The sequence below is a fragment of the Poecilia reticulata genome, chromosome 19, assembly GCF_904066995.2.
Source record: "Poecilia reticulata chromosome 19, P_reticulata-male-v2, whole genome shotgun sequence".
Lineage (NCBI taxonomy): Eukaryota > Metazoa > Chordata > Actinopteri > Cyprinodontiformes > Poeciliidae > Poecilia > Poecilia reticulata.
In genome coordinates this window covers 60,811-199,911 of record NC_088848.1, presented here as the reverse complement: position 1 = coordinate 199,911, position 139,101 = coordinate 60,811, and the positions used below count along the sequence as shown (strand labels likewise).

At 51.0% G+C, this 139,101-nt stretch overlaps 6 protein-coding genes and 1 long non-coding RNA gene across 17 annotated transcripts in view; 4 read left to right on the top strand and 3 right to left on the bottom strand.

The window, feature by feature from the left end:
* LOC103481132 (transcription factor COE3-like) overlaps positions 1-4,792 on the bottom strand; it is a 35,999-nt gene extending 31,207 nt beyond the window's left edge. For both annotated transcript variants that reach the window (XM_081600224.1, XM_081600225.1), the window contains exons 1-4: positions 4,671-4,792; positions 2,639-2,795; positions 2,341-2,404; positions 2,210-2,265 (exon numbers count right to left, since the gene is read on the bottom strand). In XM_081600224.1, coding sequence (XP_081456350.1) covers positions 2,210-2,265; positions 2,341-2,404; positions 2,639-2,795; positions 4,671-4,792 — 399 coding nt within the window. The remainder of the gene's footprint in view (positions 1-2,209; positions 2,266-2,340; positions 2,405-2,638; positions 2,796-4,670) is intronic.
* LOC145549048 (uncharacterized) lies at positions 131-7,359 on the top strand. Its single transcript, XR_014084972.1, has 4 exons — positions 131-1,167; positions 1,311-1,374; positions 2,658-2,770; positions 4,976-7,359. It is a non-coding gene; the product is annotated as an uncharacterized LOC145549048 (long non-coding RNA).
* A 4,369-nt stretch (positions 7,360-11,728) lies between these two features.
* baiap2l1a (BAR/IMD domain containing adaptor protein 2 like 1a) lies at positions 11,729-25,707 on the bottom strand. Of its 2 annotated transcripts, none has more exons than XM_081600226.1 (14): positions 25,445-25,707; positions 23,937-24,012; positions 23,769-23,855; positions 20,507-20,568; positions 20,190-20,261; positions 19,981-20,115; positions 18,214-18,366; positions 17,999-18,139; positions 17,543-17,660; positions 17,255-17,462; positions 16,352-16,411; positions 16,140-16,281; positions 13,386-13,426; positions 11,729-13,295 (listed from the first exon to the last, which is right to left on the bottom strand). In XM_081600226.1, the coding sequence occupies exons 1-14, from the start codon at positions 25,493-25,495 to the stop codon at positions 13,223-13,225; spliced, it is 1,419 nt and encodes a 472-aa protein (XP_081456352.1). In that variant the 5' UTR covers positions 25,496-25,707; the 3' UTR covers positions 11,729-13,222. The 2 variants fall into 2 exon arrangements, with proteins under 2 accessions (XP_081456352.1, XP_081456353.1); XM_081600227.1 differs by having other exon boundaries at positions 16,140-16,278.
* A 1,093-nt stretch (positions 25,708-26,800) lies between these two features.
* On the top strand, positions 26,801-30,694 carry tmem130 (transmembrane protein 130). Of its 4 annotated transcripts, none has more exons than XM_081600228.1 (8): positions 26,848-27,933; positions 28,000-28,082; positions 28,156-28,327; positions 28,390-28,529; positions 28,862-28,946; positions 29,023-29,225; positions 29,638-29,753; positions 30,377-30,694. In XM_081600228.1, the coding sequence occupies exons 1-8, from the start codon at positions 27,821-27,823 to the stop codon at positions 30,503-30,505; spliced, it is 1,041 nt and encodes a 346-aa protein (XP_081456354.1). In that variant the 5' UTR covers positions 26,848-27,820; the 3' UTR covers positions 30,506-30,694. The 4 variants fall into 4 exon arrangements, with proteins under 4 accessions (XP_081456356.1, XP_081456357.1, XP_081456354.1 ...); XM_081600229.1 differs by having other exon boundaries at positions 26,855-27,933; positions 29,647-29,753; XM_081600230.1 differs by lacking the exon at positions 28,390-28,529 and having other exon boundaries at positions 26,801-27,933.
* Positions 30,695-32,024: 1,330 nt separating this feature from the next.
* Positions 32,025-40,487, bottom strand: nptx2b (neuronal pentraxin IIb). 3 transcript variants are annotated; one of them, XM_081600853.1, is made up of 5 exons: positions 39,814-40,487; positions 36,567-36,786; positions 35,042-35,286; positions 33,612-33,791; positions 32,025-32,896 (listed from the first exon to the last, which is right to left on the bottom strand). In XM_081600853.1, the coding sequence occupies exons 1-5, from the start codon at positions 40,249-40,251 to the stop codon at positions 32,666-32,668; spliced, it is 1,314 nt and encodes a 437-aa protein (XP_081456979.1). In that variant the 5' UTR covers positions 40,252-40,487; the 3' UTR covers positions 32,025-32,665. The 3 variants fall into 3 exon arrangements, with proteins under 3 accessions (XP_081456979.1, XP_081456980.1, XP_081456981.1); XM_081600854.1 differs by having other exon boundaries at positions 36,567-36,783; XM_081600855.1 differs by lacking the exon at positions 32,025-32,896 and adding an exon at positions 32,903-33,539 and having other exon boundaries at positions 33,571-33,791.
* Positions 40,488-47,465: 6,978 nt separating this feature from the next.
* On the top strand, positions 47,466-106,034 carry trrap (transformation/transcription domain-associated protein). Of its 4 annotated transcripts, XM_081600325.1 has the most exons (73): positions 47,466-47,603; positions 48,658-48,800; positions 49,183-49,232; positions 49,309-49,419; positions 49,530-49,634; positions 49,767-49,850; positions 50,025-50,081; positions 50,154-50,279; positions 50,665-50,742; positions 50,831-50,919; positions 51,479-51,575; positions 51,941-52,079; positions 53,078-53,156; positions 53,480-53,714; positions 53,786-54,122; positions 54,220-54,317; positions 54,404-54,598; positions 54,687-54,878; positions 54,966-55,131; positions 55,224-55,480; positions 56,468-56,668; positions 57,327-57,478; positions 58,054-58,253; positions 58,322-58,539; positions 58,613-58,810; positions 59,285-59,545; positions 59,636-59,797; positions 59,911-60,007; positions 60,637-60,758; positions 61,953-62,123; positions 62,489-62,557; positions 68,055-68,075; positions 68,720-68,839; positions 68,911-69,030; positions 69,425-69,589; positions 69,890-70,071; positions 70,163-70,361; positions 72,258-72,386; positions 72,529-72,795; positions 72,862-73,068; positions 74,605-74,763; positions 75,013-75,147; positions 75,947-76,057; positions 76,263-76,409; positions 76,553-76,766; positions 77,338-77,466; positions 77,541-77,690; positions 77,894-78,093; positions 78,176-78,297; positions 78,500-78,713; positions 80,756-80,935; positions 81,006-81,152; positions 81,342-81,461; positions 84,502-84,789; positions 84,858-84,995; positions 86,542-86,654; positions 86,744-86,879; positions 90,412-90,603; positions 91,926-92,121; positions 92,875-92,993; positions 93,519-93,665; positions 94,982-95,082; positions 95,905-96,106; positions 96,218-96,379; positions 97,879-97,969; positions 98,652-98,857; positions 99,571-99,832; positions 101,677-101,902; positions 101,975-102,192; positions 102,313-102,497; positions 102,583-102,786; positions 103,465-103,659; positions 105,396-106,034. In XM_081600325.1, the coding sequence occupies exons 2-73, from the start codon at positions 48,701-48,703 to the stop codon at positions 105,678-105,680; spliced, it is 11,550 nt and encodes a 3,849-aa protein (XP_081456451.1). In that variant the 5' UTR covers positions 47,466-47,603; positions 48,658-48,700; the 3' UTR covers positions 105,681-106,034. The 4 variants fall into 4 exon arrangements, with proteins under 4 accessions (XP_081456451.1, XP_081456450.1, XP_081456452.1 ...); XM_081600324.1 differs by lacking the exons at positions 47,466-47,603; positions 68,055-68,075; XM_081600326.1 differs by lacking the exons at positions 47,466-47,603; positions 68,055-68,075; positions 68,720-68,839; positions 68,911-69,030.
* Positions 106,035-131,002: 24,968 nt separating this feature from the next.
* The window catches only part of fam20cb (FAM20C golgi associated secretory pathway kinase b), a 24,633-nt gene continuing 16,534 nt past the window's right edge, over positions 131,003-139,101 (top strand). The window contains exons 1-3 of the mRNA XM_081600585.1: positions 131,003-132,065; positions 133,438-133,613; positions 135,882-135,960. Coding sequence (XP_081456711.1) covers positions 131,575-132,065; positions 133,438-133,613; positions 135,882-135,960 — 746 coding nt within the window. The 5' untranslated portion in view covers positions 131,003-131,574. The remainder of the gene's footprint in view (positions 132,066-133,437; positions 133,614-135,881; positions 135,961-139,101) is intronic.

Genomic DNA, 139,101 nt, shown 5'->3' with positions numbered 1-139,101 from the left:
TCCATCAGAACCAGAACCTTGAGGTTCTCCGTTGCTGAGTGTCGCTGCAAATCAGCGGAGAATCTCCCCACTGGACCAGAACCGAACCGAGTCACATATCAATCTGTTACAGAGTCTGCCCTGTCGGAGCTCACTAACTGTTGATGTTCGCGGCTGAACTTTAATAATCAGACCAAATTTAATTTGGTCGTTTAAAACACGTTTAAAAAGTGTGTTTTAAACGCGCTCCCAAAAACAAAGAGAGTTTCTGTGATAAGCGGTAGTTTTCATCGCCTACCGACAGATAAATGTCTTTACCACCTGTGTAAACTTTGCTGGTGAATGTTGTAACACATAAGTTTTATAATATGTGTTACATTGTTTCATTTCTAATATAGGCTCTTGTGTCAGATAATTTAAGTCAATGTTAGAGAATAATTAATTATTTTAGGTTTACAGAATCTCAGTTATCCTTCATAGCGGCTGAACCCGTATTACACCGAGCACTGTAGCTAATATTAGCTGGTATCTCGCCGGTGGACATAAATACAGTAAAGTAATATTATAATCACAATATATACACAATAATATGTCCATCTTACTTGTGAAATGTTGTCTGTGGAGCCTCACATCAATAATCCATCGATCAGAACAACAATATCCCTCAGTGCTGAGGCATCTTCTGCTGTTTTGATTGAGCAAAGTAGGAGGGACGACCTCTCCAAGATGGCCGCCGTATTTCCTGCGCCGGAGCAGCCAATGCGGGGTCTACTCTATATTATGTCTATGATAAGGTGGATCGGGGGGAAAGTTTGGAAATTTCAAGGGCCCCTGACTGCCAGCGTCGCCCAAAAAGAAGATTTTTTTTAATGTATTTAAATGTGTTGGGGAGCCTCTCAATAATAACACTGATGATGATGGCTGTGTTCTTGTTTTTCCCTGTAAAAGTTAAATGTTCCCACCTCCAGACCAAAAGGAAGCTTCCGTATTCAGTGAACACCCCCAGTTTCTGATTGAAGTCGTTTGTTCTGCTTTAGCGTTTGACGTGTTTAGTAGCAGACAGAATGAGAACCACACAGATAATAACGATGCTGCTTTGAAATATAAAACAGGTTTTTAAAAAGGAGAGAGAAAAATAAAAAGAAGAAATAAAGTATGTTAATCTGTTACAGTTTTTCACCTACAGAGGTGAGTGGCTATCAACCTGTTAGCTTAGCGACCGACGAGTGTTAGCTTCCATTTGTCTAACGTCTCTTTAGTCAAAGGAAATGCTTAGCAAGATATACATTCATATATTAAGTTGTCGTTGTACCTTTTACCACATTTACCAGCAGACGAGTCCGAGTCAGCAGCGGCCCTGACCCCCAGACCAGCCTACCTCCTCCCGGGGTGAAGGTGAGCAACCACGTCATGCTAGGCTAGTTAGCATCAGAATGGCAGCGGTCCAGTCTGACTGATGGGCCACATGCAACCAAGAACGATTTTTACAGCCGACTGACGGATATTAATGGAAAAGAGACTCATGGACGTTATAAATGAATGTGAGGTCATAAACAATTTGCACTTTTATTTAAAAAAACATAGAGGGAGAGATGAGCCAAAGAAAACATTTTAATCGTTCAAGTGATCAAATTTGACCTCATTAAATATTCATTATTTTGTCTCGCTATTGCATTATTCTACAGAATGGAACCTATTAAAACATAATTTCAAACCAAGTAACGGTTTCAGTTAAGGTGAAAATCTAAATATATGAGCTTCTGAGTTGGAGTTTTATGTCCGACTTCAGAGGAATCAGTTCTCCGGTTCCGGTTCCGGGTGAGTCGGGCTGATCCGGACCCAGACTGCGGTCTGATCTGCTGTTTTCACTACTTTCAGATGTTTTACTTTAGTTAGACGTTTTAATTTTATAAATGTTATGGTTATTAATTTAGTGTTTCTGTTTTTTATATTTCAAGAATATTTAGAAAATATTTTAGATTTTTTTTTAAACATATAAAGTTATGACGTTTTATATCTGCTTTTAATTTTGCTTCAAGTAGTGAATTACAATACAGAACCTTTAATAAAATCAGTTCTTTGCTAGAAACATGAGAAGTAAATGAAACCACAGAAAATGTCCAGTTGTTGTTCAGTGGGACGTTTTCCTCCTGTTGTCAGTTTAAATCTCCCTGAAGAACAGGAGCTGAATAACGTGGAGAGGAGGAGATGAACTTCCTGAATGGCTCACCTGTTTGGTCATGGAGTCGATGAGTCGGACGTAGAGGTCTTGCTCCGTTCGGACACCTGAACGCAGAAATGGTCCATGTTCATGTTGGTCTGCAGGCTTCAGCTGCTCTCCAGTGAAAGAAGTGCACCTACCGTTGCTGTACAGTAGCTGCAGCTTGTAATGAATCCCGTTGTTGGTTTTCTCTCCGCTCGGCTCCTAAAACAATAGAAGAAGAACGCTCATTCAGCCTGCCGTTTGTTTTAAGACGCGCTGACCTCCAAGCTCACAGTTCATGTTTTTAACCATCTACGAGATTTCAGGGTGCGTTTGTTTTATAAGTTGCCAGATGTTTGGGGGTCTCTGTCACCTGGCAGGTGCATCTGCTTTTCTGACACCCAGTGAGCGTGTTTGGTTTGTGTCACAGCTCCTCCCTGCCTTTGTCTGACTCACCTTTTCTTTCTCCACAAAGTCGACATATGTGGTGCGTTCGATCTCGACGGGCTGCCCCTGACGGTCGTACAGCGCCAGAACGAAGTGGAAGAAATTGGATTTCCTCAGGTTGGACGGCGGCTGCTTCTCAAAGTGAGCTCGCGCTAACCCCACCCCGCTGGAACACACACGAGCAGAAAAATCACCTAAAACTCTGATTTATAGATTTAACATGTAACAACACATTTTTATTTTATACAGTCAATTCATCTTTCATACAAAAAGCAGCTCAGAGCTGAGACCTGCATTTATAAGAGTAAAGTTCAGTTTAAATTGTGTTTTCAAAATAAATCCTCACATTTGTTTTTATCTGTAAAATCTGTAGAGTATTTGCAGCGATGTTTTCAGAACCAGAATGCATTTTTCTGAAGCTTCATCTAAAACCTCATTGTGCCACTGGTGACCAGTAAAAATCCACCAGTTCGGAAAGCGGCTGCCGCAGCGCCGCATGAATGGAGCGCTCCTCTGAGGACAGCCTGCAGGTCGCCACACCTGGCCGCACGCATCAGAAACGTGTTTGGGACGCGCGTTGGCGCCTTTGATTAGTTTGTGTGCGGCGATGAAAGCGCGGCTTCAGGTCTAGTCAAAGGAAATAAAGTTAAGAATCACAGCGGAGTCACGACTGATTAATATTCATGGAGATGAAGTCAAACTGCAGCTTCGACCCCGACAGTAAATCTGCTCCTCGTTATAATATGACTGAGAACACCAGGAGCGCTTGTTTCACACACACACACACACACACTTCAATATTTAATTATGTTCATGAAATATAAAAATCAGCAGTGGACACAAACACACTGAAACATTTGGTCAGTAAATAATTTTAAATCCTCAGAATAAATCAGCCAAATGATTTTATTAAAACAAATATTTTAAATGTTGTTAAATATTTACTTTAAACCTTAAAGTCCTAATTGTTTCTATAATTGTTCTGGGATTAGATTTTCCATAAAGTGAATAATAAGCTGCAGTATTAAAGGGTTGTGTGATTATAATAATTACTGTGCAGAATCACATTAAGCTTCAATTTGGACTTTACTGAATAATCCCAGAAACAATCAGCCGCTCAGTCAGGTGTTAAAGAATCTTTTGTTTCTCAATGTGGAAAATACATTTATTTTCACATTAAATTAATTTAGATTCATTCAGTTTTATTTAGCTCAGTGTCATTTTATTTAATGTAAATAAACACATTTGATATTCATTTTAATATTTTTTCTTGAAAATAAAAAAAGACTGACTTAAAATAAATGTTCCTGAATGTAAATCTTTTAGTTTTCTTTTGCTCTGCAGACCTGAATCTTTGTGTTAATATTCCATTTGATGATTTTATTTATTTTAATTGAAGTTCTGTGTGGTGAATAATTCAAGCTGAGGAGATGAAACGATGTTCCAGCCTGCTTCACTTACAACACAGAAATATGTGCAGATTTTTAAATAATTAGAAGAAAACTCATTTTAATAACTTGCTATAAATGTTTTTTCCTTCACAGGAATAAAAATCATCTCAGATTTGAGGAGAACTTTCATTTTTTATTTCTGTAATCTTTGTTTCCCCAGGAAAGTAACATTAAGATTCAAAATCTCTTTTCTGGTGAGAGCGCCATAAATAAATAAATGTAAAGATTCCTCAGGAAAAACATTCACAGCCTCTCAAAATCAAATGTATTTTTCTCTCAAATACAAAACAATTCATAAACATATTTATACACATTTATTTTGTCTGCATTTCAATCGTAGCACACGTTCTGACCTGATCATTTTTAAAATCAGGAAAACTTCATTTTTAATTCAAACAGTTTTTCATTTTGTTTTTAACCAGATTTTTTCCTCCAGCTGCAGAATAATAAATATTAACAGTAAGTTTCAGCAGACGGTCGGTGGACTGATTTTGTCTGAGGAGAATGATTTTTTTTCCCCCGTCTGTAAACGTCGGAGCGGAGCGCTGGGACTCCAGCTCCCAGAATCCCCTGGGGCGGCAGCAGCTTACCTCTGAGCGGCCGTGTTGGCGTCCACCACGCCGGCCGAGTGCATCCAGGAGCGGACGGCCAGCGGCTCCTCCTTCAGGCCGGCCGCGGCGCCGCGAGGCAGGCTGTCCTGGATCCCAAACATCTCCCAACAAAAAACACCAGAAGAAGAAGAGCTGGACTGGAGGAACGCAGCGCTACAGGACGGAGCGCAGCTTCAGGACGGAAGACATTTTAATAATGGAGGACGAAGAGCAAAAAGTGGGAGATCTGAAAAGTTCTTTATTGGCGTCAGAACTTTCTGTTTTTCTCTTTTATTCAACTTTAGGCGATGGAAGGGCAGAAAAAAGATTCAACAGTCGGCCGACATGATGAACCCGCAGAGGAGAGAAGAGGAGGAGGAGGAAGAGAGGAAGAATCCTCAGAGGAAACGCTTCGGACGGCGAATCGAAGCCCAGCGCTCGGCTTTTCCCCAAAGAGCAGCGAGGCGGCCGCCCGGGACGGACCACAAACTCTCAGCCCTGCGGCCCCACAGGACTGGACGGCAGAACCCAAAAACCCCACGGGTCTTCCTCCCAGCCGCTGACATCACGGCGGGGGCGGGGCCTGGGCGGGCCGGGGGCGGGGCCTGGACCCACAGGGAGAGAGAGAGAGAGAGAGAGGGAGGGGGGGGCGACACGCTGACGGAGCAGTGTGTGTGCTGCACCAGTCCCACCAGTTACTGAACTGGTTCCCATGGAAACGCAGCGCCAGAACCCATCAGGACCTCCAAGGTCCAACGGGTCAGAGGCTCGATTCTTCAAACGGCAAGCTGGACCCGAACCAGAACCATCTGCACCGCAACCAAACTGAACTAGAACCAAGTTGCATATGGAACCCAAACGGTTCCAGAAGAACTCTGAACCTGAGCAACAGAAGATCTCTGTGAAAACCCAACAGAACCCTGACTGGTACCGCTGACCCAGAAGAACCTGAATCTGCTGATGAACCGGGTCACTGCTGGATCGACCCAGAACCGTCGCCTGGATCACGTGTTCTGGTCGTCTCTCTGGTTCTGGACGGGCCAGAGGAAGATGCCTGGACCGAATATCTGAGGTCAGAGGTCACCGCTGAAGAACCGGGTCAGAATCCAGGAGGTCCAAATCCGAGTTCTGCACAAAACCCAACGTTGACCCGGACAAGAAGATCCAGAACCCGGTTCTGTCCAACAACGCCGAGGTCCACAGAACCTCCCTGAGCGGGTCGGGAGGGGAAGTCCGATCGGGTCAGAACCTCTGCTGACGGCTTCTTCCATCCTTATGTTCAGACTGGAGAAACAGAACCGCTGCAGCATCAGCCGCTGCATCAGCCGCTGCAGCATCAGCCGCTGCTGCAGCAGCCGCTGCATCAGCCGCTGCAGCAGCCGCTGCATCAGCCGCTGCATCAGCCGCTGCGCCTCGTTACGTTCAGCTGATTAACTCCGAACCGTCAGACAGGAAGCGAGAAAAGGCTTTTCACAGCCGGGACGCTCCGGCCCACCGCCGCTCCACTGGGGCCTCCGAGGCTCCGAGGGGCGGGCCGAGGAGGAGGAGGAGGAGGAGGAGGAGGAGGAGGAGGAGGAAGAGGAGGAGGAGGAGGAGGAGGAGGAGGAGGAGGAGGAGGAGGAGGAGGAGGAAGAGGAGGAGGAGGAGGAGGAAGAGGAGGAGGAGGAGGACTTTGATGTTTCTCTGCAGAAATAAAAAGCTGAAGGAGAAGAAGCTCCTCAGAGGGAGACGGGAATTTAACAGAGCCTCAGGTCTACTCCAGCCTGAGGAAGAGGAGGAAGCTGAGGAAGAGGAGTTAGCTCCCAGAGTTTAGTTTGTGAAGCTTCCCAGCCTCCGATCAATCAGTCCTGATCAATACTCCGTAACAACAACATGCTGGGTAATGAGGATCAGAGCCTGCGGCTCGCTCTGCGTCGTAATAAAAAGCTGATAATTCAATTTAAACGGAGCAATAAATGAGCTGTCTGCAGGTCTGAGGAGGAAGAGGAGGAGATGAAGAGGAGGAGGAGATGAAGAGGAGGAGGAGATGAAGAGGAGGAGAGGAAGAGGAGGAGGAAGAGGAGGAGATGAAGAGGAGGAGGAAGAGGAGGAGGAAGAGGAGGAGATGAAGAGGAGGAGGAAGAGGAGGAGATGAAGAGGAGGAGTGCGCTGGGCCTCAAACAAAAGCAACAAATTACTCACCAGTTTCACTTTATCTGGGTTCTAATTTAAATAAAATGGTTTTTAATCTTTTCCCCCATGTCTCTGGAGCTGCACTGAACGAATTCCTCAGATTAAATCCTGGAATTCAGAGCAAATTATTTGGAGACAGGAATTTCATTCTGGGAATGTTCATCAGGAAAACAGAGATATTCTGGATCCGATCTCATCTCCATAAAGAGAAACCGTGTTAGTGTCGGCGCTCCATCCATCAGCTGCAGCCGGCGGACAAATTATTCCTGATTTCATTTCCCCGTCTGCCGCCGGGTCCTGCAGCCGCCGCGCCGCGCCGAGCCGACAGGCTGCAGCTCCCAAATACGGAAAACCAGGAAATTCTCTGACTTAAAACTACGTTTTATAGAAATCATTTTATTTCAGATCATTTTTGTACATTTTATATTTTAATTACTTTTTATTATTAGTTGAAAAATGTCAATGTGACATTTAAATAAAGCTGTAAAGAATTTTAAATAAAATATTGTTTTTCTGCCGTGTGTGCGTGTGTGTGTGTGTGTGTGTGTGTGTGTGTGTGTGTGTGTGTGTGTGTGTGTGTGTGTGTGTGTGTGTGTGTGTGTGTGTGTGTGTGTGTGTGTGTGAGAGAGAGAGAGAGATGCAGCACACACACATTTGCATTTAAATAGCGACATCAACCAGCGTTCATGGCAGCACACCGGAGGGTTTCCCAGATGTCACGGCAAAGTCAGACGAGCCAGCTGTCTCTCTCTCACACACACACACACACTCGGCTGAGTCGGTGAGAACCACCGACTCGTGTTCAGGTTAAAAAGCATCATTTAAACTGTAATCTGGGATTAGAACAATTGAACTCTGTTGCGTTGCTGCCAGGCTGCTCCCCTCCATCGGCGTATCGGCTGAAAGGCGCTGCGGCGTTCCCTGCGACGCGGATCTCAGTGATCTGATGAAGTGATCTGGATCAGCAGCTGTTCAGCTCTGGATTCGTCTCTCAGGGCCGATTTCTGTAGATGGAGTCCAGGCCTCGGTCCAAACCTGCACCCTGCCAGGAGGAACTGTTCCCTAAAGCCGAACTGGCAGACAGACGTCATTCCTGAAAACTTTCCATCGGTTGACCTGAAATTCACTGTTCAAAAAGTGGGATTAAATCCAGACAGGCCAGGATCAGGACCTGGATGATCCTTCAGATGCTGCACTGCGTTCCTGAGCGAAGCTCTGCGTTTCAGGCGGACGCAGCAGCGCGGCTCCTGCTCTGATTAGTTCATTAGGTGAAGAGAGAGATCAGCAGAGTGAGCTTTGACCGTCTACACTGATATTTTACCTCTTTTATCCTGTTAGCATCAAGCCTGACACATTTTCTACTCGTCTCAAAAAGCCACAGGAAGAGGGAAAAACTGAAAGCTGAAGTTTTCTTGAACAGAAATTAGGGAAGCACAATATATTGGCACCAACATCTGTATCGGTCCGATGAATAAAACCAGGCCGACACCGACCGATATTTCTTCCCGTCCTGCTGCCATTTGTCACTGTTAGACTGTGTGAATGACGACGACTCAGACGTTCGATCTGGAAGCGCAGCCAGGATACAGGACAGCAGCTCTTCCTTGGTGTTGATCTGCTGGAGGAAACTTTCCAGCTGCATGGCAGAGTTTCTATGGAGGCTTCCTCAGACGCCGGCCATCACCAGATCCACCTCCAAGTCCAGTTATACCCTAAAGCTGCCGACTCTCTTCTCCTCCATTATGTTTGTTCTGCTGGGGTTTAAAACCTGAGGACCTTCTAGGGCTGGAGGTTGATCTCAAAGAACCCAGTGAAGAATCAGCACCTCCCTTTTCATTCAGGACAGGAGACCAGAAATGAATAATTAGAACCCAAGATACAAATATATTAACCTGGACAGAACCAGCTAGATGGGAGGCACTTTTTTCTTTGTGGTTGTTCGTGCTAGTTAAACGAGTCAGACTTCTGTGTGAACGGCTTCCAACACCAAAACAATCCGCAGATCAACAGCAGTCCCCCGCAGCGCTCCGTTTACGGCAGTAAAGATGGCCGCCCTCTCTGGATAGATTGTACAGTTGCAGAGCAGTAGCATGATCATCAGGTGACAGAAGCTAATAGAAAGCTAACAGCAACGGCCTTTAGAACTCACTGCAGGTCCAGGCCCGGTTCTGACCCGGTCCAGGCCCGGTTCTGTTTGGAGTGGGACCAGCAGTGGTGGGGTTGGGATGTGATGTGCAACAGCTATGGGCTATGCAGCTAACTGCAGCTACAAACGCAGCATCAGAAGATGGTTCTTCAGGGAGCCTGAGGTGTGAATGAAGACAAAGCAATGGTTTTAGTTTGGGTGTAAATATTTTAGTGATTTGGGGAGAAAAAAACAATTACAAATACACAATGAGAGACAAATGAATTCAATCCAAAGGTCAGAGTTGTTGTCCTTCTTAGCTCGCCATCCTTTGTTTCAGAAGAGGATCTGATCCATCATGAATAATAAAAACCCAACTTTGGGCAGAGCGGGGCGTACAAGACCACAATCAGCTGTGGCGATTCCGGTGACCGCAGGTAACAAACGCCAGGATGAATAATCAGCAAGACGCCAAACAGCCACAATCACAGTGGACAGTTTGCTGTGTCCAAGCTGCGCTGGAGGCGGGGCTTTAAGTTCCAGAGTTTGGGCCAAACAGGAAGTGGACCCGCAAAAATAAAAGCCTTGACTAATTAGGGTTACAGATGCGTTCAGGCTGCTTCCATCACTTTGATGTCTCGATTCACCGTCTGGATTCTGCTGCTGCTGGATGACGCAGGTTTCACGTTGACGACGAAAAGTCGGAAAATGCGACATGAGCGTTCAGACTGCAGACGTTTGGAATCGGTCCGATTTAGTTCCGCATCCGGGTCGGATCTCATTTCTTTGAGGTAAAAAGATTGAAATCGGGCCGATAAGATTGCCGGGAAATGTGAGATATGCTGTGTGAACGTGACCGGTTCTCCCTCCGACCCGGTTGGTCCAGATCGCCTTCATCACTCAGTCATGTGATCTAATATTGACGCCAGAATAACTGACCTTCAGGGTAATGAACGTGTCTCTAAAACTACTTCAATTCTGTCACCATGAAGAAAACCAGAACATGTCCAGCATATATTTATGTTTAATGTGTTGGTTCTGGTTCTGGTTCTGGTCCAGAACTACTTGAAAAATGGACAAAACACAAGAAGCAACAAAATGAGAAGAAAATGGGAGGAAACAAAGAAGTCGACCTTCAGCTGCAAACACAAAAACACTTTCAGCTCTGTGTGTGTGTGTGTGTGTGTGTGTGTGTGTGTGTGTGTGTGTGTGTGTGTGTGTGTGTGTGTTGCGCAGGGATTCCAGTCGTCCCAGTTCAGGGAATTCCCTCCGTCCCAGCAGAGCTTCTGGCAGACATGCAGACAGTGACACCAAGTGGACACAGAAGGAAGTTCAGCAGGATTTCTGGCTCCTGTCTGATCGTTGATGAATTAAAACTTAAACGTGTCCGGATCAGAACCTTAACGTGTCCGGGTCAGAACCTTAACGTGTCCGGATCAGAACCTTAACGTGTCCGGATCAGAACCTTAACGTGTCCGGATCAGAACCTTAACGTGTTTGTCAGTCTGACACCAGCTGGGCTCTGGATCGGACCGGTCATGTCCAGATTAAATTAAAATGCTTTGATTGAAACAATCTGAGACAAACTGCAGGAAACAGATGATGCAACCAGAAATTAATTTAGAACATTAAAAATAAATGAACAATAATATGGGATAAAAATCTTAAACCGATCTGCAGTATCCCGTTCAGATGTCAGCCTCTGACCGGTGCCTGGTTCTGGTCCAGTGAACACGATTAGGTCTAATGGTGACCGGAACACAGGCAAACAAGGCAGCAGAGGATCTGACAATGGAACCTCGGTATTTCTGGTGGGGAGGGTCATTACGGACCTTCAATACGGACCTTCAATACGGACCTTCATTACGGACCTTCAATACGGACCTTCATTACGGACCTTCATTACGGACCTTCATTACGGACGGGGACATAATGAAGGACAAGAAGCTACAAAGTGCCGGGAAGTTCTGCTCATAGTCGATGCGACACCATTTGGATCAGCTCTAATCATCTGATCGGCACCAAACCCAACATGATGGATATTAAATGACATTCAAACAGATGGCCCAAACATTCCTGCAGCGGAGTTTCCTCTATTCAAACCTCCACCTGCCCAGAAAGGAGCGATTTCATTGGCTGTTTGCAGAGCTCACCTCCAGCAGAGGGCGCTCTGCTCAGGTTTCACCTGGAGATTCACACACGATGAGTCTTCCTTTGCTTCGGCTGCCAGACTAATTCCTCATGAAGAGTTTCTAACAGGGAACCTGGAGGATTTCCAGCTGAGCTGGTCGGAGTGCATTTCGGTCCGATCACCAACTGCCGAGATGTTGGAAGCAGAAAGAAAATCCTGACTAGTTTCTCTGAACTATGGTAACCCATTGAAGGGAACACGGACCTGGTTCTGACCCAGTGATGGACACTCGTGATGCCAGTGATGCATTAAATACACAAACTGGGAAAAATAAATAAAACATTCACGTGTTCTTGCGCCATCAAGGCTCCCACAGCGTCACAGATCCTCCTCTGTACCTAGCAGTGGGTCCTTCCACACATCCATCCTCAGTTCTTAAAAGGAATCCAAACCCACAACAGAAAATCTGCAGTACTACCAGGTGGGGGCGGGGATGAAGAAGTACAAGTCCCTCATTAAGATCCGTTTTCCATTTCTCTAGAATTCATGACAGACGTGCTTCCAATAATCATTGCCATGTATTCCCACAAGAGGGCGCCAGTGCCCGTGGTTTACAGACACAGGAGGCGATTCAAGCTTCAGATTTTTATTGAAAAAAAGGCAGAAGAAAATAAACATGTCAGTATCTCAGCATGGTGTCCCATATCCCATCTATGAGAACATTTGACTTGATTGATCAAAAGTCATTTTCATACAGTAAACATATTATTTTAATTGTCTACCAGAAAAGCCCAGTTAGTTTGATATAATGTGTGAATTGAACAGACATTTTGTTACACGACAGTAAAATTAATGGTGAAAAAGTAAAAAAAAAAAAAAAGTCATTTAAATTGGTCCTGAGGAGTGAAATCTAAACCAAGAGGAGCTTCATCTGGATTCGCCTTTATTACATATTCCATTGAAACAACTTTATATAAAATACATTCTTCTTCTTCACAACTGCCCTCAGACTGCAGACCCACGTCTTCCTTCACCCTCAGCTCCTCCGTGATTCCCGGACAGATTTCCGACCCAGTGATGTTTGGCTGGTCTGGACTGTCCATCAACACACAGACATCTCTTCTGTTTTCTCTTTAAAGTTCACATTAAAATGAAAGCCTCATAATTATATTTACATGGTATCCGTTGGTCCTCACAGGACCAGTGGTACTGACCCAAACGGCCCAGAAGATCAATAATGTGCTCAGTTACAGCCAGAAGTCCAAAGGGGTTCAGATTTAAAGCAGAAGGCCCGTCATTCCCGTTGATGTAATTACCCTGGTGGTTCTGGGTGTGTCCAATGAACTGGTGCCGTCGACTTTAAACTTTTATCTCCAGATTTGGGATGTCTGCTCATGGCATCGCTGGATCCGCAGAACGCTGGTTACATCATAGTGGAGGTGTCTGGATGTCTGGACATTTAGTTGAAGCATTTCTCAGATTGTGGTTGAACCTGTTGGGCCCCTTCACACCGGGCTGAGACCAGGAGGAACACACCGCGCGCTCCCCGAGGCTGTCCAGGAACCCGGCGAGCCCTCTGCTGCTCGCCATAGAACATCAGAGTTCCCACAATGCAACAGCTGCGTGCTATAAGCTCTAGCTTCAGCCAAAATTATCAATTAAAACCAGCTAGAGTGACAACATCAATGACAGAGAAACAAGCATCTCCAGGTGCCCAGGGCTGGAGCCCCATGAATATGGAGATTTGCATGTGCTGCAGTCAGACTCATAGCTGCTGACAAGAGCACACACATCTCCAAATTGTGCACATTGTCTAAAACCTGGGAGAAGTTTTCTGCAGCATGGCTTAAACTGATGGTGGATCTGCAGGAACTTCTGCAGATTGATGGGAAGCACCTGGAGATGCAGCGATAAGGCAGTGAGCGAACAGCAGGGGGAAATGCTGAATACCGCAGACCAACCGCAGTTCAGAGTGAAGGAGGCCTGAGGGTCACCAGGGCCGATATCAGACACATGGCTGTAGTTTTCCACAGATTAGAGAGGGGAGCAGGTTGGGGAGACGTTGTTGGGGAGTTTCTGGGTGGTTCCACTCCTCTGAAGGCGTAGCAGCAGACAAACTAACTTCTAGATGACCGGAGCGGAGCGGTCGTTTGTGATGGTCGGCCGCAACTTCACTGTTGCAAACGGGTTTCCTCCTCTGCAGCCAGAACACAGACAGATGCATCAATAAACTGTCGGACAGAAGCAGGAAGAGAGGAGAGTTTGTTACTGGAGCTGCATCACTCACCCCAAGAAAGGAGGTCTGGTCGTCCCATTAACTGAGGGCACCTGTCAACGAGACAAAGGACAGAGGAGTTATTCTGGCTCTGCTGAGGCATCTGGAGAATGCAGCTGCTGAGACACGTCTCTGGCAAACAGCCTACAACAACAATCTGGCACCAAGTTCAGGGGTATAACCAAATTGAATAGCGCCCCCTTTGGCCTGGGGTGGTACTACAGCCACTCAGGAACATTACAGAGGTTTAGGTGCTGCTGATTCGTTTCTCTGTGTAGAAACATTTTGTCTGCGATCAGATCCTCTACGTACATGAACATGACCTCAGTCCTCTGATCATGGCTGCCTACAGCAACAGGTGACCCAACTAGTGGGATTTATTCACTTGTCTTCAATAACATTCATGTTAGAAAGCCTATAAACCAGGGCTGGACAGTCCTGGAGGCCCTGGAGGTCCTGGAGGCCCTGGAGGTCCTGGAGGTCCTGGAGGTCCGGTGTCCAGCAGCTCTTAGTGTCTCCCTGTTCAACACACCTGGATCCAACAGCTGAATCTCCTCCTCAGTGCCGTCAGGTTCTGCTAACGACGTCAGTATTTGACTCAGGTGTGTTGAAGTGGAGACATATCTAAAAGCTGCAGGAGGCCCTGCAGGCCTGCAGCCCTCCAGGTCTGGAGTCCTCCAGGCCTGGAGTCCTCCAGGCCGGACAGGTTTATGTCCTCCAGGCCTGCAGCTGCCCACCCCTGGTCTAAACTCAGCAGGTTTAAATGATGCTTAACAAGCAGTAATTGTCCACTAGAGGGCAGACAACAGCCAGATATCACTAAACTGGACTGCATTTACAGCTCTGAGGAATAACATGTAGTAAACAAGCATTCAGGTCAATAATCTACCAGCTGTAACCTCACAGGTTTTATTGGCTGAACATTAAATCAGTTCATTCTCCTCTACCAGGATCAGGAAAACAATGTTCAGAAATCAGGATTCATTAAGCTGGAACCGAAAGCAGAACTATGGAAATAAGACTCAACATGCTGGGCTGGTGGCCCGCAGCATTACTACCCACAGGCTGAAGAGACGGCGGCACGCTTCAATAGAGACTGTTCTGCGGGTTCAGGTAGAGACGTGTTGGACCATGAAGCACTGTGATGCCATCAGATTACAGATTATAATCTGTTGAAATCTGAACTCAGGCGGGCAGCATTGCAGCTGACCGGATTGAAACCTTGCAGAGGGAAGCAGCCATGAGGTCATAGTTCACCAGCTATCTGATAAACAACCAACCAATCACAGCTCAGGAATCCAGTCACAGCACAGCATCTGACCAAATAGAAGCTACGGCTAACATCTTCAAAGGCCAGAATAACTCTCAGCATCATTTACAGCTACAACTCACTACTACCATTATTTAGTATAAGGAAGTACAAGTTTAATGCTGTTGTCACCAATTCGGGGGAAGCCCCGCCCCCAGAGCTCACAGCGACCAAAACAACAACAAGCCAGAAGGAAAGTTGGATTCCTACGTGCTAAAAAACTGAAATCCAGGAAACTGGAGGAAGGATTTGGGACTGGAGGCCCTGATGCAGCTGATGAACAATGAAGGACAACAAAGCGTGTCCGACTTCACCTGCTTTCTGTTTTGATAAGTCAGCAGTTGAAGATCCTGCCAGCACCTTTAACCGTCTCCATGGCAACCTGCCCCGCCTGACCAATCAGACCAGGAGTTTCCTTCAGGTTGGAGGCGACCCAGCAAGCTGCTCGGGGCGTGGAGCTGCTGATAAGACCGGGACTGAAGTCCAACCTGAGGGAGTGGAGTATCGGCTGCTCTGACACGGCAGGAAACAACCCAGTTCAGACTGGGCAGCTCCCAGCAGCGAGGGCCCAGTTCAGACTGGACAGCTCCCAGCAGCGAGGGCCCAGTTCAGACTGGGCAGCCCCCAGCAGCGAGGGCCCAGTTCAGACTGGGCAGCCCCCAGCAGCGAGGGCCCAGTTCAGACTGGGCAGCCCCCAGCAGCGAGGGCCCAGTTCAGACTGGGCAGCTCCCAGCAGCGAGGGCCCAGTTCAGACTGGGCAGCCCCCAGCAGCGAGGGCCCAGTTCAGACTGGGCAGCTCCCAGCAGCGAGGGCCCAGTTCAGACTGGGCAGCCCCCAGCAGCGAGGGCCCAGTCCCTGCCCCCAGGAGGAAGAGGAGGGAAGGTCTTCATCTGGAAACAGGAGATGAGTTCTCCAGGTGTCATTTCAAAGCTTTTATATTCTGGTGTTAACTTTTAGCCAGTGGAGCCTCGTGTCAGTAGGATGAAAGTCCAGGGGTCAGAGGTCAGCTCTGGTTGAAGAAAACACCTTCAAAGTATTCACACCCCATCATGCATCTAAATATAACCCAGTCACTAAACTTCAGCATCTAGAGACCAACCAGCACCATGGAGCCTGGACGGCTCTGACCAGAGCAGGAGTACCACAGGGGAGACGGTGAGGAAGTTTGCTTGCTCTGCTCCAAACCACCAACATGGGGAAGATGATTTTCTGGTCAGATGAAACTAAAACTTGCTGGTCTGTGTGGAAGATGCTACACATCCACCGCACACCCCACAGTGAAGCATGGTGGTGGCAGCGTCATGCTGAAAGATGGCCAGAGCTGATGGAAGATTGGAACACAACCAGGTTCTACTGTGTCCTGTTTTATTGTGAAAGGTCCAGGCTTTCACAATATGCTTTTATTTTGACAGTAGACAGACTGGAGATCGTGGCAGTGGGTCGGGTTCGGTACTGACCGTGTTCTGAGGCAGAGGCGTTTCTGGGAGTGCTGGTTTGGACGGGTTGACGTCGCTGTAGTCGGGTGGCGGCAGCAGGACAGCCTCGTAGTCTTCATCGCCCTCCTCTTCCTCCTGCAGGCTGGCGGCGCTCAGGCTGCTGCTGCAGAGGAACAACACGTCAGCAGAGAAACTCTGACTCCGCCCCCTGACCTGCAGCCATGTCTCCATACCTGCTGGACGTGCCCTGGTCGGCGTAGGGCCGGCAGTATGACGAGGGGAACCAGCCGCGTCTGGACACACACACACACACACACACACACACACCAGATGAGCGCTGCCATCATGTCTGATCTGCAGTCAGAACATTTGGAGAAACCGTCGGCTCATCAGACGGTTCAGAGTCTGAAGGACTTTCAGCATCTTAACGAGACGACGGCACAGAAACTGACAGGAAACCAGTTGAAGCACGTGGAGGAACCAGAACCAGTTGCTCCTCCTGGACCTGCAGCTGATGAAGCTCCACCAAAGGCCTCAGAGAGGAAGAGAGGGAAACATACCAGGCATACTTTCTACCCTGCTGCTTCACAACAGAAAGACTTGAACCCGTCCGTCCAGCTGAGCGATGTGAAGCTCGCCTGAGTCACCGCCTCCGCTGCCGGGAACTGAAGCTTTCCTCCTGTCCTGGGGGGAACCGGTTCTGACCAGCTTGCTGTGGTTCTGTCTGAGGCCACTGGGTCCACCACTTTGACACCTGAAGCTGGTTCTGATCCATCCAGCAGAACCTGTCCAGGAGTCGCACTAAGCAAGGAACTGAAAGTTCCAAGTTCTGCCCTGTGGGAACCGAATCTGGCCCAGTTCCTACAGATCTGGCCCATAGGAACCGGATCTGGATGTGATGACAGGGACTGGATAGCATCGGACTGAACTGGACAGAATTTTGACTGAATTCTAGATACCAGGATCCGGACCGGACCAGATCTGACTGGCTCTTAACTGAACTGGGATGAAGTTCTGCTCTCCACTTATGTGCTTACAGAACCTTAATCTGGGCTAGTCCAGAACTAGGCATCAACGGGTACCTAGCATAGACCAACCAGAACCTCCTGCGGTCCTGTTGGACCCTGACCACTCACCGCTGCGTCCGGTCCAGCTCTCCGTACAGCCAGCCGTCCTTCTCCCGGTGGATGAGCAGCGTGATGACATCACCGTGGTCGAAGCTGAGCAGCGTGTCGTTGTTGCCCGCCGTGTGGGGGAAGATGGTCCTGACCCGGGACTTGGTCCCCCCGCTGAGACCGGAGGACATGGACGTGGACCTGGACAGGTCTCCCAGGCTGCCCTGCTCTGGAGGACAAAGGGACATTCAGGAGGACTTCCTGGCCGGGACGGCGCAGCGTTCTGGACAGGCGTGTCTCTGGTGGTACCTGAGCCGAGGTCCGAAGACGGGCTCAGAGGGATTCTGGGCTCAGGGTTGAACATGTTGGCCAGTGGGCTGATCTTCAGCGGCGGCGCCGGAGGTGGAGTCAGTGGGCTCACGTGGTTCTGAGGAACAACAAGGAAACTCAGATGATGTCTCGGGTCCAGAACCTCATAAATCAGAACCATAACTCAGCCAGAACTTCCTCTTTAGCTGGACTTTACCCAGAGCTAGAGAGCAAACACGTCTCATGTGGACTGAGCAGGAAGTTCCCACGCAGCTGGGTTCTGCTCTTTGACCCAAACGACAGACGAAAGGTTCTGACCCAGTTCCTACTGATCTAAAGTAACATGAGCATCTGTTCTAGTCAGAAACAGAACCTTAGGATCCTATGAGGCTCCTCAGATCTTCTGTCAGAACATTTCACTGAGCACGACCAGAACCGGAACCAGCAGGTTCTCACCTTGCTGTGGTGTTGGGTCTGAGCCGACTCTGGGTCGGCGGACAGACCCTGGATCATGGAGGTCACCGTGTCGGGAACCTTGTCCACGTTGCTGCATTTGTCCTGCCAGGTGGGCAGTCTGCTGCTCAGCAGCTCTTTGGCCTGGCGGACAGAAGGACAGAGGGTTAAAGGTCGTGACCCCACCGAGGAAGACGCAGGTCCTCGTCCGTCCTCACCTTGTCATGGAAGCTGCTGAGCTGGGAGGAAAACATGCAGTGCTTCTCGGCCAGGAACCAGAAGCGCCTGTTCTCCTCCACCAGCGCCTCTCTGCAGCCGTCAGCAATGAACTTCTGCATGTCCGTCTGGCGGGACGAGATGGTCTCCAGGTACTGCAGAGACACAGCAGGGGACACGGGCCGGACATGAGGACCTGGATTCACTGTCCAGGGTTTCCTGTGTTGTCTGAATCAGTGAACGTCGTCACGTATTTGCTGCTCATCAGCCCCATAAACCAGCTGTTTGGTGCTGACAGACGGCAGATCAAGGCTCTGCTGAGTTCAGGAGCTTTGGGCGTCAAACACACATTCATAATTTCCCTTTCATGTTGGTTTGACTGCACCAAACCGTTTCTCTGCTGCGTCTCCTCCATTTTCTCCAGATCGTCATGGTGATCGAGTCTCGTCTCTTGGTTTTCCTTCTATTAGCAGAGAAAGAGGAGCAGCAGCTCTGACTCAGTGCTGCCTGTCCTCAAGTCGTCCACACGGGTTTGAAGCTGCTGGAGAGCTTCAGCTCGAAGCTTCTGGGTTGGTTCTGGAGGGACCAAACATCGGGTTCAACACGGCCTGTCACTTGGGTTACAGAGGACTCTGGGACGGCCTAGTCCAAACATCCATGGGGGCCGTTTGTAAAGCTACACCGTCCAAATCAACAGCAACAAACTGAAGTATAAAACCTGTTATAACAGGAAAAATGGGGCTCATGTTTTCATCGTGTTATTCATTTAAAATATCAGCTTTATGCTAACATTTGGCTCTAAAACAGCTAGATATTTATAAATATCAAAACTGTGACATTTATAAATTAATTAATAACGTGGTAAAAATGTGAAAAGTCAACATGCAGGAAAACCTCAGAGCTGTGACTCAGCTGTTTGCTATGAGATTCCTGAGATGATCTTTAAGAGAACATTTCTGTTCGTCCCTCATCTGCTTGTAAAGAAATGTTTACCTGAAGCCAAGAGGGCGGGGCTTAAGAGGGCGGGGCTTAAAACCCCCTGGATGAATAAACAGACACGAGTTCAGCAGATTTTATGAAGAAGTGAGGGAAATAACAGCCGAGGCTCCAGCAGGTCAAAGATGAGCTGTTGGAGCCGGTTGATCAGGAATAGAAAGTATTCAAACCGAAAGTGTTCAAGGCTCTTCTGCTGAGCTTCGTCCGTCTCTGAAGTCCGGCCCCTAATCCGCCTCAGCTGGATCCAGTTCAGGAAACGAGCAGACGGTCAAACATTAACCACCCCAGCAGAGAGAAAAACATTTTCTGTTGTTCTTTCAGGTTCACTGGAGGAGGATGAGGAGAGCTGTGTGAGGAAGAGTTTTTCTGCCGGAGGGGGTCAGGGAGAAACTTCCCACATGGAAAACAGACTTCAGGGTCTTCTCTTCCATCTTCAGCCTTCAACTAGATTTCACATTCTGAGTAAAACGGGACGGGATGCCATTTTTACCCCCTGGTTCTGTTTTTATCACCTAACCTGAAACATCTCACGTCAGTCTCCTCCTTCTCCAGATTTTCAGATCATATATTTAGAAAATCAACAGGATTTGCAGCTGTGGCGACTGGGTTCAACCCCGAAACGACACCGGTTCATAGAGTCACATCTGGAGAAGGGCGTTGCTATGACGACGCCTTGAGCTGCCCAGAGGGCGGATCCGTCTGGCCCGGCCATCATCATTCAGCAGAACCTGGAGAGTCAGAGGTCAGAGGTCGGGGCAGTGTGGCGGTCTCACCTCGTTCTCCTTGAGGTCGTACTTGAACGCGTGCTTGGATTGACCTTTCCTCCTGAGCTTCTTCAGGTCAGTCTGGGAGCGGTCCAGAGACTCCTGCTTCTGTTTGTAATCCGTCTGGTAGCGCTTGAAGGTAGCCTGGGGACAGACGGAAGACGGAGACATGAGACATGGACGTCCTTCAGACGGAGGCGCTGAAGTCAAACACTCACAGTCATGTACTTTACGTCCATATCCGTCTTCTTCTCCAGCTCTACGATGATCTCTCTGTGGAACCGCTTGAACTGCAGAGAGAAACGTTCAGATCGTCGCAGAGCGCCCCCTACAGGGAGACGTGCCAACATCTCCACCCGGTAACCCAGTGCCAGCCCAACACGGTGGAAACGTCCTTCTGTTGCACTTGATATCTGGACTCAAATCTAAGATCTACTGATCAAACCAGAGGTTCTGGAAACCGGCGCACGGCTAAACCCAAACATTTACTCATTTATCACTTTGTATTTCTGAAATATGATTTAAAGCTACTTACATTCTCCTCCAGTTCAGTGTGCAGCTTCCAGTGGCTTTCTGCCATTTCCATCAGAACAACACCTGCAAGACAACGTTCAGGTCATCACGGCGGCTGCTTCCTTTCACAACACGACACTGAAGCGCGTTCTAGCTAGCAGCTTTATTATGGTCTGGAGTTGCTGGGAAGGAAGATACTAATAAACTTCTACCACTCTGTGCAACAAACCAGTCAGTGTTTAAACAATGAGGAGCTGCTCAGTCCAACAGAACAGAGAGACGTTCAGCTGCAGGAAGCATGTCGGTCACAGCATGTAGAATCACGCCGAGGTAGGAACAGAGATCAGCAGAGACAAAATGAGCTGCTGAGGAAACCCCTAAACCCCTAAACCCCTCAACCACTAAACCCCTCAACCCCTAAACCATTAAACCCCTCAACCACTAAACCCCTAAACCACTAAACCAATCAACCACTAAACCCCTAAACCACTAAACCCCTCAACCCCTCAACCACTAAACCCCTCAACCACTAAACCACTAAACCCCTCAACCACTAAACCCCTCAACCACTAAACCCCTCAACCCCTAAACCACTAAACCCCTCAACCACTAAACCACTAAACCCCTCAACCACTAAACCCCTCAACCCCTAAACCACTAAACCCCTCAACCACTAAACCCCTCAACCCCTAAACCACTAAACCCCTCAACCACTAAACCCCTCAACCCCTAAACCACTAAACCCCTCAACCACTAAACCCCTCAACCCCTAAACCCCTAAACCACTAAACCCCTCAACCACTAAACCCCTAAACCCCTCAACCACTAAACCACTAAACCCCTCAACCACTAAACCCCTCAACCACTAAACCCCTCAACCCCTAAACCACTAAACCCCTCAACCACTAAACCCCTCAACCCCTAAACCACTAAACCCCTAAACCACTAAACCCCTCAACCCCTAAACCACTAAACCCCTCAACCCCTAAACCCCTAAACCCCTAAACCCCTCAACCATGAGAATGAGCAAATAAAATAGAAACAACAAACTGTTGAGAACAAATGGTCAAACTGGGCAGTGTGGGGATACTTAATGGGTTTATTGGTTTCAGAGTCCAACAGGAAGACCAAAAACGTTCAATACGGACCCAGTACAGCATCCAGCCCAACCCGGTTCCATTCACAGCTCAGTTTCTATACAACTTGTTTCAATGTTTGATGATTCATCTGAGGGAAAAGTTCTGGTACCGTTCAGAAACGGGCTTTAGAGCAGAGAGAGCAGCACTGGATGGAACCAGTACGGAACCAGACCAGAACCCATCCGTCTGGTTCTGTCAGCAGCTAACTCGAGCCTCTTTAATAATCTGACTGGCCTTCCTGCTTTATGAGTCGGGAGCGCCTCGGACCGGACCGGTTCTGATAAGGGAGCCGGATGGGCTGGGTCAGAACCTGAACTTTGGTCAGAGCCGCCATCACCTGCTGACAGCCATTAAAGATGGCCGCCGCCTCTCTGAGTCAGGACAGCAGCGGCGCTTTGACCGCCGTCATGATGAGGTCACTGATGCCTCAGCTGGAGCACAGCAGGGCGGTAACTAGTAACTTTCAGTAACTAGTAACTTTCAGTAACTAGTAACTTGGAGTAATAATACTCTGAAGCACCGTTACTCTTACTGGAGTAAAACTGTAACAGAAACAGTTTTAGAGAGAATCCTGTTTGAACTGCAGCTGCACCCAAAACCGTGGCCACACACACACACACACACAGACACACACACACACAGACACACACAGACACACACAAAAAAAAAAAAAAAACAAAAAAAAAAAAAAAACACAAACACACACACAACACACACACAACAAAACACACACACACACACACACAGACACACAGACACACACACACACACACAAAACACAAACACACACAACACACACACACAACACACACAAACACACAACACACAAACACACACAACACACACACACACACACAGACACACACACACACACACACACACACAGACACACACACACACACACACACACACACACACACACACAGACACACACACACACACACAGACACACACACACACACAGACACACACACACACACACACAGACACACACACACACACACAGACACACACACACAGACACACACACAGACACACACACACACACACACACAGACACACACACACACACACACACAGACACACACACACACACAGACACACACACACACACACACACACACACACACACACACACAGACACACACACACACACACAGACACACACACACACACAGACACACACACACACACACAGACACACACACACAGACACACACACACACACACAGACACACACACACAGACACACACACAGACACACACACACACACACACACACACACACACACACACACACAGACACACACACACACACACACACACACACCTAAATGTTCTACTAATTTAAGTTTTAATATTGAAAGTTTTTCTTCTGCTTTAATTTATGATCATTGTTCAAGCTCTATTTTAGTCCTTAAAATAAAAAGCTTTGCTCATAACTGATGACATCATTCAGCTGCGGGGGAGATGACCTTTGACCCCAGGCCATCAGAGCTTCTCCACAAGGCGTCAGACCCGCCATGTTTCCTCCATGAAGGTTAGTTTCTCCTCCCGTCTCGTTGTCCGTGACGGTTTGCGTCTCCAGCTGATCGGCTCAGGAATTTCACACAAACATGGGCGTGGCCTGCAGCAGGTCACATGACCAGTATGGGTCTGAACCCGGTTCTGATTGGGTCCAAAGAGGCAGAAGCTGCAGCGCGTCTCAGCAGAGAAACATTTGCTGCAGCTGAAGGCGGCCATTGTTCACCGCAGGGTGCGGCTGAGAAACCTGATCCTGATTCATAACAGGAACCTCACTGCCAAACACATGGCAGAGCCGCAGCCCGGTACCGGGCCGGTACCGAGCAGAGCCGCAGCTCGGCCCGGTACCGGCCCAGTACCTCCAGTATTCAGCCACTGAAGCAGAGCTTCCAGAACCGCAGTGCCAGTAGAACCCTGAGCTGCTTCTCCAGAACCAGAACCTCAGACTGAAGCTCTGGTTTTATTTGGGGTCGTCAGGGTCAGGGGGCTGAATACGTAGCCAGCGCTGCATTCTGATTGGTTCACTGGATCAGCATCATGTTGGGCTGAAAGTCTGAGCTCATTGATGGCGACCCTAGTGACGCCATGGCAACCAGGCCTGAACCAATCAGCTGCACTCACCCAGCTCCCTGGACATGGGCGACACCATGGCCTTCTCTCCGATCTTTGACACGGCGTTGAAGTAAGATTTTCCGGCCGCGGTCATGGCTGCAGGAGAAAACCGCCATGAACATCATCATCATCATCATCAGCTGCCCCAGTGACCTCTGGTGACCCCAGTGACCTGACCTGTGACGGACTTCTCGTAGCTCTTTCCCAGGTTGACGAGGTTCCTCAGGGCCGGGTTGAACTGCTCCATCACATTCTGTGAACCAGAACCAGAAACCAGTTAGTCCCAGTTAGTCCCAGTTGGTCCCAGTTGGTCCCAGTTGGTCCCAGTTGGTCCCAGTTAGTCCCAGTTAGTCCCAGTTGGTCCCAGTTGGTCCCAGTTGGTCCCAGTTAGTCCCAGTTGGTCCCAGTTGGTCCCAGTTGGTCCCAGTTGGTCCCAGTTGGTCCCAGTTAGTCCCAGTTGGTCCCAGTTGGTCCCAGTTGGTCCCAGTTGGTCCCAGTTGGTCCCAGTTGGTCCCAGTTGGTCCCAGTTGGTCCCAGTGCTGCTGCTGTCCTGCTAAACATCTCTGATCGTTGGAGGAAGAGGAGAGCGAGTCCCTGCCGCTCTGGGTGGAGATCCTGGTCAGAGTCTTCCTGCGGTTGGTCTATAAATATCGTCATGACGACAATAACCTTCAATCTTTAACTGGGAAAACACAAAGTCGTGTCTGTATCTTTGTGGGGTCTTTCCATCGATTCGATTCAAAATGAATCCCCCCCCTCCAGCCAGGACAGATTAATGGACAGATTGATGGACAGATTGATGGACAGATTGATGGACAGATTGATGGACAGATTGATGGACAGATTAATGGACAGATTGATGGACAGATTGATGGACAGATTGATTCTTCATGTAATAATCCAGCTGCACCTCCTGGTTCCTGATAACGTGTGAAGCTCTGGTTTGGCTGGTTGAGCCTAAACGACGCAGAGTGAAGCATCGCTTCATGTAATCTGGATTACGGTTGAACATCATCAGATATTCCAGCTCATTGGACCTGATAACAGAACATGGATTACTCAAGATTAGCCAATCAAGATGAGGATTAATCTGTTCACAGCTGAAAGATTTCTCTGATCTCGTTTCACTCCAACGACTGAAACGATAAAATAATCTGAGTTACTGACAGTATGAATCCATTCTGGCTGTTTGGGCTCATCCAGGTTCTGAACCGAGTCGCTGTTTGGGTCCAGAGCAGCAGACGCTGGGTTTGCTTCTGCCTCAGGCCGGCTGGGCTCATACCTGACAGGTGGAGCTGCTGAACATCCAGCATGAATTTACAGAGAGACTGAAGATGAATCAGTTCAGCTGAGAACGACCCGTTTCCCCAGACAGCAGAACCGGACCGGAACCAGGACCGGACCGGACCGGCGGCTACACATCCAAACTTTAATTAAATACCAACTTCAAATTAATCAGTGAAACAAACAGAAACAATTTTTAGATGTTTTGTCTCGTTTCAAACCACCAGAAAAAAAAAACATCCAGAAAGAGAAGCAGGTGAGACAGAGTGTCCCTGTCCCCGGTGTCCCTGTCCCCGGTGTCTCTGTCCCCGGTGTCCCTGTCCCCGGTGTCCCTGTCCCCGGTGTCTCTGTCCCCGGTGTCTCTGTCCCCGGTGTCCCTGTCCCCGGTGTCCCCGTCTCACCTTGAACGTGCTCTCCGTCAGCTTGCTCACTCCGTCAGGTGTCCTCGCCATGTCGGCAGCTCGTCTCTCTTCCAGGTGGCAGAACTCAGGAAAACCCAAACCCGGTTCCGTAGTCCCGGTTTGTCCTCGGTGCCAGTAGAATCCCAGCGGCTCCAGTCTGGACCTCGGTTCCGAGCTTGAGGGCAGAGACGTTTCGGGACTCAGAGGCGGACCGACTGCTGGGCGGACTGGTCCGGACCGGGACCGGGACACGGAGGAGGAGGAGGAGGAGGAGGAGGGCGGGCCCTGTGACGTAACGAGGCGTCACTCCCTGAAGTCAACAGGTGGGACGAGAAGCGCTTATTGAATGATGACGCATCGATCAGTGAAATGCTCTGCGGGCCCAGCAGAGGGCGCCGTTTCAGCCTGACAAGGCATTCAGCTGATTTTAAACCTTGTTTTTGCTTTTTAAGGCCTAAAAGTTTTAACTCGGCCACCCTGGCGAAGCGGAAGTTGGTTTCTGATTCCAGCTTCCGATTCCGGAAACGGCTAAAGGCCGATTCCACCTAATTTTCCACTGCCTTCCGCATCTTTAATAGACTCTAGTTTAAAAACTTCAACACTCTGCAGATCTGGACTTGGTTATTCTGCTCAAAGCAGAATATTTAGAACCATGCTTGGGTTTGTGAAACCTGTTTCTGATGTGTGAAACTTCGATAAAAGTTGATTTCAGGCCTTTTTTGGGTCACTGCAGAGCCGCTGCAGGGACTGAAGGGAAGTGAAGTTCCACCAATCAGATCAAAGTTTCACTAATCAGATCAAAGTTTCCCAAACATGGTTTCACATATTCTGCTATTTGACCAGAATAATCCAGTCCAGGTTTGAAGAGTCTAGTCTAGCGGTTCTCAACGTGGGCGGTACCGCCCCCTAGGGGGCGTTCAGAGGACAGCAGGGGGCGCTGGGATGCCTTTGGGGGGCGTTTGGTGGAAGGTAAACTTTACACCTTAAATCCACAACAATACCAGTTCAGACTTTGAGCAACTTGTTAAAACTGTATTGTGTCACATTGAATCAGTGGTTCTTAACCTTTTTTGAGGTACCGAACCCCCAGTTTCATGTGCGCATCGTTCACCGAACCCTTCTGGTTCCAACCCCCCCCTAGCTAACGTTGGCCACTTTATGCTAAAAACAGCAAACAGCTTCCTGTCTCTGTGGGCCGGCGCCACAACCGGGTCGGGGGCAGATGGATGTCGATGACAGCGAGCAGGTAAACGGCTCTGACCCCATGATCCACCATCCATGACCGGACCTGGACGCCTCAGGTTGTGCCAAACTGGTTTCAGGTCTAAAGGTGTCATATGAGTCACAGCAGCAGCTGTTTCCTTATGGAGAACATTTCACACATCACCATCCAACATCTTCACACTGCAGGCCAGGCATGTTCTGGCAGGGGGCATTTGGAGAACCTGATGACCTTCCTCCTCTGGCGTCGCTGGACTATTTGACCTCATGTCAATGTTTTGTTATTTGACATTATTCATAAAGAGCCATTTTACTCCAATCTAACTCTTTATTCAACAACCTGTCAGCTGTGGTTCCTGCAGTCTGGGCACCAGGATCCTCCAGACCCCGACGGGATGAGGATGAATTTCTCTAAATGAACATTTACAACATCTCATCTAAGTGAAACGATGAGATCAATTAAAATACTAAAAGTTGACATCAGCAGTAAAATGTTCAGATTAGTTTCTTACAGGCTGACATGTTGTTGCTTCAGTGGCCTGCAGGGGGCGACCTGTGGTTTTATTGATCATTTATCTTGTTATTGATCATTTCCAACATCATTCATCTTGTTCTAAATCAGCCACACGATGTTCCAGGAGGGCTAGTTGCTCATCTTTAACCCTTTAAGCTCATTATAAGTTTTTGTTGCTGTGAGATTTCTTCACCTCCTCAAACTGTCATCGATCGGCTTTGCTTCGTGTTTCTTTCCGACATTTGAACAAGTTGATGGTCAGGCGCTGCAGGTCCAGCTGAGGTCAGGGGTTCGCAGCAGCTGGGCTTTTATTTCATGAAGTGTGACCCGAACCGAGCATCCTGATTGGTCCGCAGCGCTGCGCTCAGTTTACAGGTTGGAAGAGAAAAACTTGCTTTCAGTGGATGATTTCTGGATTTGACCATTTCTGACCTTAGAGAGGTTCTGGGTCGGCTGTTTGGCACCAGAACCGAAACACGGGTTCATCATGGTGGTGAATCATTCTCAGAAAACCAACTTTGAGCTTTATAACCGTCAGAAAAGCCAAACATCAGCTGATCGTTCGGCTCGGATTCGAGCGAGTCGGAACCAGAACCTCCTTCAAAGGCTGCTTGTGTTTCTGCTGCCTCCTGACTGACCGCATGCTGCCGATTTCAGGCCGATTTCAGGCCGATTTCAGGCTTTCAGCTCCACCCTGCGCCTCCTGCTCAGAGCGCTGGGCAGTTTGGAGCAGAGCAGCAGCAGATATGAACAGGTAACAACTTCTGTGTCCTGGAAGCCGTTTTCCTCCCAGAACCTTTCTGAGCCTTTTGTTCTGCAGAGCCCGTCCTGCGTGGTTCCTGCTGCGCCTCCTGCTGGCGGCTGCAGCCCTGACGGAGGCTGGCGGCCCGCTGACGGACCCGGGTACGTCGTGCTGCGGCTCCTCGCCAGCAGCTGGTTGTTTCCTGACTCTGACTCGTTGGTGTGTTTTCGGCAGAGCGCGTCGCTGGGAGGCTGGTGTTCTACCAGACGGAGGGCAGCGCCACCTACCTGAGGGACTCGGGAGCGCTGGCCTCAGGGGTTGCCACGGAGACCGTGTTGGAGCTCTTGGGTCCTGAGAGGAACTTCAGCTCGGCCGGGTTCAGCTACACCTGGGACCTGGGGAACGGGTACGGCGCGCCCTGTGGCTCCGAACGGCTCCGTCTCGTGTTTATTGTTGTCTTTGGTGCAGAGAGGTGATCCGGGGAACCGAGCCGGTGGTCCGGTACCGATACTCAGAGTCAGGAAACTACACGCTGCGGCTGAGCGTCGCAGGCAACCCGCCGCTGCTGGCTCCTGCTGGACTCTACGCCCAGGAAGTCCAAGTGCTCGGTTGGTTCAACTTCATGGTGAATTCACTGAAATGAACCGATTTGTCCTGAAAGTTCAGATCCAAACGATGAAATTCAGACCATCAGGAAACTTCAGCTGAAACTTTCATCATTCCTGAATGAAGATCCCCTCAGGAAAATTGTGGCTTCGCATTTTATTGGAATAGTTTTAACAGTTAGCTCGGGATGTTAGCGTTTCCACATTAGCTGTATTTATTAGCGTCAGAGTAAAGGGGGGAGAGGCCCTCTCTGTTTGTGAATCCTTCAGCAGACAGCTGATGACCCGGTTCCAGCTGGGTCCAAACTCACAACCCGTCTGGGATTTCCCTCCAGATGCGGTCAGGAGCATCCAGTTGGTGGCGCCATCGGACTACAGCGTGAACCGGAACTCCAGCCTGGACCTGCAGCTGGACGGGAGGTGAGCAGCACCAGAACCTGTCCGCTGGTCGGAACCCGGTTCTGTTTTCTGACCCGGTTCCTTGCTGTGTGTCCAGTCCTCCCATGTGGGTTTGCTGGCGGTTCCTGAGGAGCTGCGCCCCGGACCCGGCGGCCGGCTGCACGCTGACCCTGCTGCGAGCCGCCAGCCTGCGGTTGAACCACACCTTCGGCTCGGCCGGCCTGCACTGCCTGGACGTCAGCGCCCGCAACGCCGTGAGCACGCTGCGGATGACCTTCAGCCTCAAGGTCACGGGGAACGGTGAGCACCGGCCGTAGAAGAAGAAATGGAATATCTGAGTCTTTAACCAAGAGGGACGCTGGCAGGAAAACATCTGTAGCTTTCATTGGACCGGTCTCAACCGGACCCGCCCCACATGGCGGCCGTGGCTGAAGGATCGGTTCCGGTGGGATCCGTTTATCCCAGAGATCCAGAGATTCCGACCTTTTCACCAAAACGAACTCCAGCCTGGAGATCATGGACATTTGGTCCCATGGTTCCTGGTTTGGGGTCATTTCTTGTTTCGGCTCCAGATTCCTGACAATCTCGTCAGAGGGATGGATTTAATTCACCATCCGTAGTAACATCGTGCCGTCGCTGTGTGAGGTGATGAGACAATGAAACGAGGTGAAATGGTGAGGAGATGAGACGTTTCAGGCTGACATGGCTTTAGTTTGTGCAGATCGGCGCCACCTGCTGTTCATCCTGAGCTGCGCCACTGTTCTCGCTGCCACCTTCTCCTTCATCCTGGCCTTCGCCTGTCGCCCTCGGCAACTAAACCGCTCTCAGGTACAACCAGCACAACATGGCGGCAATAACACTCCATTAGCATAGTACTGTACTATGCTAATGCTAATTAGCATAGTACTGTACTATGCTAATGGTATATTATACCATTAGCATAGTACAGTACTATGCTAATGCTAATTAGCATAGTACTGTACTATGCTAATGGTCTAATATAGCGTTAGCATAGTATATATGCTAATATAAACTATTAGCATATATACTATGCTAACGCTATATTATGCTATGGTATAATATAGTATGACATAGTTTAGGTAGTAATAGTACTTGGTATAGAGTGTTGTGACATAGAATGGTGTACTATTATACAGTACAGGGTTTCATAGTGTAGTGATAGTAAAGTATGACATAGTAGTAGCATCTATAAGTGTGATGTGTTGCAGTGTATTATAGTGTAATTCAGCATATTCTAGGATAATGTAGTATAGTGCAGTGGTAGTGTAGTACCACAGTGTTGCACAGTAAAGTACATATTATAATGTACATATTACAGCATCTTATAGTTTCCTACAGTGTGCAGAAGTTTCTAGAGAAAGTTGTTTTATTCTCAGCTTTGCTTCGTGTCGCTGCCTGCTGACGCTGAGTGGCTTTATGTCCACCTGCAGGTCGCTGCTTCCAGCAGCGCCACGTTTCTGAAGGACCAAGACTCGAAAATCATTCTCATCTTCTCCTCTGTGGAGAAAGGAGAGAGAGTTCCCCTCGTCCTGCAGCCTGGGAGCCAGTACAGCTGCTGATCGCCGCCCAGCAGCTGCATGGAGCTGCATGCTCACCTGTACTCACCTGTGTTTGGGCCTGGAACCTCCTCAGTCAGAACTGCTGCTCACATCTCCTCCTGATTGTTTTCTAGATTTCCACCAGTGACCCTGAGTCACCAGACTCATCCCATTATGACTGTTATCCTAAATAAAGTGACCGACTAGTAATGTCTGTTTCTGTTTGTCTGAGAGGAAACGCTAAGCAGTGATTAAATATTGATGACTGATCGGCTCAGAGGTTGACATTTAAATGGATTTAATAAATGATGTGCAGCTCATGTTTAAACAATGAGAACCGAAGGAGCTGATCAAAAGGCTGGGTTCTGTGGAGTGCGTTTGAGAAGTCAGTATCTTACCTGTAGTAGACGGCAGACGGTCATTTTAGTTTAGAGAATCAGGACCAGACCTCCTGTGACCATTAGAACATCCAATATGGCTGCTCTTAGGATACCTGAGCTCGTCTGGAGGCTGATTGGCCAGCTGAACAGGTGTACCTAATAAAGCGCCCGACCGGTTTAGAAATGATCAAATATTCATTAAGTTAGGAAGTCTTAGATAAAATTAAAACATTTCCTTTTCCTGAACAGCTTTGGAGGAAACCATGGGGGTGGGGCTTCTGGCCTTTCCTCAGTTAAGTGTTGCTAATGCCACATGGCGCACCTGTTGCTGCCGTTTGTGCCAACTGAGCCTGAAAATCTCACGCAACCCGTGTCATTAGCGACTCACGTCACACCTGCTTCAGCAGCTTAACAGATTTGAGAGACAGCAGGTAAACAACCCAGCAAGGTTCATCCTGCTGCTCTGCACAGAGCTAAAACCAAAAACACATGGAAGCTACGCTAAATCCAAAAACACATGGAAGCTACGCTAAACCCAAAAACGCATGGAAGCTAACGCTAAACCCAAAAACACATGGAAGCTACGCTAAACCCAAAAACGCATGGGAGCTAACGCTAAAACCAAAAACGCATGGAAGCTAACGCTAAACCCAAAAACGCATGGAAGCTAACGCTAAACCCAAAAACGCATGGAAGCTAACGCTAAACCCAAAAACGCATGGAAGCTAACGCTAAACCCAAAAACGCATGGAAGCTAACGCTAAACCCAAAAACGCATGGAAGCTAACGCTAAACCCAAAAACGCATGGAAGCTAACGCTAAACCCAAAAACGCATGGAAGCTAACGCTAAACCCAAAAACGCATGGAAGCTAACGCTAAACCCAAAAACGCATGGAAGCTAACGCTAAACCCAAAAACGCATGGAGGCTACGCTAAACCCAAAAACGCATGGAGGCTAACGCTAAACCCCAAAACGCATGGAAGCTAACGCTAAACCCAAAAACGCATGGAGGCTACGCTAAACCCAAAAACGCATAGAAGCTAACGCTAAACCCAAAAACGCATGGAAGCTACGCTAAACCCAAAAACGCATGGAGGCTACGCTAAACCCAAAAACGCATGGAGGCTAACGTTGCTGCTAATAAGACATGGAAAGCAGTTGCGACATGTATCATCTTTATTCTGATGTCAAAACAGGTAAAAAAAACAACATTTAATGGCACTTAGATCTGTGAAGGCCATGAGACGAGGCGCTAACACTGTAAAACCTAATGATAGGAATTCACAAAATTAAATAATTTAGATTCATAAAAATACACATTAAAGCTTTTTATGGGCTCATGTTCTACAGTGTAACAGCAACAACATGAAGATAAATATGATTTACAGCAGTTAGTGACGATTTACAGCAGTTAGTGACAAGAATCCCCAACGTTCCTCTGGTCAGAGAGAGAAGCACCGAGATGGACGCACTACTGGGAGGAGGGAGGGATGGATGGATGGAGGGATGGATGGAGTGATGGAGGGATGGACGGATGAACAGAAGGATGCATGGATGGATGAACAGATGGATGGATGAACAGATGGATGGATGGATGAACAGATGGATGGATGAACAGATGGATGGATGGATGAACAGATGGATGGATGAACAGATGGATGGATGGATGAACAGATGGATGGATGAACAGATGGATGGATGAAGAGCTTTCGTTCACATTAAAAGCTGGAACCAAACATCGGAGATGTAAACTCTGACAGGAAGTCCAGGACGGCGTTGCCATGGAGACAGCGGCCGCTCTAGACGTCGGGGCGCCGCTCCTGGCAGACCTCCAGGGGGCGCTTGGAGGCGCCCCTGCCGAACACCTCCACGCTGCCGGGCAGCCAGGCCACCACGTTCCCGGCCAGGTAGGCGCTGCAGTCGGCCATGGAGCGGATCTCGGCCGGCTTCAGGACGCGGTCCCAGATGTTCACCTGGCTCAGCTCCCCCACGAAGGCCTGGCCGGCATCGAACCGCCCGCCTACCACGTCCTGGAGGGACAAACACAGCGAGGCCTGATGTCATCGATGCTGGGATGGTCACATTCAGCTGGTGGGAATGGGGAAGCTGCCGCCTTCCTCCCAACTGAACTGGTTCCTCCGTCACAGTGAACTGGAACCATAGTGGATCCCAGTACTGATCCCAGCAGGATCAGTACTGGGATCCATACTGGATGGTTCCCAGACTGACCTGCCTCAGACTGAGGCAGGAACCATACTGGTTCCCGGTGCTGATCCCAGCAGGATCCCAGCAGGATCCCAGCAGGATCCCAGCAGGATCAGTACTGGGATCCATACTGGATGGTTCCCAGACTGACCTGCCTCAGACTGAGGCAGGAACCATACTGGTTCCCAGTGCTGATCCCAGCAGGATCCCAGCAGGATCAGTGCCCTAAGGTATCAGCTGAGGCTCCAGATGTTCACCAAGGTGAATCATTGGTTCTGGTTCCGAGTCGGGTTAGCACTAGCTTTAGCCTGCTTCCTGTTGTCAGCCAGGTTCTGTTAGAGTTCATGACCTTTAGCTCCGGGTTGGACCCCGGCTGGTTTCCGTTCTGTCTAAATTGAGAAGCTTTAAAGACGCTCAGCAGCCTGATGAGTCACATCCTCCGGGTTCCTCACACCCTGACCCTGTGACCTCTGACCCTCAGACACCCTGACCCTGTGACCTCTGACCCTCAGACCCCCTGACCCTGTGACCTCCTGCTACCTGCTCCTGCCCCAGGATGATGACTCCTCCAGGCTTGATGGGGTGCCAGGCTGCCAGGTTGTCTCCGGCGCCCAGCTTCTCTCCGTCCTGGTAGGCGTCCCACTGGCCGTCTCGGGTCGTCCAGCAGATGCAGATGTGGTGCCACTTCCCGTCCCGGACCTCCAGCGGCAGCTGGGCCACCTGCAGCACAACCACATGTCCCGTTAGCGTTAGCGGCCTTTACAGTGGGCATTAGCGTTAGCTGCCTTTTAGCCACCCGTTAGCGTTAGTGGCCTTTACATTGGGCATTAGCGTTAGCCACCCGTTAGCGGCCTTTACAGTGGGCATTAGCGTTAGCTGCCTTTTAGCCACCCGTTAGCGTTAGCGGCCTTTACAGTGGGCATTAGCGTTAGCAACCCGTTAGCGCTAGCGGCCTTTACATTGGGCATTAGCGTTAGCAACCCGTTAGCGCTAGTGGCCTTTACAATGGGCATTAGCGTTAGCAACCCGTTAGCGATAGCGGCCTTTACAGTGTGCATTAGCGTTAGCAACCCGTTAGCGCTAGCGGCCTTTACATTGGGCATTAGCGTTAGCAACCCGGTAGCGTTAGCGGCCTTTACAGTGGGCATTAGCGTTAGCTGCCTTTTAGCCACCCGTTAGCGTTAGCGGCCTTTACAGTGGGCATTAGCGTTAGCCACCCGTTAGCGCTAGCGGCCTTTACAGTGGGCATTAGCGTTAGCAACCCGGTAGCGTTAGCGGCCTTTACAGTGGGCATTAGCGTTAGCAACCCGTTAGCGCTAGCGGCCTTTACATTGGGCATTAGCGTTAGCAACCCGTTAGCGCTAGTGGCCTTTACAATGGGCATTAGCATTAGCAACCCGTTAGCGCTAGCGGCCTTTACAGTGGGCATTAGCGTTAGCAGCCCGTTAGCGCTAGCGACCTTTACATTGGGCATTAGCGTTAGCAACCCGGTAGCGTTAGCGGCCTTTACAGTGGGCATTAGCGTTAGCTGCCTTTTAGCCACCCGTTAGCGTTAGCGGCCTTTACAGTGGGCATTAGCGTTAGCCACCCGTTAGCGCTAGCGGCCTTTACAGTGGGCATTAGCGTTAGCTGCCTTTTAGCCACCCGTTAGCGTTAGCGGCCTTTACAGTGGGCATTAGCGTTAGCAACCCGGTAGCGTTAGCGGCCTTTACAGTGGGCATTAGCGTTAGCTGCCTTTTAGCCACCCGTTAGCGTTAGCGGCCTTTACAGTGGGCATTAGCGTTAGCCACCCGTTAGCGCTAGCGGCCTTTACAGTGGGCATTAGCGTTAGCAACCCGGTAGCGTTAGCGGCCTTTACAGTGGGCATTAGCATTAGCCACCCGTTAGCGCTAGCGGCCTTTACAGTGGGCATTAGCATTAGCAACCCGTTAGCGCTAGCGGCCTCTATGGCGCTGCTGCCAGACACTTGCCTTGTCGTTGATGAGCAGCTCGATGGGGTTGTTGCCCCACTCGATCAGGACGATCTCGTTGGCTTGGCCCGGAACGCCGTAGGAGAAGGGCGTTCCCACGCCAGGGCTGGCGCTGGACTTGATCCACATGCAGAGCGTGAAGGCGTACATCTCCGGCAGCGACTTGGTGATGCGGCCGTACAGGTAGTTGGTCCTCTGGGGGAGGGACAGCTTGAACTGCTCAGGGGACTTAAAGTCTCCGCCCCCTGTTAGGACAGACGGCAGCAGGGTTACAGTCTCCGCCGGGACGTTCGGCTCTCGCGTTCCCTCTGAGGGACCGACTTGGATTCGCAAAAAGTCTAATTAAATTTGGTATTTTCTGCCCATTTATTCCCAACAAACCTCCGTGCTTTTTATCAGAACCAGTGTTCTGCTGCTGAGCAGGAAATGAAGGTATTCAAGCGGAACAATCTAGAGTCAGAAATCTAGAGTCAGGAATCTAGAGTCAGAAATCTAGAGTCAGAAATCTAGAGTCAGAAATCTGGAGTCAGAAATCTAGAGTCAGGAATCTAGAGTCAGGAATCTGGAGTCAGGAATCTGGAGTCAGAAATCTGGAGTCAGAAATCTAGAGTCAGAAATCTAGAGTCAGAAATCTAGAGTCAGAAATCTAGAGTCAGTAATCTAGAGTCAGGAATCTGGAGTCAGAAATCTGGAGTCAGAAATCTAGAGTCAGAAATCTAGAGTCAGAAATCTAGAGTCAGAAATCTAGAGTCAGTAATCTAGAGTCAGGAATCTAGAGTCAGAAATCTAGAGTCAGAAATCTAGAGTCAGTAATCTAGAGTCAGGAATCTAGAGTCAGGAATCTAGAGTCAGAAATCTAGAGTCAGAAATCTAGAGTCAGAAATCTAGAGTCAGAAATCTAGAGTCAGAAATCTAGAGTCAGAAATCTAGAGTCAGAAATCTAGAGTCAGGAATCTGGAGTCAGAAATCTAGAGTCAGAAATCTAGAGTCAGAAATCTAGAGTCAGGAATCTGGAGTCAGGAATCTGGAGTCAGGAATCTGGAGTCAGAAATCTAGAGTCAGAAATCTAGAGTCAGGAATCTGGAGTCAGTAATCTGGAGTCAGGAATCTAGAGTCAGGAATCTGGAGTCAGTAATCTGGAGTCAGGAATCTAGAGTCAGGAATCTAGAGTCAGGAATCTAGAGTCAGGAATCTAGAGTCAGAAATCTAGAGTCAGGAATCTAGAGTCAGGAATCTAGAGTCAGGAATCTAGAGTCAGGAATCTGGAGTCAGGAATCTGGAGTCAGAAATCTAGAGTCAGGAATCTGGAGTCAGTAATCTGGAGTCAGTAATCTGGAGTCAGGAATCTGGAGTCAGGAATCTGGAGTCAGGAATCTGGAGTCAGGAATCTAGAGTCAGGAATCTAGAGTCAGAAATCTAGAGTCAGGAATCTGGAGTCAGTAATCTAGAGTCAACACACAGCTTCAGGTATTCCAGCAGGAATCAGACCTGTGAGCTCTGACCGCCGGGGCTGCAGGCCGCCTACCTTTCTCCAGCTCGCTGATCCGCTCCACCAGCGCGTTCAGCGTGCTCTCGGTCTTCAGCCGGTAGGCGGCCGTGGCGTTGGACAGCTGGCTCTTCTCCTCCTCCAGGCTGCTGACCTTCTTCAGCAGCTGCTTCTCCAGCTCCCCCAGGCGGCGCTGCAGCAGCTCCCGCAGCTCGCTGGGGAACGAGGCGCCCGACACGTTGGCCCTCATCTGCTGCTGCTGCAGATCAAACAGGAAGTGCAGCATGACAGATCAGGAGACTTCCTGCGGGAGCCTTACATCACCACCAGGGAGCCGGGGAAAGTAGTTCAGTTCAGGGAAAGTAGTTCAGTTCAGGTAAAGTAGTTCATTTCAGGGAAAGTAGTTCAGTTCAGGGAAAGTAGTTCAGTTCAGGGAAAGTAGTTCAGTTCACGTAAAGTAGTTCAGTTCAGGTAAAGTAGTTCAGTTCAGGTTTAATGAACTCATTCAGTTCAGTTCAGAGAAAGCAGTTCATTTCAGGGTAATTAGTTCATTTCAGGTTTAATGAACTAATTCAGTTCAAGGAAAGTAGTTCAGTTCAGGGAAAGTAGTTCAGTTCAGGGAAAGTAGTTCAGTTCAGGGAAAGTAGTTCATTTCAGGTTTAATGAACTCATTCAGTTCAGTTCAGGGAAAGTAGTTCATTTCAGGGAAAGTAGTTCATTTCAGGTTTAATGAACTCATTCAGTTCAGGGAAAGTAGTTCATTTCAGGTTTAATGAACTCATTCAGTTCAGGGAAAGTAGTTCATTTCAGGGAAAGTAGTTCAGTTCAGGGAAAGTAGTTCAGTTCAGGTAAAGTAGTTCAGTTCAGGGAAAGTAGTTCATTTCAGGTTTAATGAACTCATTCAGTTCAGTTCAGGGAAAGTAGTTCATTTCAGGTTTAATGAACTAATTCAGTTCAGTTCAGGGAAAGTAGTTCAATTCAGGGAAAGTAGTTCAGTTCAGGTAAAGTAGTTCAGATCACGTAAAGTAGTTCATTTCAGGGAAAGTAGTTCAGTTCAGGGAAAGTAGTTCAGTTCAGGGAAAGTAGTTCAGATCAAGTAAAGTAGTTCAGATCAAGTAAAGTAGTTCAGTTCAGATCTGGTAAAGTAGTTCAGTTCAGGTTTAATAAACTAGTTCAGTTCAGACCAAGTAAAGTAGTTCAGTTCTGGTAAAGTAGTTCAGTTCAGATCAAGTAAAGTAGTTCAGTTCAGGTAAAGTAGTTCAGTTCAGATCAAGTAAAGTAGTTCAGTTCAGATCAAGTAAAGTAGTTCAGTTCAGATCAAGTAAAGTAGTTCAGTTCAGGGGAAATTGTTCAGTTCAGTGCTGGGAAAGTAGTTCAGTACAGGTAAAGTAGTTCAGATCAGATCTGGTAAAGTAGTTCAGTTCAGGTTTAATAAACTAGTTCAGTTCAGATCAAGTAAAGTAGTTCAGTTCAGGGAAAATAGTTCAGTTTAGGTAAAGTAGTTCAGTTTAGGTAAAGTAGTTCAGTTCAGGTAAAGTAGTTCAGTTCAGATCAAGTAAAGTAGTTCAGTTCAGGTAAAGTAGTTCAGTGCTGGGAAAGTAGTTCAGTTCAGGTAAAGTAGTTCAGATCAGATCTGGTAAAGTAGTTCAGTTCAGATCTGGTAAAGTAGTTCAGTTCAGGTTTAATAAACTAGTTCAGTTCAGATCAAGTAAAGTAGTTCAGTTCAGATCAAGTAAAGTAGTTCAGTTCAGGGAAAATAGTTCAGTTTAGGTAAAGTAGTTCAGTTCAGTGCTGGGAAAGTAGTTCAGTTCAGGTAAAGTAGTTCAGATCAAGTAAAGTAGTTCAGTTCAGGTTTAATAAACTAGTTCAGTTCAGGTAAAGTAGTTCAGTTCAGATCAAGTAAAGTAGTTCAGTTCAGAACTGGTAAAGTAGTTCAGTTCAGGGAAAATATTTTAGTTTAGGTAAAGTAGTTCAGTTTAGTTCAGGTAAAGTAGTTCATTTCAGGTAAAATAGTTCAGTTCTGGTAAAGTAGTTCAGTTCTGGTAAAGTAGTTCAGTTCTGGTAAAGTAGTTCAGTTCAGGTAAAGTAGTTCAGTTTAGTTCAGGTAAAGTAGTTTAGTTCAGGTAAAGTAGTTCAGTTCTGGTAAAGTAGTTCAGTTCAGGTAAAGTAGTTCAGTTTAGTTCAGGTAAAGTAGTTCATTTCAGGTAAAATAGTTCAGTTCTGGTAAAGTAGTTCAGTTCTGGTAAAGTAGTTCAGTTCTAGTAAAGTAGTTCAGTTCTGGTAAAGTAGTTCAGTTCAGGGAAAATAGTTCAGTTTAGTTCAGGTAAAGTAGTTCAGTTCTAGTAAAGTAGTTCAGTTCTGGTAAAGTAGTTCAGAATTGGTAAAGTAGTTCAGTTCAGAGAAAATAGTTCAGTTTAGTTCAGGTAAAGTAGTTCAGTTCTGGTAAAGTAGTTCAGTTCTGGTAAAGTAGTTCAGTTCTAGTAAAGTAGTTCAGTTCTAGTAAAGTAGTTCAGAACTGGTAAAGTAGTTCAGTTCAGGGAAAATAGTTCAGTTTAGTTCAGGTAAAGTAGTTCAGTTCTAGTAAAGTAGTTCAGTTCTGGTAAAGTAGTTCAGAACTGGTAAAGTAGTTCAGTTCAGGGAAAATAGTTCAGTTTAGTTCAGGTAAAGTAGTTCATTTCAGGTAAAGTAGTTCAGTTCTGGTAAAGTAGTTCAGTTCTAGTAAAGTAGTTCAGTTCTAGTAAAGTAGTTCAGTTCTAGTAAAGTAGTTCAGAACTGGTAAAGTAGTTCAGTTCAGGGAAAATAGTTCAGTTTAGTTCAGGTAAAGTAGTTCAGTTCCAGTAAAGTAGTTCAGTTCTAGTAAAGTAGTTCAGTTCTGGTAAAGTAGTTCAGTTCAGGGAAAATAGTTCAGTTTAGTTCAGGTAAAGTAGTTCAGTTCAGGTAAAGTAGTTCAGTTCTAGTAAAGTAGTTCAGTTCAGGTAAAGTAGTTCAGTTCAGGTTTAATAAACTAGTTCAGTTCAGATCAAGTAAAGTAGTTCAGTTCAGGTAAAGTAGTTCAGTTCTAGTAAAGTAGTTCAGTTCTAGTAAAGTAGTTCAGTTCAGGTAAAGTAGTTCAGTCCTGGTCCATGACGGCCTTCAGAACCATCTGGGTTTTGGCTCAGTCTTGCTTCTGATACTAAAAATATCTATTCTGTAATTCATTATTGCTGATTAGTCAAATTAGACACACGGATTTAATTCCTGAGTCCCAGAAAGCAAAGCTCGGTTTTACGCATGCGCTCCAGCTCACCTCCAGGTTCTCCAGCCGCTCCTTGAGCCCCTGCATGGTTTTCCCGAGGCTGTCGATGGAGTCGTTGGGGTCCGTGGGAACGTCCCCCATCGTGTTCTGCTTGTCCTTCCCCCACGCGCCCCCCTTGCCGGACTTCCGGTCGCTGGTGGCCGAGGCGCAGAGGGACAGCTTGGTGGTCAGCTCGTTGATGGTGCCCAGCTGCTTGGAGATGGTGTCCTTCTGCTGGACGATGGTCTCCCGGAGCTGCATGACGGTGTTCCGCAGCTCCTCCTCCTGGCCGCCGGCACTCAGGTCCGGCAGTAAAGTCACCGGGCAGCCGGCGTCGCCGCTGACAGCCACTGCGCGGCAGATGTACCGCTTCCCATCATCCGGCTGAGCGCAGATTAGCGCGCAAAAGCTGAGAAATCCGCACCAGAGCGACAACATCCTGGTTCTCATGAACAGAACTGTCCTGCAGGGACAGAACTCCGAACCCTGACCCAACAAACTCCGGAGCTTGTCTGCGTAAAAGCCGGTCCGCGGGGGTTCTTCCGGCGGCTCCTCAGCGCAGAGCCGTGGAGCAGCGGCCGGGAATCCGATCAAGTGTCAGGCTGCCGCTGAGAACCCGCTGGTGCTATTTCTGGCGCAGAGAGCGCGCACAGCGTGGCGCTGGACACACAGCTCTGAGCGCCAAAGCGGATTACCCACAAGGTGTCTGTGAAAACGCGCTGATTGGGCGGAGGCGGCTGACGTCACGGGCCAGATAAAACTACAGTTTAGTGTTCATTAGTAAAGAGGCGACAGGTGATCCACTTCCTGTCCAGAGAGTCAGGTTACCATGACAACGCGCAGGAAAATCATAAAACTCGGAGCCTGAAAATATTCACAGCAGGGGCGGCCCCCGAGTCCAAACGGCCCCCGAGTCCAAACGGCCCCCGAGTCCCGAGTCCAAACGGCCCCCGAGTCCAAACGGCCCCCCGAGTCCAAACGGCCCCGAGTCCAAACGGCCCTGAACTGAACAACTTTCTTACCCCAAAAGGTGGCGCTGTAGGTGCCTGCAGTATTACAAAGCTTTAACACAAAGGGATTCATTTCACAGTCTGCTGCTTTCTAGACAATATTAGTTATGATCAATCAATCAACTAATTTTATTTGTGGAGCACATTTCAGCAGCAAAGCATTTCAAAGAGCTTTAGATAAATAAAACAAAAACAAGTGACATTGAATAAACAGTGAGAAAAAAAGATTAAAAAAGATAAAATGTTTCTTTTAAAAATATGTGGTTTTGTTGTTTTGCAGTGAATCAGGTATTTGCATAAATCATCTTTCAACTGGAAAACAAATAAAAATATGGCAACCTCACCTAAAACTGTTCAGACATAATTCAGCTGCAGATGCTGCTCTGATGCGTTTCCTACAGATGATTCCTGCTAGATGAACACATGAACACACAGGTGTGCTGTGGTGGCGCAGGGGTTCAGCACAGCCCATGGAGGCCTTAGTCCTCGACATGGCTGTCACAGGTTCGATTCCCGGCCTGGTGACCTTTGCCCCCTGTCTTCCTCTTCCCTCATTACCAACTTTCTTGTCAGTTAACTATCAAATAAAGGGAACTAGAGCCGATAAAACCTTTAAAAACATCAGTTTTTATGAAAACATTACGTCAGACCAAAAACATTTAAAACAGAATTAATGTTTGAATGAGGAACGTGTTTCATTCCAGCTGTCAGGTCCAGCAGCTTCTCTAAATCTGACAGATGAGTGTGCCGCCCTGGGCAGAGAGCCTGCTGCTGTTACAGAATGCTACTAGCAGTACAGACACAAACCTGCTTAGAGTCAGAACCAGAACCAGAACCGGTCTCCTATCAGGAGCCACATGTTGAACGGAGGCAGCAGTGAAGAACTAGCTGGTGGTTCTGATCCTTTGGACCCGGTTCGCTGTGAGCAGAGGGAGAAGCAGCAGCTCCACCTGAGGCTTCCAGGTAACACAAGACTGATGACATCACAACGTTCAGAATCCTGTTAGGCTGCAACGATAAATACCTGCTACAAGAATCTGGACCTGATCAGGACAAACCGTCAGGTTGATCACCGCCGAAGGTTCAGGCTCCTGCTCAGGTGAGCCGGATGGACGTCGTTAACAGGAAGTGATTCCAGGTGAGCAGGATGGAGGTCGTTAACAGGAAGTGATTCCAGGTGAGCAGGATGGAGGTCGTTAACAGGAAGTGATTCCAGGTGAGCAGGATGGACGTCGTTACAGTACCAGGTACAGGATGGAGGTCGTTAACAGGAATGATTCCAGGTGAGCCGGATGGAGGTCGTTAACAGGAAGTGATCCAGGTAGCCGGATGGAGGTCGTTAACAGGAAGTGATTCCAGGTGAGCCGATGGAGGTCGTTAACAGAAGTGATTCCAGGTGAGCCGGATGGAGGTCGTTAACAGGAAGTGATTCCAGTGAGCAGATGGAGGTCGTAACAGGAAGTGATTGCAGGTGAGCCGGATGGAGGTCGTTAACAGGAAGTGATTCCAGGTGAGCAGGATGGAGGTCGTTAACAGGAAGTGATTCCAGGTGAGCAGGATGGAGGTCGTTAACAGGAAGTGATTCCAGGTGAGCAGGATGGAGGTCATTAACAGGAAGTGATTCCAGGTGAGCCTGATGGACGTCGTTAACAGGAAGTGATTCCAGGTGAGCAGGATGGAGGTCGTTAACAGGAAGTGATTCCAGGTGAGCAGGATGGACGTCGTTAACAGGAAGTGATTCCAGGTGAGCAGGATGGAGGTCGTTAACAGGAAGTGATTCCAGGTGAGCAGGATGGACGTCGTTAACAAGGAAAGATTCCAGGTGAGCAGGATGGAGGTCGTTAACAGGAAGTGATTCCAGGTGAGCCGGATGGAGGTCGTTAACAGGAAGTGATTCCAGGTGAGCCGGATGGAGGTCGTTAACAGGAAGTGATTCCAGGTGAGCCGGATGGAGGTCGTTAACAGGAAGTGATTCCAGGTGAGCCGGATGGAGGTCGTTAACAGGAAGTGATTCCAGGTGAGCAGGATGGAGGTCGTTAACAGGAAGTGATTCCAGGTGAGCAGGATGGAGGTCGTTAACAGGAAGTGATTCCAGGTGAGCAGGATGGAGGTCGTTAACAGGAAGTGATTCCAGGTGAGCCGGATGGAGGTCGTTAACAGGAAGTGATTCCAGGTGAGCAGGATGGAGGTCGTTAACAGGAAGTGATTCCAGGTGAGCAGGATGGACGTCGTTAACAGGAAGTGATTCCAGGTGAGCCGGATGGACGTCGTTAACAGGAAGTGATTCCAGGTGAGCAGGATGGAGGTCGTTAACAGGAAGTGATTCCAGGTGAGCAGGATGGACGTCGTTAACAGGAAGTGATTCCAGGTGAGCAGGATGGAGGTCGTTAACAGGAAGTGATTCCAGGTGAGCAGGATGGACGTCGTTAACAGGAAGTGATTCCAGGTGAGCAGGATGGAGGTCGTTAACAGGAAGTGATTCCAGGTGAGCAGGATGGAGGTCGTTAACAGGAAGTGATTCCAGGTGAGCAGGATGGAGGTCGTTAACAGGAAGTGATTCCAGGTGAGCAGGATGGAGGTCGTTAACAGGAAGTGATTCCAGGTGAGCAGGATGGAGGTCGTTAACAGGAAGTGATTCCAGGTGAGCAGGATGGACGTTGTTAACAGGAAGTGATTCCAGGTGAGCAGGATGGAGGTCGTTGACAGGAAGTGATTCCAGGTGAGCAGGATGGAGGTCGTTAACAGGAAGTGATTCCAGGTGAGCCGGATGGACGTCGTTAACAGGAAGTGATTCCAGGTGAGCCGGATGGAGGTCGTTAACAGGAAGTGATTCCAGGTGAGCCGGATGGAGGTCGTTAACAGGAAGTGAGTCCAGGTGAGCAGGATGGAGGTCGTTAACAGGAAGTGATTCCAGGTGAGCCGGATGGAGGTCGTTAACAGGAAGATTCCAGGTGAGCAGGATGGAGGTCGTTAACAGGAAGTGATTCCAGGTGAGCAGGATGGACGTTGTTAACAGGAAGTGATTCCAGGTGAGCAGGATGGAGGTCGTTAACAGGAAGTGATTCCAGGTGAGCAGGATGGAGGTCGTTAACAGGAAGTGATTCCAGGTGAGCCGGATGGACGTCGTTAACAGGAAGTGATTCCAGGTGAGCCGGATGGAGGTCGTTAACAGGAAGTGAGTCCAGGTGAGCCGGATGGAGGTCGTTAACAGGAAGTGAGTCCAGGTGAACAGATGGAGTCGTTAACAGGAAGTGATTCCAGGTGAGCCGGATGGAGGTCGTTAACAGGAAGTGATCCAGGTGAAGCAGGATGGAGGTCGTTAACAGGAAGTGATTCCAGGTGAGCCGGATGGAGGTCGTTAACAGGAAGTGATTCCAGGTGAGCCGGATGAGTCGTAACGAATATCCAGTGAGGAAATGATTCCAGGTGAGCCGGATGGACGTCGTTAACAGGAAGTGATTCCAGGTGAGCAGGATGGAGGTCGTTAACAGGAAGTGATTCCAGGTGAGCAGGATGGAGGTCGTTAACAGGAAGTGATTCCAGGTGAGCAGGATGGAGGTCGTTAACAGGAAGTGATTCCAGGTGAGCAGGATGGAGGTCGTTAGCAGGAAGTGATTCCAGGTGAGCAGGATGGAGGTCGTTAACAGGAAGTGATTCCAGGTGAGCAGGATGGAGTTTAACAGGGAAGTGATTCCAGGTGAGCCGGAAGAAGGAGTGATCCAGTGAGTCCGGATGGAGTGTTAACAGGAAGTGATTCCAGGAGTGAGCAGGAGGACGTGTTAACAGGAAGTGAGTCCAGGTGAGCAATGGAGGTCGTTAACAGGAAGTGATTCCAGGTGAGCCGATGGATCGGACAAGAAGTGTTCAGTGGCGGATGAGGTCAGAATGAGTCCAGGTGAGCCGAGGAGTCGTTAACAGAAGTGATTCCAGGTGAGTTAACAGGATGAGAGGAGTCGTTAACAAAGTGATCCAGTGAGAGATGGAGGTCGTTAACAGGAAGTGATTCCAGGTGAGCAGGATGGACGTCGTTAACAGGAAGTGATTCCAGGTGAGCCGACTCTGAATCAGCAGGTGAATCATTTCAAGTTTCTTCTTTTCACACTTTTTGAGTTAAAACCACAAACTTCAAAATGTTCATGGGTTTTATGGTGACACGTCAACCAGCAGCAGAGAGCAGGTAAGAAACAATGACTGGATCTGAAAGGTGCGGCATGCTTGTTAGTGAACCATCAGCTCCACCAGATTTAAACTCCAGATTATGAAGAGGCTCAGTGCAGATTAGATTAACATCCATTTTCACATTTCCCAACAGATTCTCAGCTGGAGTCAGGACTGCGCTTCGACTAGGCCATTTTAACCCATAAATGTTTTCTCTCCTTTTAAACATGTTTTAATTTTTAATGTTTAATTTGTATTTTAATGTTGTAGGTTTTTATTCTGTTTTATTGATTGTTGAACTTTGAGATTGATTTGTGTTTTGATCTAAATCTCCGACCATCCCTGACCTGCTTCCCCACAGCATGCTGCTGCCACCACCGTATTTCATGGTGCTGGTTGTTCTCTGATGGCCCTCTGAGGCCAGAACCAGAACATTTGGACTCTGGTTCTGTTCAGAAGGTGGCTGCTTGTGTTTTAGTCAGAGTAAAGGGGTTTGGATGAGCTGGGACTCCGTCCTGGTCCGATGCCATGAACATGTCAGGCTGTCCTGTTCTGACCATCAACACCTTCAGCTGGACGCCGCGCCGCTCGGTGCGTGACATCACACCTTGTTCCTGGTAGCGGAGCGACGCAGCTCCTGCCAGAAAACTGCAGCCTGACTGCAGGATGAGCAGCAGGCGGTGAGTGTCTCTGCCAGGTTGTATCAAACACAAAGCGTCCTCCTCATCTGCAGAAAGCTGAGTGAGGCCGAATGGATGGCGCTGATGATTCAGAGCCGGCCTGAAGGAGAGGACGCTCCGGTTTCACCACTAATGCAGCGGCCCGATGAGACGGCTCAGCGTGTCACAGCGCCCCCACCGCAGCCGAGTACAGAGAGATCCACTAATGAAACAAGCAGGACAGGCAATAAAGCAGAGACAAACAACTGTTAGCAGATCATTATTACTTAAGGGAGAAAGTGGTTTCATGTGTCGAATTATCTCCTCCAGGATGTGACGCCCAGAGAGGAGGAACGGAAACCAGATGACAAATAACGGCTTTCAGCTCAACCGCATGGAAACACAGAGCTGAGGTCTGCTGGCGAGCACCGAGCTGGGGACAGGGAACTACAGGGAACTACAGGGAACTACAGGGAACTACAGGGAGAACACAGGGAACTACAGGGAACTACAGGAAATTACAGGGAACTACAGGGAACTACAGGGAACTACAGGAAACTACAGGGAACTACAGGGAGAATGCAGGAAACTACAGGGAACTACAGGAAACTACAGGAAACTACAGGGAACTACAGGGAACTACAGGGAACTACAGGGAACTACAGGAAACTACAGGAAACTACAGGGAACTACAGGGAGAATGCAGGAAACTACAGGGAACTACAGGGAACTACAGGAAACGGGAACTACAGGGAAAGAAGCAGGAAACTACAGGGAACTACAGGGAACTACAGGAAACTACAGGGAACTACAGGAAACTACAGGGAGAATGCAGGAAACTACAGGGAAAGAAGCAGGAAACTACAGGGAACTACAGGAAACTACAGGGAGAATGCAGGAAACTACAGGGAAAGAAGCAGGAAACTACAGGGAACTACAGGGAACTACAGGAAACTACAGGGAGAACGCAGGAAACTACAGGGAACTACAGGAAACTACAGGGAAAGAAGCAGGAGATAACTGATCCAGGAAGTCTGTGGGTCTGACGCGACTCACACAGTTTAAATGTATTTCTGTCATATATTATGGGGAAATTATCCTAACATTAGTAGATAGTAGTAATTCAGACAATCTGAGCTGAAACGGGACATGATGGGGTTAAGGGTTAAGGGTTAGGGTCATGACCTGACCCACCTAGTGAGGGTTAGGGTCATGACCTGACCCACCTAGTGAGGGTTAGGGTCATGACCTGACCCACCTAGTGGGTTAGGGTCATGACCTGACCCACCCAGTGGGGATTTGTTACACCGTCCTGAGAGATTTCTGATTAATTTGTCTCTCCAGTCAATAATTGTTCTTCCACTCAACTGTCATTTACTGAAATGTTGAACAGACATTTTATACAACAGTTTAAAAACAAAGGAAAGAAAGAAAAGTAGTTTATTGTATTCGCGCCTTAATTATTTTTCTGAATTTCCTCCACCACGGAACAGCGCCACCTGCTGGTGGAACACTTGATGCTGTGCGAGGAAGTTATAGATTTTATTAACATTACAAATGTATAAACCACAATAAAGCACACTAACTGGTGGTTAACTATGGCAGTGAAGATCCCATTTCTGTTTAGAAATGTTTTAAAATATGCTGTTCATCTGTTTTAGCTTTATTGATGCTGATTTCCTGACAGCAAGAAGACCATCGAAAACGATGGTCTTACATCGTTTGTTCTGAGTTCTTATCCTTCCGCGGGTACTATTTTAAACATTTCTGACCAATTAAACATGTTATGCACAGCCAAATGCTAACCATATTCTCTTTACACATACATCAATGGTAGACATACATTACTGGTCTGTACATGCAGTTGGATATTGAGGATGTAGGAACCAACGCGCGGAGGGATACCTGACAGGTTCGCTAGGAGCAGGAGCGCGAACGGCGGTGAGAAGCGACTGTTTCCTGTCGGCGGAGCAGGGTAAGCTGCGCTCTGTCATTTAAACTTTGAACAAATATCAACATTAGAATTCAGCTGCTTTCGTGCGAGTTTTCTCTTTATTGTGATATTTTTATGAATTTCTTAGAATTGTCCTTTGTGTGACTTGGGCTGGTGTACTTTGAAGTACCGCTTAATGTCAACGCACGAGCGCTTTCTTTCTTTAGGGAAGCTAGCTGCGCTGCTAACGGTTAGCCTGTTTTCCAGCAGGAATAACAACCCTAACTTCCCTCGCTTGGATTAATAGACAAAGACCTCAGATAAGTAGAGCTAGAAAGGTTTTTATTTTGCATTAAAATAGTTTTAAACGCTTTAATTTTGATCGGAGTTCACATCACTAGAGCTCGGCAATGCTAATGATAACGTCATCACCAAGCGCCGTTTAAACGGCGTGTTTTTATGTTTGTAGATGTCAACATGTTCTCTAGTTTGTCTTTCCGCTTAATTGAAACAATCAGGACTGTTTTCACTTCTGGGCAGGAAAATGAAGTCTAGAAAAAGAGCCAACAGATCCGCTGCACTGGGAGCGGATCTGTTCTAGATTCATATTCCGCCTGGTTCCTGTAAACCCGCCATCAGTTTCCAACAACCGGGGCCTTATTAAAACCTTTCCGTAACATTTCTTTATTTGAATCAAAACAAACTGCCAAAGGCATCAAACTGATTGTGCTCACTCCTGTTAAGATGCCAGGCTTGATGAATGGTTACGGATCTGTTTGGTCCGTAACCATTCAGCTACAGTTCGGTTAAAATCAGACTCTGTAGTTTTCAGGGACGCATAATGTGACCAAACACTGAAACTAGCCCAGGTTTTCCTTCGCTTGGAGTGGGAGTCTGTCAGGTCAACATATCTTTGTGACAGATGCTCACTCGTGAGCTATTTCCCTGCAGCAGGTGATCTGAACATTCAGCCTCACCGAATGATCTTCCTCCACACGGCAACGTTCCTGTTTTTAAGCCGATGCTGTGCTGCTGCGTTCATGGATAGAAGCGGGGCGTAGATCCATTTTTAGTTCTGTTTCTTTGTCTTCTACAGTTCAGTTGAGATCGGTGCTGCTCGGTCAGCTCCAGCCGTCGCCATGGCGTTCGTCCCCACGCCCAGCCCCACCGTGGTGGACCAGACCACGCTCATGAAGAAGTACCTGCAGTTCGTGGCGGCACTCACAGACACCAACACGCGTGAGTTCACCGGCCTGAGTCTGTTCAAGCTGAGTTTGAGCTTTACTGGTTGATGGGACATTAAATATGAATATTATTGATTAGGAAAGGTTAGTATTTCCACCCAGTTTTGCTCTGTGTGTTTGTGGCGCTTTGATGAGGGCGATGAGCTTTAGTCCAGTTGGAGGTACGGGTGTGTGTGTGTGTGTGTGTGTGTGTGTGTGTGTGTGTGTGTGTGTGTGTGTGTGTGTGTGTGTGTGAGAGAGTGACTGGCTCTCCTCGTACCTCCTGACCATCCTGGACGCTGAAAGGAAAACTGATAAGATCTGAGCGCCTCAGCTGAACCCTGGAGGCCGTGACGCCTCCGTCTCCAAGGTCTCTAATGGCTCTGCTCCTCCTGCAGCCGATGAAACCAAACTGAAGATGATGCAGGAGGTCAGCGAGAACTTTGAGGTCAGTTTGATGGACTAGACTCATTTCCTGAGATGACGCGTTCAGGGTCTTTGATGTGGAAGTTTTTCTGTCCCAGAATGTAACGTCGTCGCCTCAGTACTCCACCTTCCTGGAACACATCATCCCTCGCTTCCTGACCTTCCTGCAGGACGGAGAGGTGCAGTTCCTGCAGGAAAAACCCACGCAGGTGAGACTCTGGCCTTTCTGTGCAGCCATGTCTGTTTGAATCCAGCTGGAAGTAAAAAGAGAATAACTGGCTCTCCGTATGAACATCTAACTTTCTTTTCTTTTGTTCAGCAACTGAGGAAGTTGGTTCTGGAAATTATTCACCGGATCCCAACCAATGAGCATCTTCGTCCTCACACCAAGAACATTTTATCGGTCATGTTTCGCTTCCTGGAGGTAAAGCGATAAAAATGGAGCAGCTTTCAGTAAACCAGTCATGTTTGGTATTTCTGCCACTTGTTGGATCGTCCTGGAAACCAGAGCTGCAGAAAAACAAGCCTTCATGTTTTCTCTGGTTTGTTTTCTCAGATCGAAAGTGAGGAGAACGTTCTGATCTGCCTTCGAATCATTATTGAGCTGCACAAACAGTTCCGGCCTCCCATCTCGCAGGAGGTGAGCATCTCTGGCGGTTAGAGGTAGAAACCACGTGTGGCGTCGACCCATGAACCTGATCTGGGTCTCAGCAGACAGAGCTTTGGTAGAAACCACCGATGGTGGCAGGTTTCATTCAGCTGCTGCAGCCAAAGGCACATGAATGATAGAAAACATGTCATCGTTTCTCCTCAGATCCACCACTTCCTGGACTTTGTGAAGCAGATTTACAAAGATCTTCCAAAAGTCGTTGTGAGTGTAATCCCTGTTTTCGTTGCTCCGTCTCTGTCCTGTGTGAATAATATTTGTGCTGCGTTCCTGCAGGCCAGGTACTTTGAGAACCCGCAGGTGATCGCTGAGAACACGGTTCCCTCTCCAGAGATGGTGGGCATGATCACATCCGTCCTGGTTAAGACGGCGCCGGAGAGAGAGGACAGCGAAACGCGAACGGTAAGACGTCTCCTGCACTGCCAGGGGTGTCCACTGGGTGGCAGTGCAGCGCTGCTGCAGGACAGGAAGCGGCTTTAACTGGGACTGATGAACAGCAACAACAAAGATTTATCCTGTCAGAAAAGAGAGGCTGTCACATTTATAAATGCCACAGCTGCTCATTAAACGTTTAATTCTGAGCTACGCTTTTACTTTGCAAACTAAAAATGGATCCAAAGTATTTAGTTTGGACCTGAGACAAATATTATTGTAAAGAAATGAAAGCTTTTCTCTTGCTCGGCTGTTATTGCTGTTGAGGTGTGTCTTTAGAAACGGCGCCCCCTGTCTTCCTGCTGTTGAATGGCTCGGGTCGGCGTTTCCTACCGTTTCCTGTCTCCGCCTGCAGCACACCATCATCCCCCGCGGCTCGCTGTCCCTCAAGGTTCTGGCTGAACTGCCCATCATCGTGGTTCTGATGTATCAGGTGAGAGACGCTCTCCGGCCTGGTTCTGGTTCTGGTTCTGGCTCTCGGTCCAGCTGGCGGAGAACTGAAGCTGTTCCTGTTTCCTCAGCTCTACAAGCTGAACATCCACAACGTGGTGTCAGAGTTCGTTCCCCTCATCATGAACACCATCATGCTGCAGGTGTCTCCTCAGGCCAGGTGAGAGCTGGGCTAACTGGGTTTAATGGGCTAACTGGGTTTAATGGGCTAACTGGGTTTAATGGGCTAACTGGGTTTAATGGGCTAACTGGGTTTAATGGGCTAACTGGGTTTAATGGGCTAACTGGGTTCTGAGGACTAAGGCCTTCATCAACCCATTTGACTCTGCAGGCTTTTTTTGAGGTTTTATCGGCTCTAGTGGCCTTTATTTGATAGTGAGTTGACAGGAAATAGGTAATGAGAGAAGAGGAAGACATGGGGCAAAGGTCACCAGGCCGGGAATCGAACCTGTGACATCTGTGTCGAGGACTGAGGCCTCTATATGTGGGTTGTGCTGAACCTCTGGCCCCACAGCGCCCTTCGTCTCTCTGAATGTTTCCCCAGCACGTTGAGCAGGAGTTGAAATCCGTTTCTGGAGGTTGAAAAGAGCTCAGCGGCGTCCGTCCGTCCCTCCCCTCCGTCCGTCCCGTCCCGTCCTCCGTTCGGTCTCTGTCCTGCAGGATCCTCCCAGCAGTTCCAGATCTCCTGGTTTTATGATCTGATGCTTTATTCTCTGCAGGCATCACAAGTTGTTCAACAAGGAGCTGTATGCAGACTTCATCGCTGCCCAGATCAAGACGCTGTCCTTCCTGGCCTACATCATCCGGATCTACCAGGTGATCACGGCACCACAGATTGAGTTTAGTTCATGGGGAACAACAACAACATCCCGTGTCAGGAAGTCTGTAGCAACACTAGAAGCTTCTGTTTTCCTCCTGATGGCGCTGAGATGAGCTGGTTCACTCAGACTGGCAGCTGAATAAAGCGGCAGCCGGATCCGATTCGGCTCCACACGGTGGGATCGGTCCGTTCTCATTTCACTGCCCAGGAGTCCTCTGATGGGTGGCTTTTATTTAGGGGCATCACAATAAAGAGGGTTAAATCAGTTTTTCTGATTTTTATTAGTAGAACGTTATAAAACCAGAATCGTCTTTCTACTGTTGGTCAGCTGACTCACCTGTCTCACCTGCCCCCCCTGCAGGACCTGGTGGGTAAATACTCCCAGCAGCTGGTGAAGGGGATGCTGCAGCTGCTGTCCAACTGTCCCTCTGAAACGGCTCATCTCCGCAAGGAGCTGCTCATCGCAGCCAAGCACATCCTGACCACCGACCTGCGCAGCCGTAGGCACACACACACACACACGCACACACACACACACGGACACACACACACACACGCACAAGGACACACACACACAGGGACACGGACACACGCACACGGCTAATGACGGAAACATTTAGTGTTTACAGACCATCCAGAGTATTTCATGATTTTTCTCATCTATTTATTCTTTGCCACTAAAACACAAATTAATTAGATTTTCCCACATTTTTCTGCGGTTAGAGTAAAATTTGAACTAGTGACGCTCCGATCTGGGTTTGTGCTGCCGGTCTCAGCCGGTCTCCTGGACCGGCTGTTAGTGTTTTGCTTTAGCTGTAGATTATGTTATCTGGCAATAGATTCACTTATTTAGACATATTTTAATACATATCTAAGTTACGTGCTGCATTAAAACAGACGTTGAGGCTGAGCGGCTCCGGCTGTGAAATATTACCACCGAACCAGAACCAGCGTCTCACTCCGCAGCTCCAAGACTTACTGTTTCTGCTTCCGGCCGTGATGCTGATCCGGTGAGCAGCTGCTGCGCTGCTCCACCTGCGGATGGATCTTTAGCTCCACCTGCGGATGGATCTTTAGCTCCACCTGCGGATGGATCTTTAGCTCCACCTGCGGATGGATCTTTAGCTCCACCTGCGGATGGATCTTTAGCTCCTGCACTGATGCAGCCAAATCAGTCAAGTGCTTGTTTTACCAATGTCACATTAGAGTCGATGCGTTGTGACGCTTCACCCCGAGGTCATTCTGCACCACAACACGCGAACGTCCCGGTTCAGGTTCCTCACTGCTGGGCAGCGAGAAGGAAACGGGAGAGCAGCTGCAGGCCGAGAAGGGGGATGCAGGTGATCGGTTTGTGATCGGCAACAAGAGACGGCGATCGATCACCAATCATACACTTTTTCATGGAAATCGGCCGATTATGATCGGTGGCCGATCGATCGGCTCACCTCTATTTAAAATATATAAAGTTGAACCTTTTATGTATTTTGTTTCTCTGCAGAGTTCATTCCCTGCATGGACAAACTGTTTGACGAGTCCATCCTGATCGGTTCTGGATATACGGCCCGGGAAACGCTCCGGTGAGTCCGGTCCGGTCCGGTCTGCCAGAACTCCTCCGGTTCACCTGGTTCACATTCTTTTCCCATCAGTTACTGACCAGTTAACGACAATCGATCAGATTTTCTCCTTCCTTTGATCAGATATTTGCTGAAGGAATGATGTCACGGACTTTTAGGAAATAAAATCCTTTGTGTGAATTCTTTTGTCTTTCTAATATCTCATAAAAAGCTTAAAATCTGCAGAATGCGGCAACCATTTCTGTCGTATCAGTCGCTAGTTGAAAGTGGCTAGCGGTAGCGTGGCTGCCTGTTGCTATGGTAACATTTGAGGCCCGTGTGTGCAGACCGCTGGCCTACAGCACCCTGGCCGACCTGGTGCACCACGTCCGCCAGAACCTGCCCCTCACCGACCTGTCGCTGGCAGTCCAGCTCTTCGCCAAGAACATCGACGACGAGTCTCTGCCCAGCAACATCCAGACCATGTCCTGCAAGCTGCTGCTCAACCTGGTGGACTGCATCCGCTCCAAGTCGGAGCAGGAGAACGGGAACGGCCGGGACATCCTCATGCGGATGCTGGAGGTCCGAGCCGCGGCGCCCGCTGTTCCCGCGCTGAGCAGCAGGAAACGTGTCTCACTGCGTTCTCTCAACAGGTGTTTGTGCTGAAGTTTCACACCATCGCCCGCTACCAGCTCGTCTCCATCTTCAAGAAGTGCAAGCCTCAGTCGGAGATGGGCGTGGTGGACCCGGGGGTGCTGCCGGCGGTGCCAGCCACGCCCACGCCGGCCACCACGCCGGCCATCCCGCCGCCCGCCCCGCCCACGCCGGTTGCCGCCGCGGCTCCGCCGTCGGCCACGCCCTTCGACCGACCGGGGGAGAAGGAGGACAAACAGACTTTCCAGGTGTCGGACTGCCGCAGTCTGGTGAAGACCCTGGTGTGCGGAGTCAAGACCATCACCTGGGGCATCACTTCCTGCAAAGCCCCAGGAGGTGAGCTGCTCTTCCAGGATGAGACTAAACGGCAGTTAGTTCGGTCAACAGTCCTGGGATTTGTTGTGAATTTTATGTGTTTCCTTCTGTCTTTCAGAAGCTCAGTTCATCCCCAACAAGCAGCTCCAGCCGAAGGAGACGCAGATCTACATCAAGCTGGTGAAGTACGCCATGCAGGCCTTGGACATCTACCAGGTACCAGCTGGAGCTGCAGCGGCTGGCTGACTGACCCAACAACCAATGAGTCGCAGTGTGTTAAGGCGGTTGGCTCTGTTGCTCAGGTCCAGGTTGCCAACAACCAGCAGACGTATATCCGGGTGGCCAACTGCCAGACGGTCCGCATGAAGGAGGAGAAGGAAGTTCTGGAGCATTTCGCTGGTGTCTTCACCATGATGAACCCACTGACCTTCAAGGAGATCTTCCAGACCACCGTGCCCTACATGGTGGAGAGGATCTCCAAGAACTACGCCCTGCAGGTGCCTCTGAACGCGCCTCCTTCCTGCTGCTCAGGGTTCAAATGTCTCTGGGGTCGTTGCTCACATCTCTGCTCTGACTGGTTCCCAGATCGTGGCCAACTCCTTCCTGGCCAACCTGTCCACGTCGGCCCTCTTTGCCACCATCTTGGTGGAGTATCTCCTGGAGAGGCTGCCGGAGATGGGCTCCAATGTGGAGCTGTCCAACCTCTACCTGAAGCTCTTCAAGCTGGTGTTTGGCTCCGTCTCACTGTTTGCTGCTGAGAACGAGCAGATGCTGAAGGTACTTCCTGCTGCAGCGCCACAGCAGAGCCAAGCATCCCCATCCGCTCGTCTGAGCATCAGTAACACTGTTTGTTGTTCTCCTCAGCCTCACCTGCATAAGATAGTGAACAGCTCCATGGAGCTGGCCCAGTCCGCCAAGGAGCCCTACAACTACTTCCTGCTGCTACGCGCCCTGTTCCGCTCAATCGGCGGCGGCAGCCACGACCTGCTCTACCAGGAGTTTCTCCCTCTGCTCCCCAACCTGCTGCAAGGTGCAACATGGCTGCCTCTCCTCAGGGCCCATTCATGTTGTTTGTAACGGCCGCTGGTGGAGAAGGTTCACCCAGTGCTTTACTTCCTCCAGGCCTCAACATGCTGCAGAGCGGCCTCCACAAGCAGCACATGAAGGACCTGTTCGTGGAGCTGTGCCTGACGGTTCCGGTCCGCCTCAGCTCCTTGCTGCCCTACCTGCCCATGCTGATGGACCCCCTGGTGTCTGCGCTTAATGGCTCCCAGACTCTGGTCAGCCAGGGCCTCCGCACCCTGGAGCTGTGTGTGGACAACCTGCAGCCCGACTTCCTGTACGACCACATCCAGCCGGTCCGGGCCGAGCTCATGCAGGTGATGGTTTGGACCTGCTGGAGTCTACAGACTCATCCGCCTCCGACAGATGTACTCTGATAGGCTGGGCTAGCACAGGCTGGGCTAGCACTGGCTGGGCTAGCACTGGCTGGGCTAGCACCGGCTGGGCTAGCACTGGCTGGGCTAGCACCGACTGGGCTAGCACTGGCTGGGCTAGCACTGGCTGGGCTAGCATTGGCTGGGCTAGCACTGGCTGAGCTAGCACTGGCTGAGCTAGCACTGGCTGGGCTAGCACTGGCTGGGCTAGCACTGGCTGAGCTAGCACTGGCTGGGCTAGCATTGGCTGGGCTAGCACTGGCTGAGCTAACACTGGCTGGGCTAGCACTGGCTGGGCTAACACTGGCTGGGCTAGCATTGGCTGGGCTAGCACTGATTGAGCTAACACTGATTGAGCTAACACTGGCTGGGCTAGCATTGGCTGGGCTAGCACTGGCTGAGCTAGCACTGGCTGGGCTAACACTGGCTGGGCTAGCACTGGCTGGGCTAGCACTGGCTGGGCTAGCACTGGCTGGGCTAGCACTGGCTGGGCTAGCACCGACTGGGCTAGCACTGGCTGGGCTAGCACCGGCTGAGCTAGCATTGGCTGGGCTAACACTGATTGAGCTAACACTGGCTGGGCTAGCACTGGCTGGGCTAGCATTGGCCAGCTCCTGATTATCGGTAATTGTGGGTCTGTGCCTCCTGCTTTTAGATTTTACTTTTAGCTGTTTTTACTGAGCGGATCAGAACCAGAACATCTGTTTTTTTCATGTGATCATACAATCCTCCAGGTTTGTGTTTCAGTCGCCATGGTGACTAACTGTGATGATTTAACTGATGTTGTTTGGTCGATAGCTCTGCTATCTCCAATCAGAGAGCTCACCAGTGTTGTTAGCCGGGAGTCATTTAATCCCCAGAACCAGCCTGTAAACGTATTCTGGTCGGGTTCTGGGCCCATCCGATGTCTGAAGCTGTGGCATCCTGCAGGCCCTGTGGCGGACGCTGCGCAACCCGGCGGAGAACATCTCCCACGTGGCGTACCGCGTTCTGGGGAAGTTCGGCGGCAGCAACAGGAAGATGCTGAAGGAGTCCCAGAGGCTGCACTACGTGGTGACGGAGGTCCAGGGCCCCAGCATCAAGGTGGAGTTCACCGACTGCAAGGCCTCCATCCAGCTCCCCATGGAGAAGGTAGGACGACAGTGATGATGATGATGATGATGATGATGATGATGACCTCTGTACTGCCGTCTGTCCTGCTTTGACGTCGTTCCCTCCCTCTGCCTGCTGTATTTGGGCTGAAGAAAAGAATCAGCCATCAAGGAGCTTTATATTCCTCACTATTGTTCTCCACAGAGAGCAATAAGTCTCTGTCACAGGTGTGTGTGTGTGTGTGTGTGTGTGTGTGTGTGTGTGTGTGTGTGTGTGTGTGTGTGTGTGTGTGTCCTTCAGGTAATTAAATTCTTGTCTAGTTTCTCCTCCTCATCCAGTCAGTAATCATCAATCTGGTGCAGGGCCACCGTGACGGCATTATTTACTCTCTCTAATGACTGCTCTCTTTTTGGACATCAGGACACACACACACACACACACACACACACACACACACGCCCAGGAAAGCAGTGCTGCGTCTCAGACGGTTCCATGTGAGACATCAACACTTTTCAGCTCTGGAGGGAAAATTCTGATTTTTATTTGAGCGTTGGAGCTCGACTTCATTTCAGCGATTAATTAAATATTGAATCACATTTTAATCATTTTCAATTCCAACATATTTTCGTCGCTGACATTAGCTGCTGCATGTTTAGCGTCATATGTAGAAATGTAAAACTAACCTCTGCTCCTCCAGGCGATAGAGACGGCCCTGGACTGTCTGAAGAGCGCCAACACGGAGCCGTACTACAGGCGGCAGGCCTGGGAGGTCATCAAGTGCTTCCTGGTGGCCATGACCAGCCTGGACGACAACAAACACGCCCTGTACCAGCTGCTGTCCCACCCCAAGTCAGTGCTCTCTGCTCCGCACCGTAGCTTTCAGGCTGAGCTCAAAGGCTGCAGGAAATGATCCTCTGGGATCCCAGGAATCTGAAGATCACAAGATCTCTGTGTTTAGCTTGCTGCTAACAGCACAACCAGTTTAAGCTGATTGACTGAAGGCAGCCAGAAACACAAACAGGCGCCAACATAATGACAAAGGTGGAAAATGTTTTAATCCCTGATTGCTTCTCGTTAAACCTTCTGAGGCCGTTTGGCTCAGGAGTGAAAGTCCATCGTTCCTCCTGCGCTGTACTGGCAGCTCTCCTTGTTAGTTAGCGGAACAGCGGGTTAGCATTAGCGCCATTAGCGGTCAGACGACCTACTTCCTGCCTCGTTCAGTCTCTCCGTCTAGGAGCTAACGATGATGTAAACACGTTAAAACCACATTAGTAACGGTGGGAATGTGATTATTGAGCATCAGCCGATCCCTGCTAGCTGCTGCTCCGCCTGCAGCGTGCGTTGCTGCCCCAATCAGCTGCTTCCAGGTGGATCCGTTCACCTGGAAGCAGCTGAGATCATGTGACCTGGTGTTTCCTCTGCAGCTTCACTGAGAAGTGGATTCCCAGCGTGATCATCTCCCATCGCTACAAGGCCCAGGACACGCCGGCCCGCCGCACCTTTGAGCAGGCCCTGACCGGAGCCTTCATGTCTGCCGTGATCAAGGACTTGCGGCCCAGCGCGCTGCCCTTCGTCGCCAGCCTCATCCGCCATTACACCATGGTGGCCGTGGCCCAGCAGTGCGGTGAGGCGTCGCGCCCCGCCTGCTGCTCCGCCGTTTTATTCCGTCCTCATCCTTACTTTCCTGTCCAGGACCTTTCCTGCTGCCCTGCTACCAGCTGGGCAGCCAGCCCAGCACCGCCATGTTCCACAGTGAGGAGAACGGGTCGAAGGGCATGGACCCGCTGGTTCTGATCGACGCCATCGCCATCTGCATGGCGTACGAGGAGAAGGAGCTGTGTAAGATCGGAGAGGTGGCTCTGGCCGTCATCTTCGACGTGGCCAGCATCATCCTGGGCTCCAAGGAGCGGGTAGGCCTCGCTAACGGTGAACGTGCTGCGGTGGTGTGTGTTGCCATGGTAACCCCCGCGGCTCCGCCCCCAGGCCTGCCAGCTGCCGCTGTTCTCCTACATCGTGGAGCGCCTGTGCGCCTGCTGCTACGAGCAGGCCTGGTACGCCAAGCTGGGCGGCGTCGTGTCCATCAAGTTCCTGATGGAGCGGCTGCCTCTCATCTGGGTTCTGCAGAACCAGCTCACCTTCCTCAAAGCGCTCCTCTTCGTCATGATGGACCTCACCGGAGAGGTGGGATCAGAACCGGCTGCCAGTAACTTAGTTACTGATTGCTGCCAACAATCTTTAACAGCTATGATAAAATAAAGACTTTCTTGAAACCCGAACTGGTTCTGCCCTGAAGTTCAGTTTGTTTTGCCTGTTTGGGCCGGACAGAACCTTTGACTTCATTCACAAGTCCAACTTTCACACTTATTGTTTTTATGAGATCCAGTTAAAATCCAAAACCACCACTAAACATTTTACTTATAAACATTTTAACAGCATCGTCTTTATTCCAATATATTAATTTATTGTCTTTAAATCACTTTAGAAATCTCTGTAGTGTTTTTAAATGATCGTCCCCAGAACAAAGTGCATCAAATGAGAGCAGGATGAATTCCAACACCTGGACATGTTGGTCCCAGCGCTACATCCCAGTAAAACCAGTAAAGTTTGAGGCTGGTTCTCTGGCTGACGAAGCGTCTCCTCACTGATTTGTCGCAGGTGTCGAACGGAGCGGTCGCCATGGCGAAGACCACCTTGGAGCAGCTGCTGGTGCGCTGCGCCACGCCGCTGAAGGACGAGGAGAAGACGGAGGAGCTGCTGGCCGCCCAGGATAAATCCTTCCACATGGTGACCCACGACCTGGTGCGAGAGGTCACGTCCCCCAACTCCACCGTCAGGAAGCAGGCCATGCACTCGCTGCAGGTCCTGGCCCAGGTCACCGGCAAGAGCGTGACGGTCATCATGGAGCCCCACAAGGAGGTAAGCCACCACCACACTGGTACAGCAGAGGTTAAAGGTCAGGAGGATCTGGCCGTGGAAGCAGCGTGTTGACACCCGGCTGCTCTGCAGGTTCTGCAGGACATGGTTCCTCCCAAGAAGCACCTGCTCCGCCATCAGCCGGCCAACGCCCAGATCGGCCTGATGGAGGGCAACACCTTCTGCACCACGCTGCAGCCGCGCCTCTTCACCATGGACCTGAACGTCATGGAGCACAAGGTCTTCTACACAGAGGTACGACGCCCCAGTCCACCCAGTCCACCCAGTCCACCCAGTCCACCCAGTCCACCCAGCCTCCTGCTCTTTAAACCACCAGCTTAACTCAACACTTCCCAACCTGTGTGCAGCTGCTGAACCTGTGTGAGGCAGAGGATGCTGCTCTGATGAAGCTGCCTTGCTACAAGAGCCTTCCCTCCCTGGTTCCTCTGCGGATCGCTGCCCTCAGTGAGTCAGTTTGATGCCGACGGACTCAGACGCCGACGGACTCCGGCATGACGCCGACGTGACGCCGACGGACTCCGGCATGACGCCGACGGACTCAGACGCCGACGGACTCCGGCATGACGCCGACGGACTCAGACGCCGACGGACTCCGGCATGACGCCGACGTGACGCCGACGGACTCCGGCATGACGCCGACGGACTCAGACGCCGACGGACTCAGACGTGACGCCGACGGACTCAGACGCCGACGGACTCCGGCGTGACGCCGACGGACTCAGACGCCGACGGACTCAGACGTGACGCCGACGTGACGGCGACGGACTCAGACGTGACGGCGACGGACTCAGACGTGACGGCGACGGACTCAGACGTGACGCCGACGGACTCAGACGTGACGCCGACGTGACGCCGACGGACTCAGACGTGACGGCGACGGACTCAGACGTGACGGCGACGGACTCAGACGTGACGCCGACGGACTCAGACGTGACGCCGACGGACTCAGACGTGACGGCGACGGACTCAGACGCCGACGGACTCAGGCGTGACGCCGACGGACTCAGGCGTGACGCCGACGTGACGCCGACGGACTCAGACGTGACTCTAACGATTTGTGGTGTTTTGAACAGATGCTCTGGCCGCCTGCAACTACCTGCCTCAGTCCAGGGAGAAGATCATCGCTGCTCTGTTCAAAGCTCTCAACTCCACCAACAATGAGCTGCAGGAGGCGGGGGAAGCCTGCATGAGGAAGGTTAGCATGTCACTGACACGTGATGCTGAACATGGCGCTTTGAGTTGCTCTCTGATCCGAGAGCCAGGAACACGGTGACACACTGCTGTGGGACTCTGCACTGACCCGTGTTTAACCCAAACCCGTTTCTCTGTGGTACCTGCCTCTGCAGCTGAAAACGGCGTTTAGCTATGAGTCGTGCAACACAAGTAGCCTTCCAGCCGAACCTGTGAATAGTTCAACAGTTTTTACTAGTAATAAGAAAATGTTTGTTAGTCCCTGGGCAGACGGTGCCTGAGGCTGCAGCCATGGCAACGCTCCTTTCCGTAGATCAGAAAACAGACAGACAGGATATTTGACAAAGTGTAAGGAACCTGAATTACCTGGGGAATCGATTCAGCCGAACTACATCCTGGTTCTTGATTGGTTCAGACCGACCAGCTGCTCGGCGTTTACTCTGGAAAGGCGATGATGGTGAATCATGGCTCTTGGTAGCCATGGCAACCTGGAAACCAGGAAGCTGTCCTTATTTTCCAGTAGAAGGTGGAAACGGATAGAACCAGTTTTTTATTTCACATCCAGCTAATTTTTATTTCTGCTTTTGTTCTTGATTTGGTTCAGATTTGACTTAAAAACTTTTGCTTTTTGTAAACTGAGTTGGTGCCGATCAGCTTGAGCCAACCGCGGCCGTCCGTCAGCACCTTTATGGATCGGTCTGGGCCTGAAGAGCCCAGGAAGCGGGACGGCGGCTTTAATGAAACCCATTTCCTGTGTGCGGGATCCGCTGCCACTTATCTTCATATGAACCTGGCCGGCTGCTCCATCACGCCGTCCCCGAACCGTCACTTCCTCCTCATCCATCCCCGGCCCGCCGCTGCTAATCAGCGTTGCCATGGCGAGATCGATACGGGATGGAGGAAATGGAGGAGGCTGCCATGCATCAGGCCCTCCGCCTGCTCAGCATCCAGAACCCTTCAGAAATCGCATGATCCAGAACCGATCAGTTAGATCTCAGAGGGTAAAGCTGTGAAAACATCCAGAACCTGGATGGGTCTCAGATCCCTCCAGAACCAGAATCAGCCGGCTAACACTTTCTGTCACGTGGGTCAAAACTATTTGGAAATGAAGCGATTGAAGTAATCCTGCTTTTATTTTGTAGGAGAGTGAGGTAATTTCCTGTAGATCCAGAAGCTAAAAAGCATTCTGTGTCTGCAGTTCCTGGAGGGAGCCACCATCGAGGTGGACCAGATCCACACTCACATGCGCCCCCTGCTGATGATGCTGGGCGACTACCGCAGCCTGACGCTCAACGTGGTGAACCGCCTCACCTCCGTCACGCGCCTCTTCCCCAACTCCTTCAACGACAAGTTCTGCGACCAGATGATGGTGAGAGCAGGGAGAAACTATTCACACCCGCCACGCTGCCTCCTGCAGCAGGGTCAGGGTTCTGCCGGGCTGGACCAGAACCAGGCTGTCTGACAAACAGAACCGGACCAGGGTGGTTCTGGATCCAGACTAGAGGATCAGCTCCGATTCAACTGTGTGGAAATGAAACATTTTGTGTTTGTAACAGAAAAGATGTGAAAACATTTGCAATGTACCTTAAAGTTCTGCAGAACCAGATCCAGCAGGATCGGACTGGTCCGTCTGCAGTTACTGCCTTGCTCCAGTTCGTTGTCTGCTTCTGAACACACACACACACACACACACACACACACACACACCCTGACATGTGTCCTCTGCTCCTGCAGCAACACCTGCGGAAGTGGATGGAGGTGGTGGTGATAACCCACAAGGGCGGCCAGCGCAGCGACGGCAGCGTAAGTCACACACTGCTACACACACTGCTACACACACACTGCTACACACACACTGCTACACACACTGCTACACACACTGCTACACACACACTGCTACACACACTGCTACACACACACTGCTACACACACACTGCTACACACACTGCTACACACACTGCTACACACTGCTACACACACTGCTACACACACTGCTACACACACTGCTACACACACTGCTACACACACTGCTACACACACTGCTACACACACTGCTACACACACTGCTACACACACACTGCTACACACACTGCTACACACACTGCTACACACACTGCTACACACACTGCTACACACACACTGCTACACACACTGCTACACACACACTGCTACACACACACTGCTACACACACTGCTACACACACACTGCTACACACACTGCTACACACACACTGCTACACACACACTGCTACACACACACTGCTACACACACACTGCTACACACACTGCTACACACACACTGCTACACACACTGCTACACACACACTGCTACACACACACTGCTACACACACACTGCTACACACACACTGCTACACACACTGCTACACACACTGCTACACACACACTGCTACACACACTGCTACACACACACTGCTACACACACACTGCTACACACACACTGCTACACACACTGCTACACACACTGCTACACACACTGCTACACACACTGCTACACACACCACACACTGCTACACACACACTGCTACACACACACTGCTACACACACACTGCTACACACACTGCTACACACACACTGCTACACACACACTGCTACACACACACTGCTACACACACTGCTACACACACACTGCTACACACACTGCTACACACACTGCTACACACACACTGCTACACACACTGCTACACACACTGCTACACACACACTGCTACACACACTGCTACACACACTGCTACACACACACTGCTACACACACTGCTACACACACTGCTACACACACACTGCTACACACACTGCTACACACACTGCTACACACACACTGCTACACACACTGCTACACACACTGCTACACACACACTGCTACACACACACTGCCACACACACACTGACACACACACACACACTGCTACACACACACACACACACTGCTACACACACACTGCTACACACACACTGCTACACACACTGCTACACACACACTGCTACACACACACTCCTACACACACACTGCTACACACACTGCTACACACACTGCTACACACACTGCTACACACACACTGCTACACACACTGCTACACACACTGCTACACACACTGCTACACACACACTGCTACACACACACTGCTACACACACTGCTACACACACTGCTACACACACACTGCTACACACACACTGCTACACACTGCTACACACACTGCTACACACACACTGCTACACACACACTGCTACACACACACTGCTACACACACACACTGCTACACACACTGCTACACACACACTGCTACACACACACTGCTACACACACTGCTACACACACTGCTACACACACTGCTACACACACACTGCTACACACACACTGCTACACACACACTGCTACACACACACTGCTACACACACTGCTACACACACACTGCTACACACACTGCTACACACTGCTACACACACTGCTATACACACACTGCTACACACACACTGCTACACACACACTGCTACACACACACTGCTACACACACACACACTGCTACACACGCAGAGATTAAAAAGCCGTGGCAGTCCCTCAGTCCCCCAGTCCCCCAGTCCCTCAGTCCCCCAGTCCCCCAGTCCCTCAGTCTCTCAGTCCCCCAGTCCCCCAGTCCCTCAGTCCCTCAGTCCCCCAGTCCCCCAGTCCCTCAGTCCCCCAGTCCCCCAGTCCCCCAGTCCCTCAGTCCCCCAGTCCCTCAGTCCCCCAGTCCCCCAGACTCTCAGTCCCCCAGACTCTCAGTCCCCCAGTCTCTCAGTCCCCCAGTCTCTCAGTCCCCCAGTCTCTCAGTCCCCCAGTCCCCCAGTCTCCCAGTCCTCCAGTCCCCCAGTCCCCCAGTCCCCCAGTCTCCCAGTCCCCCAGTCCCCCAGTCCCCCAGTCTCCCAGTCCTCCAGTCTCCCAGTCTCCCAGTCTCCCAGTGGCTCCCCAGTCGATTCTGACGTAGTTCTGACTTCCTGATCGTGTTTGCGTTGCGCTCTGATTGGCTGTCATCTCTCCCAGGAGGCTCCTGCTGCCATGATGCAGTCAGACATGTTGGGCCTCCTGATTGTAGATCGGAGCCGACCTGCTTAGCATCTACTTGGAATATCTCTAGGAAGGAAAACCCCGGATAGATCTCAGGACAAAGCTCTTCCTGTGAGCCTCCCCGCGCGGTTAGCAGCCGTCTCCCCTTCGGTCCACCTGGACTACAGGTGTGTCCTCTGCGTCTGCAGGTCATCCTGGCCTGGCCTGATCTGTGGAGCCCATAGACAGTTTTCTGCGTGCGCCGCAGTCAGCAGCCCTTCAATCAGTGATTAATTAGGCGGCAGCGGCAGGCCGCCAGCTCATCCTCATTATCTCCCGACAGATAACCTTGGAAAGGCAGCGACGGGGAAAAAACGCAGCCGCTCGTCTCCTCTGCTGGTCACCTGGCGGGGTTCACAGCAGCACTAATTACATGCTAATTGGCCCTTAGCCTGCGCCGCCCCAAACCGCCGCCTGAGCGGGCGGCAGGCCGGGGTCACAAGGTCAATTAGCTCAGACTGATGGAGACAGAAACAGGGTGGCAAGGGGGGATCAAGACGGCGAGAGGCGAACCGGACGCGGTCAGACATAGACATAATATAAGGATAGACGCCTCATGGCCGCTCTCGCCTATTGTCGCTGACGAGATTTAGGGCGGCCATCTTGGAGCGGTCCACCACTCCACTCAGCGTTACGTGTTTAGCAGCACAATGGACCTTACCACAGGCACCGCGTTTCATTGGCTAATGCCCATTTCACGTCACAGCGCAGCTACCACCTGCGTGATCGACTCACAAACTCAAGCTACAGTAGTAAACATGCTAATGTACATCGTGGACTAGCAGACCGACGGAATGTTTTTGCGTCAGGACTCGATAAAGAATGGTTCTCCTCCGTCAGTGGGAATCTGTACAGGTGATGTCAGGTATCATGATCGTGTTTGTAGAACTAAAATTCACAGATTTCCAAAATCTGAAAGTCTTGCTTGGATCAAAGCTTGTGAACGACTTTTCAACCGTCATAGGATCAATAAGAACAAAGTGTCTGCTGGTGTAAGTATTATTGCTTTGCTTTCTTTGTGTTTAGTGAATGAAAAAAAATAAAGTCAATAATAAACGTCCATTTTGAAAACCTTTTAGCCAAGTACAGCATAATGGCAGTACCGATACAACTTCTACATCCTGAAGCCTGTCAGTTACAGCCTTACGTTAGCTGAACAGATCAATATGCAATGTGTACCGTATCTGACATACATTAAAGATTTTATTTCACCTGAAAAGGCTTTTTACTAAACTGTAATCGTGTTAGCCATGCTAGCTTTTACTAAACTGTAATCGTGTTAGCCACGCTAGCTTTTACTAAACTGTAATCGTGTTAGCCACGCTAGCTTTTTACTAAACTGTAATCGTGTTAGCCATGCTAGCTTTTACTAAACTGTAATCGTGTTAGCCACGCTAGCACCGAGTACCGTGTATCAGTCCTAGGCACATTCGAACCCTCTAAACCATGAATGTCCGACTCATCCAGCCTTACAAGAACAGCAGCCATCAGTGATCTTGTCCACAGCTATATTTATGCTGAGGGTCTGAGGATCTGCTGTTTTCCTCATCGACTGGTAGCATTTAGCTGCACAATGTTAGAGGCATCATGTGGCTAAAACATCTTGATGTCGTCCAAAAAGATGACATGAACTTGTTGGTTCCATAGTTGTGGATGATATTTTGTGAAAATCCGGCAGAAATGCTAAACTAATCGACTCAGAAATACTCTGCAGAGAGTCAGTCGAAATGAAAGACGCCATGTTTACACATAGAAGCTAAGCTCAGCGAGGCTTTGTTTGTGAGACATGAAGTCACGTGGGACTTTAGAGGGCGTTTCTGGGCGGAGCTTGGTAAGGTCCATTAAAGTATCAGCGCATTTAATCGATCATAACACGCTTTTTGTTACTGGAAACCATATTCAAATATCTATCAAAGCTACATTTATAAACAATTGTATTATTTAAGTATGTTTTAATACATAGTTCAGCATATTTAAATATGCTTAGTGGCTATAACAATAGAATAGGAATGGAATATTCTGATATTGATGAATGATGAGCAGATTACAAAGCACACAGCCGTTCATCATTTATTTAATAAATTATTTAGTAATATCAATACATATTTATATAACTATACAAACACAAATAAATAATGATTAATACTGAATAATATATATTGGATACATTTATATACATCCATTCATATATATCTATGTTTTTCAGCCAATGAGTTCTATCTTCAGAGATCCAGCAGCTGAGATTGAGTCCAAACTCCGATGTGAGATTCATCCGTGCTGCAGTGAATCCGTCTCTCTTTATAGATTCTCCCTCTTCTTCCTCACATCGTGTCTTTAGGAAACTTTCAAAACAAAAACAGAAGATTTAGGATGTATCTTACTAGTGAGAGAATTACATATAAATAATAGTCTTTACCACCTGTGTAAACTTTGCTGGTGAATGTTATAACACATAATACAAGTTTTATAATATGTGTTACATTGTTTCATTTCTAATATAGGCTCTTGTGTCAGATAATCTAAGTCAATGTTAGAGAATAATTAATTTTTTTAGATTTACAGAATCTCAGTTATCCTTCATAGCGGCTGAACCCGTATTACACCGAGCACTGTAGCTAATATTAGCTGGTATCTCGCTGGTGGACATAAATACAGTAAAGTAATATTCTAATGACAATATATACACAATAATATGTCCATCTTACTTGTGAAATGTTGTCTGTGGAGCCTCACATCAATCGTCCATCGATCAGAACAACAATATCCTCAGTGCTGAGGCATCTTCTGCTGTTTTGATTGAGCAAAGTAGGAGGGACGACCTCTCCAAGATGGCCGCCGTATTTCCTGCTCCGGAGCAGCCAATGCGGGGTCTACTCTATATTATGTCTACGCGGTCAGAGGCGATCTGACGAGAGAAAGTGAAGTTTAATCAGGATGAAATTCCGGATCGTTTCCTGAAGTTTTGACTGAACTTCAGTTTTTATTTATGGCTCCAAAACATGAACCTTGTTTTGTATTTCCAAAGATGTTAGTTTTCCCTTTGAATGCTTTTATATTAATAATATAAAATTAATATATGTTTTTATATATATTAATAATAAGTTTATTGAAAGGACAGAGTGCAGCTCACACACACTCACACACACACGCCCAGCCTTGTTGTTGTGCTGACTGACCGTTGTCTCCATCCCGGTGCAGCCTGCGTTGGAGGGGGTCGAGGTGAGGCTCGTCCCGGCGCTCTGCCGGCTGTCAGTGAGTTTGTCGGTGGTTGACCTTTGACCCCAGTGTCCTGTAGTGGTGGCCGTGACCCGTACCTCTGTCCGTGTGTCTGTGGTGTTGCTAGAAGATGTTCCTGTTCTCCTGAGGTTTCTACATGCAAAACTATTCACACCCTGTAAACTTTTCTGCATGCCGTCACGTTGGCGGCCTTCAGTCATTTCTGAGACGGACCAGCAGAGCGAGACAGGAAGAGCACCGGTTCCACGCAGAAGCATCTGGAAAGTGTGGCCTGCAGGTGTTTTCAGAACCTCAGAGTCCTCCAGCCTGCTGCTGCCACTACCAGAACAAGCAGCTGCGCTTCTGCTCCGTGATGACGTTGCCTTCAGCTTCCCGGCTTCCTGCTTCTCCACGCTCATGTTGTAGAACAAACGTCATCAGGAAACGTCTGGAGACTTGAGGGGAGCCGGTTTTCTTACGGGGTGTCAGCTTTGGGGGTTGATAGCAGCCCAGAGCGGCGCTCAGGTTTCTGTGACGAGAGAAGGTTGAGGGTTTGAATACTTCTGCAGTTGCTGCTCCTGGATCCATCAGGACTGTGTGTAGAAGCAGGAGTTCCTCCTGATGTTCATCAGCTTCTCCTCCTGTAGGAGATGAAGATCTGCTCGGCCATCATCAACCTCTTCCACCTGATCCCGGCGGCGCCGCAGACGCTGGTCAAGCCTCTGCTGGAGGTGGTGATGAAGACGGAGCGGGCCATGCTGATCGAGGTGGGACGGCTGACCTGTGACCTCACTGTGACCTCTCTGTGACCTCACACTGACCTCCTCCTCTTCCTCAGGCCGGCAGTCCCTTCAGAGAGCCTCTCATCAAGTTCCTGACCCGCCATCCGTCCCAGACGGTGGAGCTGTTCATGATGGAGGCGACGCTCAACGACCCACAGTGGAGCCGCATGTTCATGGTACCGGACCGACCCGGTGTTCTGCTGGTTCTGGTTCCGGACCGACCCGGTGTTCTGTGCTCTGGTTCTGGTTCTGGTTCCGGACCGACCCGGTGTTCTGCTGGTTCTGGTTCTGGTTCCGGACCGACCCGGTGTTCTGCGCTCTGGTTCTGGTTCCGGACCGACCCGGAGTTCTGTGCTCTGGTTCTGGTTCCGGACCGACCCGGTGTTCTGTGCTCTGGTTCTGGTTCCGGACCGACCCGGTGTTCTGCTGGTTCTGGTTCCGGACCGACCCGGTGTTCTGTGCTCTGGTTCTGGTTCCGGACCGACCCGGTGTTCTGCTGGTTCTGGTTCTGGACCGACCCGGTGTTCTGTGCTCTGGTTCCGGACCGACCCGGTGTTCTGTGCTCTGCAGAGTTTCCTGAAGCACCGGGACGCCAAGCCGCTCAGAGACGTTTTGGCTTCCAACCCCAACCGCTTCGTCCCCCTGCTGGTTCCGGCCGGTACCGCGGCCACGGTCCGACCCGGTTCTCCCTCCACTGCCACAGCCAGACTGGACCTGCAGTTCCAGGCCATTAAGGTGCATCAGGAGTATTAATGGCTCTCGCGTGATTTGACTAGACCACTAAATGTCTGCTTTATTTCATAACAGATCAGATTTTATCTGTTTTTCTTGCTTGATTTTCTAAAAACGAAATTACAAATGAAGGAAATGATTTAAAAATGGTTTTCATGTCGGTCGTCACTCGACGGCGGAGAATCACAGCCATGATGAGAATCTAGCCGTAATATCACAAATTAAAATGTCTTAAAACTGAGAGATCCTGTCCGGACTCCGATCCTCACGGTGGCTGTGCGTTTCCTGCTCGAACCTTTTCAGATCATCAGCATCATCGTGAAGAACGACGAAGGCTGGCTGGCCGGCCAGCACTCTCTGGTCAGCCAGCTGCGCCGCGTCTGGGTCAGCGAGGCCTTCCAGGAACGGCACCGCAAAGACAACATGGCCGCCACCAACTGGAAGGAGCCGAAGCTGCTGGCGTACTGCCTGCTGAGCTACTGCAAGTGGGTTGGCCGGGTTCTGGAGAGCCAGACGGCCGGGATGGAAACGCCTTGATGAGCTGTTCTGTGTTTCTAAGCGGCTGGTTCTCCACAGGAGGAACTACTCTGAGATCGAGCTGCTGTTCCAGCTGGTGCGGGCGTTCACCGGCCGCTTCCTGTGCAACATGACGTTCCTGAAGGAATACATGGAGGAGGAGATTCCCCGGAACTACTCCATCCCCCAGAAGCGCGCGCTGTTCTTCCGCTTCGTGGAGTTCAACGACCCGCACTTCAACGACGAGCTGAAAGCCAAGGTAGCCGCGCCGCCTCCAGACGCAGCACAAAGCTTGCTTCGGCAGCAGAACGTGGCACAAAACATGCTTCTGCAGCAGAACGTGGCACAAAACATGTTTTCTGCAGCAGAACGCGGCACAAAACATGCTTCTGCAGCAGAACGCAGCACAAAGCTTGCTTCGGCAGCAGAACGTGGCACAAAACATGCTTCTGCAGCAGAACGTGGCACAAAACATGCTTCTGCAGCAGAACGTGGCACAAAACATGTTTTCTGCAGCAGAACGCAGCACAAAACATGCTTCTGCAGCAGGACATGGCACAAAACATGCTTCGGCAGCAGAACGTGGCACAAAACATGCTTCTGCAGCAGAACGCGGCACGAAACATGCTTCTGCAGCAGAACGCGGCACGAAACATGCTTCTGCAGCAGAACGCGGCACGAAACATGCTTCTGCAGCAGAACGCGGCACTAAACATGTTTTCTGCAGCAGAACGCGGCACAAAACATGCCTCTGCAGCAGAGCGCAGCACAAAGCTTGCTTCGGCAGCAGAACGTGGCACAAAACATGCTTCTGCAGCAGAACGTGGCACAAAACATGTTTTCTGCAGCAGAACGCAGCACAAAACATGCTTCGGCAGCAGAACGTGGCACAAAACATGCTTCTGCAGCAGAACGCGGCACGAAACATGCTTCTGCAGCAGAACGCGGCACGAAACATGCTTCTGCAGCAGAACGCGGCACGAAACATGCCTCTGCAGCAGAGCGCAGCACAAAGCTTGCTTCTGCAGCAGAACGTGGCACAAAACATGCTTCTGCAGCAGAACGCGGCACAAAACATGCTTCTGCAGCAGAACGTGGCACAAAACATGTTTTCTGCAGCAGAACGCGGCACAAAACATGCTTCTGCAGCAGAACGCGGCACGAAACATGCTTCTGCAGCAGAACGCGGCACGAAACATGCCTCTGCAGCAGAGCGCAGCACAAAGCTTGCTTCGGCAGCAGAACGTGGCACAAAACATGCTTCGGCAGCAGAACGTGGCACAAAACATGCTTCTGCAGCAGAACGCGGCACTAAACATGCTTCTGCAGCAGAACGCGGCACGAAACATGCTTCTGCAGCAGAACGCGGCACTAAACATGCTTCTGCAGCAGAACGCGGCACGAAACATGCCTCTGCAGCAGAGCGCAGCACAAAGCTTGCTTCGGCAGCAGAACGCAGCACAAAGCATGCTTCTGCAGCAGAACGTGGCACAAAACATGTTTTCTGCAGCAGAACGCGGCACAAAACATGCTTCGGCAGCAGAACGCAGCACAAAACATGCCTCTGCAGCAGAACGCAGCACAAGCATGCTTCGGCAGCAGAGCGCAGCACAAAGCTTGCTTCGGCAGCAGAACGCAGCACAAAGCTTGCTTCGGCAGCAGAACGCAGCACAAAGCTTGCTTCGGCAGCAGAACGCAGCACAAAACATGCTTCTGCAACAGAACGCAGCACAAGCATGCTTCGGCAGCAGAGCGCAGCACAAAGCTTGCTTCGGCAGCAGAACGCAGCACAAAGCTTGCTTCGGCAGCAGAACGCAGCACAAAGCTTGCTTCGGCAGCAGAACGCAGCACAAAACATGCCTCTGCAGCAGAACGCAGCACAAGCATGCTTCGGCAGCAGAGCGCAGCACAAAGCTTGCTTCGGCAGCAGAACGCAGCACAAAGCTTGCTTCGGCAGCAGAACGCAGCACAAAGCTTGCTTCGGCAGCAGAACGCAGCACAAAACATGCTTCTGCAACAGAACGCAGCACAAAGCTTGCTTCTGCAGCAGAACGCAGCACAAAACATGCTTCGGCAGCAGAACGCGTCTCCTCATGTGTCCCAACGCCTCACCATTAGACTCTTACTGCAGCAAGCGCCCCCTGTTGGTCCCCAGGTGCTGCAGCACATCCTGAACCCGGCCTTCCTGCACAGCTTTGAGAAGGGGGAGGGCGAGCAGCTGCTGGGGCCCCCCAACCCTGAGGGGGACAATCCCGAGAGCATCACCAGCGTCTTCATCACCAAGGTAACCACCGGTGCACTTCTGCATCAGACCAGTAAAGGCGGAAGGAAAGATTCAGCTGATCCTCCCCTCGTTAAAGTACTGCTGAGTTTAGTCAACAACACGGTTTGACCCGGTTTGACCCGCTGTGTTGCTCTGTATCCAGGTTCTGGACCCGGAGAAGCAGGCGGACCTGCTGGACTCGCTGCGGATCTGCCTGCTGCAGTTCTCCACCCTGCTGGTGGAGCACGCCCCCCACCACATCCACGACAACAACAAGTCCCGCAACAGCAAGCTGCGGCGCCTCATGACCTTCGCCTGGCCCTGCCTGCTGCCCAAGGCCTGCGTCGACCCGGCCTGCAAGTACAGCGGCCACCTGCTGCTGGCTCACATCATCGCCAAGTTCGCCATCCACAAGAAGATCGTCCTGCAGGTCAGTGCCGGCCCGGCCCGGCCGAGCCGACACCGGCCCGACCCTCACCTACCCGTCTGCCTCCAGGTGTTCCACAGCCTGCTGAAGGCCCACACCATGGAGGCGCGCGCCATCGTCCGCCAGGCCATGGCCATCCTGACGCCTGCCGTGCCGGCCCGCATGGAGGACGGCCACCAGATGCTGACCCACTGGACCCGCAAGATCATCGTGGAGGAGGGCCACACCGTGCCGCAGCTGGTCCACATCCTGCACCTCATAGTGCAGCACTTCAGGGTGAGCAGGAGCGTCTGTCACCAATTTAAAAAAGGAAATAAGCAACATTTTCACCAAATTCTCTTTTTTCTGCTAAATTATTGAATAAATATCATCAGAGATGAGTTCATCCTTCATGGAGCTTCTTTAGAAATCTGGACTGTGGATGCTAACATTAGCATTAGCTGCTACGTGTTAGCATTCAGATGCTACTTTAGGCTAGCATAACTTTACTGATAGGCTAAGTGCTGTTAGCACAACATGAACAACACAACGTTGTTCTCCAGGGTCCAATCAGATCGTTTAGAAGCAGAAACTCCCCCAGTGGGACCAGAGGAGCTTCTTCATTACTGTTAGTAGATCCAGCAGACTGGATCTACTGGATCTACTGGATCTACTGGATCTACTGGTCTGGAGGAACTGCATGCCAGTAACTGCCACGGCCCAGTGAAATGAACTGCATCGTTTCTGTTGAGCAGGATGCTCTGGTATTCAGACAGGATGAGGCCAGAACCTCGGTTCTGTTCTGACCCAATCACTGGAACGAACACAGCTTCCTGTCTCTCTGCTCCCATCACCCGCCCCCCCCCCATGAGGCGGGACGCTCTTCCTTCAGCTCCTCTTCCTCCTGACAGGCGGCTCTCTGGGCCAGATGACTGATCTAATGTAATCACATCAGCATAATTGCACTGAAGAGGAGATAATGACGCACAGATGAGTGTGTGTGTGTGTGTGTGTGTGTGTGTGTGTGTGTGTGCGTGTGCGTGTGCGTGTGTGTGTGTGTGTGTGCGTGTGCGTGTGTGTGCGTGTGCGTGTGTGTGTGTGTGTGAGATAAAGTCATAGAGAGATGGCGTCTCTGTTTGTGGATGTGATGGACAGAGCTGCAGAGTTCTGCTCCATCAGCTGTAATTACCCTCAGAGTGAGAAGCTCTAATGTCCTCTGACATGGACACTTTGTCTCCTCTGGGTCTCCGTGTTCGGCCCAGTGTGTTCGGCACAGGCTGATGGTCCGGTCGACCCGGTTCTACTGGAACCAGAACATCTGCTCCACCTCCAGCTGCTCTGAGTCAAACCAACCTGTTCCCCTCCTGGCCTGTGGGGGCGCTGCACCAAGAACCACTGAAGGAAACGACACTAAAACCTCTGAAGACACTGAGAGCAACTTCCTTCTTCACCAGATGGAAACAAGATGGAGGATTTTAGCGGTTGGAGGATTTCTCTTTAGGCTAAAGACCAGGAGCCATTTCTGCTGCTAGCGCCAGGCTAACACGTTAGCTTTGGTTGGATTTACCCAGAATGCCCTGTTCCGTAGTCCACTTCCTGCTTCTGGAGCGGTCTCCAGAGTCCAGTTCTCGTCTGCAAATCTTCGCTGCCATTTTGGACGTCTATATTTTAACTGGAACCAGAAAACATTTAGAATTTTTATCTGTAAATCTGTGGGATTAAATAAATCCTACCTGATGCAGAGCCCAGCAGCAGCCTTCCTCCCGGCGGGCCCTCAGCATCACAGAGGCGTTCTGCCGTGGCCGTGCTCACCCTCTGTCTGTGCTGCTGCAGGTGTACTACCCGGTGCGCCACCACCTGGTGCAGCACATGATCAGCGCCATGCAGCGGCTGGGCTTCACGCCCAGCGTCACCATAGAGCAGAGGAAGCTGGCCGTGGACCTGGCTGAGGTCGTCATCAAGTGGGAGCTGCAGAGGATCAAAGACCAGCAGGTGAATATTAATATCCACATCTTCTACCTGAGAGCGATGGCGCCGAGTCGCTAACTGGTTTACTGCAGAACGAAGAGAAAACTGATTACGGTTTGATTAGCCGTCATCCTGCCTGTTTGGTCCTGAATGCTGCTTCATCTGTTTCCCGATTAGAACTTTGCTCAAACAAACAATAAAATCATAAAACCAGACAAAGTATCATGTGCCCTGTTGACCTCTGACCCTTCGCCGTCCTGCTCTCTCTGTCAGCCGGAGTCCGAGTCCGAAGCCACGGCCGGCGAGGGAACCAGCGGCGGCGCCGTGAAGAGGGGCCTGTCTCTGGAACCGGCCGGCACCGGGCAGGACGTCAAGCGGTTCCGGACCGCAGCCGGCGCCGCGTCCACGGTCCGTTTAGTTTCATCTGTCCAGCCGTCTGTGTTTGATCGGCAGTTTGGATCCACTCGATCTGCTCTGCCTAGGTCACGTGTCAAACCCGTGGCCCGGGGGCCAAATCTGGCCCGCTGTAGCTTGTAATGTGGCCCTTTAGGCTCCAAATTAAATCAGTAAGTCTCTCTAGTTTTTCACAAATTCACAGAAAATCAACAGATCCCACAATTTGTCAGATTTTACTGAACTTTTTTCTCAAAATTGGCCAAAAACATCGACTAGAAGTGACTGCTGCCCGATACGGCGATTAAGGAAAAGTCACATGGAACATCATGCAGAAGTCTTTTCACATATTTCTATATTGGCTTCGCAAGATTCTGGATGGATGTGAAAAGATGCTCAATATTGTTATTGATTGCTGAAACGGCGACTTACTGATATCTAACAGTTTATGTTCACATTCTGGCACAACCGGCTCTTTAAGGCACTCTGGACCGGGCCTGGACCGATCCTCCTGGACCGATCCTCCTGGACCGATCCTCCTGGACCGATCCTCCTGGACCGGGCCTGGACCGATCCTCCTGGACCGGGCCTGGACCGATCCTCCTGGACCGATCGGCCTGGACCTGGCCTGGAGGATCGGTCCAGGCCCGGCCTCTGGGCCTGGAGGATCTAGTGGATCCAGTGGGTGTCCATGTTGTGCATCTTGTGATCCGTGTGTGTGTGTGTGTGTGTGTGTGTGTGTGTGTGTGTGTGTGTGTGTGTGTGTGTGTGTGTGTGTGTGTGTGTGTGTGTGTGTGTGTGTGTGTGTGTGCAGGTGTTTGGCCGCAGCCAGTCCATGCCGGGAACTGAGACCATGCTCAGCAAACCAGTGGAGAAGCAACACACCGACACTGTGGTCAACTTCCTCATCAGGATCGCCTGCCAGGTGAGAACCGGATCAGAACCGCTGCAGCTTTTCTGGTCATTATTTCCGTGCTGCCTTTAGTTTCTGAGTTTGGGTTAGCCGCTTCCTCCTCTCTGCTCGGTACGTTACGAGCTCATGACTCTCCCTCTGAAGCATCATGTTTGTCCCTGCTGGTCCCTGAGATCCGCATCTATCCGTTGGATAATGACAGCAATTCGCCCTCCAGGTGAACGACTCCACCAACGTGGCCGGGTCTCCAGGTGAGCTGCTGTCCCGCCGCTGCGTTAATCTGATGAAGACCGCCCTGAGGCCAGACATGTGGCCCCGCGCCGAGCTCAAGCTGCAGTGGTTCGACAAGCTGCTGATGACTGTGGTAAGATGGCCGCCGTCATCACGCTGGTGGTCTGACCGGCTGGTCGGTCTGACTGGTGGTCTGTCTGTCGGTCTGTCTGTCTGTCTGTCTGTCTGTCTGTCTGTCGGTCTGACTGGTGGTCTGTCTGTCGGTCTGTCCCTCAGGAGCAGCCGGCCCAGGCGAACATCTCCAACATCTGCACGGGTCTGGAGATCCTGTGCTTCCTGCTGACTGTGCTGCAGTCGCCGGCCATCTTGGCCCACTTCAAGCCTCTGCAGCGCGGCATCGCCGCGTGCATGACCTGCGGCAACACCAAGATCCTGCGGGCCGTCCACTCCCTGCTGTCCCGCCTCATGAGCATCTTCCCCACTGAGCCCAGTGAGTTCCTCCCCCTGGGCCACGTTTCTCTGAACGGTTCCTCAGCTGGGAAACGTAGATCAGATTCAGGAGCAGCGAAGCTGCAGAGTCTCTAGATTCATGTGGATCTGCAGGAAAACACAACTAGCCAACATTTCCTGTCTTAAGAGCTTACTTTTTATCTGATCACTAATTAACATGATTAAAAATACAGTCTTCATCTGACATCTGGAGAGTCTGACGTGTTGTGTTTCACTTCCTGTTTCACTTCCTGTCTCCTTCCTGTCTGCTTCCTGTCTCCTTCCTGTCTCCTTCCTGTCTGCTTCCTGTCTCCTTCCTGTCTCCTTCCTGTCTCCTTCCTGTCTGCTTCCTGTCTCCTTCCTGTCTGCTTCCTGTCTCCTTCCTGTCTGCTTCCTGTCTCCTTCCTGTCTGCTTCCTGTCTCCTTCCTGTCTCCTTCCTGTCTCCTTCCTGTCTCCTTCCTGTCTCCTTCCTGTCTCCTTCCTGTCTCCTTCCTGTCTCCTTCCCGTCTCCTTCCCGTCTCCTTCCCGTCTCCTTCCTGTCTCCTTCTCGTCTCCTTCCTGTCTCCTTCAGGCACGTCCAGCGTTGCCTCTAAATACGAGGAGTTGGAGTCTCTCTATGCCGCTGTGGGGAAAGTCATCTATGAAGGGTTGACCAACTACGAGAAGGCAACCAGCAACACCAACCCCACCCAGCTGTTTGGTAGCTATCTGTTCTCTTCTTCGTCCTCTTCGTCCTGCTCTTCGTCCTCCTCTTCATCCTCCTCTTCCTCCCAGGAACTCTGATGATCTTGAAGTCGGCCTGCAGCTACAACGCCAGCTACATCGACCGCCTCATCTCCGTCTTCATGCGATCGCTGCAGAAGATGGTCCGGGAACACCTGAGCCCGCAGCAGGCCAACCCGGGGGTCACCGAGGCCAGCACAGGTATGTCAGGGGTCAGAGGTCAGCCCGGGGGTCACCGAGGCCAGCACAGGTATGTCAGGGGTCAGAGGTCAGCCCGGGGGTCACCGGGTTCCAGCACAATAGGTCACAGTTAGTTTGCAGGCTTCGCTCCGAGTGTTGAGGAGGAAAAGATGGAGGGACATTAGCTAATGAAGCTGCTGCTGACCTCTGACCTCTGACCTCAGTGACCAGTGAGCTGGTGATGCTCAGCCTGGATCTGGTGAAGACTCGGCTGTCGGTGATGAGCATGGAGATGAGGAAGAACTTCATCCAGGTCATCCTCACGTCTCTGATAGAGAAGTCGGCCGACCCCAAGATCCTTCGCGCCGTGGTGAAGATCGTAGAGGAGTGGGTGAAGAACAACTCGCCCATGGCCGCCAACCAGGTGGGGTTAGCCGCGCCGCTGCCGCCGTGACTTCCTGCTGCCGTCTCTCCGCTTCCTGACGCGCCTGTCTGCTTCCTGCCAGATGCCCAACCTGCGGGAGAAATCCGTCCTGCTGGTGAAGATGATGACCTACATAGAGAAACGTTTCCCGGACGAGCTGGAGCTCAACGCTCACTTCCTGGACCTGGTCAACTACGTCTACAGGTAACCTGACACCTGCGGGGGTCACAGGTCACTTTAAATACTCAGCTGCTGTTTAGACAATTAAATGTTTATTTATTTAGGAAGGAATTGATGTTAATCTGCATCTTTTAATGTTTTTCTAGTGACTAAACCTAGAATGTGATTATTGATCATCAACGGAACCGTTAGCTCTGCTGATGACGCAGCGTCTGTGTTTCTCCAGAGACGAGAGCCTGTCAGGAAGTGACATCACGTCCAAGCTGGAGCCGGCCTTCCTGTCGGGCCTGCGCTGCAGCCAGCCGGCCATCCGGGCCAAGTTCTTTGAGGTTTTCGACGCGTCCATGAAGCGGCGCGTCTACGAGCGACTGCTCTACATCTGCTGCTCCCAGAACTGGGAGGCCATGGGTGGCCACTTCTGGACCAAGCAGTGCATCGAGGTGAGCTCTGGTTCCGGCTCTGGTTCTGGCTCTGGTTCTGGTTCCGGCTCTGGTTCTGGTTCTGGTTCTGGCTCTGGTTCCGGCTCTGGTTCTGGTTCTGGTTCTGGTTCCGGTTCTGGTTCTGGCTCTGGTTCCGGCTCTGGTTCTGGCTCTGGCTCTAGTTCCGGCTCCGGCTCTGGTTCCGGCTCTGGTTCTGGTTCCGGTTCCGGCTCTGGTTCTGGTTCCGGCTCTGGTTCTGGTTCCGGCTCTGGTTCTGGTTCCGGCTCTGGTTCTGGTTCCGGCTCTGGTTCCAGCTCTGGTTCTGGTTCCGGCTCTGGTTCTGGTTCCGGCTCTGGTTCCGGCTCTGGTTCTGGTTCTGGTTCCGGCTCTGGTTCTGGTTCTGGTTCCGGTTCTGGTTCCGGCTCTGGTTCCGGTTCTGGTTCCGGCTCTGGTTCTGGCTCTGGTTCCGGCTCTGGTTCTGGTTCTGGCTCTGGTTCTGGTTCCGGCTCTGGTTCTGGTTCTGGTTCTGGTTCTGGTTCCGGCTCTGGTTCTGGTTCTGGCTCTGGTTCCGGCTCTGGTTCTGGTTCCGGTTCCGGTTCTGGTTCCGGCTCTGGTTCTGGTTCCGGTTCTGGTTCTGGTTCTGGTTCCGGCTCTGGTTCTGGTTCCGGCTCTGGTTCCGGTTCTGACCGGGTTCCGGCTCTGGTTCCGGTTCCGGCTCCGGTTCCGGCTCTGGTTCCGGCTCTGGTTCTGGTTCCGGTTCTGGTTCTGGTTCTGGCTCTGGCTCTGGTTCCGGCTCTGGTTCTGGTTCTGACCCGGTTCCGGCTCTGGTTCTGGTTCCGGCTCTGGTTCCGGCTCCGGCTCCGGCTCTGGTTCCGGTTCTGACCGGGTTCCGGCTCTGGTTCCGGTTCCGGCTCCGGTTCCGGCTCTGGTTCTGGTTCCGGTTCTGGTTCTGGTTCTGGTTCTGGCTCTGGCTCTGGTTCCGGCTCTGGTTCTGGTTCTGGTTCCGGCTCTGGTTCTGGTTCCGGTTCTGGTTCCGGTTCTGGTTCCGGCTCTGGTTCCGGTTCCGGTTCTGGTTCCGGCTCTGGTTCCGGTTCCGGCTCTGGTTCCGGTTCCGGTTCTGGCTCCGGCTCTGGTTCCGGTTCCGGTTCTGGTTCCGGCTCTGGTTCCGGTTCTGACCGGGTTCTGGTTCCGGCTCCGGTTCTGGTTCCGGCTCTGGCTCTGGTTCCGGTTCCAGCTCTGGTTCCGGCTCTGTTTCCGGCTCCGGCTCTGGTTCTGGTTCCGGTTCTGGTTCCGGCTCTGGTTCCGGTTCTGGTTCCGGCTCCGGCTCTGGTTCTGGTTCTGGTTCTGGTTCCGGTTCCGGCTCTGACCGGGCTCTGGTTCCGGCTCTGGTTCTGGTTCTGGTTCCGGCTCTGGTTCTGGTTCTGGCTCTGGTTCCGGCTCTGTTTCCGGCTCCGGTTCCGGTTCTGGTTCCAGCTCCGGTTCTGGTTCCGGCTCCGGCTCTGGTTCTGGTTCCGGCTCTGGTTCTGGTTCAGGCTCTGGTTCTGGTTCCGGCTCTGGTTCCGGCTCTGTTTCCGGCTCCGGTTCCGGTTCTGGTTCCGGCTCCGGTTCTGGTTCCGGCTCCGGCTCTGGTTCCGGTTCCGGTTCTGGTTCAGGCTCTGGTTCTGGTTCTGGCTCTGGCTCCGGCTCTGGTTCTGGTTCCGGCTCCAGCTCCGGCTCTGGTTCTGGTTCCGGCTCCGGCTCTGGTTCTGGTTCCGGCTCTGGTTCTGGTTCAGGCTCTGGTTCTGGTTCCGGCTCTGGTTCCGGCTCTGTTTCCGGCTCCGGTTCCGGTTCTGGTTCCGGCTCCGGTTCTGGTTCCGGCTCCGGCTCTGGTTCCGGTTCCGGTTCTGGTTCAGGCTCTGGTTCTGGTTCTGGCTCTGGCTCCGGCTCTGGTTCTGGTTCCGGCTCCAGCTCCGGCTCCGGTTCCGGTTCCGGCTCCGGCTCTGGTTCTGGTTCCGGCTCTGGTTCTGGTTCTGGTTCCGGTTCCGGCTCCGGTTCCGGTTCTGACCGGGTTCTGGTTGTGACAGCTGCTGCTGGCGGTGTGCGAGCGCCACACGGTGATCGGAACCAGCTGCCAGGGCTCCATGCTGCCCTCCATCACCAACGTCATCAACCTGGCCGACAGCCACGACCGCGCTGCCTTCGCCATGGCGACGCACGTGAAGCAGGAGCCTCGCGAGCGGGAGACCAGCGAGACCAAGGAGGAGGTGACCCCTTGACCTTTGGCCCCAGAGCCGGCCCGGTCGGGACGCGGCTCCTAACCTCTCCATCCTGCAGGACGTGGAGATCGACATCGAGCTGGCGCCCGGCGACCAGTCGGCGCTGCCGAAGACGAAGGAGCAGGCGGAGCGAGACGCGGGGAACCAGCTGCACATGCTCACCAACCGCCACGACAAGTTCCTGGACTCGCTGCGGGAGGTCAAGGTAGCGGCGGCGCCTCCGACTGCTGAACTGTCCTGCTAATCACAGAAACTCTAATTAGCCTGTTTGCTTTCAGCTAATTTTCATAATTCCAGTTTTATGATTGATGGAAACGCAGAAACCCAGATGCTGCTGAACGCAGCTCCGCCGGTTCTGGTTCTGGTTCTGATTGGTGCCTGTGTGGTGTTGCAGACCGGCGCCCTGCTGAACGCTCTGGTCCAGCTGTGCCACATCTCCACTCCGCTGGCTGAACGGACCATGGTGCAGCTGTTCCCCCGGCTCTGGAAGATCCTGTCCGACCGCCAGCAGCATGTGAGTCTGCGGCTGCTGCAGCATCTGCTAAGCCTTTAAATAGGCCGTTTACGATTCTAAATGGTCAATCTAATAAAAGCAGAGAGGAAAGAAAACTGATGGGACTACAGAGACCTTACTACAAGCTTTTATTTACGCTGCAGGTGTCCCACGTTGCAATATGAGGCTCAGAAAGATCCACGTGATGAGTTTTTAACTTTTACTTTAAAAGGTAGCACAAATATTATTTCAAATGCTTTTTATTTTAACTCCCAACACAGCTACCTTTAAATAAACATCAGAAACAAAATGCTGGAACGGCAAAGCTTTCCGAGCCGCACCCCGAGGCGCTGCGCCATCCGCACCCCGAGGCGCTGCGCCATCCGCACCCCGAGGCGCTGCGCCATCCGCACCCCGAGGCGCTGCGCCATCCGCACCCCGTGGCGCTGCGCCATCCGCACCCCGAGGCGCTGCGCCATCCGCACCCCGTGGCGCCATCCGCACCCCGAGGCGCTGCGCCATCCGCACCGCCATCCGCACCCCGAGGCGCTGCGCCATCCGCACCCCGTGGCGCCATCCGCACCCCGTGGCGCCATCCGCACCCCGAGGCGCTGCGCCATCCGCACCGCCATCCGCACCCCGAGGCGCTGCGCCATCCGCACCCCGTGGCGCCATCCGCACCCCGTGGCGCCATCCGCACCCCGTGGCGCCATCCGCACCCCGTGGCGCCATCCGCACCCCGAGGCGCTGCGCCATCCGCACCGCCATCAGCACCCCGAGGCGCTGCGCCATCCGCACCCCGTGGCGCCATCCGCACCCCGTGGCGCCATCCGCACCCCGAGGCGCTGCGCCATCCGCACCGCCATCAGCACCCCTAGGCGCTGCGCCATCCGCACCGCCATCAGCACCCCTAGGCGCTGCGCCATCCGCACCCCGTGGCGCCATCAGCACCCCGAGGCGCTGCGCCATCCGCACCGCCATCAGCACCCCTAGGCGCTGCGCCATCCGCAGCCCGAGGCGCCATCCGCACCCCGAGGCGCTGCGCCATCCGCACCGCCATCAGCACCCCTAGGCGCTGCGCCATCCGCAGCCCGAGGCGCCATCAGCACCCCGAGGCGCCATCAGCACCCCGAGGCGCCATCCGCACCCCTATGCGCTGCGCCATCCGCAGCCCGAGGCGCTGCGCCATCCGCACCCCGAGGCGCTGCGCCATCAGCACCCCTAGGTGCTGCGCCATCACATTGGTGCCGCTGTCGCACCCAAGCAGCACAAATACTGACCACGCAGCACGGTTCACAGAAACATGGATCGGCTCTCTTGTGTTTTCCATTTACAAATTGTACTAAATAATGAAGGAAATCTAAGCCTGTGATCCACAGCAGGATGTGAGATTCCCAGGTTCAGGTGACGTTTCTGAGCCGATTCCAGAGAAAAGGGAGGTGAAGCAACAATGTTTGCTTGATTTCGACTCTTTTGGCAAAGTTTAGACTAGATAACCGTCTTAGCGTGGCATTCAGGGAACGCGAGGCAGATGCCACGGTCGGCCCGTTGGGCCTTCAGCTCAGGAAACCACACAACAAAAGCTACCCTAGAACTAGAACTGCACTCGGGGTAAAAAGCTCAGTCCGGGGTTAAACTCCACTTCCTGGTTTTTAGGGAGCTTCGCTGCGAAGCCACAGCTTGCAGAAAGAGCTGCTGACCAATAAGATTGAGGTTTAGGGCGGACATGTTTGCCCCACAGACTCACACAGACGTGGGCTACAAGATATTATCCACAACGCTGCTAACAACAAACACGGTTAGATGATAAACCCAGAATTTTTAATTTAAAGACAAAGCTCCACTGGATTTAAGCTGATTGAATTGTGAAAGTGCTCTGGATATATCTCACAATTTCATTGGGCCTCTGAACTACTGATCAGTTTGATTGGTCTGCAGCCAGAGCTCAGCAGGTGGCACCAATTGGCCGATTCTTTACTCTGCAATGGCTTTTTACAGGGCCACCACTCGTCACAATCACGTGACCAGATTCTTCAAAGAAATTGAAAGGAAGTGAACTAGGTGGGTTCGTCAGACAGCTCCATCGTATAAAAATGTAAATAATTTACCAAAGAGAAACTGAAAGTTCCAGTAAGGGAGCAGAGGCTCTGCCTGGCGCGGCGCTTGGCTTTACGCTCCTCTAACGTCTGGAAGCAAAGCTGCACCCTGAGGGTCTGATGGAGGCGATCTCTGCCGCCGTCTGCATGTGGGTTCAGAGCCGGTCAGCAGGAGGCAGCGCTGGGATCAGCTGTAACCAACGGGATCCGGTCAGGATTAGTTTGGTTGGTGACGCTCCGCTGTGGTCAGTGGGATCATTTAACTCCTAAACGTCCAGCGATCAGCAGCAGCAGCCGCTGGTTGAAAGAAAGTCAGACCCGACTTCAGACTTTTCTCCGCCGCTCAGGAAGAAGTCCAGGATAATGTTCTGATTCTGTTGATTCTGCATGATAGACCAGCAAAAGCTGGTTTTTGATCAATATTTGCAGTGAGTTTAGCTGATAAAGCCTGGCTTACATCACTATGACATCATCACTATGACATCATCGCGACTAGTCGACTCTTATCATGTTGTAGTCGACCTTAAATAACCTGAAGTCGTTCAGCCCCCAGCAGGTTTTGCTCCAGAACTTTCAGGATTTTACTTTCACTGCATTGAATCCAAGGTTTAGTTTTCATATTTGTGCTTTTCTGCCCGTTTTGAGCTGCTCTGATAAACTTTATCCTCATTTCTTAACAGAAACAGGAAATGTGCAGCATTTTGTCTAAGCATGATCCTGTTGCTCCGGGAGGAAACGCGCAACGGAACAAGAGAATCAATAAAACTCCTGGTTCAGCCTGATAGAATTAACCTTTAATCGGAGATATTGATCGTCTAATGGGCCTGATAAGCTGGAGGCCTCATGCTGGGGCAGGAAGGGTTAAAAGCATCAGCTGTGTGTAACTCCAGTTTCCAGAACCTGCTCACCTTGATGCTAAGTGATTAGCCTGTGTGTGTGTGTGTGTGTGTGTGTGTGTGTGTCAGGCCCTGTCTGGAGAGATGAGCCCCTTCCTGTGCAGCGGCAGCCACCAGGCGCAGCGGGACTGCCAGCCCAGCGCGCTGCACTGCTTCGTGGAGGCCATGTCCCAGTGCGTGCCCCCCATCCCCATCCGGCCCTGCGTGCTCAAGTACCTGGGGAAGACGCACAACCTGTGGCTGCGCTCCACCCTCATGCTGGAGCAGCAGGCCTTCGAGAAGGGCCTCAGTCTGCACAGCAAGCCCAAGCAGAGCGCCGACTTCTACGAGCAGGAGAGCATCACGCCGCCTCAGCAGGTAGGCTGGCGTTCACCTCTGGGTTCTGGTTCTGGTTGGTTCTGGGCTCACGGCTCCGCTCCCTGCAGGAGATCCTGGACTCGCTGGCGGAGCTTTACTCGCTGCTGCAGGAGGAGGACATGTGGGCCGGACTCTGGCAGAAGAGATGCAAGTTTCCTGAGACGGCGACGGCCATCGCCTACGAGCAGCACGGCTTCTTCGAGCAGGTCAGGAACACGGAGCCGGTTAGTCCGGATAATCCGGTTAATCCGGTTAATCCAGTTAGCCTAGTTAATCTGGGTTATCAGCTGCAGATGAGCAGGATGGGCTTTGATACTTCGATATAAAAATCTTGTCTGGATGATTGAAGCTTCCTGTTGATCTATCAGAGAGGTTCCATCATGGCCGCTTTTCTCTCCAGAGCTTCGTTCTCTGCAGTTTTTCATTTATTGCTGCTTAAATGATCCGCAGTCGGCTGTCAGAGTGAATGATTCCATCCCAGAGCGACTTGGAGAAGAACGAAGCCATCCCACCGCAGCGCTCCGTTTATACAGTAAAGATGGCCGCCGCAGCGCTCTGGTTACGCTGTAAAGATGGCCGCCGCAGCGGTCGGTTTACTCAGTAAAGATGGCCGCCACAGCGCTTCGTTTACGCAGTAAAGATGGCCGCCGCAGCGGTCGGTTTGCTCAGTAAAGATGGCCGACGCAGTGCTTCGTTTACGCAGTAAAGATGGCCACTGCAGCGCTCTGTTTACGCAGTAAAGATGGCCGCCGCAGCGCTCCGTTTACGCTGTAAAGATGGCCGACGCAGCGCTCCGTTTATACAGTAAAGATGGCCACCGCAGCGCTCCGGTTACGCTGTAAAGATGGCCGCCGCAGCGGTCGGTTTACTCAGTAAAGATGGCCGCCGCAGCGCTTCGTTTACGCAGTAAAGATGGCCGCCGCAGCGGTCGGTTTGCTCAGTAAAGATGGCCGCCGCAGCGCTCCGTTTACGCAGTAAAGATGGCCGCCGCAGCGGTCGGTTTGCTCAGTAAAGATGGCCGCCGCAGCGCTTCGTTTACGCAGTAAAGATGGCCACCGCAGCGCTCTGTTTACGCAGTAAAGATGGCCGCCGCAGCGCTCCGTTTACGCTGTAAAGATGGCCGACGCAGCGCTCCGTTTATACAGTAAAGATGGCCACCGCAGCGCTCTGGTTACGCTGTAAAGATGGCCGCCGCAGCGGTCGGTTTACTCAGTAAAGATGGCCGCTGCAGCGCTTCGTTTACGCAGTAAAGATGGCCGCCGCAGCGGTCGGTTTACTCAGTAAAGATGGCCCCCGCAGCGCTCCGTTTACGCAGTAAAGATGGCCGCCGCAGCGCTCCGTTTACGCCAGTCTGATTTGCCTTCCGTGAGAATGCAGCCTAAATCTGGGTTCCTGAACTTTTCTCCACATGTGAATATTTTGCTGCTGCCTGGCGCTAACCCAGCCAGCTAACCCAGCCAGCTAACCCAGCCAGCTAACCCAGCCAGCTAACCCACCCAGCCAGCTAACCCAGCCAGCTAACCCAGCCAGCTAACCCAGCCAGCTAACCCACCCAGCCAGCTAACGTCAGCGTGGGGCGTTCACTGAGACGTAAAGCGTGGGATTTCAGAGTGTCTGGCCTGTGATACTGTATCCGCCGGTTTCTCTGGATTAATCGTGCGGTTTATGGATTTTCCTGGCAAACCTTTCAGTAGGCATCGTTTATGTTGTTGTTGTCATGGAAACCGCTGAGTGTGTCTCCATGTTGCCCAGGCCCAGGAGAGCTACGAGAAGGCCATGGAGAAGGCCAGGAAGGAGCATGAACGCAGCAACGTGTCTCCAGCCATCTTCCCTGAGTACCAGCTGTGGGAGGATCACTGGATCCGGTAACGTTTCAGCCGCGCTGTGAAAAGCCGCTCTGTGGCCAGCAGGACTTTAAGTGGATCAGCTGGTTCTACTGTTTGTTTCTGTGCAGCTGCTCCAAGGAGCTGAACCAGTGGGAGCCGCTGACCGAGTACGGCCAGTCCAAAGGCCACTGCAACCCCTACCTGGTGCTGGAATGCGCCTGGAGGGTCTCCAACTGGAGCGCCATGAAGGAGGCGCTGGTCCAGGTGAGCAGCAGGCCGCCATGTCGGCTCCTGTGGGAAACCCCGAGGATAAGCGCAGGGGCTGTGACTTCTGCTGGGCGTCCGACCCACGTTTATTAGACGGTAGAAACTCCTGAGTTTCATGTCCAGCAGGGAAAAGTCACTGAATTCTGGGAAAATCTGGGATTTATTATAGATTCTGGTTCATTAGCTTCAGCGTTTCCATGGCGATCGCAGAGCGCTAGCAGCATTAGCTAGCAGCATTAGCTAGCAGCATTAGCTAGCAGCATTAGCTTCCTCTGCGTTTTATTGCCTCTCTGGTTTCTGATGCAAATTAAACCAAGAGCAGCGTTAATGGGAGCAACCAGAAGCAACCAGTGCCGTCCAGCCGGAGGGAAACATCAGCTTCCTCCCACCTGCCCCTAATCCTCCTGCCCCTCATCCTCCTGCCCCTCATACACCTGCCCCTCATCCTCCTGCCCCTCATCCACCTGCCCCTCATACACCTGCCCCTCATCCTCCTGCCCCTCATCTTCCTGCCCCTCATATACCTGCCCCTCATCCTCCTGCCCCTCATCCACCTGCCCCTCATATACCTGCCCCAGCCTTCCACCTGCCCCTCATCTTCCTGCCCCTCATACACCTGCCCCTCATACACCTGCCCCAGCCTTCCACCTGCCCCTCATCCACCTGCCCCTCATCCTCCTGCCCCTCATCCGCCTGCCCCTCATCTTCCTGCCCCTCATACGCCTGCCCCTCATCTTCCTGCCCCTCATCCACCTGCCCCAGCCTTCCACCTGCCCCTCATCCACCTGCCCCTCATCCTCCTGCCCCTCATCCTCCTGCCCCTCATCCACCTGCCCCTCATACACCTGCCCCAGCCTTCCACCTGCCCCTCATCCTCCTGCCCGTCATACACCTGCCCCAGCCTTCCACCTGCCCCCCCCTCATCCTCCTGCCCCTCATCCACCTGCCCCTCATCTTCCTGCCCCTCATCTTCCTGCCCCTCATACGCCTGCCCCTCATCTTCCTGCCCCTCATACGCCTGCCCCTCATACACCTGCCCCTCATCCACCTGCCCCAGCCTTCCACCTGACCCTCATCCACCTGCCCCTCATCCTCCTGCCCCTCATCCTCCTGCCCTCATACACCTGCCCCTCATCTTCCTGCCCCTCATCTTCCTGCCCCTCATCCACCTGCCCCAGCCTTCCACCTGACCCTCATCCACCTGCCCCTCATACTCCTGCCCCTCATCCTCCTGCCCCTCATCTTCCTGCCCCTCATCCACCTGCCCCAGCCTTCCACCTGCCCCTCATCCACCTGCCCCTCATCCTCCTGCCCCTCATCCACCTGCCCCTCATCCACCTGCCCCTCATACACCTGCCCCAGCCTTCCACCTGCCCCTCATCTTCCTGCCCCTCATACACCTGCCCCTCATACACCTGCCCCAGCCTTCCACCTGCCCCTCATCCACCTGCCCCTCATACACCTGCCCCTCATCCACCTGCCCCTCATCTTCCTGCCCCTCATCTTCCTGCCCCTCATACGCCTGCCCCTCATCTTCCTGCCCCTCATACGCCTGCCCCTCATACACCTGCCCCTCATCCACCTGCCCCAGCCTTCCACCTGCCCCTCATCCACCTGCCCCTCATCCTCCTGCCCCTCATCCTCCTGCCCCTCATCTTCCTGCCCCTCATCTTCCTGCCCCTCATCCACCTGCCCCTCATACACCTGCCCCTCATACACCTGCCCCAGCCTTCCACCTGCCCATCATCCACCTGCCCCTCATCCACCTGCCCCTCATCTTCCTGCCCCTCATACACCTGCCCCTCATCTTCCTGCCCCTCATACACCTGCCCCAGCCTTCCACCTGCCCATCATCCACCTGCCCCTCATCCACCTGCCCCTCATCCACCTGCCCCTCATCCACCTGCCCCTCATCCTCCTGCCCCTCATCTTCCTGCCCCTCATATACCTTCCCCAGCCTTCCACCTGCCCCTCAAACACCTGCCCCTCATACACCTGCCCCTCATCCACCTGCTCCTGCCTCCCACCTGCCCCTCATCCACCTGCCCCTCATGTTCCTGCCCCTCATATACCTGCCCCAGCCTTCCACCTGCCCCTCATCCTCCTGCCCCTCATCCTCCTGCCCCTCATCCTCCTGCTCCTCATACACCTGTCCCTCATACACCTGCCCCTCATCTTCCTGCCCCTCATCCACCTGCCCCTCATACACCTGCCCCAGCCTTCCACCTGCCCCTCATCTTCCTGCCCCTCATCTTCCTGCCCCTCATATACCTGCCCCTCATATACCTGCCCCAGCCTCCCACCTGCCCCTCATCCACCTGCCCCTCATGTTCCTGCCCCTCATCTTCCTGCCCCTCATATACCTGCCCCTCATATACCTTCCCCAGCCTTCCACCTGCCCCTCAAACACCTGCCCCTCATACACCTGCCCCTCATCCACCTGCTCCTGCCTCCCACCTGCCCCTCATCCACCTGCCCCTCAATTTCCTGCCCCTCATATACCTGCCCCAGCCTTCCACCTGCCCCTCATCCTCCTGCCCCTCATCCTCCTGCCCCTCATCCTCCTGTCCCTCATACACCTGCCCCTCATACACCTACCCCAGCCTTCTTCCTGCCCCTCATCTTCCTGCCCCTCATATACCTGCCCCAGCCTCCCACCTGCCCCTCATCCACCTGCCCCTCATGTTCCTGCCCCTCATCTTCCTGCCCCTCATATACCTGCCCCTCATATACCTTCCCCAGCCTTCCACCTGCCCCTCAAACACCTGCCCCTCATCTTCCTGCCCCTCATACACCTGCCCCTCATGTTCCTGCCCCTCATATACCTGCCCCTCATATACCTACCCCAGCCTTCCACCTGCCCCTCATCTTCCTGCCCCTCATATACCTGCCCCTCATATACCTGCCCCTCAAACACCTGCCCCTCATCTTCCTGCCCCTCATACACCTGCCCCTCATGTTCCTGCCCCTCATATACCTTCCCCAGCCTTCCACCTGCCCCTCAAACACCTGCCCCTCATCTTCCTGCCCCTCATACACCTGCCCCTCATGTTCCTGCCCCTCATATACCTGCCCCTCATATACCTTCCCCAGCCTTCCACCTGCCCCTCAAACACCTGCCCCTCATCCACCTGCTCCTGCCTCCCACCTGCCCCTCATCCACCTGCCCCTCATGTTCCTGTCCCTCATATACCTGCCCCTCATATACCTGCCCCAGCATTCCACCTGCCCCTCATCCTCCTGCCCCTCATCCTCCTGCCCCTCATACACCTGCCCCTCATACACCTGCCCCTCATACACCTGCCCCTCATCTTCCTGCCCCTCATACACCTGCCCCTCATACACCTGCCCCAGCCTCCCACCTGCCCCTCATCTTCCTGCCCCTCATCTACCTGCCCATCATACACCTGCCCCAGCCTCCCACCTGCCCCTCGTCCTCGGAGCGTCCGTTTCTGTAGCACTTCCATTTTGGTTCGTTGGGTTTTACTCAGAAGTGTTTCTGACCTGCATGTGTGACCTCTGACCCCAGGTGGAGCTGAGCTGCCCCAAGGAGATGGCCTGGAAGGTGAACATGCACCGCGGCTACCTGGCCATCTGCAACCCGGAGGAGCAGCAGCTCAACTTCATCGAGCGGCTGGTGGAGATGGCCTCCAGCCTGGCCATTCGGGAGTGGAGGCGGCTGCCGCACATCGTGTCCCACGTCCACACGCCGCTGCTGCAGGTCAGAGGTCACCCGGAGGTCAGGCCGCAGCTCTGACCACCTCCGTCTTCTTCTTGTATGGAAACAAAGAGCAGCTGGAGAGAAGCAGCTTCCTGTTTCCCCAGCTCTGCTCTGGGTGGGGTGTGTAATTACCCCCCTGCCATCAGATAGTGTGTGATTAAGTAGCTGCAGCAGAATCACATTCCCAATGATGGATGGAGGCTCTGAGTGAAGGTCAGCATCAGGGGGTTCTGGTCCGGTTTCCCTCAGAACCGGGACCGGACTGGTGGGAGGTTCTGATATTTCCCCCTCTGTTTCGGTGACTTCTCTCACCATCGACTGCAGGGCCAGGTTAATATTGATTGATAAGATGATATGATGTGTGATCGATTATCATTCAGTCATCTGCTGTGAGCCAGTCAGAGAGGACGACCCCCCATGATCACAGAATAGAGTCTGGGGAGCCTGTCGCTAACGCCGCCGGCGGTCCTGTCGCTAACGCCGCCGGCGGTCCTGTCGCTAACGCCGCCGGTGGTCCTGTCGCTAACGCCGCCGGTGGTCCTGTCGCTAAGCGGTCCTGTCGCTAACGCCGCCGGCGGTCCTGTCGCTAAGCGGTCCTGTTGCTAACGCCGCCGGCGGTCCTGTTGCTAACGCCGCCGGCAGTCCTGTCGCTAAGCGGTCCTGTCGCTAACGCCGCCGGCGGTCCTGTTGCTAACGCCGCCGGCAGTCCTGTTGCTAACGCCGCCGGCGGTCCTGTTGCTAACGCCGCCGGCGGTCCTGTCGCTAAGCGGTCCTGTCGCTAACGCCGCCGGCGGTCCTGTTGCTAACGCCGCCGGCAGTCCTGTTGCTAACGCCGCCGGCGGTCCTGTCGCTAACGCCGCCGGTGGTCCTGTCGCTAAGCGGTCCTGTCGCTAACGCCGCCGGCGGTCCTGTCGCTAAGCGGTCCTGTTGCTAACGCCGCCGCCGGTCCTGTTGCTAACGCCGCCGGCAGTCCTGTCGCTAAGCGGTCCTGTCGCTAACGCCGCCGGCGGTCCTGTTGCTAACGCCGCCGGCAGTCCTGTTGCTAACGCCGCCGGCGGTCCTGTTGCTAACGCCGCCGGCGGTCCTGTCGCTAAGCGGTCCTGTCGCTAACGCCGCCGGCGGTCCTGTTGCTAACGCCGCCGGCGGTCCTGTCGCTAACGCCGCCGGCGGTCCTGTCGCTAACGCCGCCGGCGGTCCTGTCGCTAAGCGGTCCTGTCGCTAAGCGGTCCTGTCGCTAACGCCGCCGGCAGTCCTGTTGCTAACGCCGCCGGCGGTCCTGTTGCTAAGCGGTCCTGTTGCTAACGCTGCCGGTTGCTGTGCAGGCGGCGCAGCAGATCATCGAGCTGCAGGAAGCGGCGCAGATCAACGCCGGGTTGCAGCCCAGCAACCTGGGCCGCAACACCAGCCTGCACGACATGAAGACGGTGGTGAAGACGTGGAGGAACCGGCTGCCCATCGTCTCTGACGACCTGTCCCACTGGAGCAGCATCTTCATGTGGCGGCAGCACCACTACCAGGGTGAGGAGCATCAGTACCGTAGCTAATTCTGTTAGCATGCTAGCGTTCACCACAAACACAGAAGAAAAACATTTATTTGTCCCTAAGGGGTCAGCAGCTGCTGCTGCCTCTCCAGCAAACATTTCGGGGGAGAGGCGGGGTCACCTGGACGGGTCACCTGGACGGGTCACCTGTCTGCCTCAGGGCAACACACACACAGTCAGACCCAGGGAGAATTTAGAGACCAGTTAACCTGACAGTGGTGTTTCTGGAGCCGGAGTACCCAGAGAGAACCCACCATGCAGAAAGACCCGGAATCGAACCAGAACCTTCTGCTCCACTGTGCAGCCCCCCAGATGGAAACATTTGTATTTAAAACATGCTTGTTTCAGGACCACTGACTGAACCAGGTGTGTTTATTGCTAAGCTGCTCACAGGAATTAAACCACATTTTTTAATTTATTGATATTTTTTGCTGCTCTTATGGAACAATTACTGCAGAAAATAGTAAAAATGTTTTAGATAATTCTGTCCAGTTTGTTTTTATTTAACATTATTGGAATTTATTGAAACGAAGATTGAGAATTATTTTACAATAAATTCCCACTGCTGGCAGCCGTCGCTTTCCTTAGCGTTGCCATGGTAACGTAGACGCACCCTGAGAGATGGCTGCTTGAAAGGCTGCGAAGAGATCAGGGCGACGCACACACAGTGACGATGCATTCAGGGACCCCGGGTCTCTGGAGCATTCTCTTGACCGCCGTCTCTCTGCAGCCATAGTGACGGCGTACGAGACGAACACGCAGCACGACCCCAACAACAACAACGCCATGCTGGGCGTCCACGCCTCGGCGTCCGCCATCATCCAGTACGGGAAGATCGCCAGGAAGCAGGTACGGCTCAGGCTCCGCCCACACGGGAAGACTGACTGGGTTCTGGGGAGCTGGAAGCAGTTAGCGTTTCGCCTGCAGTGGAAACTCTGATGAAGAGTCCGGAGGACCAGACCTCCACCCCTTCAGAACCGCTTTAAGACCCTTTGGGCCATTGTTGGGTTTCTTTTGGGAACTTTTTACAGAAGCCCAAATGACCTGAACAGGAAGTGGAGGCAGTGCGCCACCAATGAACTTCCTGCCTGAATCGCTTCCTGAACATGGATAAGGTTGTAAAAATAAACTCCAGATAAAACAGGAACTGCTTGGATCTTGGCACTTGTTTCCCAGGGGAAGCTTATTAACGACGCACCGCCTCCAACACAATCCAACAATATGAACTGATAGGTTTCCTCTCTGACTCTGGATTTAAACTCGGTGTAGTAGACACTGACTGCTTCCAACCCTCAACTGAACCCCAGTTCAAAGCATTCGCTCTGTCCCTTCCAGCACTTCCTGTTGTGGGCTGATCACTTCCTGTTTCCTCAGGGTCTGGTGAACGTGGCTCTTGACATTCTGAGCCGCATCCACACCATCCCCACCGTTCCCATCGTCGACTGCTTCCAGAAGATCCGGCAGCAGGTCAAATGCTACCTGCAGCTAGCCGGAGTCATGGGCAAGAACGAATGCATGCAGGTAACACTAGCGCAGCCAACGCTAGCGCAGCCAACGCTAGTGCAGCGAATGCAGGCAACACTAGCGCAGCGGACACAGGCAACGCTAGCGCAGCCAACGCTAGTGCAGCGAATGCAGGCAACACTAGCGCAGCCAACGCAGGCAACGCTAGCGCAGCCAACGCTAGTGCAGCGAATGCAGGCAACGCTAGCGCAGCCAACGCTAGTGCAGCGAATGCAGGCAACGCTAGCGCAGCCAACGCTAGCGCAGCCAACGCCAGTGCAGCGAATGCAGGCAACGCTAGCGCAGCCAACGATAGTGCAGCGAATGCAGGCAACGCTAGCGCAGCCAACGCTAGTGCAGCGAATGCAGGCAACGCTAGCGCAGCCAACGCTAGTGCAGCGAATGCAGGCAACGCTAGCGCAGCCAACGCTAGTGCAGCGAATGCAGGCAACCCTAGCGCAGCCAACGCTAGCGCAGCCAACGCTAGCGCAGCCAACGCTATTGCAGCGAATGCAGGCAACACTAGCACAACAGACGCAGGCAACGCTAGCGCAGCGGCTCCAGTCCTGTCATGAAGGGTCACTCGACATTGTTAGATATCTGAATTAAGAATTGCATGCAAGGCCCCCTGGCGCTTCCTCTTAGCTGTCCAAACAGTTGCCTGCACTAAGTACTCAGAAAATACCTCAAAGTATGAAATTGCAGCAAGATGAGAGAATTTCTGCATCTAAAACAGTTCAGGGCAGAAAGTTCTGCCGTCGGCCGCGAACAAGCTGACACTGGAACATCTTTCATTTTTTATTGAAATTTCAAAATGCTCCCTAAATCTGGGACATTTTGACTAGATTAATTATTGCAGACATCAGTAGCGTGATTCTGACCAGTCGGAACAAATAGTGAAATGTCTGATTTATAACTAGTTTGTAACTGAAATCTGTTTCAGATCGTCAGTAATTCAGTGCCTCCAAACAGCTGGATGACAAATCTGCAAGTAGAGAAATCTGAATGAAGGTCTGAGGTGCCTGGGCTGTCCAGCAGCTGATTTAATGTGAAACTGCCTGCCGTAGGGTCGTAGCAGAGACGCATCAGCGCGGCGGCTGCTGTTGAGTGCTCTGATTAATGGCGCCTTCGCCTCGCCGCTAGTCATTAGCAGAGCCAGCAGACATCGTTCCCTCTGCATGTCCTCCCGCGCCGCGCCTCGTTTGTCACGCCGCCGCATGGAGACACCTAATCAGAGGCGCTCTGTAATGGAAGAGCAGCTTCCTGTCCACCGAACGGAGCTGCTCCGCTCTTATCTGCAGAGCAGTAATCGGAGTCTCTGCTTCTGCTCTCAGGGCCTGGAGGTGATCGAGTCGACCAACCTCAAGTATTTCACCAAGGAGATGACCGCCGAGTTCTACGCTCTGAAGGGCATGTTCCTGGCCCAGATCAACAAGTACGCCGCCGCCTCTTACTTCCTGTTTCCACAGGTCCACACCCCTCAGCTAACCTGCTGGCTTCCCGCTGAGCAGCAGCAGCTCCTCCTGCAGCTCGGCTCCACCCACCAGCCCTGTTCCTGAAGTTCTCTCTCCATTTTTTTACTTTGTGAAGCTCGTGTCCAGCTCGGTTTTTCCTGGGAATTCAGTAAAAACCCAAAAGAGTCCAAATGTTTCCTTCAGCGAAGACGGAGCCTCTGGAATCTCTTTTGTTTCTGTAGCTGCTCTTCTGTTTCGGTGATGTTCCTGTACCGTCTCCGGAAACTACACCCCATCAGATCATTGGCTCCGCCCCCTCCGGCTCCTTGGCTCCGCCCCCTCCACCCTGCTTGGCTCTGGATCCGCCCCCTCCACCCTCCTTGGCTCCACCCTCTCTGGCTCCACCCCCTCCACCGTCCCTGGCTCCGCCCCCTCCACCCTCTCTGGCTCCACCTACTCTGGCTCCGCCCCCCCACCCTCTCTGGCTCCGCCCCCTCCACCCTCTCTGGCTCCACCTACTCTGGCTCCGCCCCCCCACCCTCTCTGGCTCCGCCCCCTCCACCCTTCCTGACTCCGCCCCCTCCAGCTCCGCCTCCTCCACCCTCTCTGGCTCCGCCCCCTCCACCCTCCCTGACTCCGCCCCCTCCAGCTCCGCCTCCTCCACCCTCTCTGGCTCCGCCCCCTCCACCCTCCCTGGCTCCGCCCCCTCCAGCTCCGCCCCCTCCACCCTCCCTGGCTCCGCCCCCTCCGGCTCCCTGGCTCCGCCCTCTCTGACCCTTGTCCTCTCTTGGCTCCCCCTGCAGGTCGGAGGAGGCCAACAAGGCGTTCTCGGCAGCGGTGCAGATGCACGACGTCCTGGTGAAGGCCTGGGCCATGTGGGGAGATTACCTGGAGAACATCTTCGTTAAAGACCGCCAGCTGCACCTGGGCGTCTCTGCCATCACCTGCTACCTGCACGCCTGCCGCCACCAGAATGAGAGCAAGTCCCGCAAGTACCTGGCCAAGGTGAGTGGGGGGGTCGTCAGGAGCCTCCATATCAAGGCACCTGACCCAATCTAGACCTGATCACTGGATGGATGGCGGTGCAGCAGTAGCAGTCTGTGTTCCTCCCTGCAGGTCCTCTGGCTGCTGAGCTTCGACGATAAGAACACGCTGGCGGATGCAGTGGACAAATATTGCATCGGCGTTCCTCCCATCCAATGGCTGGCCTGGATTCCTCAGCTGCTGACCTGCCTGGTGGGGTCAGAGGGCAAACCGCTGCTCAACCTCATCAGCCAGGTGAGACCTGAACATCTCCACCCATCGCTGGGAGGAAATCAGTCTTCCTCATCTTCATCTCTCTCTGCTCTTCTTTCAGCTCCATTTGTTTTTAAATTATTTGTTGAAGAAATGAACTTTAAATTCACATCGCGCCGCAGGAACCGGCCCAGAAATTAAAGCCGGGACCAGTTAGCTCTGACCGGTTAGCTCTGGCTAACTAGCTCTAGCCGGTTAGCTCTGACCGGTTAGCTCTGGCTAACTAGCTCTAGCCGGTTAGCTCTGACCGGTTAGCTTTGGCCGGTTAGCTCTGGCTAGCTAGCTCTGACCGGTTAGCTCTGACTAGCTAGCTCTGACCGGTTAGCTCTGGCTAACTAGCTCTGACTGGTTAGCTCTGGCCGGTTAGTTCTGACCGGTTAGCTCTGGCCATCTAGCTATGGCCAACTAGATCTGACCAGTTAGCTCTGGCTAACTAGCTCTGGCCGGTTAGCTATGGCTAACTAGATCTGACCGGTTAGCTATGGCTAACTAGATCTGACCAGCTAGCTCTGGCCGGTTAGCTCTGGCCGGTGAAGAATTATTATAAATGATCGTTATTATTATTATAAACACAATTTAAAGAAGCTGATCTTCAAAGCTGGCGATGACGAGCTGCCTTCCTCTCCTCAGAGCTGGAACCAGCAGAACCAGTAGAAGCTAACAGTCCCAGCCTGGCTGTTAGCTTCTGGTGTTAGCGAACACAATCAGTTTTATAGTAATAAATTACTATTCTTCTTCTCACTGTGTTACTAATGATCAATAATCAATAACTGCAAGTCCCTGAAACAGTGAAGCTTCTGGCTGCTGCTGGTTGGTCGGTTTATGCGCAAGCCCCGCCCCTTTATCTGATTGGTTGTCCGGTTTGCTTCCTGGATCTCCGCTCAGGAAGAAGTCCAGGATAATGTTCTGTTTCTGATAGACCAGCAAAAGCTGGTTTTTGATCAATATTTGCAGTGAATTTAGCTGATAAAGCCTGGCTTACATCACTATGACATCATCACTATGACATCATCGCGACTAGTCGACTCTTATCATGTTGTAGTTAAATAATCGTCCAGCCCCTAAAACCAGGCGAAACTCAGTTTATCAGCAGAATTTGCCTCCATTGTGATGAGAAATGAAACAAAACAAATGATGACAGCAAGTTTACAGATTTATACACAAACAACTTTCATTAAAGTTGTGTTTTAAACAGGCTTCTGCCGGGACGCCTCTGACTGAAGGGAGATTTATTCACATATTTGTTGATGGTTTTAGGGAACCAACTGGAGAAGATGGTAAATATGATATTTATATTATACTGTCAGTTTATTTAACATCAAAACATGAATTTTATCATCACAACGAATCAACTTTTCAAAATAAAGTTAAACGAAGGTAAATGAATCTCCTGCTGGCCGTGTATCTTCATCAGCGTCTTCCTCTCTGCTTTGGGGTCGTGAGGGCAGTGTGTGACCTTTGACCCTGCTGTTCGCCACCAGGTGGGGCGCGTGTACCCGCAGGCCGTCTACTTCCCCATCCGGACGCTCTACCTGACCCTGAAGATCGAGCAGCGGGAGCGCTACAAGAGCGGTGAGTCGCTCCGACCTTTGACCCATTGGGAGACGAACCAGAGCCCAAAGAGGCTTTCAAAAGTATTCACACCCCGGCACTGGTTCCCATGGCAACCGCAACCTGCAGGTGTGTAGGTGAAATGTGACAGGAAGCCAATGGGGGGCCTAGTCAAAGTCCAGATCTCGGTCCACCGCTGCCTCTGGACAGATGTTGAACTAAACATTCCGCCACACTTTTCAGATCTGTCTTTACATAAATAATCGTGGATCAGTTTGGTTGCTGTTGCTCTGTTCTGGTCCCGACCCGGCTGCAGTTCCGGTCCAGTCCCGTTCCGGTCCAGACCCGGCTGCGGTTCCGATCCAGACCCGGTTCCGGTCCAGACCCGGCTGCGGTTCCGATCCAGACCCGTTCTGGTCCCGACCCGGCTGCGGTTCCGGTCCGGACCTGGTTGCGATCCAGACCCGGTTCTGGTCCCGACCCGGCTGCGGTTCCGGTCTGGACCCGGCTGCGGTTCCGATCCAGACCCGTTCCGGTCCAGACCCGGCTGCGGTTCCGGTCCAGACCCGGTTCCGATCCAGACCCGTTCCGGTCCAGACCCGGCTGCGGTTCCGGTCCGGACCTGGTTGCGATCCAGACCCGGTTCCGGTCCAGACCCGGCTGCGGTTCCGATCCATCTGGACTTCCTGTCTCTGCGTTTCAGATTCGTCCGGCCAGCAGCAGCCCGGCTCGGTGGGGGCCCAGCCTCACTCGGGGGCGTCCGACCCGGGCCCCATCCGGGCCACGGCGCCGATGTGGCGCTGCAGCCGCATCATGCACATGCAGCGCGAGCTGCACCCGACGCTGCTGTCGTCTCTGGAGGGGATCGTGGACCAGATGGTTTGGTTCAGGGAGAACTGGCACGAGGAGGTGAGGCTGGTTACCATGGTTACAGGGTTAACTACAGCTGGTTACCATGGTTACAGGGTTAACTACAGCTGGTTACAGGGTTAACTACAGCTGGTTACCATGGTTACAGGGTTAACTACAGGGTGTTTTGTTAACTAATCGCATTCTGAACCACAAATCTACAAAATATTTCACATTTTCATTAAATTCTCTTTTTATTGAATTAATATCATCAGATCTGAACATCAGTTTCTCTCATTCTTCATGGAGCTTCTTCAGAAATCTGGAAGCTAACGTTAGCATTAGCTGCTACATGTTAGCATTCTGATAGGCTAACTGCTGTTAGCACCACCGTCCAATCAGATGGTTTAGAAACAGACTAAGGGAGAGAATCGGCCTCCATCGCTGCTGTTAGCCATGTAGCTTTAGCATCAGGCTTGGAGGCGGGGCTTGAGTCCCAGGCAGAACCTTAATATGTAACAAACACAAAGTGATTGTTGTTGGAACACGTTAAAATCTACATAATTAATCTAAATGAAAGCATTAAAATCCATATTTCTAATATTTCTTCATTCTCAGCTGAACATGTAAATTACCAGAAGTTGTTTCATGTTTTTCGCCGCCTCTGCTGAATTCACTCTTCATCCTCACCTTCCTGTCAGTGAAACCTGCTCCTGTCCAGCTCTAATGGAGCCGCCGATGAAGGCCTAACCCTCCTCCTCCTCCTCCTGCAGGTGCTGCGGCAGCTGCAGCAGGGCCTAGCTAAATGCTACTCCGTGGCGTTTGAGAAGAGCGGCGCCGTGTCGGACGCCAAGATAACGCCTCACACGCTCAACTTTGTGAAGAAGTTGGTGAGCACGTTCGGCGTGGGCCTGGAGAACGTGTCCAACGTGTCCACCATGTTCTCCAGCGCCGCTTCAGAGTCTCTGGCCCGCCGGGCCCAGGCCACTGCTCAGGACCCCGTCTTCCAGAAGATGAAGGGCCAGTTCACCACAGGTGGGCTCAGGCACACACCCGGAAGGTCTCGTCACTAATGTGGCATTTCTAGAGGAAACCAGTTCCTCTCGACTCATTTTTTATTTTTTGGGGAGGAATATGAAAATAAATGCATGCCACACTTTTCAGATTTATATTGGAGAATCATTCGTCACGTTCCTGCAGCAGCAGCCGGGGTTTTACTCCACCAGTTTGACTCAGATTCATCTGAGTTTCCTCCTTTCTGGGACCAGAACCAGAACCAGAACCAGATGGTTTAGTTTGTCTGAGCAGCAGAGAGAAGCGTCTCGGATTCCCTGCTGTTGCTGCAGCTGCAGTGGAGCTGCAGCAGCTGCAGTGCCTCTGAGGCTCCAGCCTGGTTCTGCTCTGCATGAGGGAACCAGACCACAGTTCACTGGACCAGTTTAAACTGGTCCAAACCGGGTAGTGGGCGGGGCCAGACAACCGGCGGTTTTGATTGGTTCTTCTTGGTTCCAGATGTTTTATTTCTGCACTGAAGTTATTTTCCAGTTGGATGTGATTTCCTCCATGATCCACTAGAGGCAGCGCTGAGTCTTCAGGCTGTGGTTGCCATGGAGACGGCAGTTAGAGACGTAAATAAATAAAAGGTCAAAGGTCAGTCGCTTCCCGGTGAACCAAGCAGGAGTCCAGGGGCCTCGTGCATAAATGTGCAGTTTTCACACTAAAACTTGGCGCATGAAGCCGTGCTGCAGTCGGACCTGCTGCAGCAGCAGAGCCTCCAGGTCGGACCTGCTGCAGCAGCAGAGCCTCCAGGTCGGACCTGCTGCAGCAGCAGAGCCTCCAGGTCGGACCTGCTGCAGCAGCAGAGCCTCCAGGTCGGATTACAGACCAGAGAGGCTCTGAGTGGAAATGTGGACGTTTGTCCTGCAGACAGGAATCAGCAGCAGGAGCTTCATGTACAGAGATGCTTTCTGTCCATAAGGCAGCTGGACCGGTACCGGTACCGCAGCTGGACCGGTACCGCTGGGCTCTGCTCAGATCCAGGATGATCAGTCTGGATGGATCTAAAGCTGATCAACCATCAGATCCATCTGATCTGTGATCAATCCTCCATCAGAGCTCCTCAGGTAGCGGCTCACCTGGACCAGCTGCTGATGGACCTGATCAGAACCGAACCTGGTGGGTCCATCTGCTGACCAGCTGTTTTCTCTGCAGTCAGAATGAAATGAGTTTCACCTTCATGGAGTTTATTTTCTCTGTTTTTCAGCTTATTGAGGATAAATGTGGTTCAGTTTCATCGTTTAAAATATTAAAATGATGAAAATCATCAGGTTTGATTCCTGGTCTAATAACAGAATCAGGTTTCTGTGGATTTACAGTTTATTACTGTCCACAAATAAAGTTTGTTACTGCTGCAGTTTCACGCCAGGGAAAAAGTGACTATATTTACGCCGATATTGATGCAAAGTTCATTTTTATTTGTGTGTAAAATCTGGCGCCGCACATCGTTTGTGCGCATGAACGTTTACACATGAGGTCCCTGTTCCCACCGTCAGGAGTTCGACATCAAGGCTGTAAGATGTTGCTTTGCTGCCGTTCTGCAGCATCGTGAGTCTGAGGAGTTTCCTCTCCTGCTCAGCGCTGAGCCGTCGCCGCCTGACGGTTAAAGCTCAGCTGCTGCTCTGACGTCTGCAGCAGGACGGCTGGCGGCGCAGAGCGGGAACGGCATCCGTTTTAAAGTGGGGTGGGAAACTCTTCCAGGTTTCATGGATCCACAGGAGAAGCTGAGCAGGAATCATCCTGAAACAGATTCAGTAGATCCCCTCTGACTGTGAGGATCAGTTTGGGATGAATATTGAAATGAAAAGCTTTCTTCCTCTCAGACTTTGACTTCAGCGTTCCCGGCTCCATGAAGCTCCACAACCTGATCTCCAAGCTGAAGAAGTGGATCAAGATCCTGGAGGCCAAAACCAAGCAGCTTCCCAAGTTCTTCCTCATCGAGGAGAAATGTCGCTTCCTCAGCAACTTCTCTGCTCAGACCGCCGAGGTGGAAATCCCCGGAGAGTTCCTGATGCCCAAACCGACGCACTACTACATCAAGATCGCCAGGTAGGCGCCGTTGGCGGCACGCAGCTGAGGAGTGGCGCCCCGACCCTCCGTCACGCCTGCTGCTCCTCGCAGGTTCATGCCCCGCGTGGAAATCGTCCAGAAGCACAACACGGCCGCGCGCCGCCTCTACATCCGCGGCCACAACGGGAAGATCTACCCGTACCTGGTGATGAACGACGCCTGCCTGACCGAGTCGCGCCGCGAGGAGAGGGTGCTGCAGCTGCTGCGGCTGCTCAACCCCTGCCTGGAGAAGAGGAAGGAGACCACCAAGAGGCACCTCTTCTTCACCGGTACGACCTCTGACCTCTTCTGCCTTGTAGAGCCTGCAGGGCCATAGTTCTGCCCAGTGGTCCAGTCTTTAGTTTTTCCTCGCAGTCTCTCTGTTTCCTCACTTCCTGTTTCCTCCTCAGTTCCGCGCGTGGTTGCGGTTTCGCCTCAGATGCGTCTGGTGGAGGACAACCCGTCCTCGCTGTCGCTGGTGGAGATCTACAAGCAGCGCTGCGCCAAGAAGGGCATCGAGCACGACAACCCCATCTCACGCTACTATGACCGCCTGGCCACCGTGCAGGCCAGAGGGACGCAGGCCAGCCACCAGGTAGCAGAACCCGGCCTGCGGGTCGGCGCCACGTGGAGCCACAGAAGCAGTTTGGTGTTAAAGCCGGCGGTGCTGTTGCCTGCAGGTGCTGAGGGACATCCTGAAGGAGGTGCAGGGCAACATGGTTCCCCGCAGCATGCTGAAGGAGTGGGCCCTGCACACCTTCCCCAACGCCACCGACTACTGGACCTTCCGCAAGATGTTCACCATCCAGCTGGCGCTGATCGGCCTGGCCGAGTTCATGCTGCACCTGAACCGCCTCAACCCGGAGATGCTGCAGATCGCCCAGGTAAGCCGCTGCGGCGCCGTCTGGGAGGCCTGACTGGACCGGCCTGACTGGACCGGTCTGACTGGACCGTCCTGACTGGACCGGCCTGCAGGGACGACCAGCTGCTGGCAGCCAGTTCACCTTGAACTGCCGCCGTTCAGGACCATGGAGGTGTAGATTGGGCTTTCAGGGCCCAATTACACTCTGTGGGGTGTGTGTTGGTGTGTGTTAGTGTGTGTTGGTGTGTGTTGGTGTGTGTTGGTGTGTGTTGGTGTGTGTTGGTGTGTGTTGGTGTGTGTTGGTGTGTGTTGGTGTGTGTTAGTGTGTGTTAGTGTGTGTTGGTGTGTGTTAGTGTGTCGCTGTGTGTTGGTGTGTGTTGGTGTGTGTTAGTGTGTGTTGGTGTGTGTTAGTGTGTGTTGGTGTGTGTTGGTGTGTGTTGGTGTGTCGCTGTGTGTCGGTCCGCTCCACAGTTCCCATCAGACCCCGGGGTCTTATGGTGGCGGACGACCCGGCTGCAGCAGAACCTGTGATCCTGAGGTTACAGGTTCTGCTGCAGTGAACAGAACCTGGAGGTGGAGGACATCCGGCGGTCTCTCATGTCTTCCTGTGTCCACTTTGTGTTGCTACGACAACCAGCAGAGGCCAGGTGTTTGTCACCTGTCTTCGGCTCCCCCTCTGACCTCTGCCTCCGTTTCCTAGGATACGGGGAAGCTGAACGTCTCCTACTTCCGCTTCGACATCAACGACGCCACCGGCGACCTGGACGCCAACCGGCCGGTTCCGTTCCGCCTGACGCCAAACATCTCCGAGTTCCTGACCACCATCGGCGTCTCCGGGCCGCTCACCGCCTCCATGATCGCCGTGGCGCGGTGCTTCGCCCAGCCCAACTTCAAGGTACCAGAACCGCGCCGGGACCATCTCTGGGTCGCAGCTTCAGCCATCAGGCTCTCTACACTTTGACTGGGACGTCATGTGACGCAGCGACACAGATCCGTTCAGCAGACCGAACAGTGTTCTGCCCCTTTTACTCTGAAACCCCTAAACCATGACTGAGCAGAGAATATCTGAGCAGAGCAACTGAGGTTGAGGCTGAAACTGTCCTGCATGTTTCACCTGGTGTCCGTCCCCTCCTAATGTCTCCCACTGTCTCCCAGTGTCTCCCAATGCCTCCCAATGTCTCTGTGTCTACCAGTATCTCCCAATGTCTCCCAATGTCTACCAGTATCTCCCAATGTCTCTCAGTGTCTCCCAGTGTCTACCAGTATCTCCCAATGTCTCCCAATGTCTCTGTGTCTCCCAGTGTCTCCCAATGCCTCCCAATGTCTCTGTGTCTCCCAGTATCTCCCAGTGTCTCCCAATGTCTCTCAGTGTCTCCCAATGTCTCCCAGTATCTCCCAGTGTCTCCCAATGTCTCTCAGTGTCTCCCAATGTCTCCCAGTATCTCCCAATGTCTCCCAGTATCTCTCAATGTCTCCCAGTGTCTCCCAATGTCTCCCAGTATCTCTCAATGTCTCCCAATGCCTCCCAATGTCTCTCAGTGTCTCCCAATGTCTCTCAGTGTCTCCCAATGTCTCCCAGTATCTCCCAATGTCTCCCAGTGTCTCCCAATGTCTCCCAATGTCTCCCAATGTCTCCCAGTGTCTCCCAGTATCTCCCAATGTCTCCCAGTATCTCCCAATGTCTCCCAGTGTCTCCCAATGTCTCCCAGTGTCTCCCAATGTCTCTGTATCTCCCACTGTCTCCCAGTATCTCCCAATGTCTCCCAGTGTCTCCCAATGTCTCCCAGTATCTCCCAATGTCTCCCAGTATCTCCCAATGTCTCCCAGTATCTCCCAATGTCTCCCAGTGTCTCCCAATGTCTCCCAGTGTCTCCCAGTGTCTCCCAGTGTCTCCCAGTGTCTCCCAATGTCTCCCAGTGTCTCCCAGTATCTCCCAATGTCTCCCAGTATCTCCCACTGTCTCCCAGTGTCTCCCAATGTCTCCCAGTGTCTCCCAATGTCTCCGTGTCTCCCACTGTCTCCCAGTATCTCCCAATGTCTCCCAGTGTCTCCCAATGTCTCCCAGTATCTCCCAATGTCTCCCAGTGTCTCCCAATGTCTCCCAGTATCTCTCAATGTCTCCCAGTGTCTCCCAATGTCTCCCAGTATCTCCCAATGTCTCCCAATGCCTCCCAATGTCTCCCAGTGTCTCCCAGTATCTCCCAATGTCTCCCAGTGTCTCCCAATGTCTCCCAGTATCTCCCAATGTCTCCCAGTGTCTCCCAGTGTCTCCCAATGTCTCCCAGTATCTCCCAATGTCTCCCAGTGTCTCCCAGTATCTCCCAATGTCTCCCAGTGTCTCTCAATGTCTCCCAGTATCTCCCAATGTCTCCCAGTATCTCCCAATGTCTCCCAGTGTCTCCCAATGTCTCCCAGTGTTGGACTTGTTTTTACAGATGGACTGAACCAACAGGTTCTCAGCAGGGGCTCTAGTGACGTTTAGTCTTCCTGGCATCCGACTTGGTTTGGGTCCAGCAGCCAGAAAGTTCTGACTGCCCAGCATAGTCCGAACATGGGTTCTGGTTGGACCGTCCAGACGGTTCTGGTTTAGACCGCCCTGAGGTTCTGACCCGTCTCTCTGCTCTGTCCCAGGTGGACGGCGTCCTGAAGGCGGTGCTTCGGGACGAGATCATAGCGTGGCACAAGAAGACCCAGGAGGACACGTCGGTCCCGCTGTCCCCGGCCGGCCAGCCGGAGAACATGGACTCGCAGCAGCTGGTGTCGCTGGTCCAGAAGGCGGTCACCGCCATCATGACCCGCCTCCACAACCTGGCCCAGTTCGAGGGCGGGGAGAGCAAGGTCAACACGCTGGTGGCTGCAGCCAACAGCCTGGACAACCTGTGTCGCATGGACCCGGCGTGGCACCCCTGGCTCTGAGACCGGGACCGGGTCGGTTCTGATAGGGACGGGTCCCTGGAGCTGAAGCTCGGCCTGCCTTTTTAATTTCAGACTGGAGTTGATCAGGTCAGAACCGCAGGTCCATTGGGTCCCCTGGTTCTGTCTGCCTCTGGATCCCAGGCAGAACCAACCAGAACCACTGCAGGAAATTCCTCTGTTTTTATGTCCATCAAGGAGTCAAATCTTGTAAAATGTGTATTTTTACTTCCTGTTGAATGAGGAATATTTTGGGGTCAAAGGTCACCGGAGCCGACTCTTCGTCTCCAGCTGCTCGTTTCTTTGGTCTCCTGTACAGAAGCAACTTGTTGGAATAAAATCCATTTTTATCATTAAGTTTCTGGTTGTTGGGTTCTGATCGGTCCAGAACATCTCGGATCTGGTTCTGTTGCTGCTACGGCCCAAAGCGGTTCTGTTTCAGAACCTTCTGGCTTCCTGCCAGCGGCCCGGCCGTAAGCTGCGGTTCTGCTGAGGGTCGGCCCGGTTTCTCTCAACTGGAAATATCTGTGAAGTTCTGCTTGGTTCCGTGTGAGTGGAGTCTTATCGGGTTTTCAGGTCCGGTTCTGTTCAGCTGAACTCTGCTCCATCATTAGAATCAGCTTCAATCGGACCGGACCGGACCGGGTCACCACTCAGAACCGACTTGGCTGTTGCTGAGTCACTGCTGCCAGGTAAACCTGAGGAGAACCAGAACCGAACCAGGTTCTGCTGCACAGAGGAACTTCAGACCCGACTGAACTGAAACATTTTGGTCCAAAAGTTTAAAAACCCCGAGCTGACTGGAATAAACGCTTTAATTAAGTTTAATGAGTAAACTTCGCTTCAAACTGCGCTGTGGACGCTAAATATTTACTGAGCAGGCTAACGGTTTTCTAGCTAGGCGGTTACCGGAAGTGGACTATCAAAACAAAAGCTGAGCAGGCTAACGGTTTTCTAGCTAGGCGGTTACCGGAAGTGGACTATCAAAACAAAAGCTGAGCAGGCTAACGGTTTTCTAGCTAGGCGGTTACCGGAAGTGGACTATCAAAACAAAAGCTGAGCAGGCTAACGGTTTTCTAGCTAGGCGGTTACCGGAAGTGGACTATCAAAACAAAAGCTGAGCAGGCTAACGGTTTTCTAGCTAGGCGGTTACCGGAAGTGGACTATCAAAACAAAAGCTGAGCAGGCTAACGGTTTTCTAGCTAGGCGGTTACCGGAAGTGGACTATCAAAACAAAAGCTGAGCAGGCTAACGGTTTTCTAGCTAGGCGGTTACCGGAAGTAGACTATCAAACAAAAGCTGGGCAGGCTAACGGTTTTCTAGCTAGGCGGTTACCGGAAGTGGACTATCAAAACAAAAGCTGGGCAGGCTAACGGTTTTCTAGCTAGGCGGTTACCGGAAGTGGACTATCAAAACAAAAGCTGAGCAGGCTAACGGTTTTCTAGCTAGGCGGTTACCGGAAGTGGACTATCAAAACAAAAGCTGAGCAGGCTAACGGTTTTCTAGCTAGGCGGTTACCGGAAGTGGACTATCAAAACAAAAGCTGGAATTTCCGAAACCCTTTATGTCGCCGCTTCCTCTTGGATAACATTACAGGTTAAAAGAAAACTTCAGGCAATATTAAGTTTATTCCCTCACACAATTTAATAACATAACGAGCTTATACCGTTTTACCAGATGATACAGATGTTTTCCTCCGGATCGACAGCAACAGATGAAGGATTCCGTCCGGACCCCGCTTTTGTTTTGACAGTCAGTTTCCGCTTGTCGGTAAATATTTGGTTTCTCACGGAATATTTAGTTTGTTGTGAGCTAGGTCGTAAGCTAAGGATTAAGCTAGCTCTGAGATAGTTAGCCTGGAGCTAAATATTTATCTCCAAACTAAATTTTAGACATTTAGCTTCAAACTAACCAGCTAGTTTGAAAACTGTGACATTTAGAAATGAATGAATAACATTATGAAAATATGACTGATAAATAAACCGTCATGTTTTTTTCTTATGACAGGCTAAACCCAAATTATTGCTGCTAATTTTTGACGTCAAACGTCTCCCTCCCCATGTGGAGGCATAAACTCCCAGTCGCTCTCACCAGTCAGATTCTGCTCCCACTGATCATTATGGGATGTCTGTATCTACAGCACAGCTGCGTCTCCAGCTAAAACATGCAGTCACAGCGCTAACAGCCTTTACTGGCTTTGCTGTTGAGGAAAACATGATTGTGTTCATTAGCAGCCGAGGCTAATGGTTTATGCTCCCATGAGTTCTGATGATGCTGATTTTATGGAAATCAAAGCAAAACTAGGAGCAGTTCGGCTTCCAGATTGATCCTCAGCCGTCTCTGGCGGGACTTCCGCCCTCCTCCACCTCCTCCACCTCCTCCACCTCCCACCTCCCTCCGCCCTCCTCCACCTCCCCACCTTCCCTCCACCTCCCACCTCCCACCTCCCACCACTCGCTGCTGTCGGATCGCATTAGCATGCTGCTAACAGGCCCCCAGGCCTGTCCGGGTAATGAGGTGGAAACACGGGGGTGGAGCTCCTCATGTTCAGGGAGAGTTTAGCAGCATAGAGGAGCATCAGATGTTCCAGTTATGGTCAGAAAGGAGAAAATTCAGGGTTTTCTTATTTCATGGAGATAAATTTAGAGGCTGATCAACAGCAGCTCATGGAGACGAAACGAGGCTTTAAAATAACAACCTGAACATGAGAAGGAACTTCAAAGCGTCTCATCCGACTCCAACATCCGTCTGCGACAGGCTTCAGTCAGAGGCCTCTGTAGAGCCGCTGCAACACTCACTGCTACAGGAGAACCTTTCTATCATGTGGTTTCATCTGGGAGGCACAACCACCTGCAGACCTGGTTCCTCTATCCGTTAGATCTGGGAGGTCTGATGGAGAGCAGAACCTGATCTGGACCTGATGGAGAACCAGTCGTTAGGCCCCGCCCCCGCCCAGCATTCACCTCTTAAAGGTGAATGCTGAGAGAAGAGGGAGGGTCTGAGCAGCGTTTACATGAAGTGATTGACAGCAGGAAGACCTGCCTCCTGGCTCTGATTGGCTGTTCTGATCAGAGGAGATGCATTATCTCCTGTTAAACTTTTACTTTAAAAAAATATGTAAACTGCAGGTTTAAGGTCCATATCAGGCGAAGACCTGATTCAGGTCAGAGTGAACCGCTGGAACCGGACCGGACCGGACTGGACCGGACTGGACTGGACTGGACTGGACTGGACTGGACTGTAGCTCCAGCTGATGGAGTCCAAGTATGCTCTAATAGATTCATGCTTGGTTCACTGGTCGTCGTCCTCCTCCTCCTCTTCCTCCTCCTCCTCTTCCTCTTCCTCTTCCTCTTCCTCCTCCTCCTCCTCCTCCTCCTCCCCCCTCAGGCAGCTGTCAAGGTGAGGCAGGTTTAACACGGTGAGGCTCCAATGCTCTTGTCCAATTTCACTTTGGAGTGAAGCTGGGCTGAACCTGCCAGTCCTGATATTACCAAACAAATTAAATCACGCACTCGGCCTCAGAGGAGGAAGAGGAGGAGTGCTGAGAATGCAGAGATGAAGAGCGCGGTGGGGATGTCGGAGCAGCTTCCTCATGAACTGCTGCAGCATATTAATGTAAATACTTGAACGTGTTAGCATGAAGGTTAGCACGCTGTCCCTCAGGTTGGATGTTTATCACGACTTTTAAACCAACTGTTGCCATGAAATGTTTGGAGGAACTTCCTGTTCAGGCTTTTCTGTTGGAGTTTCACACCAAACGTCAGCCGGAAGGAGAAGAAGAGAGACGTTCTACTTAACATTTAACGCTAGCTTCCTCTAGCTTAGCAATGTAGCGTTAGCTCTGCGACAGACCGGCGACCTGTCCAGGTGACCTGCCTCTCACCTGAAACGTTAGCTGGAGAGGCAGCAGCTCCTCCCGACCCGCTGAGGTGATGGAAAATGGATGTAGCGTTAGCTTCTGTTTTATTAGAGTTAGCTTCTGTTTTATTAGCGTTAGCTTCTGTTTCATTAGCGTTAGCTTCTGTTTTATTAGCGTTAGCTTCTGTTTTATTAGCGTTAGCTTCTGTTTCATTAGCGTTAGCTTCTGTTTTATTAGCGTTAGCTTCTGTTTTATTAGCGTTAGCTTCTGTTTCATTAGCGTTAGCTTCTGTTTCATTAGCGTTAGCTTCTGTTTCATTAGCGTTAGCTTCTGTTTTGTTAGCGTTAGCTTCTGTTTCATTAGCGTTAGCTTCTGTTTCATTAGCGTTAGCTTCTGTTTTTAGCTGTTTGTTCTGCGGTTGCAGTATTTGTTGTTTTCAGTGTTTTTTTGTTGCATGTTTGTATGTTTAGGATATTTCATCATTAACGTGTTTGCAGCTCGTTTGCACCTGGCTGTCGGCCATCTTAAGGCTAGCCGTTAGCTTCAGCCTCCATAATGTCTAATATGATCTGCAGGTAAGATATTATCTGCTCAGTGTTTCAACAGCAGCTCCCTATAAAACTCCTGAAACACTTTAAACACAGAAAAGTTCAACTGAGTGACTAATTTTTTCAAACAGGAACAAATTCTCTCCATTTGCAACGATCAGAAAACATGTCAGAGTTTTTATTATTCCCAAACTTCCTGTCTGACTGGACCAGATTATTTAAATTAATTTAACATCTCCGCGGTTAAATTAATTTCAGCAGCTGGAAAATCCCGTAAATGTAAAATAAGTCCAGTTACTAGCAGATGGAGCAGCAATGAAGAAAAACCCCATAAATCTGTTGACTGAGTGAAGATGAGCCTTAATTTAGTTCAAGTATTTTCAGGTTGAATGAATAAAAATCAGGAAGAGAAAAAGAGGCTGAAGCGTCGAGCTAACGGCTAACGGCTAACGGCTAACGGCTTCTTCCTGCAGGAACCGGGAAGCTGCTGGTGTCAGTAATCAGCAGCAGAGGTGATGACGTCACTGATGACGTCACTGATGACGTCAGCTGGATGTTTGACCATTTGTCCTGCAGGCTGAGCCTCCCAGCAGGGGGCCAGCAGGCGGTCGACTCGTTTTATTACCTGAGAGAAGTTTACAGGAAGTGACATCATCATTAAACTTTTGAGTGTTTTATTTTGCAGCTGTTTAACTGGGGTCAGAGGTCAGAGTCAGCTCAGGCCTGTAACTGAAATCACAGCAGCTGGTCCTGTCGGAGTCACCGGGTCAACCAGAACCGGCGCCTCTCTGATCGTCACCATGGCAACGACCTTCACCGTGGCGACGAAGAGGAGCTGCTGAAGCTCAACGCTTTAGAGAAAAACTGAGATGGACGGTTCTGGAGCCGCCATGGACCCGGACAGAACCTAAATGAGAGAGAGCAGAAGACGGACACCAACATGTCTGATTAATTCATCACATTTTAATCAAGAGAATCATTGAATAAATATCATCAGATTGGAGCAAAGTTCATCTCCAACCCGTTCATGGAGCTGACATTAGCATTAGCTGCTACATGTTAGCATTCACATGCTATTTTAGGCTAGCATAGCTTCGCTGCTAGGCTAACTGCTGCTAGCACAATATGAACACAACAGTCTTCTCCAGGCAGAACCTTAAAAAGAAAAAGTGATTAATGGCATTAACTTTTCAACATATTAAAATGTATAATTAATTATTCAAACTGAAAATATGAAAGAACCGCCAGAGAAGAAGAAGCAGCCGGTTCCCAGGTGAAGGTTCATTAATGGGGTCCGGTTCTGGAACAGGTGTTCTGACCATCTGTCAGACCCGTAAATCCAGCATACTTTACAGTAATGCGCATGCGCACATCGATGGTACGTCACATACTGCTTACTCAGCAGGTTTATAAATCCGTCATACCTGTTGTGTGTTTTATGTCTCAGAAGTTTACGGTAAATTTTAATTAAGCTGCTATGTTAACCAGACATATTTACATAAATGACTTTTGCTGTTTCCAATATCTTTTTTTTTTTTTTTTTTTCAAAGAACTTTATTAAAGTTAAATTAGTATACATCAAAATAACATAGTGAAGTATACAACACAACAGTAAACAGAGCAGCCAGGGGTGGTTAGATAAGAACATGCAAAGACGTACAAATTGAAATTGTCCTTAGAGCCTTTTCATTTGTAGATTCTGCTATTGATTTGATATATAGTTCCATATCTTTAATGAAAAGAGAGAAACAAAGTGTTTTATTAGCAAATTTGCATTTATGAATATAAAATTTAGCAAAGAGTATTAGCAGGTTTATTATAAAGAAATGTTTAGCATCCTTCTTATGGAACCTATAGAAACAAAATAAAACATTTTCCCAGCATAAGGAAAAATTCTGTAAAATATGGTCATTAATAAACCTGCTGACCAGAACCTTTGTGTAAAAGAGCAGAGCCAGAAGAGACGGTCAGTTTCTGGATGGCCCTCACAGAAACTGCAATTAGTGTTTATGTCTCTCTTAAATTTGACCATATTGGGCTTAGCAGGATAAATTCTATGGAGAATTTTAAATGACACTTCCTTCACCTTGTTTATAATTAAGTATTTATGGGGGATCATCCAAACTGTTTTCCAGTGAATATCTGGGATATAACGGCTCCAGTAAATTGTTATAGCTGGGCGAGAAACAATCATTTCTTGGAACAATCTGCGTATTTATTCTCTCATTGCTTTTCTTAAATTCCAGTGAAAAGCAGATTTTACCCAGAGATGATTCGGCTGGATCAGGGATACCAGGTGGAGCAGACAGACTATAATTAGTGTTTTTAAATAACATTAAGGTGCCCAAAGGTATAGCATTGATCACCATTGAAAATTCCTGGAAACTAACTGGAAAATTATATATTGAGCAAAATTCATCATAATTGATTAATCGTCCTTCCTTATTAATCAGCTGAGCCACCAGTAGAATCCCATTTTGAATGACCTATTTTTAAATAAAATATCTCTGTTGTTCCAGATGAGGTATCTGTGAGGTGAGAAGTTATGTTTATAGATGAGCGTCACGCTAAGAGCACCTGCTTATGGAAAGATGAGAGTTTTACAGGAAGTTTCTCAACATTGTAATTACTACTTAAGATGAGGTTGAAGCCACCAAAGCGCGAGAAAATGTGATCTGGTTTTGCTGTTTCCAATATCGTTACCAAACTAAACAAGACATTAGTTCCGCTTTGCGTCACTATTTCTGCCCATATATGGTCTTGCTGCAGCGTTTCCGGTCCGAACTCATCAACGGTTCAGACGCGAGTTTCTTTCTGCGGTTTTTCTTCTTCTGGTGTTTAAATTGGAGGGATGAACGTGAATCAGGCAGGTAGCGGCGGCAGCGCCCGCTGCTGCTCACACCTGCGAAATGTAATCATTACTCAATAAATTAAATTGCTTAATGACTTTTTCTGCTAATGTTGCATAACGGCAGGAAGTCGGAGCTCCGTAAAATGTTGCCGAAACCAAATCTAATAGATTGGAAGGAAAACGGGATATTAATAGAAACCGATCTGCTGCCCAGAGAAGCTAGTTTGTGTCTGTAGGAGCCATTTCCTGGAGGCCCAGGGTTAGCATGGAGGGTTAGCATGGAGAGTTAGCATGGAGAGTTAGCATGGAGGGTTAGCATGGAGAGTTAGCATGGAGGGTTAGCATGGAGGGTTAGCATGGAGGGTTAGCATGGAGAGTTAGCATGGAGGGTTAGCATGGAGGGTTAGCATGGAGAGTTAGCATGGAGGGTTAGCATGGAGAGTTAGCATGGAGGGTTAGCATGGAGAGTTAGCATGGAGGGTTAGCATGGAGAGTTAGCATGGAGGTTAGCATGGAGAGTTAGCATGGGAGAGTTAGCATGGAGGTTAGCATGGAGGTTAGCATGGAGGGTTAGCATGGAGAGTTAGCATGGAGGGTTAGCATGGAGGGTTAGCATGGAGAGTTAGCATGGAGAGTTAGCATGGAGGGTTAGCATGGAGGGTTAGCATGGAGAGTTAGCATGGAGGGTTAGCATGGAGAGTTAGCATGGAGGGTTAGCATGGAGGGTTAGCATGGAGGGTTAGCATGGAGAGTTAGCATGGAGGGTTAGCATGGAGAGTTAGCATGGAGGGTTAGCATGGAGGGTTAGCATGGAGGGTTAGCATGGAGCCACACTGAGTGTAAAAGGTGTAAAAACCGTATTTATTTCAACTAATTTGCGAAATAAAACCCACCATTTTAGGGATTACAGGGCTAAGAAACGTGATAATGTTAAAAATATCTTTAAAATTTCCTCTTCGGTCACATTTCAGTCCGTTTTCTCGTCAATATGCGAGCTTAGAGCGATGCGCGCTCCCGCGACAGGGGATGCAAATTTGGGCGGGTACGCGTTTCTGGGCATAACACCGGCGCGAGGCAGCGTCACGGCTAATACGGAGAAATCAACACAAACTGGAATATTTGTTTCTTTTTGCGCTCCAGATCCTCCATTAATCAGTGAAGTCTTCATCTGAGCGCCTCCCGCTACATTCAGACGGCCTCTTCAGCTAGCTGCTAGCTGCTAGCTGCTAGCTAACCCTGAATCTGTCATCACGGCCTGAATGCAGCTTTCAGCGGCTCAGCGCGGCGGGAAATCAGCTGCTTTGTCTGCCGCCTTTCTGGGACCATCTGGGAGTTTTGTCAAACTTAATGTTGCTTCTTCTTCTCTGAACCATTTTTGTCTCTGCTGCCATGGTAACCAGCTAGCACAATGGCTAATTAGCCCCTGAAAGCACCAGAGCTGAAGTCTGGAGTGATTTCATCAAAGTCAGAAAAATGAAGCTGGATGGATTTTAATAATTACACCTCAGCAGGTTTCAGAACAGAATCAGTTTATTTAAGCCTACAGGAGAATTTCTGGTAATTTTTCTCAAGATGATTTAAGTTTATTAGGATAAAAATGAATATTTTCAGGTTAAAATGTGTACAGGATGATAAAAGGTCAAAAACTGTCGTGCATAAAGAGCATAAAGATCTGTGATAATAGACACTAAAGTAACTATTTTTATGTTTGTTAGAAAGAAAACTGATTAAATGTAGGAGGAGAAAGTGACTGCAGTCATTCCTCTGGTTCTGTTCGACCCGATTCACCACCAGCTGATGAGCCTCTGTGACCCAGAAGGAACCACAACTGAAGAAATTGATTTGATTGATTGATTTATGCTAACTCTTCATGCTAAGAGACGAGTATTGACAATATGAACCAAATATCAAAGATATGTTTGTAGCACTGAGACAGATTCAGCAGAAAACAGGATTTAAGGGCCAAGAAGTGGATTTTAGGTATTTTAACCTTTTATTATTATTTATTAGACTTTGTAACAGTTTTCTCCTTTACAGCAAACAAAAGGAAACATCCAGACGAGGCTGAATTCACGCCTTGATGTCGAGATTTAATCGGCTCCTCAGGAGACACGGAGCGCTCAAGTCATTTTACAGGTCCTAGTCCAAGTCCAGGTTAGACTTGGACCTGCTGCAGGTCCTAGTCCAAGTCCAGGTTAGACTTGGACCTCTGGTTTTGTCTCTGATGATCTGTGACCAGCGGCTCGGTTGTTGTGTTGCGCGGCGGTTGCCATAGAGACGGTGATTCAGGACTGCAGTGAGAACATGATCCATGTTTCCCTTCATGTTCTTCTAATCAAAAATGTAGAAACCAGGATCAGTTGTCATCCTGTAGGTGGCGCTGTGTGGATGTTTGACCCATTAGTGATTGTGATCTCACTTCCTGTTGATCTTCATCATGTCTGGCTGGGTTCTGGTAGCTTGAAGTGCCGCAGGTCCTAGTCCAAGTCCAGGACCTGCGACTTGGACTTCCTGTTTTCACAGGAAGTGCTTCAGCAGACACTGAATCTAGTCTTCGGTCCACACCAGTTTGAACTCTACTGGGAGCACTGGGACCGGGAGCCTGCAGGGCTCTACTGGTTTCTTTTGCTGCTCTTGCTTTGGTTGGTGCAGAGCGGTGAGTCCGGTCAGACGGGGAAACCAGCAGTCGTGGATCCGAACCGTTGCTGGTCCATGTGAGGATGATGGTTTCGGGTTCGGATTCCCTCTGAACGACGCTCGGCTGATGATGGGATTCCATTCTGAATCCTGAGGCCAAGCGAAAGCCTCCTGAGGGCCACAAATGGCCCCCGGGCCACACGTTGGACATCCCTGTGCACTGACATATTTGGCCAATTATTCCAGATTCTACACAAAACATATTTTAACTCTTTAACCGTTAAAGCCCGACCCACAAGGAGGCCCGAGCTCCGACCCGGATGCCACAGGTCCGTGTCCCGGGCTGGTGACCTTTGACCCCTGTCTCATTACTCACTTTCCTGTCAATTCACTATGAAATAAAGGCCAATGAAGCCTTTAAAATAATAAGTTTTATTTACAATAAATTGTAATCATAACCAATAATAGTTTATGAACCAATCAGCTGTTGCAGAACGAGAGAGTTCTGCTGCTCCGGGTTGATCCAGAGATGCTAAAGGGAAGCTAACAGCATCAGGAAGCTAACAGCAGGATGCTAACCGCTCTGCTTTAGAATAACCTGCGGTCAGATGCGCTAAACGAAGCGTGATGCTAACCTCCCATCAGACTCCATCAGCAGCTGCAGCGATCCTCCATTTTTCATCAGCTTGTGAGGAGAGAGAGCGGAGAGGTAATTGCTTTCTTGTCTCTTTCGGTTCCTCCCAAACGCAGGAGGTGAAGCTGAGTGACGGAGGTTATCTGCCCTCGATGTGCTGAAGAAGCACATTAATGAAGTGTATTAAAAGTTTGGGTCCATCCAGAACAAAAACCTTCCCTCTTCTGAAAACCGATTTCACAGCAGCCTGAGAGAAACGAGTTCAGGAGATTCATTCGTTCATTTCTCTCTCTGCCTAATTGATTCATTTTGGATCCTGCAGCAGGAACCTCCACCTGCATTCAGGAGGAAAATGAAGCAGCTGGAGTCCTGACTGCTGCAGCTGCAGGTCAAACTTTATCTATTAGCCTGCGGTTTGATAGCTGGCTAACTGCTATGCTAGCAGAGTGCAGAAACACCACCAACGCGTTGCTGCGTTGCGTTGCTGCGTTGCGTTGCTGCGTTGCGTTGCTGCGTTGCGTTGCTGCGTTGCGTTGCTGCGTTGCGTTGCGTTGCTGCCTTGCGTTTCTGCGTTGCGTTGCTGCGTTGCGTTGCTGCGTTGCGTTGCTGCGTTGCGTTGCTGCGTTGCGTTGCTGCGTTGCGTTGCTGCCTTGCGTTTCTGCGTTGCGTTGCTGCGTTGCTGCGTTGCTGCGTTGCTGCGTTGCGTTGCTGCGTTGCGTTGCTGTGTTGCGTTGCTGCGTTGCTGCGTTGCGTTGCTGTGTTGCGTTGCTGCGTTGCGTTGCTGCGTTGCGTTGCTGCGTTGCGTTGCTGTGTTGCGTTGCTGCGTTGCGTTGCTGTGTTGCGTTGCTGCGTTGCGTTGCTGCGTTGCGTTGCTGTGTTGCGTTGCGTTTCTGCGTTGCTGCGTTGCGTTGCTGCGTTGCATTGCTGTGTTGCTGTGTTGCTGCGTTGCGTTTCTGCGTTGCTGCGTTGCGTTGCTGCGTTGCTGCGTTGCTGCGTTGCTGCGTTGCGTTGCTGCGTTGCGTTGCTGCGTTGCATTGCTGCGTTGCTGTGTTGCGTTGCTGCGTTGCTGCGTTGCGTTTCTGCGTTGCTGCGTTGCGTTGCTGCGTTGCGTTGCTGCGTTGCGTTGCTGCGTTGCTGTGTTGCGTTTCTGCGTTGCTGCGTTGCGTTTCTGCGTTGCTGCGTTGCGTTGCTGCGTTGCGTTGCTGCGTTGCGTTGCGTTGCTGTGTTGCTGCGTTGCGTTGCTGCGTTGCGTTTCTGCGTTGCGTTGCTGCGTTGCTGCGTTGCTGCGTTGCGTTTCTGCGTTGCATTGCTGCGTTGCTGCGTTGCGTTGCGTTGCTGCGTTGCGTTGCTGCGTTGCGTTGCTGCGTTGCATTGCTGCGTTGCTGTGTTGCGTTTCTGCGTTGCTGCGTTGCGTTTCTGCGTTGCTGCGTTGCGTTGCTGCGTTGCGTTGCTGCGTTGCGTTGCTGCGTTGCTGTGTTGCGTTTCTGCGTTGCTGCGTTGCGTTTCTGCGTTGCTGCGTTGCGTTGCTGCGTTGCGTTGCGTTGCTGCGTTGCTGTGTTGCTGCGTTGCGTTGCTGCGTTGCGTTGCTGCGTTGCGTTGCTGCGTTGCGTTGCTGCGTTGCTGCGTTGCTGCGTTGCTGCGTTGCGTTTCTGCGTTGCATTGCTGCGTTGCTGCGTTGCGTTGCTGCGCTGCGTTGCTGCGTTGCGTTGCTGCGTTGCGTTGCTGCGTTGCGTTGCTGCGTTGCTGTGTTGCTGCGCTGCGTTGCGTTGCTGCGTTGCGTTGCTGCGTTGCATTGCTGCGTTGCTGTGTTGCTGCGCTGCGTTGCGTTGCTGCGTTGCATTGCTGCGTTGCTGTGTTGCTGCGCTGCGTTGCGTTGCTGCGTTGCGTTGCTGCGTTGCGTTGCTGTGTGCTGCTGCACCAGAGGCTGACTGGAACATGGATTTCTGCTAAACATGAAACTGGTTAGATGGGGTTTCCATGGCAACAGAAACCTTTTCCTGATGGGGTTGCCGGGATTCCCATCTGTCTCTTCAAATAATTATGAATAATAATAATAAATAAACTATAAATGTAGTTTATTTTATTCTGCAGATTAAATCATTTTTTACAGCGAGTCCTGCTCTCTGCTGATCTTTCTGCCACAGGCTGCCAGCTGGATTCACGTCTGGACTTTGACTAGGCCACTGTCTGATCTAAAGATCCCATAGTGATCCTCCACCTGTCTCAACTCCCCACAGCAGGAACCGGCTCTGGCTCTGGAGGGTCAGAGGTCAGCCTGATGTCTGGTTTACAGCTGGAAGAGTTGACTCTAGATCTATAACTAGATATGTAGCTGTAGATTTCTGACTCTAGATCTATAACTATAACCATAGACCTCTGACTGCATGTCCTGAAATATCCTAACCCCCTCTTGCCGCCCCATAGACATTTTTCTAGATCCGCCACTGGCTGACGGCCTCCCAGCAGATTTAAACGTCGCTAATTGAGTCACGACATTTGGAGGCTGCATTAAAACCTCTAACTCAGGGCGGCTCCTCCGGTTAGCCGCGGCGCTAGTCCTCATCCTGACAGCCAATCAGATCACGGCTGGCAGCCTCACCGGGCGGCAATTTACTGTGACAGGTTCCAGCCGCAGCGTGTGTGTGTGTGTGTGTGTGTGTGTGTGTGTGTGTGTGTGTGTGTGTGTGTGTGTGTGTGTGTGTGGTGTGTGTGTGTGTGTGTGTGTGTGTGTGTGTGTGTGTGTGTGTGTGTGTGTGTGTGTGCTAATAGCAGCCATTAGGTCTCCACAGCCGCCTGCACAGTGAGATAAATTGTCTCCGTGATGTTGGAGCAACGATCCGCTGACATTTACAGCTTTGGGTCGAATGTGAGCAGCTCTGGGAAAAACTTCAAAATGTTCATGAATGATGAAATGATTGTTGTTCATTTGGTGCTGATTGGGTTCTTGTTGTAAGGCTCTGGACTGAATGTGTCTCATGTAGAACCATCCGGTTCTGAACCCAAAGAGCAACAGGGAGCTGCTGCCTGAACGATGATCAGATGAAATGATGAGCGGTTCTGTTGACCGTCGCTGTCAGACTGAAGCTCAGGATCGTCGAACACACAAAATGAAAACGCCATCAGCCCAAAGGACCGGTGGTAAACTGGTTTCCATGGTAACCCACATGCTAATGGTAGCAGGGAAACAGCTAATTGTGAAAACGGCTAAACTTTTCATGCTACATGGTTTAAGTCCATGTTGGTCAACTTGCTAACTCCATATGCTCCTGACAACATTTTAGCTAACCTTAGCATTGTTGCTAACTTTAGCTTCTACAGTAGTGTTTATTACTGAATGCAGTGATTTAATGTTAGCATGTTGGTGATAGCTGACATGCTATTGACAGCATTTAGCTAAGTTTAGCTATTATTCTGCTGTTTGCATGCTACATTACTAGCTCCCATGCTAATATTAGCCTTTTAGCTAAAATGCTTCAGCGTGACATGAAAGCTAAACTTAGTATTTTTGATAGTTAATCAACATGAGAAACGTTTCATTAATTCATCTCTTTTTTCAGATCATTGAATATTGAAAGTCCGGATCAGTTCCTGGAGGAGGCTGAAGGCCCGGCGCTGGCAGCATCAGAACCGGGCCTGCTGGGCGGGTCGGTCCTCACGGAGCTGAATCTCCAGTTTCCACCCAGATCAGTTTGAATGTTGGCTCTGCTGCTGATCCAAAGGCCTCATGAAGGGCTGAGCCGTCGTGTTGCATCACTTCCTGCCGCCGCCGCCATCAGCTCCTGTCGGGCTGAAAGCTTCAGGGTTCAGCAGAGAAGAAGAAGAGTGAAGAGGGGAGGATCTGGTTAACCTCTGAAACATCCCAGCTGGAAACGCCTTCAGTCCATCAGAACCTCTGAGATCCTTCAAACCTCCAGAGCCGATGAGTTAAAACGTTTAGAACGAAGGTAGAAAAGCAGCTTTTAGTCGTTTTACACCAACCTGCTGAAGTTTTATGTAAAATCATTTCACATTTTTCTGTCATGTTTCTCCCTCATTAAGTCAAACCTGCAGGGTTGCTTGGATTTTAGAAATCCTCTAATCTCCATGGCAACCATTCAGCTTTTAAACGCCTGGGTGGACCTAGCCCCGCCTTCGAGCCGCAGCTCCTCCCCCACTGAGCTCCTTCAGACTAGCCAGCAGCAATTAGCAAACATCTCATTATAAGGACGCTAAAGGGTTAATAGAGGAGCCATGTTGGGACGACTTCCTGGAGGCGGAGCTTCAGAAAGAGCAGGAGTTCTTAAAGAGACAGGGACCCAATTTCAAGATGTGAAATCAGGAAGTCTAATTTATTTTAAGTTATATTTGTCACATAATTAGCATATAAACTGTCTTATGATATAAAACGGCTCCCTAAAATCTGATACTGGCCCTTTAACCAGAATAATACTCATGTTCTGATCTGATGCTGCAACGGGTTTGACCCGATCAGAACCACCCGTCCCTTCAACCTTCTGGTGTCAGACTGAGGCTCCTCATGCAACGCAGCAGAACCTCGGCCCGGTTCTGCATGCTGCAGTAGGTCCAGACTGGTTCTGGTTCTGGTTCTGTCTGCTTGGGCGTAGTAGTGAGTGAAGCCCTGGGCCGAACCGGGTCGTGTTCCTCCCGTCTTCCTAATCAATCCCACTTTGGATGCTGCAGCTTCTCCAGGCAGCAACAGATCAATAGTGGGATTGAATGACTGAAGCCTGCTAATCCAATCAGAGGGCTGGGATTTAATCCAATCAGAGGGCTGGGATTTAATCCAATCAGAGGGCTGGGATTGTTTTCCTTAATGCAGCTGCTGGATGACAGATGGAGACGGGAACCATTAGAGTCTCTGGGCTGAAGCTGATGGCGCTGTGAGCCCTGGGCGCCATCAGCTGGGAGCCGCTTCCAGGTCAGTGATGACCTGCAGAAGAAGAAGAGCAGAGCTCTGATTGGAGGAACTGACCTGCAGCAGAAGAAGAGCAGAGCTCTGATTGGAGGAACTGACCTGCAGAAGAAGAGCAGAGCTCTGATTGGAGAAACTGACCTGCAGAAGAAGAGCAGAGCTCTGATTGGAGGAACTGACCTGCAGAAGAAGAGCAGAGCTCTGATTGGAGGAACTGACCTGCAGCAGAAGAAGAGCAGAGCTCTGATTGGAGGAACTGACCTGCAGCAGAAGAAGAGCAGAGCTCTGATTGGAGGAACTGACCTGCAGCAGAAGAAGAGCAGAGCTCTGATTGGAGGACGTCACTGGGAAGCTCTGAAGCTGCTAATCAGTAGAAAACACAAACCAGATGCTTTGATTCCATGTTTGGTGTGAGAATAAAAGTAAAAGGTTGATATTAAAATATTTTCTTCTCTTATGATGCTGCAAATGCAGGATCTGAGAAAGTATTCCCACTTCTTTAGCTTCAAACCAGAAACTTTCATGTATTTTAATGATTTTATGTGACGAACCAAAGTTTTGCATAAATGAAAGGAAAATGATTCCTGAGTTTTAAAAGTTTTTACAAACGTAACAACCTCCAGGTTCTGAAGCGAAGGAAACAAACATGGCGGAGGATTTTCATAGTGACACGCAGTTTCTGGAGAAGCCACGCCCACAACATTCTGACCAATCACCGCCCGCCTGTGCCGGCTCTGGCTTGGCGCAGCTTAGCTCCGCCCCCTCGCCGTCTCCATTTTGAACTTGAGCCCAGTGAAGCTCGTGTTCTGCTCGGTTTTCTTCCCGGAAATTCAGTAAAAACCAAAAAGAGTCCAAATGTCCGAGCCTCTTATGTAGGTTCCTCTTTGTTTTGGTACTTTCAGCGCACGCGCGCGGTCCACCGTCTCCATGGCGACGTCAGGACGTCCTTCATTACAAGATGGAGACGTGCGGATCAGTTTTATTCCGGGTTGATCGATTCTGAATGGAAGTAAATGAGAATCTGGCCTGGTGTCCGGTTCTCCTGCTGACCGGTTTCCTCCGGGTTCTTCTGGTTTAGCTTCATTCCCATCACGGCGCCAGGAAATGGACCCGACCTGCCGGACTCAGGACCCGCCCGAGGCCGGTGAGTCAAGTTTATTCATAAAGAGCTTTTCGGAAACATAAAATCACAAAGCAGCAAAAATCAATATTAAATTATACACAGAATGAAACGAGCACAAAGAGACCGGGAAGAAAAGTGGGACCGGAGAACCGACCGAATGGACCGATGACCGGAACCAACGGCCCGATGACCGGAACCAACGGCCCGATGACCGGAACCAACGGTCCGATGACCGGAACCAACGGCCCGATGACCGGAACCAACGGCCCGATGACCGGAACCAACGGCCGTCCAGAAGCGACGGCAGGAAAATGTGAGTAATTTCTTGTCATATTTAATAAATGTTTCTTAAATGAAAGAAGAAGAACAGCAAATATGGGAGATGAATCCTGATGGGTCAAACGGGACTTTTGGGTTTTTGACCTTTGACTTTTACTGCTGGGCGGGAAGAATCACGTGACTGATTTCCGGTTAGCTTGAACGTCTTACTGGTGTTGAGAACCAGTGAGTTACTGGGACGGAACCAGTGGCTGACGGGAGACAAACTGTGGACGATCTATGACGAGAGGCACAGTTTGACGTCATCAGCATAAATATGGAGGTAAATATCAGGAAGGGGCTGAATGACGGCAGGAAGTGGTTAGTGATGCACTGGAAGCGGACATGGCCCCCAGCACGCGGCTCATATCGGCCTCATTACCGCACCGGGACCGGGGGGGGGGGGGGGGGGTCTGCCCTGCCCCTGCCCTGCCCCTGCCCTGCCCCTGCCCTGAGGGGGGCTTCAGGGGGCTCGTCCACATCTGTAGAGGATATCGGGGCAAAGCTCCGACCTTTGGATCGGCTCTGCTGACGTCAGAACCGTGGCCCGACTCGCTGTCTGGTTCTGATCTGTAGCAGCAGATAATTGTTCATTTAGTGATCAATCATTCTATTGATTAGTCAGTGAGTCAGATAGAAAATGGATGGATAATAATCTGTAAAATTATATAAAGAAGTTTAAATGAAAAATCTGCAGAATGTGGTAGTTTTTTTTTAACACCTTTGACCCCTAGTGGGGTCAGGGACAGATTATTAAATCGTTCAGTTCCTTCAATAAATAACAAAATAAACATTTTCTTACCTAAAAGTTAATAACAGCAGTGCAAAACTTCAGAGCTGTAGCCATGACAACGTGAGGCGACCAGCGATGCTAACAGCAGCGAGGCTAACAGAGGCTAGGCTAACAACGGCTAGGCTAACAGCGGCTAGGCTAACAGCAGCGATGTTAACAGCAGCGAGGCTAACAGTGGCTAGGCTAACAGCAGCGGGGCTAACAGCGGCTAGGCTAACAGCGGCGAGGCTAACAGCGGCTAGGCTAACAGCGGCGAGGCTAACAGCGGCTAGGCTAACTGCAGCGAGGCTAAGAGCAGCGAGGCTAAGAGCAGCGAGGCTAACAGTGGCTAGGCTAACAGCGGCTAGGCTAAGTGTGTGTTTCCTCTGACCCGGTCATGTTTCCCTACTGATGGTTCTGGTCAGACTCAAAGCTTTCTGCTCTCTGTCATTATGGTTCTGGTTCTGACCCGGTGTCATCAGAACCGAGCTGCTCTGCTGCTGAAGCCAAACTGCAGGCAGGATTAACACACACACACACACACACACACACACACACACACACACAGTCTTCATGTCTGTCTGCTGTTTGTCCTTCCCTCCTCTGGTCCAAACATCCGGATAGCTGCTGCAGCTCGGTGCTGCAGCTCGGTGCTGCAGCTCGGTGCTGCAGGCGGCCCGGTGGATGAGTTCTGTATAGATGTTGATTGGTAGATGCTGTCTGCCGACGGGTCACCCAGACGGATAACAATGTTTTTATGATTAAATGATGCTCAGCATCACTTTAATATATTTGCATGAAATTGAAAATGTGGGGAAAAATCATGTGAATTGAAAGGTTCTGACTTCTGTGTTTAGAAAACGGATCTCATTTCCAGGCAGCCGGGTCGTTAACTGAAACTTTAAATTTAAAAAGTTGGACAAACTGAGTGAAACCTTCTGACGAGCGTCTGGCTGGAGAAACGAGCTGCAGACTCTGATTTCAAACTAAAACCAGATTCCTGATGTTCAAACCGACATTTTTATATCTGAATTAAACCTTCATGATGGATCCTGGTGCTGGAAAGCTTCTCCACAGCATGATACTTCCACTACCTTGCTCCTGGAGACCAAAGGTTCCTCCTGATTGGACGGACAGGAACCTTCACATCATCAAGACCCTGCTGGAGGTCCAGTGAGGACATGTAAGACAAGTGGACTGGAGTCTTTGGAGACTTCTTTCAGCATCCTGCCTTCAGGGCGAAGATGCTCGGACAGGTCCAGTCTGTCTGTCTAGTCAAAGTCTGGTCCGGTTGGTGAGGTGTAAATGCTAATCGACCTCTGACCTCTGGTCCTCCAAGCCTCGGTCTGGGTTTGGTTCGAATGTGAACGCCAAGCAGACCAGAGAACACTCCAGAAGCAGGAAGTGGACTACAGCGCAGGGCATTCTGGGTAAATCCAACCAAAGCTAACGTGCTAGCCTAGCGCTAGCAGCAGAAATGGCTCCTGGTCTTTAGCCTAAAGAGAAATCCTCCAACCGCTAAAATCCTCCATCTTGTTTCCATCTGGTGAAGAAGGAAGTTGCTCTCAGTGTCTTCAGAGGTTTTTGTGTCGTTTCCTTCAGTGGTTCTTGGTGCAGCGCCCCCACAGGCCAGGAGGGGAACAGGTTGGTCAGAGCAGTGGTTCTCCTGGGACCCCCTGTGGATTACAGTAGGGAGAGTTGGACGTTGGCCTTCTGATTGAGATGATGTGTGTGTGGGGGGGAGAGTCTTAGAGACTCCCTGTTAAACTCTTCATCGTTGTTTGTTTTTGTTTTGTTTATTCATACATCCTGCCCCCCCAGCAATGACCCCCTAGGGGGCGCGCCCCACAGTTTGGGAACCTCTGGGGTAGAGCCACACTCTAAAATAAACCTGCTGCTGCTGCGGGTCGGTCCGACCCGCCCAGCATTAAGCAGCTCCACCCAGACTCTAATTATAGGATTAGAGGTCAGAACACAGCAGGTCTCTGATTGGCTGCAGCCGCCCCAAAACACACTGATCACTGCTCCTAGTGACCCAGGTACACACACACACACACACACACACACACACACACACACACACACACACACACACACACACACACACACCCTAACCTCAAACACTGATTTGCACAGAGCCAGTGTTTGTCTGCTGCTCACACCTGGTAAGTATAGTGCTGACTGAGCTGCTGGACCCAAAATAATCCTCAGCACCAGCAGCCAGGCTGCCAGCGGGCCGGGTCGGCACCGCTCGGCTCAGTAACAGCTTATTATAGCTGCAGACCGTCTGGGTCTGCAGAGGTTCTGCTGACGATCCCACAGCAGCTTCCTCTTCCTCCTCTTCCTCCTCTTCCTCCTCAGCAGTTCCTCCACACGTCGTGTTGGACTGAGGAAAGGAAACTACAGCAGCTTTCATATTCAGATATTTAGTTATGTCAGTAAATCAGGTGAAAAGTAGAAACTTATTTATGTCAGATTTATGCTGAAAACTCAGAGATCAGATCAATAAAAACGATTTAATTTCCATCTAATCGTCATGAAAATTAAGCACAAATGTCACAATAAAAACAAATAAAATGTGAATTAGTTGAGTTTCCATTTCCTGGTTAGAAGTGAACCAATGAGGCGGCGCAGAGTGTGATGTCATCAGATGTTGGTGCTACACCTGGCTGGTTGGCTGGCAGGAAGTCGATGTTGCTAGCAGGAAGTAGATGTTGCTAGCAGGAAGTCGATGTTTCTAGCAGGAAGTAGATGTTTCTAGGAGGAAGTAGATGTTTCTAGGAGGAAGTAGAGGTTGCTAGCAGGAAGTAGATGTTGCTAGCAGGAAGTAGATGTTGCTAGCAGGAAGTAGATGTTGCTAGCAGGAAGTCGATGTTTCTAGCAGGAAGTAGATGTTTCTAGGAGGAAGTAGAGGTTGTTAACAGGAAGTCGATGTTGCTAACAGGAAGTAGATGTTTCTAGCAGGAAGTAGAGGTTGGTTCCTCTAGACCGGCTCACACGTCTCCATCTCCTCTTTGGCTCTTCAGAAAAACCAGAAATCACCTGAAACCAGCGGAAATGTTGCCGTTTCCATTGAGCTTTACTAATATTCAAAACCTGTGGATGGAGAAACCACAGCGGCTCCAAGTTCTGTCCAGTTTCTGCTCCAGTCTGGGCTCCTTCTGCACCAATCACTGCATCAATGTGGCGTGGAGGAGACCGGACCGGACCGGTTCTGTTGAGGTTCTGGAAGGTTCTGGAAGCCGGTTCTGTTGAGGTTCTGGAAGCCTCCGGCTCGTTGTTGGTTCTAGTGTTTCTCCTCTTCCTCCACTTTGTTTAACCTGGAGTTCCTGGTCAGTTTCAGACAGAACCGGACAGTTAATGAGAGAAATGTTTAGATTTACAGTAAATGTTGCGATTTGTGGTAAACCTTTCTAGACCCAGATGTAAAGTTCTGCTTCCTGCGCCTTTCTCTGAGGAAGCAGCCGTTTCTTCCCGTCTCCGTTAGCGACGATGCGTCGCTCTCGTGCATCGCTAATATGCAATCAGGCAGGATGTCAGGTTGGATTTGTGAAAACAGCCACAGCTGATGAATATGGAAGCAAAGCTTCAGCTTTCATTCAAACATCAGGGGGAAACAGCTGCAGCACCATGACGGTTCTGCACATCTGGACCCAAAGCAGCAGCTGGAACCAGGAAGTGGCACCAGGAGGTGGAGCACGCTGAGGCTAACTGAGGTCAAGAGGTCATCGTTATCTGGAGCATCCAGTCAGACGCGGCTCGGCTCTGAGATGGAGACGAGTCCGCTGGGGTCACGGCTGAAAAATGAGTTATGATTTCAGAAAGTTTAAAAAGTTCCTCCAGTCATGGGGTGCGGTCAGGACGAATGACTTTTAGCGACATCTCAGACCCTCTAGTGACTTTTTATCAAGAAGACGAGCAACAAATCTAGAAACTTTCCTTTGAGACTTTTATGGCGCCGGCGCTCTGCGGCAGAGGAGAGCCGTTAGCATCGCTGCTATTCCAGCTCCTGGCTCACCACCAGGGCCCGTCTGAGTGGGATGGGTCCATATCTGAACACAGGACTGAGTGATGTAGACAGGAACCAATCTGGACCGGAACCAACAGGAACATTTAGCTGCAGTACCACCATTCAGCCCAAGGAGGGCAGCACTGAGACTCCTAGTTAACATTTTGAAGTTGAACAAATTTATGTAAAATGTAAATTTTCACAGAAACATCAAGATAAAACCATAAATGAAGCAGCGCATACATGAGCATGATTAACAGCACTAGACCTTCCTCCTGGCCCTGGTTGTGTCTGACTGGTGGTGTCGAGACAGGCGGTGGCTGTAAATTTCCTTTACTTATTTTTCCTGAACATACAAACACGTTCATCGATCCGTGCGTTACACTATAACGGTTACATTCGCCATCTTTTCTTCTTCTTGTTCTTAAACTTCGGACCCTTCCGACCCGAGGCTGCCCTAAGTGCCTGTTAGAAACTGATCACTGTCCAAACTTGTTTCACTCTCAGCCCGAATATCTTCCAACATACACGTGAATATTCCGCTAAACATGGACAATGAAACTGCTTTTTAATAAAACAAAACATGCATAGGAACAGAGAGCAGACTCATATTTTAATGGAAGGGGGTCCTTGATCCAAAGTCCTCAGCAACTGATCCACACAGATGACAGCAGGTCCACAGTCACCATGGCGACACGTGGAACAGATATGGAAAAACTTTTTACAACTTACATGTTGCAGCTGATCTAGAGTCTGAATCGGACCCGATGAATTGGACCCGATGAATTGGACCCGATCTAGAGTACATTTAGATTATTGGTAGAAAAAAGAAAAGTTGCTTTGTTGTTCAGCTCACTTTGACATTAACTGAATGTGAGGATTTGGTTCATCCCACCTGTTTCCTGCTCCGTGTCGTGTCCATGATGTCTTCTGTTGTGGTTGTTACCAGCGTCTGAGGATTTCCATCCATCCATCCATCCATCCGCCACTTCTTCCAGCTCCTCCAGGAACCCCAAGGCGTTCCCAGGCCATAGAGAGACATCGTCCCTCCAGGTGTCCTGGGTCTCCCCTCCTCCCGGTGGGACCTGAACTCCTCACCAGGGAGGCGTCCAGGAGGCATCCTGACCAGATGCCCGAGCCTCAACTGGCTCCTCTCGACGTGGAGGAGCAGCGGCTCTACTCTGAGTCCCTCCTGGATGACCGAGCTTCTCTCTCTAAGGGAGAGCCCAGCCACCCTGCGGAGGAGGAAACCCATTTCGGCCGCTTGTATCCGTGATCTCGTTCTTTCGGTCATGACCCAAAGCTCATGACCATAGATGAGGGTGGGAACGTAGATCGACCGGTAAATCGAGAGCTTCGCTTTTTGGCTCAGCTCTCTCTTCACCACGACGGACCGGTACAGCGCCCGCTTCACGGCAGACGCTGCCCCAATCCGCCTGTCGATCTCCCTTCTTCCCTCATTATGAACAAGATCCCCAGATACTTAAACTCCTCCACTTGAGGCAGGACGACCCCCCTGACCCGGAGAAGGCACTCTACCCTTTTCCGGCTCAAGACCATGGCCTCGGATTTGGAGGCACTGAGCCTCATCCCAGCCGTGAACCGTTCCAGCGAGAGCTGCAGATCACGATCTGATGAAGCCAACAGGACCACATCATCCGCAAAAAGCAGAGATGAGATCCTAAGGCCACCAAAACGGATCCCCTCAACACCTCGGCTGGTCAGCGATTGTTCAAAATGACAGAGTCGCTCTGTGGTGGTGAAACTTGTTGGCTCCGCTGTTGCGGGCATGTCCATGTTGTAAAGTTAAAGTATCGTATGCTTTATTATTTGGGCCCGGTCATTAGCCCCGCCCCCGGCCATTAGCCCCGCCCCCGGCCATTAGCCCCGCCCCCGGCCATTAGCCCCGCCCCCCGGTCCACGCCGTCTTGTTCCGCTACAGCGTCACATGTTTGCCTGAGGAGCGGAGGCAGCAGTATGGCGTCTTGTCTGGAGCTTATTATAACAAGGTAAGTTCCATGTTAAAATGTTTTTGACCATTTCTTATGGAGTCATTATTTTTCCATTTACATGAGCATCAATTCATATACATAGTTTGCTTAACGTACGTTTATTTGTTTGGATATCACGGTATATTCGACTGTTTATTATCTTAACCTAACATTGAAACTGGAAAATCTGGAGGCCATTTGAATTAGCATTATTTAGCTGCAGGTCGTTTTCTTTAAGTTTTTGGCTGTAGAGTAAAACGGGGGAGTGGCTGTGCTGGACGGTTGGCTTGATCTAAGCCTCAGCTGTCAAACTCCAGTCCTGGAGGGAAACTGTCTGTCCTGCAACATATAGACGTGCCGCTGCTGCACCACCTGAATACAATAATTAGGTGACTAGCAGGACTCTGGAGTATCTACACAGTGAGGAGGCAATTGAGCCATTTGACTGGTGCTTTAACCTGTGGCTCATCTAAAAACTGCCAAAATGTTTTTTCTTTGTCAGTGTGTCGTGTTGGTGACTGAAGCCTTTTATGAAGACTTCAACACATTTCTTCAGACAGGTTGGACAGACTTTTAATGCTGTTCAAACTGTTTCTATAAGCTGACTCATTTCTTTAGTAATTATTTCTGACTTTTTTAATGCTTTGTCTTGTAAACCAGGTGGGCAGATTAATGTGAATGAATATGACGGTGACACACAGGTGGGTCTGATTAGCTTTGCTCACACTACTTTGTAAAATATTTATTTATTATCCTAATGTTTCTGCTATATTTCTTGTTTTTCCTTCCAGGCTGGAAGTTTTCCTCCTTCATGTTGGTGAAAACAAGAGCAGCACCAAAGACACTTCACCATCAGTGATCACAAGACCATCCATGGCTGCTTCCAGTGAACTTTCAAAGCTTCACCTTCAGTGCAAAGTACCATGAATGTATGAGCTTTGTTGTATATTGCTCTCAGTGCTGTTTGATGTTTTTAAATAAAAGTAAATTATATTCTGTGAATGGTGCTGTGTTTTTGTAGCATCTAATGTCTTAAAATGAATCTGGCGATTATTGATGGCCAGTAGTTTCTGGAAAAAAAGGTTTTAATTGCTCTAGTGGCTTTTGTTTGCTAGTAAATTGACATGAGAAAAAGGGAAGCGAACCAACGACAGCAGCATTGAGAACTAGAGCCTCCATATGTGGGCTGTGATTTAACCCCTGCACCACCTCAGCACACCCTGCCAGTAGTGTTTCAAACTCAGATTTCTATGTTAATATATACTTTACACTGTTCTGTTACATTAACATGTTCATAGTGTTAACTTTTGACTAAATACACTAGTGTTGGGTAAGTCAGCACTGATGACTTACTGATGATTCAACTATATCACAAATAACTCTTTCAAAAGTGTAACTTCTACACCGTCCAGAGTGAATCTATAGACACTTTCAAAGTGTTGAACTGTAGGAGTTGATGGAATGCTTCCAAATTTGCTGTGTGAAGTTCAGCTTGGAAAAGTGGATGAAGAGAAGATGCATCATGCAGGTTGAAGCAGAAAGGCGCCCCCTAGCGGAGAAGCAGGGATCTCTCTCTCTCTCTCTGCGCGCGGTGACGCTGCGTTAAAGGCTGGCTCCAGCCCAGCTTCATCCTCATGTTTACCCCCTCTCCTCTCCTCTCCTCCTCTCCTCCTCTCCTCTCCTCGTCTCTCCTCGTCTCTCGGTGACTCGGTTCTGTTTCTGCTCTCCAGCCGCAGCGCGGTGATCGCGGCGCGGCGTGGGCCGCGGCTTTTCACGGGACGTGGAGCAAAGCGCTGATTTCCGGGGACTTTCCACTCTAAGGTGACGTTTCTCCTCCAGAACCGGACCGCTCCGCTTCCTGTTTGGCTTCTGGACCGGAGCGGGACGGAGAGACGCGCGCGCTGCCTGGTCCGGACGGGACCCGACGGGACCGTGGGTCCAGCTGCGTGTTTCCTGTTGATCCACGCAGGGAAGAGACGCGAACAGGGCCGGGTGGAGGAGTTAGAGCCGCCGGTCCGAACCGAACCTGGACGGCAGGGAGGAGTTAGAGCCGCTGGTCCGAACCGAGCCGAGCCCGGGCTGTGAAGGCTGAGCCGGTCCTGAAGACGGCCAGTGGAGATGGTTCCGACCCGCTGTCCGCGCTCCTGCTGCGGCTGGCGGCCGCTGTGATCACCGTCTGCAGCGATGTAGTCAGCCTCTTCATCTGCGTCCTCCTCATCCTCAGCGACCCGTCCCACCTGAAGATGATCCTGCTGCGCCGGTTCCGAGTCCTCATCCTCACCGTCTTCCTGGTGGCCTGCTCCATGCACATCATGGTGGACCTGCTGCCCAAGCTGGAGCGCCAGGGCGCCGGCTGCTCCTGCTCGCACGGCCCGGCCCCGGCTCCGGAGCGCGGCTGGGCCGAACCGGGCTGGCCCGACAAGCACACGCTGCGGATCCTGCAGGACTTCAGCAGCGAGCCCGGATCCAACGCGTCCTCCCGAGCCCTGGACCGGCTCCCTTTGGACGGGGCGCCGGCCCCGGAGCCGCCGGGCCCGCGGGGCGACAGGAGCAGACTCTTCCTCCAGGGGCCGGCGGCGGCCCGGCTCGGTCCAGCCCGGGGTTCGAGGCTGGCGCTCCTGTTTGAGCATCCCCTCTATAGACGATCTGTGCCGCCGCTCACGGAGGAAGACACGCTGTTCAACGTGAACACGGACATCAGGTTCGACCCCAAAGCGGCGGAGGACCAGGCGTGGTGAGCAGGGGCGCATCCACACGGGGCGGGGGCGCACAGATGCATTCTGGGAGGTTTAGTCAGGCTGGACGGGAGTCACAGTTAAACTGGGAGGAAATTCACTGTTTTACAGACATTATTATTATTATTATTATTGTTGTTTCATTTTTATTATTGTATCTTACAACCTTCTGTTCTCTTCCTGCAGAATAAATCCAATAATAACGTATTTTTCTTACAACTCGGTGCAGCTTGTATTTCTACATTCCCAGTTTTTTCCCTCAGAATTTGTAAGTGCGTCTCATAGTGCGGTGCGCTCTATAACCTGTTCAGGTATTTTCATGTTAATTTTTCTGCTTTTCCATTTTTATTTTTCTAAACTCCACATTTTAGTGAATAAAACATTTTCACCCCAAAGTCTCTGTTTTCATTCGTTTATTAATCATTGGCCATTTAGTTGTTATTTAAACGCTGCACACAAGTTTATGATGAAAATAAAGAAACATTCTAAAGAAATGAACTTAAACTTCCAGCAGTATTAAAGCAGTTTTCGCTCTGCTAACTGAAACCGTTCTAAGAAACATCTTCACCGAAATCAGGCAACTTCTGATTCTGAAGATCTACATAACGCTGAGTGTGCATCTGACTTCTATCAAGGATCTTGGAGAGGGAGGATTTTGCTGGACCTTTGTGCTAATGCTAATTCTAGCGGCCCTCCTGTATGTTCTTTGTGCTAGTGCTAGCGGCCCTCCTGTATGTTCTTTGTGCTAATGCTAGCGGCCCTCCTGTATCTTCTTTGTGCTAATGCTAATGCTAGCGGCCCTCCTGTATCTTCTTTGTGCTAATGCTAGCGGCCCTCCTGTATGTTTTGATATGTCTTGTTGATCCAGCAGCTGCCGCTTGTTCTCTTCCTGTTTCCTGATGTCAGACATCTGAGCGCTGTCCTCAGAGGAACTGACCTCTGACCTCTCGGCTGGTGGTGGTTTTCTCTAAATGTAGAGAAACATTTTTGTTTACGTAGCATTGATTAGCAGTACCACCACTTGGCCACAGGGGGAGCTAATTCCCACTTCTGATAGTAAATCTACACATAATCCAGAATCAGATTTTGGTTTTAGTGCGTTTCCACGACGACCCAGTTGTTTTTCTGGAGAAAATCACCTAAATGTTGATATTTTTCTGTTCAGTTGGAATATCGCTGATTCGTTCTAATAAATTCGGTTTGTTTGTTAGCTTGTCTGAAACTCGTAGCCGTCACAGCGACCATCAGAACTAGAAGTTTAATATTTTCTGTTGAGCTCTTTTACGTGTTCAGTGTTAGTAATCTCCTCCTTCCTGTCCAGATCCTGTCTCGGTGTTTAAACTTCCTGTTCCTCTTCCTGCCGCCATCCAGGACCGGCGAGGGCGCCGATGACGAGCCGAGCCCGACGGGCGAGCTGACGGCCGAGTCGTACCCCAACTGGCTGCGCTTCCACATCGGGATCAACCGCTACGAGCTGTACGGCCGGCACAGCCCGGTGGTGGAGGCGCTGCTCAGGGACCTGCTGACCCAGAGGATCACCAGCGTGGGTGAGTCCACACGACCTCTGACCTTTCATGCTGGGCGTTTTGAGTCACGCAGACTGTTTCTGGTAGGAACTAAGACGTGGAGCCCGGATCCCCACAACGGCAGTCGGGTTTAATAAATCACAAAAAAATGTTTTAAGCTTCAATAATCCATCCAGCTGAGCAGCTCTGGTCCTTCAATAAGAAAAACTCTTTAAGAAATTTAGTTTGTTTTGTTTTAATTAAGTTAGTTTTTAATTTATTTTTTGTATTTTCATTTAGTCATATTAGGTTTTATTTTAATTAAGCTGAATTTATTTTATTTTCTTTTGTTTTATGTTATTGTGCATCATTTAAATGATCTAAACTTGAGTTTATTCAGGCTGTGAAGGAGCTGAAACTTTTCTGATACGGAATCAATAAATCCAGTTCAGATCAATAAACCCCTTGGTAATGTAGTGACAGTAATTATGATTCAGATTATGATCCCAGCTAATGCTGCACCTGGTTCCAGCAGAACCAGAACCGGGCTCAGCAGGAGCCGTCCTCAGAACCCGGATCCGTTAGCCTGAGGGACCAGAGAGGCCTGGAGGCCTGGAGGCATGTCCCTCCCCCACCTGCTGCTGAACACCTTTCACTTCCTGTTTAGCCTTTCAGTTTTAAATCTGCTAGTAAAGTGAAATTCTGATATTTTCCAATAATCCTAATTAAATGTTGGGAAACTTATCAGAAACGACATTCAGTGCAGCTGCTGGACCTGCTGCAGGTCAGACTGAACCGTTCTCTCTCTCTGTCTCTCTCTCTCTCTCTCTGTCTCTCTCTCTGTCTCTCTCTGTCTCTCTCTCTCTCTCTCTCTGTCTCTCTCTCTGTCTCTCTCTGTCTCTCTCTCTGTCTCTCTCTCTCTCTCTCTCTCTCTGTCTCTCTCTCTGTCTCTCTCTCTGTCTCTCTCTCTGTCTCTCTCTCTCTCTCTGTCTCTCTCTCTGTCTCTCTCTCTGTCTCTCTCTCTCTCTGTCTCTCTCTCTGTCTCTCTCTGTCTCTCTCTCTGTCTCTCTCTCTCTCTCTCTCTCTCTGTCTCTCTCTCTGTCTCTCTCTCTCTCTGTCTCTCTCTCTGTCTCTCTCTCTCTCTGTCTCTCTCTCTGTCTCTCTCTCTGTCTCTCTCTCTCTCTCTCTCTCTCTCTCTGTCTCTCTCTCTCTCTCTCTCTCTCTCTCTCTCTCTCTGTCTCTCTCTGCCTCTCTCTCTGTCTCTGTCTCTCTCTCTCTCTGCCTCTCTCTCTCTCTGTCTCTCTCTGCCTCTCTCTCTGTCTCTCTCTCTCTGTCTCTCTCTGCCTCTCTCTCTGTCTCTCTCTCTCTGTCTCTCTCTGCCTCTCTCTCTGTCTCTGTCTCTCTCTCTCTCTCTCTGCCTCTCTCTCTCTCTCTGCCTCTCTCTCTCTCTCTCTCTCTCTCTCTCTCTCTCTCTCCCTCTCTCTCTCTCTCTCTCTCTCTCTCTCTCTCTCTCTCTCTCTCTCTGTCTCTCTCTCTCTCTCTCTCTCTCTCTCTCTCTCTCTCTCTCTCTCTCTCTCTCTCTCTCTCTCTGCCTCTCTCTCTCTCTCTCTCTCTGTCTCTATCTCTGCCTCTCTGTCTCTCTGTCTCTCTCTCTCTCTGTCTCTCTCTCTGCCTCTCTCTCTCTCTCTGTCTCTGTCTCTCTCTGCCTCTCTCTCTCTCTCTGTCTCTCTGTCTCTCTCTCTGCCTCTCTCTCTCTCTCTCTCTGTCTCTCTCTGTCTCTCTCTCTCTCTCTGTCTCTCTCTCTGCCTCTCTTTCTCTCTCTCTCTCTCTCTCTCTGTCTCTCTCTCTCTCTCTGTCTCTCTCTCTCTCTCTCTCTCTCTCTCTCTCTCTCTCTCTGTCTCTCTCTCTGTCTCTCTCTCTCTCTCTCTCTCTCTCTCTCTCTCTCTCTGTCTCAACGACTCACCGTCTGCAGAAACTGATTCTGATTCCAGTTTATCTTTAACTGAAAGGTGCGGCCTGCATCGCAGATTAAACATTTATCTGCAGCAGGATTATCTGTTCAGGAAGCCGCCTCCATGACAGACACAGGCCCGGTTCGGCCCAGTAAACCAGGCCGGGAATAATCTGCACTAGAATCTCCTCCCAGTTGAAGCTGATTGAACGGGTTTGAAATCAGAACCGGATCAGAACCAGTCGGTCTTCGGCCCTCGGATCTTCCTGGTTCTAGTTGGGCTGGAGAAACCAGATTTCTGCTTGTTTTGGTTCTTTGTTTGAGTCTAAACTGATAAAATTGTTTGTTTTGCTTTCCAGCCATGAAGTCTGGAGGAACGCAGCTGAAGCTCATCATGACCTTCCACAACTACGGCCAGGCGCTCTTCAAGCCCATGAAGTAAGTCCTGCTGCTTCACCGTCAGGGGGCGGAGCCTGGGCCCGACACGCTCAGGGGGCGGAGCCTGGGCCTGACACGCTCAGGGGGCGGAGCCTGGGCCCGACACGCTCAGGGGGCGGAGCCTGGGCTCCACGCGCTCAGGGGGCGGAGCCTGGGCTCCACGCGCTCAGGGGGCGGAGCCTGGGCTCCACGCGCTCAGGGGGCGGAGCCTGGGCTCCACACGCTCAGGGGGCGGAGCCTGGGCTCCACACGCTCAGGGGGCGGAGCCTGGGCTCCACGCGCTCAGGGGGCGGAGCCTGGGCTCCACGCGCTCAGGGGGCGGAGCCTGGGCTCCACGCGCTCAGGGGGCGGAGCCTGGGCTCCACGCGCTCAGGGGGCGGAGCCTGGGCTCCACGCGCTCAGGGGGCGGAGCCTGGGCCCACACGCTCAGGGGTCGTTTTTTTGACATTGAGCTGCAGGTCTGACCTCTGACCTTATGAAGTTATACTAAGTTTATTAGCAGACTTGGTATAACCGGCATCCTGCATGTTTTATTCTCTCCCTGCTGGTAGTAACAACCTCCTCAGCCATCACTGGATCCAGGTGCGTTAAACCAGCGAGAGAACTAAAATGCCGGGCCTCCAGGACCCACTCTGGGCTCCACTGATCTATACTATGATTTGCAATACTGATTATAAAACTGCAAAGATGAATTGAGTGTGAAAACGGTGAGAAAGTAAAAATCCATCCAGTGTTCCTCCATGTTTAACACTGAAAGACGGATTCATCTGTAAAGCTAACAGTAGCTGCTTCATCAGCAGCTAATCCTGTTGAGCCATGAATGAGTGAGCGACAGGCTAACATGTCATTAGAGTCTCTCATCCTGAGGTTACGGCGCATGCAGCCTGCTATGGAGCCGACGGGCTGCGTCAGGAAAACCTAATGAAATGAGACGCAGCAGCAGCTTCATCCGTTTAATAAGAGAAGAACCTGAATCCGCTAAGATCCAGCAGGAGCTAACATGGTGCTAACATAAACCCAGACAGCTAACAGTTTGAGCTAATGCTAACTGTACTACATCATAATTTGTTTTATCTTCATTTGCACAGTTTATATTTCATTGAAAAAATAAATTCTCGCTTTCAAGAGAGACTTGCTGCAACATGATGTAAACTAAAAAAAGTCACGAAACAAAGGATTATATTCAGGTGGAAATGTGTCAGATAATTAATCACAAAGATATGAAATATGCCTGCTGGCATTTCGACCCTCATTAAAATCCCCCAATGGAATCAAATCAGGCTTTGGACGTTTGAGCTAACACCAGCAGCTTGAGCTAATGCTAACAGCTTGAGCTAATGCTAGCAACTTGGCTGGAGGTAACAACATATTTAAACTCGATATGTTTAAGTTACTAACTTTTCCACACTCCAGTTTCTGAATGTTTGTAATATTTTCCCATAACATTCTGGATATTTTAATGCAGAATATGTTCACAGTTTGGGTCTGCTGACTGTAGTGCTTAGCATCCCGGCTAACTACTGTTAGCATTTCAAGCTAAGTGTTTTAAAACCTGCTGGGCTTTAACAGTCATTGCAGTGCTTTGATTCTGGCCGTCACTGTGACCGTAGCAGGCCAACAGAAACATATTTATAATCATCATGTTGTTGTGTTGGCAGCCATATTGGATTTTGCGGTCAGACTAGGTGAGAAAAGGCCAACTTTCTCAGTCGGTATTCCATCTCTGGAGCTTTTTGCTTGTTTTTGGAAGTTTCTACTTTCAAGGCTTTCCTGGCTAACCAGGAAGTGAGGAAGAGCTCCATGGAAGATGAAGCTGAAAACAGGACAAAGAAGCAAACGGAGAAACAGCTCAGAGTTTGATACGTTGGAAAGCTCTAAGAGCTGAAACATGGCGTCCGACTGGCGGCGTGTTAGAAATTATGAAATCCTTCCTGCTGTGACGTCGCATTAATTCACGTTTCCTTTGTGAATCAGTCATATTTCTGCCATAACACAACAAGGAGCCCTGTGTGATGCTAACTCCTCCCTGATTGGTGGATTTAAATGTCACCTTGGCTTTGTGGTGTTGCTGAATTAATGACGGGTTAACGTTGAGCAGCCGGAGCAGCGCAGGGCGAAGCCTCCGGCTGCAGCAGCAGGGAGGTGGAGCAGCTATTCACACACTCTGTAATTACTGCTGGAGGCGCAGCGGCTGGCCAGAGATCATCCTGACAGGCCGGGGGCAAGGGGCGGAGGCAGGGGGCGGAGCCATGATAGGGGCGGAGCCAGGAGGGGCAGAGGCAGGGGGCGGAGCCAGGAGGGGCAGAGGCAGGGGGCGCGGAGCCATGACAGGCGGGGAGGCCGGGGGGCGGAGCCAGGAGGGGCAGAGGCAGGGGGCGGAGCCAGGGGGGGTGGAGCCAGGAGGGGCAGAGGCAGGGGGCGCGGAGCCATGACAGGGAGGTAGGCCGGGGGGTGGAGCCAGGAGGGGCAGAGGCAGGGGGGCGGAGCCATGACAGGCGGGGAGGCCGGGGGGCGGAGCCAGGAGGGGCAGAGGCAGGGGGGCGGAGCCAGGAGGGGCAGAGGCAAGGGGGGCGTGGCCAGGAGGGGCGGATGCCGGAAGGGGTTGAGCCATGAGGGGCAGAGGCCGGGGGGCAGTCTGGTTCTGGTCTGGTTCTGGCTGTCAGCTTGCTGAGCTGACTGACTGCTGATGACCTTTGACCCAGTTTATCATGTTTGGCTTCTACAAAGACAGAATGCTGATCAGCTCTGTGATGACCTCTGGTTCTGGTTCTGGTTCTGGACATGGATCAAAATCCAAGCAGAGGAAATTCTGAGGAAAATAAAATGATGTGATGAAAATTTGAACTTTGGTTCCAGGTGTAAGTAGAACAACAGTCAGCAGAGGATTTTGCCTGGTGACCTTTAACCTTTATAGCCGGCTAGCTGTCTCTGCCGTTAGCTTCAGCCTGTCGGCCATTAGAGACGGACTGAAGGCTGCAGCTGCTTTAGCTGCAGCAGCAACTAGTCGGGGAGGGGCCTTAGTGTCAACCTTTGGTCCAAACAGAACCCAGTTTGGGTCTGGATCCGGTTCTATAAGCTGAATCGGGACCGACCCAGAGGAATGAGAGGGAACGACCAGGAGCTGACCGGGTTCTGATGCCT

Coding starts and splice junctions, on each gene's coding strand:
- baiap2l1a (XM_081600226.1), bottom strand. CDS start 25,495: ATGGCGAGGACACCTGACGGAGTGAGCAAGCTGACGGAGAGCACGTTC. Junction 23,856..23,936: donor CTACGAGAAGTCCGTCACAG/GTCAGGTCACTG, acceptor TTTCTCCTGCAG/CCATGACCGCGGCCGGAAAA. Junction 16,412..17,254: donor GAGCTGGACCGGACGCAGCG/GTGAGTGGTCAG, acceptor GTGTGTGTCCAG/ACGCGGCTGGTTCCCCTCGT.
- tmem130 (XM_081600228.1), top strand. CDS start 27,821: ATGCTGCCGATTTCAGGCCGATTTCAGGCCGATTTCAGGCTTTCAGCT. Junction 28,083..28,155: donor CGGCCCGCTGACGGACCCGG/GTACGTCGTGCT, acceptor TGTTTTCGGCAG/AGCGCGTCGCTGGGAGGCTG. Junction 29,754..30,376: donor GGCAACTAAACCGCTCTCAG/GTACAACCAGCA, acceptor GTCCACCTGCAG/GTCGCTGCTTCCAGCAGCGC.
- nptx2b (XM_081600853.1), bottom strand. CDS start 40,251: ATGAGAACCAGGATGTTGTCGCTCTGGTGCGGATTTCTCAGCTTTTGC. Junction 36,787..39,813: donor AGCGGCTGGAGAACCTGGAG/GTGAGCTGGAGC, acceptor TTTGATCTGCAG/CAGCAGCAGATGAGGGCCAA. Junction 33,792..35,041: donor AGCTGCTCATCAACGACAAG/GCAAGTGTCTGG, acceptor GTTGTGCTGCAG/GTGGCCCAGCTGCCGCTGGA.
- trrap (XM_081600325.1), top strand. CDS start 48,701: ATGGCGTTCGTCCCCACGCCCAGCCCCACCGTGGTGGACCAGACCACG. Junction 53,157..53,479: donor ACGGCCCGGGAAACGCTCCG/GTGAGTCCGGTC, acceptor CCGTGTGTGCAG/ACCGCTGGCCTACAGCACCC. Junction 69,031..69,424: donor AGTGGAGCCGCATGTTCATG/GTACCGGACCGA, acceptor TGTGCTCTGCAG/AGTTTCCTGAAGCACCGGGA.